We start from the raw sequence: 139371 nt of genomic DNA on the forward strand, positions 1-139371 counted from the left end.
GAGACTTCCGCCCCGGGATTCGGGGACGCCAGGTAGGGAAGCCTGTGTCATCTCTTTGAGAACAGGGGCCCCTGGGGGACGGGGGGGGCTCCTGGGGACCCCGGGCGTGTAACTTCTCGGCTGCCCGCCCCACGCTGGGTGCCTGTCTGGCGGAGAGTGTGCATTTCTCTGGCGCCCGGGGGCAGCGCCCCGGGAGCGGGAGAGTGAACTTGGGGGACTCCTGGGGCTGGAATGGGGGGCCGTGTGTGCACCCCCTGCCCCAAACATCAGAGTCTTTCTGCTGGAGCCATTTGGCCTGTGTGCTCTTGGGGGACCACACCTCCCGGGGGGAGGGGTGCCAGGGGAGGGGCCGGGTTCCAGCCCCCGTCCTAGCTGGTGTTTTGCTTGGCCCTTGAGAACGTTGGGACCTAGGACCCTGTAACTCCTGGGCCACTGTTGCCCCCCTCACCCGTACCCTGCCCCTCATTGTAGCTTCACAAACAAACCTGCCAGCCGCAGCTTCTTCAGGGGTTTACTGCTGTCACACAGCAGCCCCCCATTTTCCCTCGGTCTCAGAAGTAAACACAGGAGGAGAGAACGGCCGGGCTCTGACTGTCGTAGTTCCCCTTGCTGGGCAAGGGCCAGGCCTGTGTTGACATCGTGGTGCTGGGGTGAGTCTTACTCGGCCCTCGGTGGCCCCTGGGGGTTCCCTGCCCCCATCCCCGCCCCTGGACTGTGGTCTGGTGTGTGCCTGGCCCGGCAGGTCCTCCTCCTGCCACGTCCTCTGGGCCATCACGGGCGCGACTGCTTCTCCTCTGGGCGTGGTGCTTGGACACGCCTGGGGCTGGGACACAGTGAGGATCAGGCCGTCAGACCTTGCGGGGGAGGTGCCCGCAGCCCAGCACCCGCAGCCAGTGCTGTGAGCACGTGAGATGAGCCCAGTGTCCCCGGGGAACTGGATCTTAAATTGCATTCAGTTTTCATTACTTAACGTTTATGGGCCCCACGTGGTTGGCAGCCACCCTGTGGGAGCCGCAGCCCTGGAGCCCCAAGACGTGGTGACAGTGCGGCCTGGCTGGGCTGGGCTCCTGGATCGTCACAAGCTCCAGGTTAGAGCACGGGGCTGGGACTGGGGCTGGGGCTGCGGCCTCTCCACCTTGTGAGGTTGAGCCCGATTGAATGACAGGGGGAGGAGCCCTTTGCAGCCAAGTTTCCGGGGGTGGGAGACGGCTGCGGGCTGTCTGCTGAGCTGCCCTGACTCTGGCTCTCCTTCCCAGGTACAGAGTCCCCTTCGGTCTCCTGCAGGGCCGTCGGGGACCTGGGCAGCATGGCCCTCTCCGGCCCGGAGGTGGAAAAGCAGGTGCCGGCGGAGCCCAGGCCGGGCCGCAAGCTGCAGTCCTGGTGGAGCCTGGTGTTCTGCCTCTGTTTCTACGGCTTCATGGCCCAGATGCGACCCGGGGAGAGCTTCATCACGCCTTACCTCCTGGGCCCCGACAAGAACTTCACGCAGAAGCAGGCACGTGGGTGTGCGTGTGGGCGGGATGGGCCGGAGTGCGGGGGCTGCTCGGGCTGCGGGCGCTGGCGGCTACCAGGTCCCCGCTGTTAGAGGGATGGCGGGTCCGGCAGAGGGGTCCATGCCTGCCGTGGGCCTCTGAGGGGAGAGCGCAAGGGGGCCCCCGCCCGCCCGCTGGGCCCTTGCTTCCAGCAGAGGCCTGTTTGCCCAGAGGGATTACGGAAGGAATTTGCCTTTTGCTCAGAACAAGGACAAAGGATCTCATTGGAACCTGACTAATAAGCTTATACCCGATGGGAGTTTCTGGGGTCAAACGCGTAGTAGAAGCAGCAACAGGCAGTGCCCCTCCCTGTTTCTGTCTCCATAAAATAAAACATCAAAAGGGCTCAGAGGCCGTTGGTTGGTGAAGCTCACGGTCAGGGCTGTGGTCACCACACCTGCTCGTCCTGCCTGAGGACCGTCCGCCACCCCAGAACCTGGCCCCGGCCCGCCAGCCCTGTCTGTCCCCTCCACGGTGGCCACCGGCCTCCACACCCCCTGTCGCTGGCCCCCGTTGGCTCCCACCTGGATTTCCCACTTGATTTCTTCAGGGAGCCCCTGCCTCTCCCTGGCCCAGAGCTCGGCCCCAACCCCTCACCGACCCCAGAATTAAGTCACATGGAGTCGCCGTGCAGATGAGTCCTGTTCCCTCAAAGTAGTCCTCTTGGAAAATGGACACACCAGGGTGCCCGGGCCGCGTGCACAGGCTCAAAGCGGTGTGTGTGATTGTGTCTGACCGCACAGCCAGCACTGCAGCCAGAGGGCTCACTTCCCAGGTGAGTCCGGGTGGGGGCTCGCCTCCCTCGAGCAGCCGGCCTGGCACACCCCTCGCTCACTGATTGGCCAGTTCCCTGGACACCACTCTGTTCTGCAAGGGGCTGTCTTCCACTGCGGAGATGACGTAGGAGTGAGTGGGAAGCTCCATGAAAATAACAAGAAGGAAAACCTGTCATGAACTCCCCCCATCTGCCCTCTTAGCTCACACAGTAACTGATTAAACAGTAGGTTGCAGAAATTAAGCCACCCACCAGGCCTTGGACGTGACCAGAGGATGGCAGAGGCCTGTCTGGGAAGAGCCCAGTGGGTCTGTGGCCCTCCCACACAGATTCGGGCTGCCGCTGCCCAACTTGCATGCAGGGCCTCAAACCTCAAACAGAGGGCCTGCCCGCCCCTGCCCCAGGGGTCTCCGGGGTCTCCAGCTCGTCCCTGGGGGAAACGCTGCTGCTGGCGGCCTCCTGCTGTGACCCCCTGCAGCGTGAGGTTGCTGCCGGCTCCTCGGGCCAGCACCCGCGAGGCGCTGTTGAGTTGCTGCCCATCTGATAGATGGGAGAGCTTGCTGCTGGGTGTGCATTTCCTCGACGTCTGCTGCGGTCCCGTGTTCCTGGCTGTCCCTGGAGCGAGGCCTCGGCCGGTCTCCCGCTCCCTGCGGGCGTCTGCCTTCCCGTGCCTGGCGGGCTCCACCGCTGTGGGCAGTGGCCTCTGCTGTCTGCGCTGGCTGCCTCCCCGCGTGCCGTGTCCGCTTATGCCGCAGCTTCGCCTTTGAACTCTGCCGAATTTTCCTTTCGGTTCGTGCTGAGTGTTTCCCCGCGTGCCGCCGCCCCCGGTTCGTGGAGCACCTCCAGGAGGGTCCGAGCTTTGCTTTGCGCCTTTGGGCCTGTGATTCCTCTGCATCTGAGCTGCCTGGGTTGGGTCAGGCCCGACCCCCTCCATGATGACCCCTGCCCTTCACATCATGACCCCTGCTGTGTGAAGGGCGCTTCACACAGCAGTCCTTCCAAGCCCATGGCTGACCCTGCCGTGCTGGCGGGATCCTCTGTGACGGCCCCTGTCCTGTCCTCCCTCCCCATCAGGCAGGACTCGGCGCCCCTCTGGGTGCCGCCAGGTGTTGACTCTAGGGGCTGCTCCTCTTGGAATTCAGGTGCCCTCTGGCCTGGCCTGGCCCTGCCCTGCTCCCCTGGTCCTGCCGGTCCTCAGGGCCCCGGTGCCCCATCCTGGTCCTGGCTGCTGTGGGGCCCCAGCCAGGCCTCCGGACTTCAGAGCAGCTGCTGCCCTGAAGCCACCTGGGTCATGACCTGGGCCCAGCTCCCACGTCCTGCCCATCAGCCTGGACCGGCCCGTCCAAATCGAGGTGTTGGGAACGTGGCCCAGCGATGCTGGACCGAGGCCAGCAGGAGGCCGTCCTCGTGCCAGCTGCCCCAGGGATTTGGTGGGTGCCCGTGCTCCCAGCGCTTCACAGGTGTGACACAGGTCAGCCTCTCACCTGGCCTGTGTGCTTGCCCAGCCTGAGAAGTGTGGGCAGCGGCGGCGGGAGGGAAAGACCAGCTGGTCTCCCTCGGCTCTGACCCCGTGGCCCTTGCAGCTGTGCGAGCCGTCTGCCAAGAGGTTTCGTCAGCTAACTGAGGGATGGTTTGATGTTCCAGGAATTTTCCGTAAACAAGCTCTGACCCCTCTGGGACCAGCGCTGATTACTTATGCTGCCCCGGGGACGGACTTGCACCAATGCCGTCTTGGACTGTCCTGGGGCGTTAGTGCTCGGTGTTCGGGGGACCACAGCCTTCGGGGTCAGCCATGGCTTCTGGTGGGCATGTGGTGCAGGAGGCCACCGGGCAGGGGAGCCCTGGAGGTGGGGTGTGTGCGTGCCAGCCCGGGGTCCTGGGCACACTGGGAAGCGCTGCCCTGGGGCACATCCTGGGTGCACAGATGCGAGGGCTGCAGAAACTCGCAGGTGAGCCGGCCGCTAAGCAGTGGGCTTGGCTGGGCCCCACGTGCAGGCCTGGGCTCGGCCCCGGGTCCTCGGCAGCGTCTGTGAAGTGGGCCTCGGTGCCTGCCGGCCTTGCAGGGCTGAGGGCACCCTGGGCTGGTGCAGGGATCGCCCCGTGGTGTTAGCAGGTGGTCAGGCCTGAGTCGAGGTTAGCGCCCTGAGTCAGGTAGGACCCAAGGGAGGCCAAAGGCTCTGAGAGCCCAGCAAGGCCCGAGGCTCACCTGGTGCTCACCTGGCTGGTCTGAGCCATGGCCGGGCCCTGGGCAGCGTCAGGTGGAATCCCTGGGTGGGGCTCTCAGTCGGAGCCCCTGGGAGGTGTCAGATGGGGTCTGGTGCAACTCCTGTGAGGGGCCACCTGCTGAAAACCCACTTGGGGCCTCAGGAGAGGCTCTGAGCACAGGGTGCCTCCCGTGTCCATCCCCCAGGAAGGGGCCAAGGCCAGGGACCTGGGCCTCTCGTGAGCTGGGGCTCTTGCTGGGGGCTGGGCCCAGGTGGGTCCAGGATGGCCCTTCCTGGGCGGCCAGGGGCACAGCTGGCTGTCATCCCAAGTGGGTCTGTGGCTCTGGCCTCTGCCCTGTGTGCCCAGCAGGGAGGGTCCTACTGGGCCAGCCCTCTTTGAGTGGAGAGCTGAGTGGCCGAGGCTGCGGGCAGCTCCCTTTGTGGAGCCGGGAGTCCTGGGTCCCATGGACGCATCCCCCTAGTCCTGCCTGGCAAAGGGGGTTGAGGGCCCGGTCCTCTCCTGCATCCCCTGTGCCCTGGGACCGAGTGGGACCGGCCACTGAAGGCCTTCCTTGGCGGCCAGCATGAGTGTAGATTGGCCACAGCTCTGTTTGCTGTATCGGTAGACTTACGGTGAAATCGTATCATGTTTTTATTTCGTTAGAAACAAACAGGCCTGGATCAGCATGGCTTAGCACGTAGTTACTGATTATTTTCAGCGTACTTACCAGCTCTCTGCGTGTGTCAGCACCGAGCTGCTGTCTGAGAGGCACGCCCGTGGGAGATGGGGTCAGGGTAGAGCACGGTCGGGGGGTCGGGCTGTGCTTTGCTCCCTGGCTGCCCTGGACAGTCTTAACGGGCTGCACGTTTTTGGAGGACGGCGCTCCCCACGTAGTCGTGGTAGGGCGCCGTGCTAAAGGGGTGCGTGGGGTCCGGGTGGGGCTCCCAGGCACCCGGCCAAGCCCAGTAGACGTGATGGGCGCCGGGCACTCCCGGGGCTCAGGGTCACACGCCTGCCGTCCCGCAGGTCACCAACGAGATCACGCCCGTGCTGTCCTACTCCTACCTGGCAGTGCTGGTGCCCATCTTCCTGCTGACCGACTACCTGCGCTACAAGCCGGTGCTTGTGCTGCAGGGCCTGAGCTACGTGTCCGTGTGGCTTCTGCTGCTCTTCGGCTCTTCCGTGCTGCACATGCAGTTCATGGAGTTCTTCTTCAGCATCACCATGGCGGCCCGCATCGCCTACTCCTCCTACATCTTCTCGCTGGTGCCCCCCGCCTGCTACCAGCGCATGGCCGGCTACTCGCGGGCCTCCGTTCTGCTGGGCGTCTTCACCAGCTCCGTGCTGGGCCAGCTGCTGGTCACGATGGGCAGGGTCTCCTTCTCCACGCTCAACTACATCTCGCTGGCTTTCCTCACCTTCAGTCTGGTCCTCACGTTCTTCCTGAAGCGCCCCGAGTGCAGCCTCTTCTTCAACCGCGGAGTGCCCGCGAGTGCCGGGGCCTCGCCCTCCGAGCTGGACCGGATGAACCTGGGCCAAGGGCAGCCCACGGGTGGGAAGCTGGGCCGGCTGCCGGCCTCCTGGCGGGACTCGGTGCTCGCGCACATGCTCCGCGAGCTGCGCCGCACCGCGCGGCTGCCGCAGCTGCGCCTCTGGTCCCTCTGGTGGGTCTTCAACTCCGCCGGCTACTACCTGATCGTCTACTACGTGCACATCCTGTGGAACGTGGTCAACCCCACCACGGACACCACGAGGGTCTACAACGGCGGGGCGGACGCCGCCTCCACTCTGCTCGGTACGCCCGCCTGCCTCACCCAGACAGCGGTGACCCGTGAGGCCGAGGACGGCGCTGACGCGTCTTGTCTCCCCAGGTGCCATCACCTCCTTCGCCGCCGGCTTCGTGAAGATCCGGTGGGCGCTGTGGGCTGAGCTGATCATCGCGGTGGTGACGGTGCTGCAGGCCGGGCTGGTCTTCCTCATGTACAGGACCAGCAGCATCTGGCTGTGCTACTCGGCCTTCGTGCTCTTCCGTGGCTCCTACCAGTTCCTGGTGCCCATCGCCACGTGAGTCGGGCTGGTGCAGGGTGGCCACGTGGGACTTCTGGCAGGAGAGTCCCGAAAGACTGCAGCCGAGGGTGGGCAGCTGGAGGGTCGTGCGCTGTGTGTCTCGAGAGGCCTCCTTCCAGAAGGTTCCATGGGTAGCAGCAGGGGTATGTGCCGGGCAGCGTGGAGCAGGTGTGCTGGCACGTCACTCACATCAGGAGGCACGTGAGCCCTGGGTGCCTTTAGCCAGGGCCCTGCTTGTCCACAGCATGCCCCGTCCTGGCCACCGGGATGGCAGGGCTGGGCAAGGAGCCATGTGGGCATCCCCTTTGCTCCCCTCTTGAGCCACAGTGTCCACAGGGACCGGACCTCGGGAAATCCTTTCTTCCAGTCTCCTGGCCCTGCTGTCCCATCCTGGGTCATTCCCATCCCCTCCCACTCCCGCTGCTGGGCACGGTGGCCCACAGCCCAAGAGTGACTGGGTGACCCAGCTTGCCTTCTGCCCGGGGGAGCCCTTCCCCTGACGCCCTTGTGTTCCTCACACTCCTGGGGATGCTGCAGCACTGGCCCGGGGACGTCCCGGGAGCTGCCTGCCGACCACCCGTGCCTTCCAGAACCTTCCTCAGCCCGCATCTCGCTGGCTTCTGACACCCTTGTACACCCTTTGAACGGGACCTCTCACGAAACTGCACACGCACACCATGTGTTCACCCCAGACACGTGCTCACACCGTATGTGTTCACACCGTCACATGCCCTCAGGCCACACACAGCACACATGCTCAGGACACATGCTTACACCTCCTGCACCTGGCAGGTGGCCTGTCGTTGTCCCCAGCTGTTTGGCCCTAGCTCCCCTCTGAGCCCCATCTCCCTGGGGGCACCTCCCTCCCCACTTGGACTGTCCACTCTGGTCACGCCCAGCGAGATCTGTCCCTGCCTGGTGTTGAGCTCAGAGCGTGTCCTCGAACTCCTGACCCTCTGCAGCCGTCGCCCCGCAGTGTGGTGGCCTGATTCCCCTGAGCCGTCTCACAGGAGCGCCCGGCACCCAGCGTCCCTCTCCTGCCCTGGGCTGCGTCCTTCCTTTCCTCCCCGTCAGGGTCAGTGCTCCCAGACACCCTGACTCCCCTGGCCCTGCTCTCTGGATTTCTGCTCCTAATGCCCCCCTGCCCGTGTGGCCATGGCTGTGGCCTGGACTCCGTGCACACTGGATGCTGTGTCCTCCCCTCCTGACACTCAGCCTGGAAACGTCCCCCCTGTACCGTCACTGTCAGCATTTCGGAACAGGCGCCAGGGCCGTGGGTGTCTTTCCCTCACTTCTCCCAGGACCACTTAGTGTCTCGTGTGTTCTTGTTAATTGTAAAAGCCATAGATGTTCGTGGCAAAAAGATCTGATACGATGCAGAAAAGGTCAAATGTGAGGCAGAAAGGCGTGAAGGAGACAGCAGACCCCCTCAGACCCCAGGCCCCATGGCTGACGTGGGTGTTGGGCTTCCTGGAGCGAGCCGGGGTCACTCTGCACCCCTGCCCCTCGTAACCACGGGGCTTCATGTCAGAGGGCATTGTCGTCGGTCCTCCTGGTGATAAGGCCCCTGTCTCCGATATCTTCCCGTGACAGACAACATGGGAGCCACCCCCTCTCACCTACATTTTTCTTCCCAAATTCTGATAATGGCCTCAGGTGGGTCCTGGAAGGGAACCGGCCAGGTCAGAGGGCACGCGCTTTGGAAGGGGGTTTCAGAGATGTCGCAGACGCTGTCCAGGCAGGCACACAGCCCCTGCGGGTGGTGGAGGGCAGCCCGCGGGCCAGTTGCCTTTCCCTGGTGTCCTGCCCAGTTTATACCCGTGGCTTCTTTTTCTGCTGGGATTTCTTTTTTCCTGATTGTCTGCAGTGCGCTTACCTCTACCACATGTGACGGGAGCCTTTTGTTATGTGTTGCCGTGTTACCGTTTGCTTTAATCCGACTCTCGGAGTTCGCGCAGCACCACCTGAATCAGTTGTGTGTGTGGTGTGGCGTTCTGCCCGCGCCTGCGGGACCTGGCCCAGCGCCCGCTTCCCGGGAGTTAAGCTGCCGTCAGGGACCTTTGATCCACCGCTGTCTTCTCTTAGTTAGTGCGCCGTTTGTCACGTGACTGCTATCCTTGCACTTCGTGTACTGCCCCCTCCCCCTGAGCCCCAGCAGAAGCTCCTCGGTCATTCTCTGTAAAGGCTTCTTGGGTATTTTTGTTCATTTATTCTTCGGAACTGACACTTCTTGATCAGTTTTTTTCTGTTTTTTTTAAAGGCACTTTGGGGCTTTTAATTGGAAGTACGTTCAAATGTTAATTTCTCTGCCGAGCACCGCAGGCTCTGAGCGTTAATTCCTCTTGCCTTCTTTATTTGTTTTATGGTTCTTTCTATAATTTACTGAATCATTTAACGACAAAGGACTTTAATCCCGGAATTTTCCTCGTGCTCTGTCCGTGCAGCGCCCCGTCTGTTAATGCCCGGCTCTCGTGAGGCTGATTTTCTGGGAACCCTGTAGCGATTATGACTTACTCTGTCCTGGAGTTACCAGGAGACTTCAAGCATCTCCCGAGGTTGCCTTCTGCACCTGGTTTTGCACTCGCTTTGTGAGTCGTTGCAGGAGGACGTGCCAGATCAGGACGCAGCCCCGGAGCGGTGGGCAGCCTGGGCACTGGGTGGGTCTCGCCTATGCCCCGTGGCTGTTCCCGGTGGCCCGGGAGCGCTGCCCCGCACCTGGGCCGTCTGCGCCTGTGCGTGCACCTCGCCCCCAGCGGGGTCTGACCTCGCCGCTTCCCCGTTAAGTTTTCAGATCGCGTCTTCTCTTTCTCAAGAGCTCCGCGCCCTTGTCTTCGGAGTCAACACGTTCCTCGCCACTGTCCTCAAGACCATCATCACCCTCGTTGTCTCCGACAAGCGGGGCCTGGGCCTCCCGGTCCGCTCTCAGGTGAGCCCCCGTTTTGGGCTCACTTCCTTGAGGAGGGAAGGCTCTGGGGCATGTCCTGGCCAGGCCTCCTCGTGGCCACGCAGCCAGTGGTGTTGCCTGTCCCGGGACCCAGACCACAGACCCGCTGAGGGTGGGGCGTCTCCATCCAGACCCCCTGGACTGAGCGGGAGCAGGGAGGGAGGGGTCAGAGGGCCAGGTGGCAGGGGCCACAGTCCGACCTGTGCGGCTCCCTGCCAGGGCTGAGTTTGGGGCTGTAAGTGCTGCCCGCGTCTGGGCAGTGCGGTGGGCATGCGCGGTTGAGTGTGGCGAGACCTCTGGGGACTCCAAGGCTGGCCTGGGTGCAGGTCGCTCTGGAGGCGCTCTCACCGGCCCTGGGCGCCCCCTGCACTGGCTGAGGTTCCAGGAGGGACAGAGGCGTGGCGGAGCATTCCCTGTGCCCTCGTTCAGGTCCCTGCCTGTGATGGGTCCTGGCTCACGTGACAGCTGTCTGTCTCCTCTGCGGAGGGCAGCAGACAGTGGAGCTCGTGGGGTTGACGTTGGTGCCTGCTGGCCCCTTTCCCGTCCCCTCCCTCCATCCAGTCCTAGGCGGGTCCTCGGTCTTCCAAGAAGAACTTGAGAATTCCTCTTCGCTGTGAGACTGGGGGCCACTCGGGCATGTGACTCCCAGTGGCCTCACCCAGGGCAGGACCAGTCTTGAGTGAGCTGGAATTAGCCAGAGGATGGTCCTGTGGGAGGGATTGTCACCGGGCTGCCCCGGGGATCGTGCCCCGCCCTCTGCCTGTGGGACGCAGCCACCATCTGCTGGGAGCCCAGACCTCCCTGAGGCTTGTTGGGCTCCGTGGGGAAGTCCCAGCCCTCCGTCCGAGGTGCCTCGGTGATCCCAAAGCTGGCCGGGAAGGAAGTCCCAGGCGTGAGAGACCCTCTTGTTCAGAAACTGGCTTTCTGGATGGGTTTGGACATCCATTTTGGTGAAGGACATCAGAGCCTCTGGTCCTTCGTGTCCACATGGGCAGGCAGGTCTTGGCCCTTGGTCACCAGTGGGGCCCTCCAGGGACACTGCCCCATCCACCCCAGGCTGAACACTGGGGACTGTGGCTGAGCAGGTGGCCAGGCTGGACTCAGGTCCACAGGTGCATGTGCCGCTGCACCTACGGGGTGGGCGGGAGGGGTTGTCTGGAGAGCACAAGGCCTGTCGTCCAGAGGTGGCGGGCTGGGGCCTCCTTCACCGGGGACCCTCCAGGGGAGGCCTCTCCCCCAGAGCGGTGGCCTCGCAGGGGAGCACGTTGTCCCCTGGCCTTTCCATGGGGCCTTGCCTGGCAGCCGTCCAGCTGGCCTGGGAGGGGCCCCAGCACCTGGGGGAGCCTCTCCGTCCCTGGAGCCCTGGGTGTCCCGGCTCTGGGCAGCGGGGCTTCCGAGGGCCGAAGGCGGGGGGCGGGGGCTGGCCTTCCTCGCCTGCCCTGGCCCCAGCCCCTTCCACGTGACAGGTTCTGGCCACGCTGGGTCAAGCTGACAATATATTGATTTCTCCTGCTGGATTAATTTCCTGGTTAAAAGGTAACTCTAGAGGTTGGTTGGTAGCTAGAAATCCTGGTGGCGTCCAGAAGGAAAGTCGCCCCAGCTCGTCCTACTCACCTTCCCTGCACGTGGTGTTCCGGGTGCCCCCTCCCTCCGTCCCGGGTAGCGAGAGTGGGGCAGAACCGGTGGTGGGAACCAGCACGGAGCAGGCAGGGAGCTGGCCTGGGCTGGCTGGTGTTTTAAGTTGAACTCTACTTCTGGGTCACCACACACTCACCTGTGGGGTAACAGGTGATGCAAAGACCCACGTACCTGGTGCGGGCCCAGCCTCCCCACGGGTCACGTCCTGCAGTTCTGTGGTGCGGGCACTCTCGGGATATGGACCACGCACCGTCGAGACGGGAGTATCCCTCCCTGCCCCCTGCGGCCACGCCGGGCCCCCACCCTGCCTCCTCCCCGACCCCTGGCCACCACGGTCTGCCCCCCATTTCTATAGCGTCGTCATCGCGAGAGTGGGACCCTGCAACTGTGAGTCGGGAGTGCCTTCCCCACTCAGCCCAAGTCCTGGAGATGCGTGGCTGCTTCACTCCGGCCCTTTGCTGCGTGGGGCTCCGCGGTGGCTGGACCACAGCTCGTTTACCCTCTCACCGCCAAGAGCCCTGGCTTTATCCGGTTGGGGGCTGCCCTAAACATTTGTTTATAGCTTTTTGTATGAACCCAGGTTTCCATTTCTCCGGATAAACGCCCTGAAGTACAGTTGTGGAGTCGCGTGGTGGCTGCCAGACTGTTTTCCACGGTCGCTGCACCATTTTACCTTCTCACGGGCCTGCCTGAGGGATCCGGGTTCCCCACGTTCTCATCAGCGTTCAGTGTGGCCACCGTTTCTGTTCGGCCACTCCGAGCTGTGTGGAGGGCTGGTGGTCCCTGTGCTTCCATTTGCACTTTCCCTGGTGGCTGTGACGCTCTTCTCCCCACGTGCAGCTGCCATCTGTACGTCCTCTTTGGTGAAGTGTTTCTTCACTTTTCTGCCCATTTCCTAATTGGCTCCTTTGTTTTTTCACTTGAGTTTTGAGAATGTCTGTGTGTTCTAGGTAGTAGTCCTTCGTTGGATGTGTGCTCTGCAAAGGCTTCTCCCTGCTCGTAGCTCACCATCTCATCTTCTTAATAGGGTTGTTTGCAACTTAAGTTTTTAATTTTGATGAGATCTGATTTATTCATTTGTCCTTTTGTGGATCTTAGTTTTGGTGTCACATATAATAACTCTTTGGCCCTGGGTCCCAAAGATTTTCCCCAACATCTAAGTCTGTGACCTGTTTTGAGTTAATTTTTGTGTAAGGTGTGAAGCTTACAACATTTCATTCCTTTGTCTGTGGATGTCTGTTTGCTCTAGCACCATTTGTTGAAAAGACTGCATTGCTTTCCACCACTGCATGAGTCTGTTTCTGGGCTCTCTGTCTGTTCTGTTGAGCTATGTGCCTACCCTCCCTCCATCACCACACTGTCCTGCTTGTGTAGCTAGGTGGTAAGTTTTTGAAATTTGGTACACCGATTCCTCCAACTTTGAAATTAAAAAAAAAATTATTTTAGGTATTATAGTTTCTTTGCGTTTCCCTATAAATTTTAGAGTAATCATGTGTATATCTACAAAAATGTTCGCTGGGCTTTTGCTAGGAATTGCATTAAGCCTGTTTATCAATATTCGGAGAACTGACATCTTCTACTATGTTGACTCTTCCAACCTGTGAACATGGTATGTCTCTCCATTTACTTAGAACTTTGATTTCTTTCAGCATTTTGTAGTTTTCAACATGCAAGTACTGTAGTGCTGTGCATGTTTTGTTAGATTTATTCCTAAGAATTTCATTTTTTTTGAGCAATTGTAAATGATACTGTATTTATAATTTTGGTGTCTGCATTAATCTTCTAGGGCTGCCATAACAAAATAGCACAGACTGGGTAGTTTATGCAGCAGAAATTTTTTCTCTAACAGTCTGGAGGCTGGAAGTCTGAGATCAAGGTGTCAGCAGGTTTGGTTTCTCCTGAGGCCTCTCTCCTCAGCGTGCAGACAGCCGTCTTCTCCCTGTGTCCCCATGTGGTCTCTCCTCGGTGCGTGTGCACTCCTGGTGTCTCTCTCTTATAAGGAGTCCTACTGGATTAGGGTCCCACCCTCATGACCTCATTGAACCTTAATCATTCCTGAAAGTCCCCATCTCTAAATACAGTCACACTGGGGCTTAGGGCTTCAACAAATGAATTTTGGAGGGATACGGTTCAGTTGCTTCAACAAATGAATTTTGGAGGGATACGGTTCAGTTCATAACAGAGTCCAGGTGTTCACTGCTAGTACAGGCAGACCTCATTTTATTGTACTTCACTTTATTGTGCTTCACAGATATTGACTTTTTTACAAGTTGAAGGTTTGTGGCAACCCCGCATTGTCAGATGACAGTTAGCATTTTTTAGCAGTAAAGTATTTTTATTAAGGTATGCACACTGTTGTTTTTAGACATAATGCTATTGCGCACTTAATAGACTATAGTATAGCATAAACATAATTATTATATGCACTGGGAAACCAAAAAATTTGTGTGACTTGCTTTATTGCAATATTTACTTTATTGCGGTGGTTCGGGACTGAACAATATCTCTGAGGTCTGCCTGTATAAGAAATACACTGATATTTGTGAGTTAACCTCGTAGAGTCTTGCTGAGGTCACTTATTAGTTCTCGGAGGTCTTTTTTAGTGTTCTCATCTGTTTTTCTTGCCTTGCTGCTACTGGCTAGAACTTGTGTCATTATCTCCTTCTTTCTACTTGCTTTGGATTTATTTTGCTCATCTTTCTCTGGGTTCTTTAGATGGGAGCTTAGATAAATCGTATGAGAATTCTTCTTTTCTAATATTTCCATTTATTGCTATACCTTTCCTTCTCAGCCTGCTTTAGCTACACCCCACAGATTTTGATATGTTGTATTTTCTTTCTCATTCATTTCTATGTATTTCTATCTCCTTTCATACTTTCTGGTTGACCTACGATTATTTCAAAATGTGTTGTTTATTTTCCAAGTGTTTTGATATTTTCCTGTTATCTTTCTGTTATTGGTTTCTATTTTGATTATGTTCTATGGTGATCAGAGAACACAATCTGTATTATTTCAATTCTTACACTTTGTTGAGGTTTGTTTTGGGGGCCAGGACATGGTCTATCTTGTTATAAGCTCCATGTACGCTTGAAAAGAATGTGAATCCTGCTGTTTTGGGGTGGAGTGTTCCATAAATATCAATAAGGTCCTATAGTCGATGGTGGTATTGCTTTCTTCTCTATGCTTATGGATTTTTTTGTCTGGCCTATTGTTGAGAAGGGCTGTTGAGGTTTCCATTTATAATAGTGACTTTGTCTATTTCTCCTTTCAATTCTGTCATGTTTTTGCTTCACGTTTTTGCGGCTCTCTGTTGCGTACACATACACTGGATGTCTTGGTGGATTGAGCCTTTTATCATTATATAATGTTCTTCTCTGCCTGTGGTCATTTTCTTTTCTCTGAAGTCTACTTTACCTGATATTAATATAGCCATTCTGCTTTCCTTTGGTTAATGTTTACATGACATATTATCTTCCATCCTTTTACTTTTAATTTGACTATATTGTTATACCTGAGTTTCTTGTAGATAGTATATGGTTGTCGTCATGTTTTTTTAATCCACTCTGCCAATATCTGTCTGTAATTGGTTTATTTAGACCATTTATGTTTAGTGTAATTGTTGATGTATTAGTCCTTATGTCTGCCATTTCAGTTTTTGTTTTCTTTTTATTCTCTCCGCCTTTTGTTTCTGTTTTCTTTTTTTGTGCCTTCTCATAGATTATTTACAGATTCTTCAGAATTTCATTCTGGTTTATCTGTTGTATTTTTGAGTGTATCTCTCATGGTAACTTTTTTGATGGTTGCTTTGTGTATTAAATGGCCAGTTGTAGTGAAGTATTGAAATCTCACCTCCTTTAGGTCACTTTTCTCTCTACTGCTTAAGTACAAGTGTCTTACTTATTTCTTCTGTATACCATTAGAGCCACCTAAGATAGGATAATAAGTTTTGCTCCAGCTGTCAAACATTTAGGAAACTGAAGAGAAGGAAAGTCTATTTACCCACAATTTCGATCGCTGTGTTCTTTCTCCTTCTTGATGTTCCAAGTTTCTTATCATTTACTTTCTGTTTAGAGAACCTCCTTTAAGCATTCTTTTAAGGCAGGTCTGCCAGTGACAAATTGTTCTTTTAGTTTTTCTTTATCTGAGAATGTCTTGATTTATTTTTCATTCCTGAATTTTTCAGTATGAGAAAAATTTGTCACATCCTTGTGGCCTTCCTGGTTTCTGATGAAAAATCCACTGTCGTTCTAATTATTTTTCCCTTAAGGTGTCATTTTTTTTTTCTGGCTGCTTTCAAGATTTTTCCTTTTTCTTTGTCTTTAGCTTTCAAAAATTTGAATATGGTGTGTGTTGGTCTGATTTGGGGGTGTTGTCTTGTTTGGGGTTCTCTCAGCTTCTTGAATCCATAGGTTTATGTCCCTTGACAAACTTGGGAAGTTTTCCCAGTCATTATTTCCTCAAGTACTTTTTCAGCCCCATTCTTTTTCTTTCTTATTTTACACCCATGACACAGTGTTACATTTTGTCCCCTGGAGAATGAGGCTCTGCTTTTCTTCCCCATCTGTTTTCTCTTTGTTGTTCAGATTTGGTGATTTCTATTGTTCCATCTTCCAGTTCACTGATTCTTTTCTCTGTGCCCTCCATTCTGTTGTTGAGACCATTTGCTGAGTATTTATTTTGGTGATTATATTTTTCAATTGTAACTTTTCTCCTTTATCTCTTCTGTTTCTTTTCTGAGACTTTTTCGTTTGTCTCAAGCATGTTTGTTGTTGCTTGTTGAAGCATTTTTACGATGACTACTTTAAGATCCTTCTCAGATAACTGCAACATCTCTGTCGTCTTGGTGTGGGTGTCTGCTGACTGTATCTCATTCATTTAGAGATCTGTGTGGTTGTAAGTGTGCTGAGTGATTTTTTTTTAATGAAACCTGTACATTTTGGCTATAATATTTTGAGACTCTGGCTCTCATTTAATCCTTCTGTTTTAGCTAGCTTCTCCTGACACCAGCCTAGCGGAGGACTAGGGGCACGCACCTCGTTATAGCCACGTGGGGTGGAAGTCTAGGCTCCCCGCTCAGCCCTCCTCACGCTGAGGGGTGGGGTGGGGCTTCTCCTTACTGCTAGGCAAGGAAGGGAGTGCCAGCTCCCCACATGGCCTGCAGTGGTCAGGAGGGCCGTGGTTGCCTCATTACTGCTCCCCACGTGGCCTCCAGTGACACTGGTGGGGGAGGAGTGTTCTCACTGTGGCTGGGTGGGGTGAAAGTCCTGACTCTTCAGGGAGGGGGAGCACCCCCTGGGGGGAGTGAAAGTCCAGGCTTTCCGTGTGGTCCCTATGGGGGTGAACATTCCAGCTTCCCACTGGGCCCTGACCAGCACCACCCGGTGGGGGTGGGGGGTGTGCAGCCTGGGTCACGAGGGTGGGGTCTGGCTGGAGGAGCGGGGCTCCCACTCATCAGTGTCCTGTCCTGCTGGGCGGGTGGGGGTCCCTCTCCTGCTCCTTTGGGCGGAGCCGCTTTTGTTGAGTGTTTTTTTCTGTGTTTCCTGGTATTTCTGGTTTGTGGGCTTCTTTGCTTCCTTTAAAAATACTTGCAGCAGAAAGAAAAGAAGCCCAGGGAACACATTGCCGTGGTGCGCCTTGGATTCCAAGGCCCCAGCTAGTCTGCCCCCATCCACTTTTCAGAGTCACCTTCTGTGTGTTGTCTGTGCAGTGTCCAGGGTTCTAATCGTACTTGCGAGGAACAGGCAGGTCACACCAGCTCCATCCTCCCGAAGCCAAGTCCCCGACGTGTCATTTCCTGGTTTTGCTCCTGAAAATGAGCTTTCCCAGAAGGGCTGAGCACGCAGTGCTGAGGGGTTCTCGGGGAGGCCACTCGGGGCAGCTGAGCTCCGGGGCCGTGGGCGGCACTCACGCTCGTCTGGCCCACACGCGAAGGAGACCAGCCTGGCCCCCCTGCCGCTGCGGTCTGAGAATCGGGGGGAGTTGCCCGTGTGCTGGGCATCATCGCTCTGCAGCTTCACTGGCCCCGGGGTGCAGGGCTGCACTTCCCTGGGGCCGCGGGGGCTGCGGGGGCCGGGAGACCTGGGCGGCCTGTTCTCCTCCACCAGCCTCTGCCCGCACAGGTGTCCTCCGTGAGGACTTGGCCCCAGAGCCAAGTGCACATTTGCTGTCACACAAGGTGATCAGAGTGCTACGGGGCAGATGGCGGAGGCTCCGCTGGGTGGGTGGAGGCTGGGCCCTGCTCCGGCCACGACCCCTGGGTGCCCCGCCCGCCTCACCTGCACCCTCTCTGTTCCAGTTCCTCGTCTACTTTGTGTACTTCCTGGTGCTGTTTGTCGCCTATGTCCTTGCGGCCTTGCTGACGGGCCTGCGCCACTTCCGACAGGGCTGCCGCCAGCCCCTGCCGGCCCAGGAGCTGATGAGTCCGATGCGGGAGCCGGCCGCGCAGGACGGGCCCGCCCCAGAGGACGGCGTGCAAGCCGTGGGGGAGCAGAGGCAGCAGCCCGAGGCCAAGGCCTGACCCCGCCCGACCTGCTCTCCTGGCCGGTGGGCGGCCAGGTTCCTGACACCAGACGCAGCGGGCCTGGGCCTTGACCTCAGAGCTGACACGTTCCCAGCAGCTGCCTGTCTTCTGGGTGTCGGCAGCCAGGTTTCCGGCATCGTCCATATCGTCAGATGGTGGCGTTGGTGACTGACGGGCCCCGGTGCCCTGTCCCTGAGACCCAAGCCGCGGGGGCCTCCAGCCTCCACGAGGCGTCCTCGGCTCACCCCGAGCGGGGCACTCCTCAGCCCTGCTTCCCGCCCTGGCCGTGACCCGCGGCCTGCCGGGGATGCCCCCCGGCCATCGGGGGCTGCTCTGCTGTCCCTGCCTACACGTGGCCGGTGCAGGGGGCCCACGTGCACGCCAGACCTCCCTGCTTTCACCCCCTTGTCCCGGAGAAATGGCAAGGTGGTCCCAGACGCAAGCCCAGGGGACCCGGTGCCCACGGGGTGACCCGGGCCCTGGGGTGGGGGCCGTGTTCCTGAGCCTGTGGCTGGACTGTGGCGTCTGCAGGTGTCCAGGTACTTTCGTTGTAAACGATGCTCTGTTCCTTTTTTTTGAAAAAACCTGACAAAAATGAGGACCCTGTTCTGGCTTGTTTCTGGGGGAGAAGCGGGGCGCTGGGGGTGGCGGTTCCGTCGGGTGGAAGCCCGGGAGCACCAGCTCCTCTGCTCTGGGCTTCACCCCAGGTCCTCTCTGCCCTGCGCTCCGGAGCTGGGTGGATGCTGACCCGCTCCCGGTGGTGGGGGCCGCTCACGTGCCAGCCCCCGGGGGACTCGCCCACGTCACCCGGGCACTGCCACCGGGCCCGAGAGCCGGTCGTGCTTCCTCTGACACGTGACACCGTCCGCTTGGCCCCAGGCACGTGAAGCAGACGCACAGCCCGAGTGAGGGGACCCCTGACTCCACGCATCCATCCGGTCGAGAGGGTCCCAGCCCTGCCGCCCAGCAGGTGAGGACCCAACCCCGTCCTGAGCTGAACCCGGCCCCTCCCGTGGCCTCCGGCCCTCACCCAGGGTCTCCGGGAAAGGCCGCAGCTGCGAGTTCAGAGCAGGACGCCTGGTGGAGGAGGGGCTGAGCTGGCTGCCCCCTGGCACCCCCGAGGTCAGGTTGGGTGAGCAGGGCGTCTCGGGGCACCCTGGGGGTCAAGGAAGAGGCTGTACACGCAGCTTGACTCAACTCACGGCCGTTGGTGGGGGTCAGATAGGTCAGATGGTCCCCAGGCGTCTCCGCACAAGACACCACAGCCGACCCCAGGGCGCTGCTGGGAAGGGGCAGCACCCCCTCCATGCTCAGGGAGCTGGCGGGGCTTGGTGGGTGGAGGAGGCTCGCCTCTGGCTACTGACCCAGGAGGCAGGGCTCTGCTCTGTGCCCGCCGTGAGCACGACCCAGCGCCCTGGTCTCCTGCCTCCGCCCGCTCCCCCTGCAGCCTCCGCACAGGCGCTGGTCCCCCCGCTCAGCCTCTGCCACCCCTGGTCCCGAGCTTCTGGGGCACCACTGAGCCCCTGCTCTGTGCAGTGTGCACGGCCCCTCAGGCTCAGACCACAGCTGTGGGGGGCACGGGGGCCGGGACCGGACCACCTACCCGGCTCCGAAGAGCTTGTGAGGCTGCTGGCCACTGCCAGGGAGACCCTGAGAGAGAAGAAAGGCGTGGGGCGCCTGTGGCATCCATGGACAGCTGTGTACATCCATGTGTACCTGTATCTCACATCGGTGTACATCTATGTGCACCCACGTGTATCTCACACCCATGTATATCCACTCACATCTGTGTGCCTCTGCGTTTATTCATGTACACCCGTGCACAGATGTGTGTATCTGCACACGTGTGTATATCCATGTACACCAGCGCACGCCCATGGTGGCCCTCCACATCCGGGCATTCCACATCTGAGGATTCAACCAACTGTGGGTTGAAAATATTTTTTTCTAAATTCCAGAAAGTTTCAAAAAGCAAAACTTGAATTGGCCCTGTGCCAGCCACTATTTCCATGGAATTTACATTGTATTTACTACTGTTTTTATAGCGTTTTTCTTGTGTTAGGTATGATAAGGAACCTGAGAGAAATTAAAGCTTACAGGAGGATGTGCATAGGTTGTATGCAAGGGTCCTGAACACCCGCAGGTTTGGTATCTGAGGGGGTCCTGGAACCAACCCCCCACGGGTACTGGAGGACGACCATGCGTCTGGGAACCCATGTGTGTTCGTGTGCATCCGTGTACATCTGCACACCTGTGTCCTGTGCACACCTGTGTGTATCCGTATACATCTGCCGCGTATACCTGTGCACACCTGTGCTCCGTTAGCAGGATTGGCCAGCTGGGCCGTCCAGGACAGAGACTCCTGAGGACTCATGACAGTGAAAGCTGCTTGCAAACCACGTGTCAGTGTAAATGGTCATTTTTATTTGGCGCCTGTTTGGAAACCACAGACACAGTTCACAGGACCAGCCCCTGCGGTTTACAGTCACAGCGCCTGGACAGCAGACCCTGGGGCAGCCCCTGCGGTTTACAGTCACAGCGCCTGGACAGCAGACCCTGGGGCAGCTGGGCTCTGGGCCACCCCGCCAGCTCCCCTGGAGATGCCCGCGCGCACCCGCAAATGTCCCCTTCACTCCTCCCACAAGGAGGGCAATGACCTGGGTTTTCCCCAAGACGTGCTGCTACAGACAGTGGCGAGCAGGGCCCAAGCACGCGTGGCCCGCCTGTGAACACGGCCCAGCCCTGTCCTGGGCGGCCCAGCCCCTCCATGCGGCCTCGCCCATCCCGGGGCTCAGCTGGGCAGCCTGTGGGCTCTGTCCTGGCGGGGGGCACGTGTGGCCTTCTGCCTCCGAGGGCTTCTGCCTCTCTGTCCTGCAAAGGTGAACCCAGGGCCTTGGTGCCAAGCTCAGGAGGAGGCAGCCTGGGTCTGGGCCCAGTTGGGTCTCCAGACATGCTGCTGGGCAGAGCTGGGCAGGCACTGGAGTCAGGGAAGGAGTGCCCGGTGTGAGGTCTGGGCCCAGAGACCCGGTGCTGGTTTATGGACCCCAAAAAGCTCTCCCAGTACAGTCCGGGCCGGGCCAGGCTCTGTGCCGGTGGGACCTCAGGGGACACGGGAAGCCAGAGTGGGACAGAGAGGACCGCAGACGGGCCCACGTGGTGGGACTGGCCACACACAGCAGCACCAGGAGCCCCGGGGGTGTGCGGGGGGGGGGGGGGTTTGAGCTTGGAACCTTGCACCCAGGGGAGTTGCTGCCAGAGGCTGAGAGGAGGTGGTCCCCCCTGGCACCGCGCGTGGCCCAAGAGTGGGCCGGCCAGCTCGAGAGAGGGCAGGAGGGAGGCCCCAGCGCCTCGTCGCGGCTGCCCTGCAGACAGGCCTGGCGTTGGCGCCACAAGGCTTTCTGGGCAGGAAACAGAGCCACCAGCACCTGCCCGGGCGGTTGGGGGCCCCACTCGGCACCTGGGAGGCCTCTCCTCTTGCCTAAATGGGCCGGGTCCACCCCCTGGTCTGATTTGGGCCAGGAGGGCAGCACAGGCTCCGAGGCTCTGGGGGAAGAGGTGGGTGGGGGAGTGTCTGGGCACCAGGCTGTCGTAAACTTTTTAAAAAATACACTCTTTGGCTTCTTTTTATTTCTGGAGGATTACATGAAACGTGAACCATACAGGAAAGTGTCCCAGCCAGGTCCCCGCCCTGGGCGCCAGCAGAGGCTCCCCGCGCGGGCCGGGGCGTGTCCGCCCCCCTGCCTGCCGCCTGGCTCTTCTCCGGCCCTCTGTCTGTGCGTCCAGCTGTCCGTGGCGCCAGCAGAGGCCCTACTTGGAGGAGGAGGCCGTGAAGCTGTTCTCGATGCAGAGGACGATGAAGGCGCTGTGGCAGCTCGCTGCTCTCTGCTCCAGCAGCCGGCCCGCCAGCAGCGAGGAGGCCTGGCCCGTGGCCGCCCTGGCCTCAGTCCGCCACGTCTCGCAGTAGCTCTCCGTCAGCCGGCGCCCGCTGGGGTCCGAGCCGTGCCACAAGCTCTTCTGGGGCCTGCAAGAGGCAGCAGCCGTCAGTCTCACCGGGGGCCACCCCCGCCCCACGCTGGAGGCCACACCAGGCAGGACAGGGCGTCTCCCAAAGGCGGCGGTTTGGCGGGATGCGGGGGCCGCTGGGAGGGCAGGGACTTGGGTGGCCGGGAGTCAGGCCAACCTCGTCCTGGGCGCTCGGCCTCCCGGATCACACCCCATCCTTCTGCTGCTTTTAGGGGCACAGCCTGGCCAGCAGCGCCCGGTGACCTCGAGGGCTGACCCTGCAGGGCCTGGGTGGGCCTGGCTTCGTAAAGCCCGTGTCAGTGTGGCCTCCTCGCTGGGAACGAGGCAGGCCTGGAGCCCACAGCCCTGCCCGAGGCTCCCACGGGCCGGAGCACGGCCCTGGGCGGTGCTCCTCGGTGAGGGCAGGGACGCGGGCTCGTCTGAGCCCCCGAGTGTTGGGGAACAGGGGCCTCACACCTGCAAGCAGGGGCACGATGGGCGTGAAGCCGACCTGAGGGCAAGCTAGCGACTTCTGCCAGCGTGTCAGGTAGGCACGCGTGTCCTCCGACCCAGAGGCTCCACGTTGAGGAATTTATAGAAGTAACTCGCTGTGATGCTTATGTGACAGACGGGGGGGCTGGAGCCTGTCTCCCCAGCAGGAAGTTGGGGGCAGTTGCCCGGGGAAGCAGGCCAGGTGAGGGTGTTTCAGGTAACACCGCAAACGACGCTCTACTCTTCCTCCTGTGCTTTTGGGTTTGGGGAGTTTTAAGCCGCGAGCGTGTTCCAGGATTGGGTCAGCCTGGAGGCTCAAAGCCAGGAGCGTCGTCCCTTTGCTCAGGGCTCTTGCATCCCGAGAGGCCGCGAGCTGCTGCGCCCACACAGCGGACCTACCAGGCGGGGTGCTGTAGGACGTCCCTGCCGTCGAAAGAGAAGATGCGGGCACCGGGCTTCAGCTGGCCCTCGGAGCCCGAGAACAAGGCCTCCCAGCTGGGAGACAGCACCTCATCCTGCGGAGGGAAGCGGGGTCATCCCGTCTCTGGTTAGCTCCTGCCAGAGGGACAAGCGGCCGAGGGGTCTCGGCAACGCCCACGCCCGCCCAAGGGGCCTCCCGCCCTCTCCCAGGAACGCGGGGCACCCGCCCCCAGCCCTGCCTTTGGTCCCAGGGAACACGGGCGCTCGGCGCATCCAGAGAGCACGTGGTTCCGTTCGCGGAAGGAGCCGTGGAACACAGCCCCGTGGAGAGCACCAGTGCAGGGACGCGCAGCCCTGGGCTGACACCCGAGTGCTGAGGGCCCGAGGGACCAGCCCCCTCCGGAAGCTGGTGATGCGCCAGCGCGCCTGGCAGGCGGGGGTAGGGGTCGGGGGCCACGTGGGGCCTCCATGGGGTGCCCGGTGGTCCTCGGGGGCGAGACCTGCCCGGCGTCCACCCGACCCCCGGGCCCGGCCCAGGTTGGGGCGCGCACGCACTCGGAGGTTGACGATGGGCAGGGTGGCGCGGTCTGCGCGACGCACGATGCTGTAGAGGTCCTGCAGTCGCGAGGACAGGAAGGCGCGGAAGGTGCCCGCCAGCCCCGCGGCGCGCGCCTGCTGGAAGCACTGGAAGTCGGCGCCGCGGATGCCGCGCAGGCCTCCCGACTGCGGGCTGTTGAGCGCGACCAGGTGGAGCTGCGGGTGGAGCCGCGTGTCAGCCCTGGTGTCCCGGGTCTTCGCGGCCCCCCCCCACCCCAGCCAACCCCGGTGGGTCTCTGGGGTGCAAGCAGGGTGAACCCCGGGGCAGCGGCGGGGAGGGGGGAAGGGGAGGGGGAGGGGGAGGGGAGGGCGGATCCCAGCCCCAGCCCCAGCACCCTCCCCGGCTGCTCTGGGCTCCAGACTCTCCACCCCCTGCGCCGCCCGGGGTGGTCACTCACCACCGGCTGGAAGTCGTGGTGAGTGTGGGCGGGTGAGGCCGTGGGGGTTGCCGGCCGGTGGTGCGCGTAGGCGCCGGGGTGCGGGGCCCCGGGGTAGGGCTGGGCGTGTGTCAAGCGCGGGGCGCTGGCCAGGATGTCGTCGGCCCGCCAGGACCGCGCTGTGGGGTGCGGGGGCTCCCGGCGGGGGTACGGGTTGCCCTCGTGCAGCTGCACCACGGGGGGCTGCAAAGCGGCCACCTCGTTGTCCTGCAGGCGGAGAGGCAGACAGCGCCGTGGGGCCGGGCCTCCTGCACCCGCGGGTCCCGCTACCCGGCCCTGCACGCCCTTCATCTGTACCCGGCTGTGCTCTTGGGCCGGCGACGCCGGACTGGAGGTGGCGAGCTGGACCCGGGGGCGCCCAGCGTGTCGGGCCAGAGCCGGCCTGGTGACACCTCAGTCGGGCTGGGTGGCCCTCTGCTCAAGCCCCCGGGTCCATCACCCTCAGGAGCCAGCTCCTCCCTGTGGCCCTGGGCACCCTCGGGCCGACCGCATCTCCCTGACCTCCCCCTGTTGCATCTCCCTGACCTCCCCCTGTTGCAGCCGTGGTACCAGGAGCCCCTTAAGCCTCTGCCCGGTCCCTACCTCCAACGGTGACCTCGACCTCCAAACGCCAGCCCGTGCCCCACCCGCTTACCAATGCCGTCCCTTTCCCACAGCACCCAGCACCTTCGGACACCCGTTACCTGAATACCTGAATACCTGGTACCTGGTACCTACCACCTAGTAGTACGTCTAATGCAATCATAAGTTATAGAATGAATTCATGTATCTATCTGAAATGTTTATATAATTATATGTTATTGCCTAGTCACCTACTGCCCTTACTGCCCTTCTCCCCAACACGATGTCGCCTCCGCGGGGCGGGGGCTTTGCCTGTTTCAGGCACAGCTGTCCCCGCGCCTAGAACAGCACCTGGGACTAGGTGCTGCGTGAGAGAAGGGACTCCCCGAGCCTGGCGTCGGGGCAGACGAGCCCACACTGAACCCGGACCCCCGAGACCTAGCACGGAGCCCCGCTCTTGAGCCGTCTGAGAGGCCATGACCTCTACTCAGAGGAGCCACCGCCTGGGGATGTGACCCCTACCTAGGGAGACGGGAATATCCTAGGCCCCCTCCCGTCTGCCCCCCTCCTTCCTCCTCCCCCCACAGCCTGAAGGGTCTGTCCCCGTGCCCAGCCCTCTGGACAAGGGCAGACAGACAAGGACTCAGAGGAGCCCCTCGCCTGGGGAGGGTGACGAGCACGGTCTGCACCCCCTTCCCCGGCTGCACCCCTGCCCACTGGTTCCCCCGAGATGGTCGTGGGAAGAAGGGACGCTCCTTACCGTCCCGCGGGGAAGGGGTGTGCGGGCCTCCAGCTGGAAGAAAACAGGGGGTCACCCCGGGACCTCTGACCCAGCCAGCGCCACTCGCCCTGGCCGCCCCCCACACCAGGGAAGGCCGGCATGGCTGCGTCCCAGTGCCCCCCACCCGGTGCCCGGCCCACAATAAGCATATCTGTTAAAAACAGAGTCACTTCTCTGTGAACCTAAAACTGCCATAGAGCAGCTTCTAATAAGAGAGAAGCGGAAGGAAGCGGGTGAGGGTGGAGGACGGCTGGCAGCATGTCCACGGGCCCCGCCCGACTGGTCCCCGCCGCTCGCCAGGCGCCGGGGCCCCCAGCAGCGCAGGTCCTCTGCCTCCCGTCTTCTGTGTACCCTTCGCCCCAAAAGCAAAGTGGGAAGTCCCCCCACCGTGTGCAGGGATCGCCCTGTTCAGAACTCACCAGAACCTTCCGGAACCCGTTTCGGACCCGGACGTACAGCTCCTCTCTGTCGGCCACGTAGATGAGCCAGCCCTCCGGCACGTCGGGCACCTGGTCCAGCAGCGTCTGGTACGTGGCCCAGACCCTCACCTGCTGGAAGCCCAGCCCAGTGGGGTCCCCTGTGCACAGGGGGCCTCTGGGCTCATGGGGAGGGTTGGGGGCTGCGACAGTCTGAAGACCTACGTGGCCGCCTCCTTGCCAGACTGGCCCCATGAACGCCACGGGGAGACCTCAGCCCCCGAGTGCCTGGGCCACTGCAGCCTCTGCACAGCAGACCCGCCCTCAGGGACCTTCTCAATGCCCCTCCTTCGTCCTCCTCCCCTGCCCATCTCAGACCCCAGCCACGCCTGGGTCCCCCACTCTGCTTTGGAAACCTCGTCTCAGGGCTCTTGGCGCTGGGGTGCCCACCCACATGCCTCCAAAGGGAAGGGCAGCTAGGCAGTGAGGGTCCGGCAGGTCAGGAACAGGGTGGCGCTTACCCCTGAGGAGGTGCCCATGGATCCGGGCGGTCCTGGGGGCCCAGGTGGGCCTGGGGGGCCAGGAACACTGATAGCTACAAGAGAGAAGCCAGAGGTGGGAACAGTGGCCCTTCCTGGATGAGGCTGGAGCCCAGGGCTCACTCTCCACCCGACTTACTCTGCCTGTAAGGACCAGGAAAGGATGGGGGTCCCGGGGGCCCTGGAGGTCCAGGGGGCCCAGGAGGCCCCTGGCGTCCCTCGTAGCCGATGCCAGGGGGTCCCTGAGGTCCAGGAGGGCCAGGCTGGCCCTGGATGCTCTCTCCCTTGGGCCCCTAGCGTGGAAGACAAAACACAGGGCGCTGTCACCTATGTCCCCAGGCTGGGGACGAGCGAGCTTGAGGGTCCTGGCTGCATCGGCCACGAGCCCCTGCAGGGAGCACGGCCCCCAGGCCCCGTCCCCCCACCGCCCACGCGGGGCCTGGGAAACCCAGCCTTCCCACCCCGTGTGTCCCGCACTGGGACGGGGCCCTGGGACGTAGACGAGGACAGCCACCCACAGAGGTGCAGCCCCGAGGGCCCCCAGCCCTCCTCCACTCCTAGATGGAAGCTGGGGCCCACGGTCCCCAGACGCTTTCAGGACAGAAGGTCTCCCTGAGGGCATTTGGTGGAGAACAGCGGCAGCAGGAGAAAGGAGGATCGGATGCCCAATCCGGGACAGCAGCCACTACGCACCCACCAGGCTCCCCTCGTGGGTGGCCCGCAATCGGGCAAGGAACTGGGAGGGGCTGCTCGGGGCCCAGGCCGCAGGGGGACCTGCCCTCGGCCCCAGGCCCCAGGGACCCCGGGGACGCAAGCTCTGGTACAGGACGGGCCTGGGCCCGTGTGCGGCACCCACAGGCGGCTGGGGCCAGACTCACCGGAATCCCCGGGTAGCCTGGCGGGCCGGGGGGGCCGGGCACGCTGGAGCCGAAGAACCCGCCGCCCCCGGGCTCACCCCTTTCTCCTTTCTGCCCGGCGGCCCCTTGGTCGCCCTTCTCCCCCTGTGGATGGAAAAGCTTGTCGGGACAGCCCCGTTCCCGGTGCCGCGCGGGGAGGGGCGGGCGCCGACCCCCAGAGGCCCACGGTGAAGCCTCTGCGGCCCAGGCCTGGCCAGCCCGACAGGACGGGGCTCAGCCTCCCAGCTTCCCACTGCGCCAACCGAATTCCCGAAAAATGGAGCCAGGGGTGCGCGTCCCGGGTGGTGCTCTCTGGGGCCCCGTGTGGGGGGCAGCGTGAGGACCAGGGGTCACCCACCTTCATCTCAGCGCCCAAGTGGAGGAGGTCCAACGGGAACTGCCCTACGGGGGGGGAGAGTTTGGGGGGGTCCAGTGAGGTGCTGTCTTCCTGCCTGGTCCACCCGTCCCCCCGCCCTCGACTTTCCCTAAGTCTCCTCTGTCTCTAATTTCTGTGTTTCTGTGGAGAGATCCCCTGCGTGTTCTGTTACACTTATTCCCAATCACTTGATTTTTTTGGTGTTTTTGTTCACGGTGCCTTTTTCCCTTCAGTTTTTATCACTGACACACAGCACTGCAGACGGTCAAGGGGGGCCGCTAAACGACGACTTACCGTTCGCTGGGAAATGACCGCCATAGGGCGTTTAGTTAACAGCCACCACCTCACAGAGACACACACACAAAGGAAAAAACACGCTTTTCCCTCGTGACGAGGGCTTTTCTCTCTTCGCACCTTCAAGTACACTGGGCAGGGGTACTGGCCATAGCCGCGTGCCCCCGGATGCTGTGTCCTGGAACTGGACGTTGGTACCTTCGACCCCCTTCACCCCCCACCCTGCATCCCACCTCTGGCAACCAACCTGATCTTTTTCTAAATGGAGTCTTTTGAAGGTTTCATTTAGTCTACGACCGGCCAGTGATTGTTGTGAACTGCCCCTGTGACTGTGGTAAATTCACTCATTAATTCTGACGCTTTATCTGCGTGTCGCTTTGGTTGTTGGCATTCACAAAGGTGTCCTTGTGAGAACAGCGGGTTTATTTCTTCCTGCGCGTGTTTCTCTTCCTGCCCCCGCACCCTGGCTGGGCCCCGCGCCGGCGACGACCGGCCACACCCCGTGGCCCCGACCCACCACTGCGGATGGTGGAGAGAGGGTGCCCGCTCTTTCCAGAGCACGGGGGTACCATCTTCAACGTCTCCTGCTGTCTCTTTCCCTCATCAGTCCCTCGAGGGCAGTAGTATTAGTCTTTTCAAAGAACTAACATCTGACTTCTTAGCTTTCATGATGCTTCCTGTTATGTACATTTTTTTTTCCATTCACTGCATCTCCCATCTGTTTTCTGGGAGTTAAATCTATTTGTTTTCTAACTTCCTGGGCTGCATGCTTGAAGCGCAGGCTACTTAAGGCTGTGCCTTGTAGACAAGGAGCTGACAAGACCCTCACTCCTGGCTGGGAAAGCGACCTTGGCTTACCCTTCTCCTGTGGCCTTTCCCCTGGAAGCCTGATAAAGGTGGGGGTCAGACCCCCAGGGTGAAGTGATGCCTGCTGAGTGAACTGTGGGCCTGGGGGGCTGGGGGAGCCCCAGATCTGGGCTCCGCCACGGCTGCTCCGGGAAACCCACGCCCGCCCAGGGCCACAAGGCTCATGTTCACGGCCGGAGCTCCTGTCCTGGGTCCCTCCTCAGAGCGGGGTGACCCCACTGCCACCGCGGGCCACGGCGTGAGGGCCAAGAATCCCAACCCCGGCCCTGGCTGCACCCTTGCCCCTCAGACGCATCCTTGTCCTTCAGCTCCAGGGTTTCCAGTTCTCACCGTGGCCTCTCCTCCCCGCAGGTGCCCTGCCCAGTTGTGTCTTTGATGCTCCCTTGAGGGGAGACAGGCCTGAGGGACTTGCTGTGTGCCCGGCGTGGGCCTGTGGCCTCCCATGTTGCTGCTGGGACTGGGGGCCAGGTTGTCACCTGCTGTTCAGACCTTCCACCTCCCAACTGACCCGGTCTTTCTTTGCTTTTCACATCTTGAAGCTATGTTGTTGCCGGCGTAGAAATTTAGAATCGCTGTGCTTTCCTGCCGGGTTTACCCCATTACCATTACGGAGTTTAAATAAATTTGGCAGTACTTCCTGCTTTAAAATACACTTGTCTGACTTCTCACGAGCACACACACACGGCTCCCTTCTCACCAGACTCCCACCCCCTCCCCCTCAGCTCTCACGCCCTTCCACTTGGGGGTGCCTCTTGCAAGCAGCACAGCCCCGTCTTTAGACAGGAGAGTGGACCCGCTCACTGAACACGGGCGCCAACGGCTCTGAGTTTAGCCAGCTTCATTCACTCCGTTCCCCGCTCCCCCGCGTGCCCCGAGCCCCTCCTCCCCTTTCCTGCCGTCTTCGGGTCGGGTTTTTCCTGTGCTGTCCTCCCTTCCTGCTCGGTTATCAGGGACACGTTCCCTCCTGTTCTTGGCTGGACCCTGAGGTGACAGGTGCGTCCTTCACCTGGGTCTGATGTAACATCCTCGGGGCCAGGCTGGGGTCTCGGGGGTGCGACCCCTCTGCGGCGGGGCTGAGCGGGGACGCGGGTCTCACCGGCCCTCCTGCTCTCCCTCCGTCCCCGTGTCACCAGCACCACCTCCTTCTCCCCAGCGGCCCTCGCGGTCCCCACTGAGGCTCGTGTCCTGAGAGGCCTGGCTGCCCACGTGCTCTTCCTGTAGAAGACGGATGTCTACCGGATGCAAAATTCTAGGTGAGCGGTTACTTTCTTCGGCCTTTGGGACCCTGTATGGTCTCTGGCTCCTCTCGTCCCCGTGAGGAATCAGCTCATGGCTCGCGTTGACCCTTCGCGGGAAGGGCTCCTTGAACCTTTCCCGGTTTGGAAGCTCGGCCGCGACGCCGTCAAATGCTCTTCTGCCCCAGCCCCACCGCGTGTCCTCACCCGCGCGCGTCTGACCTCCCTCGGCGTGTCCCGCAGACTCCGGCTGGCCCCTCCCCCCCTCGGCTGTGTCCCGTCCGCCTGAAGTCGCACGGAATCCTCACGTCCAGAGGCTGCGGGTTTTCAGTCCCAGAATTAAACCCGACTCTGGCCCATGGGCTCCAGCTCTGTGCCGCCATCGCCTCTTCTCTGCGTCTGGGCATCATCGTCGCGGCTCAGGCCAAGCCTGGACTCCTGTCAGTGCTGGCTGGTCGCTTGCCCGCTTGGGAATCCCAGGCCCTCAACGAGCTCACCTTCCTCAAGGGGAGGGTTTGCTTCTGCTTCCGGCAGCTCGTAGGGGAACCCCGAGCTTACGCAGACGCTGGCAGTGCCCGGGGGGCCGTCTCGCCTGGCTTCTGCCTGGCCTGCGCCCGGCATCACACTTGTTCTCCTGCTTCACCAGCTGCAGAAGCAGGATTCAGAGGGGGTTCTCGCCGTCCCAGGGGACAACCGAGGTGCTGGGAGTTCACCCCCTGGATGATCCGGGCCGAGGAGGCCCCCGCGATGCGCTGGGGGTGCCGGGTCTCCCCTGGGAGGTGCACGCTGGGGCCCAGCCCTGCTCCTCAGCGAGTGGGGGGCTGGGACATCCTGCCTGGCCACCGCCTCAGGCCCCTGTCCTTTCAGCCCCCAGCCCTGCCCCGAGACCACGGGGCCAACCAGGCGTCCCGTCAGAGCCCCCTGAGCCCCGAGGGCCTCCTTCCTCCGGGAGCCGGGTGGGTGGGTGACCACACACAGCCCAAGGTCCCCAGAGCACTCTCACCTGGTGGCCCGGGTGGGCCCACTTCTCCTTTGTCACCCTTTGGTCCAGAAGGCCCCTGGTGCCCTGGAGGAACAGAGACCCCAGTGCCTGTTACTAACGATGTGACAGAGGCGCCTGGGACAGGCCCTCCTGCCCACGCATGGCCCGACCCTGGGGTGGGCACTGTGTGCACTGCAGGCCTGGACCAGGGAGGGGGCAGCGTGTGAACCCAGGGACAGTCAGAGCAGGAGCTCGTGACCCGCGGAAGTGCCCGGTGGTCGCGCCCCAGGGGCTGCAGCCTCTGCTCCCAGAGGCCACACCACTCCTGCAGGGAGGGGCTCAAACAAACAGCAGGCTTGGACAGCCGGTGGGTGGCCGCTCGGTGTTCACTCCCATCCACGGCCGGCCCGCCTGGAAGGCTGTGCTGGGAGGACCCAGGAGCCCAGCAAAGGGGGCCGTGATCAACCGGGACTGGGGGGCCTGGATCATCCAGCACCCCCGTGAGGGCCACCCACACCCTGCTCTGAGCTGCGGGTGGAAGGGTGACCTGCCCTCCCCGAGGCCCCAGGACCCTCACCTGGCAGTCCCGGGGGTCCAGGGCGGCCAGACTCCACAAACGCCTGCAAAGAACAGGCCAAAGATGGCCGTTGAGGGAGACGCTCCGGAAACTGAGGCCACCACCCACCCAAGGGTCTGCGAGGCCACACCCCCAAGCACCCCTGCCCCCCAAGACAGAGAAGCAGGGAGGAGGAGGGGGAGGGAGAGGACACAGGATTTGGAGTCGGGCGCCCCAGTCACGACATGACTGCCCCACGTGGTCACTTCACGTCACTGAGCCTTGTGAGGCAGGGGGCGTTCACCCCCCAGGACCCCAGGGCTCGCGCTCAGGAGCCCAGATCCGGAGAGCCCTCCCTCGACCTCACTTCCCCTGGGGGCTTGTCTTCTAACCAACGGCCCACCAGGTGCGGCCTACAAGGCAGGTGGGCCTGGGTCCCACCACCGCGCCCCTCCCAGAAGCCCCCCCGCCAGGGGCTCGGAGACCATGGCTCCGGCTGCCCTGCCTGGGCTTCAGCCCTCCCGGGTCAGCGGAGGGAAAAGGAAGCCAGTGCAGGGAAGAGCGTGAGGACGCAGTGGGAAGAGCAGGTGTCACGGTGACTTACGTTGCTGTCATAGACAGGAGTCCCGGGAGGGCCTGGGGGCCCTGGGGGCCCAGGTGGGCCGGGCGGACCCTGCGTGGGGGGGAGAGAAAGCCTGGTCAGTCCACACTGGACGTCGACACTGGCCAGGACAGCAGATGTGGGCAGGAGCGTCTCTGAGAATCACGGTGAAGTCAGAAAACATCAAATGGAGAAGGCGTCCAGTTTACTCTGTGGTCGTGGGTTCCGAGGACAGAGCTGTCCCCTTCCCGTTCCCAGAGCAGACTCCTGCTCAAATCCTCCCACGGAGACGTGCGGGCGGCCATCTGGGCTGGACACAACCTCGGACACGGCTCGTGTGGTTGCTAACTGTCAGCTGGGTGAAGGTCGGTTCTGTTCATTCACCCGCTCGCAGAAAAAGGACAAGCGGCCGATTCAGGTAGTGTCAGAAGAGCCTGGTCTGAAAGCAACGGCTCACTCGCCAAAGGGCTGGCCTGGGTGATGAAGGTGCCTGGGGACAGGGTCCCGGGACCTCACGGGCACCTGCTCTCGGGCCCCTGGGCCCCTTCGCCCCTACCCTGCGGCCGAGGAGACAGGGCTGGCAGCGGAACAGAGGCGCAAGCTCAGGCCCACGAAGAAGCCGGACGCGCTGGACGCCTGACCAGGGCGCGCGCACAGTGGCAGGCGGTCCGCCTCTACAACTCAGAACCGCGGGGGGAATTCGAGAGCCCCCTGTCCTGCTCGACGGAAGTGGCCCGGCCCACCTCCAGCTCAGAACTCTGCAAGACGCCGCCTCGTGTTCTGAGATTTCATGAAACCACCGCAAGGAGGAGGGAGCCCGAACGAAGACACGCGGTGATGGAAAACGCGGAAGAGCCGCGGCCTGAGCCACTGCCCTCAGGGCCCGGCGTCACTCGGCCAGGCCGGGCGGGAGGGGCTCCAGGAGAAAAGGCACCGCGTGCAGCCGGCGGGCCCACTGGGTGCCCAGCGGGGTCAGAGGCGAGTCCTGCATCTCGATGGTACCGTTTCAGGTGGAGGTGATGACAGGGCCTCACCCGGGGACTTCACTGAACCCTCGGCTCCCGAGGCGGCAGTAACTGCAGCGTGAAGGCGGTCGGAGCGAGAGCCCCACGGGCCAGAGGCGCCCACCCCAGAGCCCACGCGGCCTACAGGCCCTTCTGAGAAAACCACGCCGGGGCACCGTCCGGTGGCCTTGGCGCGTGTGTGTGCGTGTGTGCGCACACGTGTGTTTGTGTGCACGGGGTCTGCGTGTCCGAGGGCCACGAGGCTGCTCAGAAGCCTCCCACAGGTGAGCTCTGGGACCCGAGCGACTGCGGCCAGGCCTCCCACCCCCGCCTGCCCCACAGAACACTCACCCTCGCGCTGAATCCCACGCTGGCGTCTCCCGGCTCCCCCTTCTCCCCTTTCAGTCCGTTCATCCCGGGGCGCCCCTGGGGCAGAGCACAGTGGGTGGCCGCTGTGAGGGCTGGCCCAGCTGCTCTTGTCCCCACCCAGGGCCTCCTCGGGGTGCCCATCCCTCTGCGGCCCAAGCTGCCCGCGAGCGGGGTTGGAGAGAGCCACGCTCTGGCAGGGGCTCCCCAGGAGGAGGACAGCGGAGAGACTGCAGCCCACTCCCCTCCGGACCCATCATCCACACCCGGCACGAGACCCAGGGACTCACCGGCCGTCCAGGGAAGCCAATCTCGCCCTTGTGCCCAGGCCGCCCGTAGGGACCCTGTTGGGGGGGCCAGGTTTTAGGTGAGCCGTGACCGGCCCACTGCCCCGCGGTCTCCCTCCCGACACCTGCCCCCGCATTTAGAGGTGCAGCTGGGATAGAAGCTCGGCTGCCACGCCTGCCCAGCAGCCAGGTAGGAGACGGTGCCCTCCGCACACGCGCACGTGCACCGCGGGGAAGCCTGGGCCTACTCACCGGGGGTCCTCGGAAGCCAGGCTCACCCTGAACAGAAAACCAGAAGGTACCGTGAGGTGGCCGTAGGTCACGCCCCCCCGCCCCCGAGGGGTCCCCATGCCCATCTGGATGCCCCTGGCGGTGCCCGAGGCACTGACAACACCCAGGAAGAAAAGGAAGCAGCAACAGGGAGAAAGCTCTGGACGGGGTTTTGTGTCCCGGGGCCCAGCCTGGGGGCCCCGAGACCCAGGGGGTCGGCCCCACGGCGCCCGGGCTGGAGGGGTCTGTGGGCCCCGACCTCAGCTGTGACACACGGCGGGGCCAGCAGAGTTCTCTCTGCCCTGCGGTCCCTCGGCCCATCCGCCGACGATCCTGGGGGCCTTTGGGGACCCCCTGCAGGCCTGTCCCCAACAGCCTCCTGATCCAGACCCAGCTCTCCCCAGGGCTGGGGGGCAGGGGACCCAGGGCACAGGCCCCCGTGGAGCCCATTCCCAAGCCCAGCCATGCTTGGCCGCCTCCTGAGGAAGGAGGGCCAGGATCCCTGCCCCCAGCGGCAGTGCCCCCAGAGGGCCAGTCAGGCACCACAGGCGAGGCCCAGGCCAGGGCCCCCAAGAGCCCCCGGCTCCTCTGCAGTGTGGGCTCCGCTGCCGGGCAGAGAAGAACGAGGGGCCGGCCAGGCCGAGGCTGATCCGAGCTGCAGGCTCCGAGGGGCCGCGAGGACCCTCCCGCCAGCGTGGTGGGAGAGGAACAGACGGACGGGCGAGGGGCCCAGGCTGCGGAAGCTTCCAGAGCCCCTCAGCAGAGGCTCCCACGCACGGGCAGGAGCTGCCCCTCTCAGAGGACAAACCCCTCTGTGCCGTCTCCACGGCCCCCAGGCCCCGCTGCCCCGGCCAGGCAGGACGGAGGGTGCCAGCTGGGCCCAGACGCCCCCTCACCTTGGCTCCTTTCTGGGCGGAGGTCAGCGCTCTGCCGTCAGGGCTGAAGACCATGCCCGGCTCACCCTTCTCGCCCTGGAACGGGGGGGGCGGGTAAGGGAGGCCGGTTCCACAAGAGCAGGCCTCGCGCCCCCCCAGCCCTGCAGTGAACCGCCCTCGGCACCGACGTGACAGACCAGGACGCAGAGCCGTGAGCGGGGCCTCTGGCAGGTCCAGGGAAAAGACCAGAGGGGCGTCCACCCCAAGTTCCCGGGCACGGCGCCCCTCCCCCTGAGCGGTCACCCGGTGACCCTGGACGGGCCCCTCACCTTGGGTCCCGGGAGGCCCTGCTGGCCTCTGGAGCCCAGGTCTCCCTTCGGCCCGGCTGGTCCCTGCAAGAGACACAGAGCGCTGCCCGGAAGGCCCCTGCCTCAGGGCCGTGGCCCCCCGCCCCGCCCTAGACGCCCGCCCGACACCCTTGTCCGGATAGGGGCTCCGGCTCCGGTTCCTCGGCCTCACGGGGGCCCACCCGGCCTCCTGCCTGCGAAGCAGAGGCCCGGCGCCCGCTGGGGAGGTACTCACGGGGAGGCCTGCGAGCCCCACCCGGCCCTGTGGAGAGAGAGACAGCGACGGTCAGGACCTGCCGCGGGGAGGTGCACGGTGCCCAGCCCGTCCCGGGGCCGCACGTACCTCGGGGCCCAGCACGCTCGCCAGCGCTCTCTGTGCACGAGTCAGCAGAGCCAGGGTCCCAGAGAAGGAAGGAAAAGGACCACGTTTACCATGAACACTCAACTCCCGTGACATTACCCACACAAGACCCACAAAGAACACCAGGCAGTCAACGTGAAAGACATCGTCCCGGCTTTGGCCACAAGGTCCCTGAGACGAGAAATGACGCACCCCCGGGAGTCCGCTCCCACACCACAGAACCGGCCCGGGACCCTGGGACCAGGCGGCAGTGCCCCCCACTCCCCCTGCGCACGGGGGCCGGAGGGGGCCTGTCACAGCTAGCGCGGGTGACATGCGAGCAAACAGCACGACCAAAGGGCCACAGCTTCGACGCCAAGAAGCCCCATGGAACCAACAGACTGGGACCCCCGTGTCTCTGGAGGTCGCCCTACAGGCGGAGGGCTGGGGACCTGGGGCAGAGCATGTGTCCACCCATGCAGGGTTCTTACGTCCTGCTCCGACACGTAGACGACAGGCCCTGGGGGTCCGGGGGGTCCCGGGAGGCCTGGCTGCCCCACTCCGTCCTTCCCTGGGTCGCCCTGGAAGAGAGTTTCCCCTGGGGTTGAACTGCAGCCCAGCCCGGCTTCTGGTGGGGGCTTCTGGTGCCCACGGGGTGTGAGGAGACGCCTGAGGGCTGAGCACAGTGGCCCACAAGCCCCCACCCCAGGCAGGGCAGGCTCTGCGCCCGGATCCCGCCCAAGTCTCTGCACCACGTGGGCGGGCACGGGGCAGAGAGCAGCACCCCCGGCCCTGCCGTGCACCCCCGGCCCTGCCGTGCACCTGCCACCCGTCCACGGACACCCGCCAACCCCCGCAAACTCACTTTCTCTCCCTGGGGCCCTTTTTCTCCTTTCGGTCCCTGTGGAGACAGGAAGGAAATCGTTCATCATAAACAGCACACGAGCCCCGCTTCCTGGAGACCCCAGGCCCCTGGGACTGGCCTTGAGTGAAGATGTGGTTTCCCTACATTGACCAAATGGGGCCTGGAGGGTGGGGGGTCAGCCACGCAGGAAACCCCCCAAGGCACCCTGGACCGCCGGCTCACGTCCCACGGAGCTGGGGTCTCCGGGCCCTGTGGGGACCCTGAGATACACACTGGGCACCAGCTCTCACCCAGGCGTAGCTACTTTGGGGCTGTCAGCCGCAGCAGCCCTGGGTGGCCACTCACCTGGAGCCCGGCTGCACCCTCCCTGCCAGGAAGGCCGGGGAACCCAGGAGCTCCGTCTGCTCCGGCCTCTCCCTGCAGTGGACATAAGGAGAGCACGTGCGTCAGCCGCGGCACCCGGGGGCCACGGTGACCCGGAGCTGGCCAGGCGGGGCTTTCCGCTGGCCACCAGCTCACACCCGATTCAACCTGGTCTGTTGACCAGGTTGAGGGAGATTCAACCTGCTCGGCCTCCTGGGGAGCGCCGTGGGGCAGAGGAGGGGGCCGGGGGCAGAGGGCTCTGCTGCGGAGCCGGGAGGGAAGGAAAGCTGTCCTGTGGGCAAACCCGGGGGGGCCCGTGGGGGACAGGGGGACAGTGGGAGAAGGATGCTGGGCCTGGCGTGGACTCACCCCTGTTTCCTGAGGCCCCAGGCAATGGGGACCAGCCAGGCTCCTGGTCTCAGCCTGGGGACCCCGCCCTGCACCCCAGACCAGGGCCGCTAACGACTGTGCATTTCCTGAACCCGAGGTGCTGTTCTTACCTTGGTCCCTGGTGGCCCCGTGACTCCAGGATCCCCCTAAAGTGGACAAAGCGTTCTGTGGGGCCGCGAGCGCTGGCCCAGCCCCCAGGCAGCGCCCACCCCTCCTCAGGTCACCAGGTGGTCCCCACGCCGCACCCTGCAGCTCAGAGCTGAGGGCCCCGGGCCCTGCGCCCGCCCACGCGCTGAGCGCACGTGGCCTGCACTGTCCTGAAAGCCAGGCCACCACTTCCCGCAGAAGCAGGAGCACGCAGGTGACTTCACCTTGAACGGTTCAAGAAAGCTAAGAAGTGCGTCCTTCTAAAGAAGCCATCTTTCCAACTGTCCCAAAGGTTTGCACATCAAAGCAGAGCGCTCCAAGAGGCTGGGTGGCACAGCCGGCCCGCGGGGGAACCCTGCACTCCCGGACCACATGGGGGCCCTCGCCACGCCCCCCACCCCCGGGAAGGGTGGGAGCTGCTGTCCCCCAGGGGCGGGGAGGGGGCAGGGCCAAGCAGGGAGGCGGGGCCAGCGGCGGGAGAGAAGCACCCAGGTTCTGCCGGGCGCCAGCCACTGCACCCCAGGCTGGGGGCTCCTTCCCTGAGCCCCTCGCTCTCCCCAAGTCCGCACACGCCTGGCACGTGTGGAGCCAGAGATCTCGACTCACAGGGTTAGAAAGATGGGAAGGCACCACCCCCTGAACGGAGCTCTGGGGACCGCCTCCCCGTTAGGCTTTTCTGTGTTTTGCAAATTTCCCACGAGGAACTCGGGGCCACTGAGCAGTAGCTCCTGGCGGGGAGGGGGTGAGCGGCGGGCGCCCCGGACTAACACATCTCTCACTGACCTGGACTCCAGGCGGGCCAGGTGGTCCCTGTGGGGGGCAGAGAAGGAAGAGGGCCGGGTCAGTGCTGTTCCCGCCCCTCGGGGGACAGCCTTTCCCCGCAAGAAAATGAGCCCCTCTTATAAAACACGGAAGAAAAGGGCGTTTGTGTCACCAGGGGCCCGCACACCCCGGAACCCCACCAGAGGTGGCCTGTCCTCAGCAACACGTGGCGTCCCACAGATGGTCCACAAGCCGGCAGCGGGGAGGGCGTGAGAAGCCACCCCAACCCGAGGGTGTCCATCACCCTGAGGCCACGCAGCAGCCCACAGACCCCTCCAGGGGTCCAGCGGCAGTGGAGCTGTGTCCTGAGCGACAGGAGGGGACCCTGCCCTGCGCCCTCGCCCGGTCACCTTGTGCCGCGGCAGCCGACTGCTACTGCCCCACGCTAAGCCATGAAGGGAAAGGCGCTGAACGGAAAGGGGCAGAACCGCTCTATTTCACCAGTTACCTCCTGCCCAAGTGGAAATCCTCCTCGGTGGCGCTCAGAACAGGAGGCCCGTCCCACCACCCTCTCGCCGGGCTGAGACTCCAGGGCCCAAGCTGGACACACTGGTTCGAGGTCCCCTAAGGACCCCCAGTGGGGTCTGTGTCGGCCCCACGGGCTCCTGGGGGAGGGAGCCCTCTCTCTGCCCGTCCCAGGCGTCCTGCCCCCGGGACGGCCCCTCGTGCGTCCGTCCGGTCTAAGCTCGGTTACCTCTGGACACTAGGAGCGCCAGCTGGACCTAATCCTGACCAGTGCACATGGCGATGTTACAACAAGGTGGGATTTCATAGGAATCCATCCATTTTTCACAGGAAAAGTGTCCCCATTTTTCTTTAACTAAAGTTCTGCTCAGGTCAAAACTGTGTAACTTCCCCAAAGTTAGGGCCATAAAGAGAGCTGGACTAGTATTTCCCAGGAAGACCTGTCTTCGGGGCCCATCCTGCCCCGTGGTCATTCAGCTCGACCCCCACACTGGAGACCAGTGGCCCCGAGGTGGACAGTGTCCTGGAGGCAGGTGGCTCGCTGGCTCTGCACGGCTGCTCCTGGGCCCACTGGAGGCCAGTCCCAGGGACCCCCCAGGCAGCCCCGCCCCCAAGCTGACCAGGCCCAGCTCTGGGGCAGTACCTGCGGCCCATTGGCACCTCGGGCTGTCGACCAGAAGGGGCCCCCGGAGCCTTCCATGTCGTCCTGGAGGAGAGCACACAGGGACGCCAGGGTCTGTGTGTCTTCTCATAGGAAGAGACCTGCCCCGGGCTGGGCAGGGATCCAAACGCCCGAGCGGGTGGCTTCTGAGGGTGGGGTTGCCTGTGGCAGGGCCCCTGCTGCGCGGGTCATGGGGACGGCAGGGCCGACACGCGGGGCTGCCAGCGCCCCCCATTCAGCGCTCACATGTGGGGGCTCTGTCACCAGCCGGGAGGAGCCCAGGCAGGGGTGGCATCAGTCTGGCTGCTGCCCGGCAGTGCCGGTCAGCGTGGGTGCCCGAGGACGCCTGGGGCCGCAGAGCTGGGCTTTCTGGGGGCCAGGAGCAGCGGGTACTCACAAACCCCGCAGCGAGTCCTGGGCCTGGAGGCCCGGGGGGGCCCGGGGGCCCCGGTGGTCCTGCTGGTCCGGGGCGTCCTGCCAGGCCGTGCTCCCCAGGCGTGCCGATGCGGCCGGGGTCTCCCTTGCTTCCCTGCACAGGTGGGAGAGGTCATCACCCTCGGCCCTCGGGGTGTCCCTAAACCCCAGGCGCCACTGCACTGCCGGTGCACCTGTGTTTTCTCATGAACATTTTACATCTGAAGAGCCGGGGGGTGAACAACCAGCCAGGAGCTACGCAAACCCTAAGCACCTCTTTCTTGTGGCCTCGCCAGACTTTATCCACTTAACAAGACCCCCGGCGGGGGCCTGAGGCGCTCCTTTCGGGAGGGGGACTCGCTGGAGGGAGCAGGGCGGGGGCCCAGCACCCCACTGCCACAGGGATGAGGGAACCGTGAGAGCGTCCGTGCCTGGAGCCGGCCCAGGCATCTCCGTCAAGGCGCTCGAGAGCCCTCTCGCAGGTCTGAGTGGCCTTGGTAGCTGAGCGTCTAACTCTGGTGTCCAGGGTCTCCAACCACAAGTGGAGTCTGGCCTCACCTGTGCTGAATTTCACCCCCGGCGGCAGCCCTTTCCCTCACTGTAAATCTCACCAGCTTTCCTCGTTTATCCCTGAAGCCCGTGCCCGTGTGTCCGTGCACGTGTTGTGTGTGCGCGTGTTTACGTACCCGAGTCTCTACTCTGAACCTCGTCCCTCCCTCCAGGCCCCTCCAGTCCCACTGTCATCCTCCCCCTTCTCCCCACGGGTTTTCCCGGCGGACGAGTCTGGAGCTGCACCACCACGGCGGCCTCCCCAGTGATGGGCCCTCCCTCCTGGGAAGGCTGCCAGTTTGGCTCCTGGAGGGGCTGGGGCGGCCTCCCCAGGACCAGGCCTGTGTGACGGTGCTAGGGACCCACTCGGACCCACTGGGGCCCCAGCAGCACCTGACCGCCAGCAGCCCAACCCCCCGCTGCGGCCCCCGGGACCCCAGGTTGCCTCCGAGACATCTGCTCGCGTTTCGTCCCCGAACCAGACTCGGGGGAAACGGTCTCGCAGGACAGACGTGGTGCCTGCTGCCACGGCGGTTCCCGGCCGGACCCCACGATCAGCGCCCGGGAGCTCGACCCCTCGGCCGCCATGCCCTCACCCCCACCCCCTCGGCTGGCGGGCCCATCCCGCCCAGGAAGAGCGGCGGCACTGGGGCTTTGTCTGTACCTTGGGTCCTGGGGCGCCCGCCTCGCCCTGCGGGAGAAGAGAACAGTTACTACACAATGGGACCAGGGTGCAGGCAGTGAGAGAGAGCAGACAGCGTCTCACTTGCTTTATCCCGGCCCATGAGGTCAAGTTTTCCCCTTGTACCAACTACCTCTAAAACGCCAGGCGTCTCCTCTTGGCCCTGGCGCACCCCTGGCTGTTCCCACCATCGCCCCTGTTTCAGATGGGGATGGAGGCTCAGCCGTGGAGGGGGCAGGGCTGACCTCGCTGACAGCAACCCTCGCCCCCTGCCCCCCCGGAACCAGGAGGAGAGTCCTTTTAGCTCAACAGCTGCAGGGCAGCAAGCTCGGAACACAAACGGTTCCCTTAAAACTGGCCTCCTCTGCTGAGCCCAGAACAGCCAGGTTCTCGCTGAAAGATCACAGGGAAATATCATCTCCAGGTGACTGTGTGGGCACCCCCGTGGCCCATCCCCGAGAAACCGCATGGAAACCACGGGCGCCGGCCACAGGTGTGTGCCGCCTTGAAAGTTTCTCCACTATCAAAGCAACCAAAATGGAAACTAGAAATAAATTGTCCAAAGCAAGTAAAGCGTCGATACTCTCCAAAACCATTAGGCCAACTGTCATCACGGAGAAACAGCATCATGTAGTGAAGTCCTGGATTTTTACAGGAGCCCCAGCGGCCGGTTCTGAGCCAGCGTGGGAAGCCCAGGGTTCCCCGGCTGTCAGACCGAGAAGACGGCGGCTCCCTGTTGAGTTAAAGCCGCCACCGCCCTGCCCTGTGGCATTTCTCCTCTGTTGACCCGGGGCCACACCACCCAAATACCCGCTAGGTCAGGTCCGCCCTAGATGCCGGGGGAGTGACTTACAAGGCTGCCTTTCTGGCCGGTCTGTCCTGGTTGCCCATCTTTTCCTGGAGGACCTGGTGGTCCCTGGGGAGGGAAGAGCAGAGCGTGAGGCCAGATGGAGAATGATTCGGGTTCGCAGAAGACCATCTGTGCATCCGGCACCCGAAACACTCCCGGGACACGGCCCAGAGTCCCACGGCTCACGGGAGACCCGCCCACGTGCACGGTCAAGGGCGTCGGACAGTTCTGTTCGGGTTATTATTTCTTCCTTCCCCCTTTTTAGTTTAACTTGAGTCGCCAATCAAATTAGAGAGGATGAGAAGGGCCGCCAGCCCCATGGGGCGGGGGTGGCCTCGTGTGCAGAGGTTGGGGCTGGTGGCCGGCCGTGGACTCTCAGTAAAGGGTCATCGCGCCTTCAGCAGGAAACCGCGTGGCCCACGGACTCTGTGTCCCGAGCACGATTCTGGATGAAAACCAGGTGCACACCCGTGGTTCCTGGGACCCAACAGCGACACCTCCAGGCACCTGCCAGGCCACGGTGCGGTGTCCCCAGTGCCAGGAGGGGGGCCCACAGGGCCCAACGTGGGCCCCTCTCGGCCTCCCATCCCAGGCATCAGGGCCAACCCCGTCCCACGAGTCACCCCCGAGACGGCCTCTGCAAGGGCAGGGAGGTGAGCAGCTGTCACGTGGGCACCAGCGGCTCAGCAGCCGGAACCACGGGGCTGCCCACACAGGTCCCTCCCACCCGGGGGCCCAAAGACGGTGCCCGCCCGAAAGGTTTTGGGGGGGAGGACGGAGGTGGTGAGGGAGGCTTTCACCCAGACGGAGGAAGGCCCCACGTTCACTGTCCCCCCGACCCGGACGCGGACACGGGCAGATGAGGGGAGGCGGGCCTTACTGGGGTCCCAGGAAGCCCGGGGGGCCCATCCCGCCCAGGCACTCCGGGAAGGCCTGCGGGTCCGGGGACGTCCGAGCTGTTCATCCCGAAGCGGCCTGGCTCTCCGGGCAGGCCTGGGACGCCAGGGGGCCCAGGTGGGCCGGGGAAGCCTCGAGGGCCCTGGACACGGAAAACACAGAACGTCACTGCATGCAGCACCGGCCGAAGGATGCCCACTGCCCCCCACCCCGCCAGGCCTCGCCGCCGCCCAGCGGGCTCCGCTGGTGCTTGGGGACGTCAGGGCAGCGGCCACCCCGGCCAAGGGTCACTCACGCGGAGGCTCTCCAGGTCACCACCAAACCCGGACCCCTCCATGTCGATGAAGGTCTGAGGGGAGAGGCTGAGTCACCAGAAGCCCAGACGGCCCACCTGCGGTCAGCCGGCGAGACCGCACCCCCGCGCCGAGCTCCCCCTCGAGCACCGGCCCTTGGCGCTAACTGTGCAGGACTGTCACAGTGACCTCGAGCCCCCCGACCCCCAAATGAAAACACCCGAGGCAGGGCAGGGACCAAGTGCCCGGGGCCTGCACACGCCCCCGGGAGGCCGGTTCCGGACCCGAGCAGTGTGGCATCGGAAGCCGAGCACGATCAGAGGCCCCTTTGCTGGGACCTGGGTGGAAGAGGGAGGACTCACCAGCCTGTCAGGTCTGAAGGAGGGTCCGGGTGGCCCCGGAGGCCCTTGGGGTCCTGGGGGTCCCCTCGGCCCGACCCCAGGATCCCCCTGGGAACAGAAGACCCCTGTCACACCGGGGTTCACAGCCCCACCTCGGATCGCGCCCGCCCCATGCCCAGCCGGTTACCTCTCACCTTCTCGCCCTTGGGGCCCATGTCTCCCGGGGTTCCTGGGAAGCCCTGCGGCCCGGTGTCCCCCTGCAAGACAGAAGCCAGAAGGCTCGGTCAGGAGTAGGCCCTGTGCCCATCACCGGCCAAGCCACCACCGACATGCAGCTCTGTGCCTACGGAGATGGGGCTGTCCTGGGGGCCGCAGGGGGGCACCACCAACCTCGGAGATGCGAGGCTGCCACCAGGGAGCAGCGGCCTGCAGAGGTGACCTTGGTGTCCCGGGGACACCAGGCCGGAGGGTGGCACCCTGCCCGTCGCGTATGTGCATGCTCACGTGTGCTGCGGGGGCGCTGAGGACAGGAGTGCCTCCGTGGGTGCTGCCTGGGTGAATGGGTGGAGGCCGCGCGGCCGGACCAGCCCTCTATGTGTTTGAGCGTCCGCACGCAGGGCGCGTCGACTCGAGGCCCCAGAGCACCCCGACCCAGGAGCTGGCTAATCCAGGCGCCGGACCCTGGATGCCACACGTGCACACACGCACCCCGCGCTGCAGAGGCTCCCCGCAACGACTGAGCCAAGCTCGGTCCTCAAGCGCAGAGGCCGATGAAGGACAGGCTGAGTCCGCAAGAAACGTCCCCGCCGTCCTTCCTGACGTCCCCCCGGGCGTCTGCCGTGTCTCCGCTCAGTCCTGAGAGCCTCCCTCCCTGCCTTCCCGTCACCATTTGTGGGTCTGTCGTTTCCCAAATCTTTATTTGAACCCTCTTGTGTCATTTTATTCTGTTATTATCAACGAATAGCATTTGTTGATTTTTAAAAATCCAAACTGTCTTGAGGTAGAAGCTGTCGTATCCACCGTGACGGCTGACGAGCCTGTGTTTCTCCTGCGAGCGTTTCTCTTCTTCTCTACGTGCTGTGTCCCCGCTGCACCGCCCACCCCCAACTTCAGGCTGTTCCTCTCTCACCTCTAAGAATCTGGAAGCTTTACTTTCACTTCTTTCCTGGTAGCCTAAACGTCTCAATACACACGCATAACTGTATTTTTCTATCAACCGTTAGACTTATATTTTCTTAACAAAAGTTGCATTTTGAAAATGGCTTCATTTTGAAATCTCTTCAGTTTGTTGAGCTTAAAAACAGTCACTGGGTGGGAAAGAGGGGGAGCCTGGGGACTCATGCAAACGTCACAGATCACACAGGTTCTGAAAATAAGGCAACTTACAGGTTTCCCATCTTCGCCAGGATCACCCTGGAAAGTGGGAGAGAAACCATCAGTGACAGAAAATTACACCTGACTCCACCCCACGCTGAACATGGAAACGGACCCCTGTCCCCCCAGCCCCTCTGCTCCCACGAGAGGGTGGCTCTCGGCACGGGGCTGGAGAACCTTCCGTCCAGGGCACTGTGGCCACGTCCCTGCCCGCGGCCCTGGGCTGGCTCTGCCTGCCCCCTGGCCACCCGGCCACCCTCCCGCTGCACCCAGGGAAGGAAGCGGCCGTCCGGAGCCCCAGGACCCTGCTTCCCTCTCCCCTCTGGCCAAGCCCCCACCCCCGGCTGGACGAAACGGAGACAGTACTCACGGGCTCGCCATCCCTTCCAGGGGCGCCATCCTTACCCGGGGGCCCCGGGGGTCCCTGCGGCCCGGGAACGGGCTGTGCGTCGGGGCTCTGCACAGCCGGGCCTGCGGGACCCTGGGGACCGACCGGGCCGGGGGGACCCTGAGCGCCTGGTTCTCCTTTCTGCCCCTTCAGGCCTTGCTGGGGACGAAGAGGAGAGGGTACAGGCTGGGACGGGGGCACACACGCTCGCCTGCATCCTGGGCCGGGCCCGGGATCACACAGCAGGGGGGCACAGACAAGACAGGCGCAGGGGACAGGCAAGGGAACATGCTTGTGGACGCACACGGGGCCGGCATGTGGTGCCAGGACGCCCGGCGTCCCCTACACCCGCCCTTGTGCTCTGGCTGGGGAGCGTCCCCAGCCGTGGACACCCAGTGCTGCTGGCGCCCGTGGGTACAAGGGGGCACAGAGGACGGCCAGGAGCCCCAGAACTCTGTCAGGGTCCCCGGTGAGCAGAGCAGGGGCTCCGCCTGCTCTGGGGTCCCCGTGGTGACCTCACCTCTTTCAGGCCGCCCCCAGGGCTCCACTCGCCCCCGTCCCACGTGGCGACTGTGCTCAAGCTGGGGAGGGTCTGAGCTGTAGGAGGCAGAGGTGGCCGTCAGACCGTCCCCAGGCTGCCTCCTGCCTGGCGCTCAGTCCTGGCCGGGCCCTGAGCCCGGGCTCCAGCTCCGCCCCTGCGCTCGCGTTTCCCCTCCCGTCTGAGGGTCTGCAGAATCCTCGCGACCCTTCCCCCCTGAGTGCCAGGCGGCGGCACCTGGGAGCGAGAGCCCCCGAGACTCTGGCTCACGTGTGGGAAGTGCAGCGCTGTTCTGTGTGGTGACCTAACCCAAGTCTCCCCTCGCGCCCAACCGCGTCCCTGTGGCTTCCCTGCGGGGGATGGTGACGGTGGCGGTTCTAGGACCTGTGGAGGGTCGGTCCACCCACCAAATCCGGCCAAAGCCAGCCTCAGCCCAAGCTACGGGCGGTTCCCACAGAGCTGGGAAAGCAACAAAACGGCGCAGAGAAGAGTGCCTGCGGCATGGACGCTGGCCCCAGCACATCATCCTGCGCGTCCCCCCGCCCCCACCCCCGTCTGCGGGTTTTCCCTCCACTGGGTGCAAGATGGCGCCTCCCCTTTGTGATGGACAGGAATTTGGGGGTGGAGTTTGAGGCTGTTCCCCCGAAGCTTTCATCCAATAGCGTCAGCACCACCGAGTCAATTACAAAACGGGATTGAAGCCGCTTTCCAACGTCCCGCTTCCTGAGGGGTCTGTGCCCTTGGGAGGTCCTGATCTCACTCTGACAGTGCCGGGCGCTGAGCTTGGGGGCTGGACAGGACCTAAGTTTCCAGGGTCGCGCAGCTCTGGGGGACGTCCGTGCCCATTTCCAGAAGAATTCGGGGCCACAACCCCCCACGCCCACCTGCAGCCGCCCCTGGGCTCGCCCTGCTCAGTGCGCGAGCCGGCGGTGCCTGCTGGGGGCACTGTGGCCTCGGCCAGCCCCACCCCACCCCCGCAGACCTGCCAAGTCACAGGTCAGCCACCGGAGGGCACCCCATCCTGCCCCGGGACACCTCCCAGGCCTCTTCCTGATGTAAGGCAAAATTAAAATTCCTGCCTCAGAAACATTGAAAACCGCAAAAATGTCGCTCAGAGAAAGCAAAGGCCTAAATAAGCCAGAGGAGACAGAGCCTGAGTCCGGGGTCGGAAGACTCAACATTAGCTGGACGCCCAGGCCGGTCCCCACGCTGACCTGCAGCGTCCAAACCCTGGCAGCCCTTCTCAGAGAAACTGACATACGGATCGAAAATTCACACGAGACTGCGAAGCACACAGAACGCCAAAGCAGCTTCGTCGATGCAGCGCGAGGCTGGAGGCCGCACACCACCCGAGCCCAGGCTGATGGCAAAGCCAAGCGATCGGGACCGTGTGCGACGCTGTGAAGACGGTGGGACGGGCCGCAACGGAGCACAGTCCAGACAGACCGGCACACACACAGCTGCTCTCGGCAAAGGCCCCGGGCAACGCAGAGGCGGAGCGCGCTCCTTCCAATACACGCGCTAGAGCCACGTGCGAGAACCACGTCCTGTGGCTCACAGGCCCGAGTGAAAGCCTAAGACTGGGCTGGCTTCTCAGACGTGACACCAGCACCGAGACCCGTGAAGAACTCTAACTCTGCTAACTCTAATTTCATCCAAGTTAAAACCCTGTGCTCTTCTAGGTCACTATTGACAAAACGCAAAGGTAAGCCGCAGACTGAGAGGATATCTGACAGAGGAGTCGTGTACAGAAGATAAAAGCTCTCAGAAGTCGATAACAGGAAAACAAACGGCCCGTTAAAACTCGGGCGTGAGACTGGAACAGATTTTTATGAAAGAAGATCTGGGAATAGCAACTGAAGGGAGACGTGGGCCCTGTGGCACGCAGCAACCTTCGTGGGCACCGGCATGCGGCCACGGGCAGCTGGGCACGAAGACACGGTCCACTTCCCAGGGTGGCCCGGGCGTCCGAGCCTGTGCACCCTCTGGGCCGTGCGTGGGGGGAGTCCCTGAGCCCCCAAATGCTGCCCTACTTTGCAGAGGGCCTGAGCAGAGGCACCTCTGCACCTCTTCCCCGAAAACCAGCTCTCACATCCTCCTGGTGACCCCGCTGTCCCCAGGCGGGGAAGTAGCAGCACCCTTGGGATGGTCCCACAAATCCCTCAGGAGCAGCAGCAAGTGAGAAACAAAACACAGGAGAGACCACGTGCACGGAGCAGCTGAGGACCCGCAGCTGGGGCAGCGAGGGGGCGGGGCAGGCATGGGCCCCCCCAGCAGGGCGTGCGTGTGACGGACGGGAGCCCCTCCTCTGCCACACGGACACAGACATGCGCTGGGCGCACACACTGAAGGCACACGCACACCCCACTAACAAACACTCACACCACCCCAGCAGAGCTTTACCTCCTAACGAAGACACCGTGGCCTCCTCCTCAATTTCCTCAGTTCTGAAATCTTCCTGGCTGCCCACTCCAGCCAAGGGTGGAGAAGTGACTGGAGGGGCCTCGGGCAGCCCGGGTCCCAGGGGTGCGCCCTGGGGTGAGAGTGGGAAGCAGCTGTTATTCAGCGACGCGTGTGGCCCGTGAGCGCTGGCGAAGCTGTCAGGTTCACATGCGTTCAGTCGTAAAATGAGATGTTTATGGGCTGCAGGGAAGTTATTCTTAAGCCACCAGAGACTCCGTCACAGACAGGAAGAAGCTCTGGCCCCTCCGGAGCCATCTTCTCCTGGACAGCTCAGGGGATGGGGGTCTCCTCGCCCTGCAAGTCGGCAAGTCCCCAAACCCCCACACCTGGAGGGATGGCTGAGCGCCGGCCCTCCCCCGCCCCTGCAGGGCCCAGAACGGCCCCTCAGAGACTCAGGGAGCCCCAGTTCCTGCCTGTGGTCCGGACAGTGACAGGCACGTAGCCATCACCATGTTGGACACCCTCAGAGGGAGGGAGCCTCTGCGTTCACTGCACAAGGGGAGGGGCGGCCCTGCTCTGTGAGCCCGCTTCCCTGTCCCCAGAGGCACCCGGAGCTGCGAGGACGTGGGCACAGGCGCAGTGAAAACGCTTCCCGTGACCAGCCGTCCACACCTGGCACGAGCTCCCTGGCAACAGTGCTCGGGAGATGGTGCTGGTCTAGGTGCCCGGGACGGCATGCCTGTGAGGCCTGTCCAAGGGCTCCCCCACTGCCCGGTGGGCAAGCGGCACCTGGCGCTGGACACCAGGCCTCCCCCCTACAGCCACAACCCTCCGATATGGGGAGGGTCCCCAGGGACCCGGAGCTGGTCAGCCGCTGACACCTCAGACCCTGTGGGCGGGGGAGGGCGGAGGCACGGAGGACCACGGAGAGCGCGCAGGGGGTGCTGAGAGGCCGAGGGTGCCCTGGACCAGGCTGGGCCCCGCACAGAGGCTTCCGCACGGCCCCTCCTCCCTCCCATACTGCGGCCTCGGCCAGATTTTCTGAAGCAGGAGCTGGCAGGGATGGCTTCCTAGTTAGCGCACTGCAGGCCGGATGACTCTTTCCATCTCTGGCTGCCCCCGCCTCCAGTCTGTTAAGAGAGTCCCCATGGGGCTTCCCTGGTGGCGCAGTGGTTAAGAGTCCGCCTGCTGATGCAGGGGACGCGGGTTCGTGCCCCGGTCTGGGAAGATCCCACGTGCCGCGGAGCGGCTGGGCCCGTGAGCCATGGCCGCTGAGCCTGCGCGTCCGGAGCCTGTGCTCCGCAATGGGAGAGGCCACAACAGTGAGAGGCCCGCGTACCGCAAAAAAAAAACAAAAAAAAGAGAGAGGCCCCGTGGCTGCAGCGCTTCACGCCTTGGCACCGGCACAGTGGGGACGCCGCCGTTGCCGCAGTTTGTGCCCAGGGCCCCTGGGTGGAGATGGCTGAGGAGTGGACGGGCCACATGACCCCCGGCAGGGCCGGCGTGGGCACCACCCTCTGACACCCTCCAGGGGGCGGCCGGGCGCCAGAGCTAGCGCGGCTCCCCGAGAGCTGCCCTGGCCAGTGCAGGGAGCCCCGGCGTCCCTGGCGTGCGGGGGGCCGCCAACCGTCCACCCCAGGGCAGCTCAGCACTCCGTCCCATCACGGCCCCTCAACGCCCAAGCCCTAAGAGGAGGCGATCTGTCCAAACAGGAGAAGGCGATGTCCCTGTCACGCCCGAGACACCCCCAGCCCTGTGTGTGGCTTTGGGCCGTGTAGGCTACAGAGCGGGGTTGCCCCTTAGTCCCTTATGGCCCCACAAGCTGACGGGAGACGCAAACAGATGCCAACGTCATTCAGACAACCGCACGAGGTCTGGACCAGACCCCCGATTCGAGAGAACGTTCCCCCTGAGGAGACTCAGCCGGAAGGCGTGCCGGCGGCGCAGCCAGAGCTCTAGGCCCCCGTCTCCAGCGGGAATTTGTCTTGGCCGCCCAGGGAGCCCTTAGAATTCGCACACACGTGTGCACACGTGTCCCCGACACCCCACCCTGAGGGCCCCGGCACTCACCAACTCCTCCCCGATACGCTCCCAGGTCTCCGCAAGCCCGCTGCCCAAGTCTCCTGACGCCTGCAGGGTTGATAGGAAACAAGCCAGTGACTGAAGCCCCCAGCCCCCCGGGAGCTCGGGGCAGGGGGAGAGGGCAGGCTGGGTGTGGGGGTCAGGGTGGTCCTCAACAGGGCACGTGTCCATCAGACCACTTAGAACAAAAGGCCTGCGGGAAGCGAGCTCAACGACTGGCCGGACACACAGACCCGCACGAAACGCATTCCTTCCTCTCCACGGGTCATCCTGTCCCGGGGACGCTGTCCTGGGAAACGGCCGAGAGGGGAGGCCCCGCCCAGGGACCCTCAGGGGCTGGGACTCAGCGTGAAGGTCATGCCCCATCTCGCCTGCCCTGCTCCCTGCACACAGCTGAGACCTGGGTTTGCCCTGGGGACACAGGTCTCCTGCCCGTCTGTTCTTCACACACCAGAAGTGGTGTGCTTTCTGCCTTAGGTGCCACGGGACAGTGTGCACACGCACGCACACACACACCGCACAATACTGCATGCACACACACGCTACTGCACGCGCACACACACTACTGCACACGCACACACTACTACACACGCGTGCACACACTACTACACACGCGCACACACACTACTGCACACGCACACACTACTGCACGTGCATGCACACACACTACTGCACGCACACACACTACTACATGTACACACTACTGCACACACACGCGCACACACTACTGCACACACGCGCACACACGCACACTACTACACGCACACACACTACTGCATGTGCACATGCATACACTACTGCACACGCATGCACACACTACTGCACGTGCACGCACACACACTACTGCACACGCGCGCACACTACTGCACGCGCACACACGCACACACTACCGCACACACTACTGCATGTGCACACACACTACTGCACGCGCACACACTACTGCACGTGCACACACTACTGCGCACACACACTACTGCACATGCGCGCGCACACACTACTGCACACGTGTGCTCACACACTACTGCACACACACTACTGCACGCGCACACACACAGACCCTACTGCACACACACACGCACACTACTGCACACGCGCACACACTCACACACTACTGCACACACACTACTGCACGTGCACACACACCACACACACTACTGCACGCGCGCGTGCGCACACCCACTACTGCACACGCACGCACACCCACTACTGCACACGCACACACTACTACACACACACTACTGCACACGCACACACTACTACACACACACTACTGCACACGCACGCACACACATTTTTTGCTCTGGTGACTACTAGTGACTCTATCGCCAACTGGCTATTCTAGGGGTGATTTTTAACCTTTAGGTTCTGTAAGTGTTTCTGTGTGGGAAGTTCTAGGCAAGGGAGGTTCTTTCTCAGGTTACAGGTAGATAGAAACGTAATCCCAAGTAACATCGACCCAAAGTGGCATCTTTCAAAAGAGACCTTTCTGGCCCCGTTACTTCGTGTTTCCAGGCGAGGCCACCCCACTCCCGGCCTTGAGTCCCTCCTCCCACAAGGTGGGGGCGGGGAGGGAGCCCCTGCCTGAGCCCGGGCAGCGGCCACTCACCCTATCGTCATCGTCCTTCTCATCCTCATCCAGGCAGTGCAGGGGGCTCACCTGGGGGTCCTCACGCAGCCTCAGGTCCGAGATCAGGCCCTGCACAGAGGGGAAGGTCACCAGGGGTCCCAAGGCAGGAGGCCCAGGGCGCAGGGAGACCCCGACTCAAGCTGCAGCCAGCTCGGAGCCCGGCACGTCTGAGGCCAACCCCAGGGGTAGCACCACAGCGGGGGACGCCACAGCGGGTGGCATCACTCCCTCCCTCCTTCCCTCTTCAGCATGAACGCTCATCACCCGCTCGCGGGCTCCGTGCTCCCTCCGTGGCCCCAGCCCCACACTAGGTGCCAGGACACAGCACAGACACATCTCTCGGGTCCCAGTGCAGAGAACAGGCCAGCAGTGTGCAGTGTCCTTGGAGGTGGTGTCCCCTCGGGGCACGAGGCAGGCGGCACTGGCCGGGGGGAGGTCGGGGCAGCAGGCACGGAGAAGATGCGGGACCCCCGCTCCTACAGAAAGCCCAACGCTGGGGCAGGGCCACCACCAGCTGGAATGGCACGATGGCCGAGGACCTCAGCCTGGCTGCGCCGGGGCCTTTGCCATGAGGTCTCCTGTTCCCCAGAGGGTGACACAACCACAGGTTCTGAATCGCCGCTGAGATCGCGGAGACACGTGCGTGAGGCCGCTGGACCCCGGGCCTTTGGCGCCCTTTCTAGAAGCTTCCCTGCCTGGGCGTTACGAGTATCTACACACGCTTGCCTGGTATTTCTTTTGTTTTCATTTTAATCCACGGCATTTATCAGTGCATCTTCTCCTGAATAGAGACATTTCGTCGAGTCTAAGATGCACGTTTTCACAGCTCTTAATACAGACCAGTTTAGGCCAGGAGCCGGCAAACCTTCTCAGTCAAGGGCCAGACGGTGCACATTCCCAGGTCTTTGCTGCCGCTGCTCTGCGGCTGTGTCGGGAAGCTGACCACAGATGGTTGGTGGACGCTGGACGCAGCTGCTCCCACCAGACCGTACAGGACACTCAAACATTCACACCTCACAAAGTACTCGTCGTCTTTTGGTTTTTGCAGCCACTTAAACATGCAGAAGCCTTTCTAGTCGTGGGCTGTATTAAAATAGGCCGCGGGCGGGATGTCCTCGGGCCGTGTGCCGACCGGTCAGGTTACTGTTTACCCCCTAAGTGCCCTTCACACTCCCTTTATCACTGATCCCCCGTCTCACGGCCATCCTGCTCCACGCGTGACCACGAGCCGACAAACACCCCCGCGCGTCCCCATGAGCCCTTGCCTGAGGGCTCCACGCCTCTCTCTGGGCCCAGCTCAGGCCACCTCCTCCAGGAAGCCCCACGGACTCCCTCCCAAGGATCAGCACCTCCGGACCCCAGTTCTGCCCGGCTCCATACTCCCCCTTGCACCTCCACTCCCACTGATAGAGGCCTACAGGGTGAGACACCCCACCTCCCTGCGCACGTATACATGAGTGTATAAGTGTGTCGTGCAGGTACGCGCATCATTGTGTGTGAGCGTGCCCCTGCATCCGCATGCTTGTATGTGCACACGTGGGTGTGTATGTGCACAGGTGTGTGTGCACGTTCAGGCGAATGAGGTCAGCTGGCCCAGGTGGGGGGCTGAGGGAGAACCCCACAGCCTCCAGTTACATGAGGTCCTTATGTCCCCAACACAACTCCCAGCCAGGCCTGCGAGGGGGGGAGGGGGCCAAAGACACCAGCGGAGAGGAGGTGCAGGCGGGGGGTTCAGCTCCGCAGCGCACGTGGACCGCCCCCCTTTCTCAAGTGAGCACGGGGGCTGGCCTCAGGGGCGGTGGGCCCTGCTCGGGGCTCCCAAAACTGCTGCGGCCTCACCAGCCGACGGGGGCACCAAGTCGCCGACAATGGCGTCCTGTCGCTGGTTGATCTCCGAAGGTGGCGAGAACAGTGTCCATTGGTGGGAACACGGGCCATGTTCACTGTTTTCCCCACCTGACCGCAGCTCATTTCAGAAGCTCTAAGGCAGAAGCGCCCGTGGCTTCATGGCCAAGGCCCATCCTGCCTGGCGAGCCCCTCCTGCAGCTCCGACCCTCACACCATGGCAGGAGGCTGCACGCTTCTCACACTCAGGATGACCAGCGGTTCCAGAAGGTTCTGCAGGATGGCCTGGCGTGGACCAGCACCTGCCTGGTGATGTCTGGGCCTCCAGGGGAAGCTGACAGACCACAGGGCTGGGGGGCAGGGGTCGCGGTCAGCACTGCCGTCCAGGAGCCTGTCCGCTGGCTGGCGGGAGGGAGGTGGCAGCGTCTTCCCGGAAGTGACCAGGCATGTGGAGTGCAGCCTCCCTCAGTCTGAGGTTAGCCCATTGTTTCAGCTGAACCAGCGCAGACACCTATGTCCGAAGCTGAGTCCAGCTGCTTCTGCCCTTCACATCCAGCTCCATCCTTGCCTGCCCTGGGTCCCCCGTCACCGGCCCCCTGAGAGCAGAAAGCCACGGTCTTCTCTGGAGCCTTGAACCAGCCTGCAGAGTCCCTGCAAGGCCCACAGTCAGGGTGGAGCTGGCCCCTTCTCGCGGCAGCCACTGGGGAGCTGAGGCTGTGTCCAGGGCTGGACATCACTGGCGGGACACAGGATGGCCTGACTGACCACGGGACTGTGTGGGCATCGGGGTCCCTGGGCCCCGTGTGGTACGTGGATCCTACGGGCAGAACCTGGTTGCGGGTAGAGGAGAGGCTGTGAGGGGCTGGCAGCCTGCAGACCACCCAGGGCTGGAGCTCCGGTCTGAAGAGGGACGGTCCACCCGGCCGTGATGAGGGGATTCGGCCGTGGGCAGTGGCTGGTCTGTTCCCCCCTGGAATCCTGAGATGCTCCAGCCACCGGGGAGGGCAGTGAGCTGCCGGGAGGGGCGTGTGGAGGTCTGTGTGCGGGAGGGCACACGTGTGTGCATGCACGGGGGTTGGTCACTGGGCTCGGGTCAGTGGCAGGAGCATGTTGGGGACGGAAATTCTCGGCCCACCCACAGCCCTGCTGGAGGAGGGACAGGGCGTCTCCAGGCGACAGAGAATCATGCCAGGGGCGGCACGAGGGGCCAGACGTTCAATTTCTAGAAAAGCCACACTCTGAACAGCACCGGGGCACTTCGTGTGTGACAGCAATGCAGGAAGGTCACGAGACTCCCGGCAGGCAGAGGGCATCTGGGCATGACCGTCCCCACACGGACACTGTCCCGTGAGGCGAGGGTCCCACACCAGCCGGCATCAGGCCAGCCACTCAGCAACAGGCTGCCGGACGCCCGGAGGAATGGGGAGGACACGCCCGAGGCCATGCTCAGCTGGGAAGACGCCAGCAGCACAAAGGCCACAAGACCCGCTGCACACGCTGGACGGACTTGCAAGCAGAGGTTGTGAAATCCAGACCGTCTGAAATCTGTCCAGTTGCTGCCTCACTAGGGCCACTGGGCTTAGAGTTGTGTGCAGACGACCAGAGCCCCACGCCGTGAAAGCACATCCCTAGTCACTGGTGCTGGGCCCATCTCCCTGGGACCCCAACTCCGGGCACCCCAGCGTCCTCCAGGGGGCCGCCCACAGCCCTGAGGGGTGCCAGGTGTCTGCTCCATCTGGAAGGGCCGTGCCCGGCCCAGGGCAGTGGGGCTGAGCAAGCCTGGACAGGGGTGGGTGGGCCCCAGCCCCCCGGGCCTGCCTCGCCCGTCCTCACGCCCGGCCCCTCCCTCCTCTGCTGGCTGACCCCCAGGTTGCCTGGTCCCTTGTCACCTACCCCGGCTGTCTCTGTGACTGGCCCACACCACCACTGTCCCATGTCCCGTATGTCCTGAACTGGGGGCTTCTGACCAGCTTCCCGTACCAAGCCCCAACTCCTCAACTATTCGCGTCAATTCTATTACAAGGAACCCTCTCCCCATTTCTCCATTTCATGAAGTCAGGGAATTGCGTGACTGCTGCAGGACTGTGACCAGTTACAGTACAGGTCCAGGTCAGTTCAGATGACTGACAGAGGAGTATTGGGAGAAGCTGGTGACAGTGACCTCTGGTGCCCCGAGCTGTCCCTCAGTCAGGGGCAGCAGGTCTGGTGTGGCTGGACTTGGGGGCCACAGCGAGAGGACTAAGGGGTGTCAGAGGATGCCAGCACTTTCCCTGCCCGCTGTGCTCCATCCTTGGGGCCAAGCCTACCCAACCCTAGCGTGGCTGGTGGCCACCCTCTTAGCTTCAGTGGGCCAGTCACTTATTCCTTATATAACGTGGCCAACAAAGCCGCCTGCTGAGGAAAATTCACAGCCTCCAGCGCCCTCATCACAGAACAAAAGCAGTGAATGTTCAACACGAGGTGCACAGCTGGGCCGTGTCTCTTGTTCCCAAGCACAGTCTTGCCCTGGCCCAGTACCAGTTTCAGACGAGGGTCCCAGGAGGTCTGAGAAAACAGACGACTAAACCTCAACAGAAACCGGGGTAAAGAGGAAGGTGGCTTCATAAAGAGAAAAGCCAACGGGAATGAGAAAACAGGAGCACTTTCAGCAGGGAAATTAAGTCGAGAAAATCCAACCACATGGTGTTCGAAATAGTTAAAAAAAAAGAATGAGGTCAATAACCACCGAAAAAGAATTGGAAGTAACATTTTAAGCAGGATGTTGCAACAACTGGGTGGAATTGGGGATTTCCCAAGCAATATTTATTACGAAATAAGCTCAAGAATAAGAATGAACGGGAAAGACCAAGGACGTTCCTAATTTTTGTGACGGGAGAAAACAACAAAGGGTCTGCAAGGACCTCAGGAGGGGCCCGGGCTGAGTGCTGGGTGGTCGGCGAGGGGCCGAGGACCCTGCTCCGGAGACCATCGGGGGGGCCCTGGCTCATTCCGCACCCGAAGCGCTGTGCTCATCTGGGCCAAGTCTTCGCAGTCACACGTGTGGGTGATGTTTCCCCAGGAGTCTGAATTCAGAAAGGCTGACAAACCCTGTCCTAAACCCGTCTTGTCTACTCCTCCCCCCAGACAACACGCTTCACCTCTCACTCGGCTGGAGTCTGATCAAACTCCCAGAGAGAGATTCCTGGAACTGGAGTCCGGGGGGACAGAGGAACCACACCACACTGGACCCAGCTGGAAGTGGCATGTTACGGCAGGGGGAGGGGCAGCACCCTAACCCTGGTAAGCAGGGCTCCAGACAGAGCCGGACAGTCCCCTCTGCTTCTGTCTCTCTAATCTTCAAAGATTTTTCTGGGTGTCTATTCCAGGCCAGATTTAACCACATAAACACTTTAAATATCCCAATGGTTAAAAAGAATGACTAGGTGAAAAGGCAAATGAAAAACTGGGAAATAAAATCTGCAGTGTATAAAACAAATGATCAGTGTCTTACATACATAAAGAGTTCATATGAACCAATAAGAAACAATTGAAGCCATTAAAACAAAAACGCAAAGGACATAAACGGGCTAGTCACGAGAAGAAACACAAGTATCCAGTAAACACGGGAAACATTAAAGTTTGTTTTCACTCACAACTAGGAAATGCAAATTAAAACACCCAGACACTGTTTGCCTACGTATCTAACTGGCAAGTGTGTTTTGCACAGACGACCCCAGCCCGGTGAGCCCCTCTGGCTGTCCTCGATGCAGGAAGGTGGTGACCTCTGTTAGCACCGTGAGACAGGCAACCCATCCCCACCAGCACACGAGCAACTTTTCTTTTAAAGTGTTACAGAAACATGGAACTTATGGGAGAGATTTCCGTCTGGAAAAGCGTGGGAAATCTCACGACTCGCCAGTGCACACCACCCCTCCCTAGATAGAACGGCTCTCTCCAACTTCTCTCCAGTTAAACAAGTTTGAAGATCAACATGAAAACACGAAGAGGCCCAGTTTGGTATCAAAGTCCTGCTGGCTCCCAGACCCCATGGGTGAGAGTTCCTGCCAAAGGTGAAAGGTCAGCTTTCAGAACCGAGTCACCAGGACTTAGAACAACTTTAACCAAGCAGCCTTTGTCTGGGCAATAATTAACTTTCTGTCCCCTGGGGACACATCCCCCATCAGCACACACAGGGACCCCTGTCTGGACCACCGGGCGGGGCGGGCCAGCTGCAGAGTGGCTGCAATGTTAGAATTCAGGGACTCGTGGGCCAGCGCTTGCTGGGGGCGCCCACGCACTGCTTCCAGGGGGCGGGCTCCAGCTAAAGGTTCCAAGAACTGCGAGGGCCGAGGGCCCAGGAGAAAGACCCCGCTAGGATCTGGGATCTGCCTCCCCCCAGAAGTGAAGGCCAGGGCCAGGCCTGGGGGAAGGGGTTTCCCTGGGGACATGGTAGAGACCACCACATGCCGGTCACCGCTGGGGAAGTTCTGCCCACGCTGCTCTGAAGCGGAGGCCTGCCCTGGGCTCACCGGCCATGGGGCCACTGCACAGTCTGGCAAAAATAATAACCAGCACAATGAATGTTGGTGTGTGGCATGAACCCCCTGGCCCACACTCAGCGCTCCACTGCCGTCTTGAAATTCTTAATTTTCACTGTGTGTGGTCTGCTGCTGGGCCTGGACAAAGCCCCCGCTCACTGATGGGGGGAGCACCACACCCACGTGCAGACACACATATGCACACATGGGGTGGGGCCCCTGACGGTGGCAGACGTGGGTATCCAGTGAAGAAGGCAGTCCCAGAGCAGCAGGGGAATAAAGCCCAGGGGGAGCTGGGTGGACCAAGGGCCTGCTCCCCCGGGGTTTTCCTGTCCCCGGAGCCCCTGCCACAGCAGGTGGGAGCAACCATCGTCCCCATCCCCAGCCCGCCCCCTGCCCCGGTGCGGGCGGCCATCGCGGTTACCTGGAACTTGTCAGGGTCTGCTCGGCCGGCCTGGGCCACGAAGAGGCGGGCGTCGGGCTCCAGCTGCAGGCCGCGTGGGGAGCGCGCCAGGGGCTGGCGCTGGACCTCCTTGCAGTCCACGAAGAGCGCGGCATGCGCGCCGTCCACGGCGATGGCCAGGCGCGTCCAGCGACCGTCCAGCGTGGGCAGCGTGAAGCTGGCGGCCGTGTGTGTGCGGGCGGCACCGGGCTCGGTGTAGAGCAGCTGCACCTGCTGCCACGCCCCGCGCGCCGCCGCCAGCTTCACGCCCACCAGGACCACCGCCTGCGCCGCGTCCGTGACCGCGAAGAGCACGCCCGCGCGCGCCGAGGCCGGCCGCACATGCACCAGCAGGGAGAAGTGCTGGAAAAACGTGCTGGGCAGGAGGCTCCGGGCCGCCCAGCCGTCACCACCCACGTCCGCGCCGAACTCGTAGGCGGGCCCCACGTCGGGGTCGTGCACCAGGGCCACCTGCCGCGGCAGGGGCTCCCCGAGCAGCGGCTGGAGCCCCACCTCCGTGACCTGGCTCTCTGTGGAGAGAAAGACAGCAGTGAGGCCGCGCACCCCCAGGGAAACCGAGGCCCAGCTGGCCTCCCGCCCGCCAGCGGGGCACGACAGCCACCTGCCCGTCCAGGCGCCACGCCCGCCCCCACAGGCTCGCTGCTTCCAAGTGGGGCGCAGAGACCCTCCCAAATTAGCGTGGTGGGAGGGGCAGGGTCACTGCCCCCTGGGGACCCTGTCCCCCGTTAGCACAAGGAGCCCCTGCCAAGTGCCGAGGGCTCGAGCCCGCCCCCGTTCCCACACTGGAACCACAGGAGGAACGCACCAGACGCTGGTCAAGGTACCCTCACCCACCCCGGACACTGGTGTAACTTCAAGACATCAAAACGTTACAAAAAAGAGAGAGATGCACACAGGGGGTGCCCTGAGCTGCGTCTACACTAGGAACGTCCCGGAAACGAGTTACACTCCTAGGAAGGGAGGCCGTAAAAGGGGCCGCGTTCCTTGGGGGCCCTTCTTAGCTGTGGTCTCCAAGTCTGCTCACACTTGGTACCGCAAACTCCGCCCCCGCCTCCCAGGTTGCTGGGGGTCTTCCCAGCTGGTGGCTGCTTCGCGGGCTCCTCACTGCCCAGTGTCCACACCAGGCGCCACACACGACCGCCCGACCGGGACGGGGCTGCCTGATGGACCACCCTGGCCTCCTCCCTCACCGACCGCCACACTCTCGGCCCCACACCGCTCCACCCATCCTCTCAGTTACCCTGCGGGCTTTCATCCCTCCGCCTCCTCGTGTGGTCAGCGACCCCCCACCAAAAGGAGCCCACTCAGCAGCACAGGCCCAGGCTGGGAAACGGCCACGGCACCTGGACCCGCCCGAGCCGTGGGTACAGCAGGGACACTGCTGCTTCCTGGGCGTGTAGGGGCCACTAGTGGCCTGGACTGATGATTGCTGGGACCGGGGGTGTCCAGGGCTGGGGGCGGCAGGGCCCACCTCTCTGTACAGGGGACGTGGTCACTGGCCACCCCAGGAGGGGGAAACACCATTGCGAGGAGAGGCCAGTTCACCAGTGGCTTCCCTGAACGCCCACACGGCCGGGCAGAGTGGGGACTTGGGGGCCGTGGTCTGGCCAAGGGCCCCCCCCCAAGGCCTTTTCTCTTAAGACCCCCCGTAGGGCTTCCCTGGTGGCGCAGTGGTTGAGAGTCCGCCTGCCGATGCAGGGGACGCGGGTTCGTGCTCCGGTGCGGGAAGATCCCACATGCCGCGGAGCGGCTGGGCCCGTGAGCCATGGCCGCTGAGCCTGCGCGTCCGGAGCCTGTGCTCCGCAACGGGAGAGGCCCGCGTACCTCAAAAAAAAAAAAAAAAAAAAAGAAGACCCCCGTAATCAGCGCAGTCTGCCTCCAAAATGAGGTCCACAGGGAGATGCTCTCCTGGGGAGCGGCTGCTGGCGTGTGGGTGTCCCGACCGAGGCGCGGATGAGCCCGCCAGTGTGCACGCGACTATGTGTGCGGTGACAGCGTGGCTGCGTCCGTGCGTCAGTGTGTGGTGGGCGCCTGGACTCTGGCCCCCGAGCGCAGGGTCAGGCCGACCCAGGACTTCCTGGGACAAAGCAGAGGGAAGAAAAGCTGGACCCCAACTTCCTAAGACAAGCCGTGCCTTTCACAGAGCACCCTGAGAACAAAATGTGAAAAGAGAAGAGAAGAGGCGCCCACACGAAGACCAGGGCTTTGGGCACCCGCCGGGCTGGCCCTCCCAGACAGCGGCGCCTCTGTGTGGCCCCGACGGCCCACAATGTGGGCTCCCCCTCAGCCTCACCCTGCCCCTTGCAGGTAAGACCCCTATGCAGACGAGAAGTGGGGAACAGCCAGGGCAGTGCAGACAGCAGCACCCACGGAATGAGGCCTGGCCTCGCGCCTGCCCAGGGTAAACGCCCCCCTCACAGGGGCAGCGGGTCTTCCCAATACCCTGGGCTCCGGGAGGCCAGCAGTCACTTCCTGCTCGGAGACAGACACTGCCGTCCACGCAGACGGCGGCTGCTGTATTGGTCCCTTTGTATCAGAAGTGCCCAGGGCCCAAGTGTCCACTCGGGGAGATGCTCTAAGATTAGGAAACAGGACCCTCACCAGCCTGAGTGCCAGTGGCCCCAGTGTCCCAACTCAGCTGCCCCAAAGTTAAACATGGATGTGCCCCAGCAGCGCCCTTCCTCCCAGGCAGCTAGAACTTTTCCAGATTAATTGAGAACACAAGATGCAGCAGCCGTGGACGTCCTGGGCTGGAAGACAATAGCGTGTATAGAGACAGCCCAGGGACCCCAGAGATGCATGAGCAGTTCCTTTCCAAAGTTCTCCCATTTCCTCTCCATGAAATTCTCCATGGTTCCCATCAGGAGTAGGCCTCCGAATGCCACAGCCCTAAGATCACTGCTCCGTTCTCCAGTTACAGGCGTCCTGGGCGGGGGATGTGGCCACACCTCCCTGCAGATCTGGCAGCTGCTGTGCTGGAGGTGCTGGCCTGAGGCGCTGGCCCAGCTGTCTCAGGAAGGGAACCAGTATCTCTCCAGAAAGCGAGTGCCCAAGCCAAGCTCTGGGAGCTCAGAGGTACGCCTTCCTGGGAACACAGTGGTTGGCACCTACATAAGCCAGGGCCCTCTGGTCTGCCGCACTCGCTTCAGATCAAGGAATCGGGGACTTGCTAGTTGAAGACAGTTTCCCTTTCAGCAAACAGGCCAGCCAGGACCAAGTGGGATTTAGCCCAGGTACTTAAGGTTGGCTCAACATTTGAAGATCACTTAATGGAATCCATCACATCAACAGAATTAAGAAAAATCACACGGTCCTATCGCTAGATGCAGGAAGAGCATCTTATAAAATCCAACGCACGTTACGATAAAAACTCTTAGTAAACTAGGAATAAAGGTGAACTTCCTCAAGTTGGTAGACTATCCACTAAAACCCTACAGTGAACATCATACCTAATGGTGTACTTAACAGTGAGAAACTTGAAGCTTCCCCACTAAAACCAGGTACAAGGCAAGGATGCGCCCTCTCACCGCTCCTTTTCACCATAATAGCTAACGCCATAAGACCAGAAAAGGAAAGAGAAGCACACAGATTGGAAAGGAAGAAATAAAACTATCAATCTGCAGATGACATGAAAATCAAAATGTAGAAAACCCAAAACAATTACCCAAAAAATACTCCTGGAACCACTGATAATGGCAAGTTTGTAGGATATAAGATTAATGTACAACAGTCAACCATTTTCTATATACCAGCAATGAACAAGTGGAATTTGACATTAAAAACACAGTACCATTTACACTAGCACCCCCAAGATGAAATATTTATATTTATACCAGGTATAAGTATGACATATATGTGTACAAGGTCTACATGAGAAAAGCTACAAAACTCCGACAAAAGAAATCAAAGAAGAACTAAATGAATTCAGAGATATCCCATGTTCATGGATAGGAAGACTCAATGCTGTCAAGATATCAGTTCTTCCCAATTTGCTATAGATTCAGTGCAATCCTAATGAAAATCCCAGCAAGTTATTTTGGGGCTATAAACAAGTCAGTTCTGAAGTTTATACAGGGAGGGAAAAGACCAACACACTACTGAAGGAGAAGAACAAATTTGGAGGACTGACAGTGTCTGCCTTTAAGACTTATTATAAGCTACGGGAATCAAGACACTGTGGTATTGGTGCAAGAGAGACAAACAGATCAACGGAACCGAACAGAAAGCCCAGAAATAGACCCACATAAATACAGTCAACTCATCTTTAATAAAAAAATCAAAGGCAATACAATGGGGGAAAGATAGTCTTTTCAACAAATGGTGCTAGAACAACTGGACATCACATGCAAAAAAAAAAACAAAACAAAAAACTCACGATGGATCACAGACCTATATGTAAAATGCCAAACTCCTAGAAGATAGCATGGGAGAAACTCTTGATGACCTTGGGTTTGGCAATGACTTTTTAGATACAACACCAAAGGCACAATTCATGAAAGAACTGACAAGCTGGACTTCTGTGCTCCAAAAGACACAGTTACGACAACGAGAAGACAAGCCACAGACTGGGAGAAAAAATTGCAAAACACGCATCAGATAAAGGACTGTTATTCAAAATATATAAAGAACACTTGAAACTCAACAATGAGAAAATGAACAGCCTGATTAAGAAATGGACGAAAGGTCTGAACAGACGCCTCAGCAAAGCACACAGATGGCAGTTAAGGATCTGCAAAGATGCTCCACATCAGCTGTGATCAGGAAAACGCGAGTTAAAACAACGAGGGAATTCCGTGGCGGTCCAGCGGTCAGGACTCAGCGCTTTCACTGCCGAGGGCGCAGGTTCAGTCCCTGGTTGGGGAACTAAGATCCCACAAGCCGCGTGGCTTGGCCAAAAAATATATATATATAAATAAAATAACAATGAGATATCACTATACACCTATCAGGATGGCCAAAATCTGGAATATAGACAACACCGAATGCTGACGAGGCTGTGGAGCAACAGGAACCCTCGTCACTGCTGGGGGGAACGCAGATGGCGTGGCTGCTTTGGAAGACAGTCTGGCGGTTTCTTACAAAACTAAACAGACTCGTACCATAGGATCCAGCAATCGCTTTCCTTGGTATCCACCTAAAGGAGCTGAAAACTTACGTCCACACGGAAACCTGCCTGTGGGTATTTACAGCAGCTTTATCCACAGCTGACAAAACCTGGAAGCAACCACGCTGTCCTTCAGTAGGTGAACACACAGACTGTGGCGCATCCAGACAGTGGAGTAGTGTTCAGAGCTAAAGACAAATGAGCTATCAAGTCAGGAAAAGCCATGCAGGAAACTTGAATGCATGTTCCTAAGTGAGAGAAGCCAATCTGAAAAGGCCACAGGCTGTACGATTCCAGCCATACGGCATTCCGGAAAAGGCACAACTGTGGAGACAGTGAAAAGAGCACTGGCCGCCAGGGGCGGGAAGAGGGGAGGGATGCACAGGTGGGGCGCAGAAGATTCGCAGGGCAGTGAAAATACCCTTTGTGATACTATAATGGTGGATACACGCCATTTACATTTGTCAAACGCACGACGGAACATATAACACTGAGTGAACCCTGAACTTTGGACTCCGGGCGATTGCGATATGCCAGGGCAGGTTCACCAATAACAACAAATGTACCACTGGGTGGGGGTGTTGACAGTGGGGAACTCTCTGGACCTTCCTCTCAAGTTTGCTAGGAGCCTAAAACTGCTCTAAAAACAAGTCTGTTAAAAAAATTAGGCAAATGATAACCAAACGTAAGTAAATATTGCAGCCCTATTATATTATCAGATAAAACAGAATTCAAGATGAAAGGCATTAAGTGGGACAAAGGGGATGGTAATTTTGACAGTCCACCGAGATGTGATGAGCCCGGTACCACCCCGTGCACCCAGGATGCGTGGCAGAAAGGGAGGAAGTCCTCATTCACGATGCAGACCCTGGGCCTCTCTCCTGCCCTACCCTCCCGTTAAGATGGGACATAACCACCTCAGTAAGACAACCTGACCACGTGTCTAAAGAAAGTCCATCCTGCCCCTTCCTCACACATGGCAGTGGTCACCAAGTCCAGACAGCTGTGGGGTTGGGGAACCTCATCTCAGCATCACAGAGAAAACCCACAGAGAACAAAGATCTCAGAAACATGCAGGACTGGGAAGCATCCTAAACAAATGGAGAGGTGACCCAAGTCCCGGTGGATGTGCCGACATGTTTACAACGTTCAGATCTGCGCACGCGTCCACCATGACCAATCATAGCCTCGGGGAATGTTTCTGATGATCTAGGAGAGAAAGTGCCCAAGGGCATCCGAGGCGTCTTTGAAGAATGCTATGCATTCCAAGTGAGGCGTGTTACCCAGCACCCAAAGCTGGGATGCACAGGGGCTCTCGGGCCGCCAGGCATTAACACAGACTTGAACAATCGAGGAACAAAGAAATCGGGAGGCTGAGCGGGGCCACTGGCCCTCCAGCGACACAGGGAGGCTTCCCAGACCCCGTGCAGGAAGAGGAGACTTTCAGGTGCACAGAACGTGATCCCACGTCCACAAAGCAGGACTCACGAGTATGTGTGGGTGCACACACATGCACGCACACGCTATGGCAGCAGGATAATGGGCCCCAGAGGTGTCTGTCCCGCAACGCCTGGAACCTGTGAGCTGTCGCTGCACTCGGCAAAGGGGACTTTGCAGGTGTGGTTACGGTGACGGCCCTTGGGACGAGACCATCCCATCTAACCACGAGCTGAGCAGAGAACCTCTCCCAGCCAGGGCAGAGAGCCAGAGAGACGCAGCCCGAGAAGGGCTGGTGGTACCACTGGCTTTGAAGGTGGAGGGGCGCCGTGAGACAAGGAACGCGGGCTGCCTCCAGAAGCTGGAGAAGACAAGCCGAACCTTCCCTGGAGCCCCAGAAGGAGCGCAGCGCGGCAGGCACCTTGCTTCTGGCCCAGAGACACTGACTTCAGACTCCTGACCCCAAGAGTGACACACTAGTGTTGACTTGAGCCCCTGGGTTTGTGGTCTTTGTCTCGGTGGCCACAGGACACTCACACACCACATGTGTGCAAATCCACAGAGACGCCCCGCACAGGGAGCTGTGTCTGGCCCTCCCTTGTGAGGCCCGGAAGTGATGAACGTGTTCACGACTAGCTCTGGGATGAAGACCTAACACAGGGGAGAAGCAGCGGAGGACGCGATGAGAGCAGGGTGGCCCTCAGGGACGAGAGAGGCAGGTGCAGGCGGTCCTGGGCCAGCACGTGCATGGTGGCAGGAGGACGGCCCGCTCTGAGCAATGGCCACTCTGCACTCTCCCTCCTCGGGACTGAGGCCGCTCACCTGCAGAACCTGCCCCTTCCAGTGGGGCCTCCCCCGACACCCCAGGCGCCCTCTCCCCAACCCCAGCTCCGTCCTCGCTCCCAGGGGTCAACCCCCCCACCTGCTGGCCCACCCAGCAGGGACCCGGGAGGACCTGGGAAAGACATTGCCCCACCCGCCCCTGTGTGGAGGCCCCAATCTCTGGGGCCTAAGGGACAAGAGACCCTCCCGAACAGTGCGCTCTCCCCACGGCGCCACAGGGAGGGGAGGGGAGGGGAGGGGCCGGGACACGCACGGCCTGACCGCAGACACCGACGGAGCTGGCGGGGCTTGGCGGCGGCGGCTGCCCTCCCCTCCCCTCCTGGCCACACGGTGCTGGGGGCCCCGCACCCTCCCGACCACCTCCCCGAGCCCCACACCGCTGGCCGCGCATCCCCCCAGCCGCGAGCCGGCGCCAGGGAGGAAGCAGGTCCAGGGGAGGCGCTGCGATGGGCTGGACAGGGCCGCGGCCTCAGGCTGCTGTGCACCCGTCCACGCCCCACCGGCCACCGTGAGGCGAGGGTGCCTGTCTGTCCTGGGGTCCGCCACCACCCTGCAGGACACACTGGAGAGCAGGGACGCAAGTGGTGGTACTGTGGGGGGGTGGGGCCCTGCGGGCAGCTCTGCTGGGGCCTGGGAAGGAGGCGGCACCCGCGGCTCGGGCCTCGCCCACCCCGCCCCACGGCCGGCACAAGCAGCCCCAGGACCTCACTCGGCCAGAGCCAGTTTCACCCCAGGGCCGCCCTCCCCGGCCAGGCCTCCGCCCCCGCCTGCCCCTCCCCCACTGCACACAGGGCTGGCCCAAGGGACTGGCAGCGGGCAGAGGAGGGCAAGGGCACTCCAGCCCTGGCCCCGTGGGACACCCCCGGCCAGGCCACAGCCAGCAGGGTCCCTGGTGTGGTGGACGTCCGAGCGGCTGACGGAAGAATCCCGCAGGCTTCTGCTCTGAACACGGCCACAGGCCGCGGCCCTGCCAATGTGTGCCCACGCCCAGTGAGAAGTCCCCGAGGCCGCTCCACAGACCAGGCCAGCTGCAGTCAGGGGAATTCCACACCCCGCGCAGCCCTGCCCGGGCCCTGCCAGCACGAGGCCCATCCTGCACCGGCCCCCGGCCCGGGCCCACTGTGGCTGAACCCCCAAGCCAAAGGGACCTGGGCCCAGCAGCGGGACGTGTGCCCAGGGCTCTGAGCGGACAGGCCTGGCCTTCCCCGCTCCCTGCCCCTGCCCGTGGAGGTGGGCCTTTGCGTGGCACCAGGGGCCCTCCTGGCAGGACACCTCCCTGCGGTGCTGCCCCTGCCCCACGCGCGTCGTTGGGGACAGGGCAAGTCTGGCTGGGGGACGCGGCACAGAGTCTGGAGGGGCCCGGGCTGGCCCGGTGTCGGCTGTACCGGGGGCACTGACAGCGTGGAGGGTAAGGGAGCACGCAGCTCGCTGCAGCCCCCTCCCTCGGCGTGAGGTCGATGCCCGCCGTGCCAACAGCCGGGCCAGGCCCCTGCCCCCGCCCTCGGCCCCGCCCTCAGGGACAGCCACAGGTCCCATGGGCTCCTCATGCGCCAGGCCCTCCCAGAGGGGACCCCGCCCGGGCTGCTCCTCGGACACCCTCCTGGCCACCCTGCTCACACGCGGGGCTCAGCCACCTCCCGCCTCAAGCAGCGTCCCCATCCGTCTGTCTGCAGAGGCCACGGTCCCACCTCCCTCTCCTCCCAGCCCTTGCTTTCTTCTTCCTTGGGGTGGGCACCACCGTCATGGGCGCTTGTTCCCGTCCTGCCGCGGCCTGGGCACCGGCAGCCACCTCCTCACTGCATCCCAGGCCTGGCCAGGGAATCGCCCACGCACATCCCTCAGGGGCCCAGCAGACTGACACCCCCTCTCGCGGTCCAGTGCAGGTGGCCCACCCCCACTGGCCCAGCTCCAAAGCCCAATGACTTCAGAGACCAATGAGTGGGTCGAGGCTGCTCCCCACAGCACCACGGTCGGGGGAGGGCGGTTAGCAGTACACACACAGCAGGGCACGGATGGGCCCGCAAGTGCGAACGGGGAGCAGGCTCCGCTCAGGGGCCCAGCCACACCAAGGACGCAGAGGCAGCTGGTGGGCCCTAGGAGGCTGCGGCGGCCCGTCCCTCTCCCCTACCAGCCATGTGGTGATGGGGCGAGTCCATGTGGGGGGACGTGGCCCCCAGGAGGGAGTGGCCCTTTTGCTGCCCCGGGATGGAGAGGCTCTGGAGCTCACGGACCGGCTGGGGGACCCCCGTGAGCCCCTCAGACTCACTGGTCGCTAGATGGTCAAGACCTGTCGACCTTAAGAGCTGCAAGCCCCCCGTCCCTTCCGCCCCCTCGACCGTGCAGGCTGGGCACAGTGGCTGGGAGCCGTGGGCAGAATTCGGTGGGAAGTCCCGTCGCCGTCCTGTGCCTTGGTTCCCCCTCCGCGACAGGTGTGTGGCAGGCGACCTCAGAGCGTGGGGGACCTGCCGTCACGCACAGAACCTCTGGTCTTGAGCACGCCTCTCAGCCTGCCCCCCAAAGGAAGCAGTGCACGCCATCCAGCCTCCCGAGGGCGCTCGCCCGGCCGGACCGACGGGAAGGCGGGTGGCGGGCCGGCCGTTACCTGCAGGCGGCCCAATGAACACGCAGCGCCCGTCCTCGCGGGCCGGGAGCGAGGCGCAGGGGAACGGCAGCCCGCGCCCGTCCAGGTGGCTCCAGCACGCGTCCTCCAGGGCCTCGCAGAACTGGCGGCAGGGCGGCGGGCCGGGCAGGGCGCCGGGGCCACAGCGGGGGGCCAGCAGCAGGCAGAAGAACCAGGCCAGGAAGCGGTGACAGTGGGTCTGCAGGAGTGCCCCCCAGGCCCGGGCCGCGGCCTGCACCTCCTCGCCGCTCGCGTGGTGGAGGTGGTTGGGCAGCCAGAAGCGCCCGATGCCCAGGTGGCCGCAGAGCGCCAGGGAGGGCAGCAGGGGCAGGCAGCGGCCGGCAGCGCCCAGCAGTGCAGAGCTGTCAGCGAGACCAGGCCCCGCAGGGTTAGCCACGTGGGGAACCCAAGCACCCCTGTCCCCACTTAGAGCCAAGAGTGCGGCGTGAGACAGCTTGGCGGAGGGCTCAGAGGAGAGAGCCCAGGGGGCAGCGTGCACTCCCGGGGAGCCCGTCACCAGGGCAAGCGGAGGAGGCGTGCGCGTGCGGTCATCAGGGCGTCGGTGCTGCTGGCCGGGACAGGCTGCCGCGGGCAAGAGTCCCTTGCTGTCCAGCTCCTGGGGCCACCCCGGGGGCGGCTGGCTTCCCTGGGGAGGGGCCCCGGCCCGCGCGGAGGACAGAGAAGCTCTACCTGGGGATGGCGGTGGTACCGCAGGCTCCCCGAGCAGGGCCCGGGGCCTGTCCGGGGAGGGCGGCGGCAGGGAGGGCGGCGGCTGGGTGGGCGCTGGCAGGGTGCCGGCCTTGGTCCTCTGGGTGTCCGGAGAGCTCGGGACCCCGGTGCTCAGCCAGGGAGTGGTCCAGTCGTCCTGGGGGCCCCTGGAGGGTCCAGGGGTGGTGAGGGGGTCCGTGGGGCTCTCGGGGCCTGGCGTCCCCGCCCTGGCGGAGCTCGTGGTGGGGGTGGTGTCGTCCCACAGCTGGACGAAGCTCCGGATGCCCAGAGCCACGTTCAGGATCTTGGCTCCGACGCCGGCAATGTTCTCCTCCTTTGTGTCTGGGCCCGCAGTGGAGGCCGCCGAGGGGACAGTGGGGGCCTGGCCCTGGCCCACCTCCGGCCTCTCCAGAGGCGGCTCGGGGCTGGCAAGGGCTTTCCACTGCTGCGTGGGGTCATCCTGGGGGGCCACATGCGTGGTGGTGTCCTCTGTGGGCTGCACAGGTGAGCTGCCCGGGGGCTTAGAGGCCAGTGTGACCGTGGACCCGGCAGTGTTAGCGGACCACAGCCAGGACATCAGGTCAGCCCGAGTGGGTGCGAGGCAGCATGCAAGCAGCAGCAGCAGGCCACAGTGGCCGCGGCGGCCGCTGGGGTCCGGAGCCATCAGGCTGTGTGCACCGCAGAGCAGCGGGCGGCCTCTGCTGTCCAGAGGCGGGACCAGCCCGCCCCCGCCTCCCGCCCCCGGGCCCGCAGCCAGCTCCCCGTTCAGGCATCCAGGCGGCTCCCCCTCCTACCTCCCCGCTCTCAAGGGCTCTCAAGGAGGGAAACAGACAGATGTGCGCCTCTACCCAAAGTGACAGGCCCCCTGGAAAACACCTCACACCTCCTTGAAGCAGCTGTAGACGTTCCCTCCACCAGAGGCCAAGGGGCACTGACAGAGCAGTCAGACGACTTCCCAGCTCCCTCCCCGGGCCCTCCCAGAATGCCGCCAAGTCCCTGCTCCGGAGCGTGGGCACGGTGGGCTCCGGGCCGGCACCCCGCGGTCCCCCCCGGGGGGGGGCGCTCCTGGGCGCACTGGAGCTTTGGGAAGGACCCTCCTCCTCGCCCTGCAGCCTGCAGAGCCCAGACCCAAGAGAAAGCGCCGGGCACAGGTCCTCGGGGCGTCCGTCCTGCGCGTGGCTGGGAGCCTCAGGATGCCGGGGTACAGCCCCTGCCCCCGTGCCCACGATGCTCTGCACTGGAGTTTCTCTGACTGAGAACAGCCTGGAAGCCTGGCCTCAAGCCACGGCTCTGGGGCAAAGCTGGAGCTTAGAAACCACTGGCTTCGCTGTGAGTCCATCCTTCTGCCGCAGCTGCTGCCCTGAGATGGCAGCGTCCAGTCCCCGGGGCCTCTGCTCAGGTCACCTGTTCCGCAGCCTGCCCAGCTCTGTCCCCCCGCAGACGCCGGCCGCCCTCCCTCCACCTCGCCAGAGAGCACGGCCTCTTTTCAGCTTTCGCTCTTAAAACCTGCTCAAACACACCGGCCCTCTGTCTGACGGGCTGGTACCGCGCTCCCCGGCTGACCCTGCCAGTGTCCGACTTCTCATCAGCGCTTAGCTGAGGCCTGGGGGAGTTGCTGATGAACTCCTGAGAATTGCTCCAAAGGGACAGAGCACAGCAGTTGGGAAGCGACAAAAGGCAGAGGAAGATTAGGGACTCGGTGAGACCAACGGTAGACAGACAGACAGAGGTGCCCCCTGCCACTCCCACACCTCAGAGCTCAGCCCGTGTGCAGGGTGGGTGACTGGGGGATAAGCCCTTCACGCAGCCCCCGGGCGCCAGCCTCCTCCAGACATCACTGGGCGCCCCTTCCGGGGGTGTCCCACTCTGCGGACCTCTCCGGAAGCCAGGTTAGCCAGGCCGGCCTGCAGCTGGACTCTTCCCACCGAGCCCCGACTCCTTCCCTTCATAAAACTTCAGACGACACCATCCCTCTGTCCAAAACACTATGGGATGCTGCCCTGTGGCCTGAAGTCCTGCCAGCGCCTCTCCGGGGTTTGGGGAGAAGACCTGGGCACGGGGAGCAGCCTTGCCTGGGACTCACAGCCTGTGCGGGTGTCTGACCTGGAGGCTAGCTGCTCCTCCCCACCTGGCGCCTGCCTGAGCAGGTGGGGACCCAGCTCAGCCTTCACTGTGGCAGGCACACCGTGTGGCGAGGAAACCTCGGCCCGGAGACCAGAGGCTCTGGGCCAGAGCCCAGGAGAGGGGGATCCCGAGTGGAATGCAGGCGGTCTCTACACGCGCCCACACGCGCCCGCACACGCCCGCACACGCCCGACACTCGCTTATGCAAACACACGTGTTCCCTCCCGCAGGCTCACATCGTCACATGCACCCTCACACATCCACACACACACGCACGGGTCTCAGCACACGTTCCACGCTAGACCCCACGCGTGCCCTGCGTGCCGGCCACGCCTTCTGTCTGAGTCCCCTCGGAACCCCGTCCTCTGCAGCCTGTGGCCGGGACCCCGGCCCAGGATGCCCAGGGTGCCAGCGGCGAGCTGGGCCGCTTGGGACCAGAGCCCGCGCTTCAGGACAGCTGAAGAGCGGGTCCCCTCTCAAGAGGCGGGGGCACCCCGGAAGCCAAATCTGGGTCCCACCCTCCGTCCCAGAGTTCTTAGAAACGCCTCGAGAACCGTCTCCTGCTAGTTATGCCGCTAATGCGATTTTATGCCTAAAAGTCTCTGGAAAATCTCAGGAGATATTCCAAAGGCCCTTCCCCTTCTCCAAGCACGTTCTGGAGAGGGACTCTGGGCCCTTTTGAGGCAGAGCCCCTGAGCCCAACACGGTGGGGCTGCCCTTGTCCCCCCGATGGCCCCGTGCCCTCAGTTACTCCCTGGGGGCCACTCGCCAGCCCCCAGCCCTGCATTCACTCGCTCAATTCACGCTTCCCGGGAGAGCCAGGAACGCGGAACCGCGGGGCAAAGGGGGATGGTAGCTGTGACCCCACTGCACTGAGCGACACACCACCATCCAGTGGGCAGCCCCCACCCTCCCCGCTCCAGACCTCACCCTTCCTGCCCACCTTCTGGAGACCGCGGTCACGCCCCGGCACTCCTAGAACGTCACACGTCCACCTTCTCTGGGAAACGTCAGCACAGCTCTGCCCCAGGACTCGGCTCCCATCAGGAAGCAACCTGCCGAGGTGCTGGTCCGTGAGGCTCCCTGCACACACGTGCCCACGCGTGCACAGGCTCGCATGCACGTGTGCACACACGTGCACATGCACACACACGTGCGTAGCCCCACATGTGCACACGCTCACATGCACACTCACACGGATACTGCAGCATTCAGAACGCCTGAGGTGTAGACCGGGCTCCCCCAGCAGACTGTGGCTGCAACAGGCCCCCCGCCCGGGCCCAGCCCCTCAGGGACACACGGGGCTCCGGTCCATCCATGCACAGGGTCCTGTCAGCACTGGTCCCTATGGAGTCTGTGCTCATTGTGGAGGTTGGATAATCTCCCTGTCACTCGTGGGGATGGAGAAGGAGGGGAAAATGGGTTTCGAGGGAAACCATCTGAAATGACTGAAACACAAATCCCTCTGGGTCAGGTGCCACGTTTCTGAAAGCACTTTGTTCTCCAAGGCCGGGCCCAGAGAGCCCTCAGCCCTCCTCAGAATCGTCACAAGCGCTGTGCTGAGGAACGACCCCAGGCCCCCGGGGTAAGGTGGCCGCCCCATCGTGTACAGAGTGGTCCCTCGGCCCCTGGTCGCTCCCCCACCCATTCATCCTCATGCCCTAGAGTGAGAGGGGTCAGATGAGACGCTGAGGGGTGCACAGGGGGGCGCGTCCAGCCCTATATCCCCTCACCCAGCCCCCAGCGTGACCTGGCCTTTCCTCCCTCTGCCCACCCTCAGGGTATCACAGAGGCATTTCCGTGCAATCTGAGATGTTTCCTGGTGCCTCGGCGCTGCCCAATCAGAACTCGGAGCACAGCCTCCTCTGGCCCTCCCAGCCCTCCACCGGAGCAGCCCGGGGGCCCTGTTTCCCGGGTCCCAGCCTCCTTCCTGGCGGGGACTTGGCTAGCTTCCCTGCGGCTCCTCAGGCCAGATTAGAGAGCAGAGGCCCAGGTCTCAAGGGCACTCGCCCCATCGCCTCGGGGCTGAGGTGGACCACCCACCCACCCACCCACCCTGTGTGCCCTGCCCAGGGTTCCCAGCCGCTCCCGACAAGGAGCACGGAGGCCGTGTCCTCAGTTACTTCACGGGGAGCGCAGGAAACAAGCCAGCCCCTAATCACACACCCCCAGCCAGCATGTGCAGACGGGTGGGCCCCCGTGCAGCCCAGAGCATCCTGGGACCCCTTTGTCGCCCTCAAGGGTCTGTGGTCTCCCTTCAGGTTTCACTTATGAGAACAGCCGGCAAAGGGCCGTCCAGCTGACCACAGGGTGCCCAGCAACATCTGAAGCCTTCCTGGGCTCCTATGACCTTTGGTGACTCTCTAGTCATCCCCTGGTAACCTGGGCACTGGTGTCGGTGGGGACAGTGGCGCCTGAGATGCCAGCCCCTTGGAAGCCATCGCGGGGGCTCCTTGCATGCAGTGACTCCATGCTGGGCAGGCCCCTGGTGGGACCCTGGCCGAGAAGCCACCTCCCGTGGGGCCTACGGCTAAAGGTCCCTCTGCCCTGAGGACTGGCTCTCCCCCGCAGGAGCTGAGCTCTGTCCCGGGCCCTCCAGCCAAGCTTGGCCACGAGGGTTCCAGGAGTCTGAACATCTACCTGGCCCTGGAGGACCCTGAGGGCACCTCCCCACCAAGGAATGGCCTCGATGTCCACAGACCCACGCGTGGGCTCGCCACTGCCCGCCACCAGCCAGCTGGGCTCGAAACTCGGAAGCAGGCAGCAGCTCGGCACCCAGGTGGGATGGCCTCTGGGGAAGCCTGAGATACATCCGAGAAGATGCATGCATTGACCTAAGCTCCCAGAGCGGCCCCCTGGAGGACCCTCTGACCACACACAGGTGCCCAGAAGGGAGAAAGCCCAAAGCTGCCCAGAGGGCCATCCTCTGAGGACCCACGGCAAGTCCTGCCCATGCAAGGAGCCCTGGGCCCCCAGCACCCAGTTCAGGAACAACCGGGATCCAGGAATTCCTGGTGAGCTGGGAATTCACCAGGTCCAGGACCAAAAGCCAATGACAGCACAACTGCTGCTGTGGTCTCCATCTGGCAAACTCTTACACATCCCTCAAGACCCCATCCCCTACGCTTGCTGTCCTGCAGCTCCCAGACAGGGCTCGCTGTTCTTGCCTTGGATCCTTCCTTGGTGACGACGCCCCGCTCCTCGATGGTGTGGTAGCTTCTGTTCTTTGTTAACCTGGTGTCCACCTGTTCTCACATTTCATGCTGTGTCCTGACTTAAGGCAAGTTCTCCTGCGTGGGTGGGTTCCTCCTCCCACCCAGCCTTCCCCATGCCTGCAGAACTGTCTCTGGTGGCTGAAAACTCCCCTGGAGGACATCGGATTTCTGTCTGAAGCCTCCTGGATACTATCCAACACAACAAGGGTAATTTAAATTATAGAAGAGAATTCTGTACTCAGAGGAGACATGCGGGTGGCACCGGCAATAACAAGGAGCTTTCTCTTTCTTGGGAATGAACTGGCCAGAACTCCTGTAGATGCCTTGTAGGTGCCAGGTGACCCCTAGCAAAGCTTTGGGTGGATTCCCGATGCCCCTTCTCCCCTCACGCCCTCACTCCTCCCACGCCGACTTCCTGAAAGGCCCCCCTCTCTCCTCCACCCACGACACACACAGCGGCTTGTGGCCCAAACCAGCGAACACCTGCACCCTTGTTAATTCACCCCAGGGCTCGCCAGGTACACGGGTGCATGTGCGTCTATAGGTGTGTGTCTCTCTGATGGGCGTGTGATTACGTCTGTGTGTGCGTGCACGTGCATGTCTGTGTACACACACGTGTGCACACGTCTTGGGTCTGTGCCCACACACGTCCACTCACTCCCGTGCACGCTATTGTCTCTGGGTTCCTGGACGCCGGGGAGGCTGCAGGAAAGGCCCGCCAGGCTGGGGTTTGCCGGCCACCCCCTGGGGTCTGCACTACCCGGTGACGGGGGTTAGGACTTGCTAACTTGTTAGCCAGTGTTTGCACGTTCTTGTTGGAATGACGTCCCAAAGCCGCAAATGTCTAAGTCACTCCCTCAAACGCCTGCCTCGGCCTCCCCACGGGGACCCAGGCGCCGGCCTCATCAGACAGTCTCTCTGGCTCAGGATCACTCCCCCTACAAGCACCGGGGGGAGGGGGGGGCCAGCCACCCCTTCTGAGAGGACCCAGCACCCACAACTTCCAGAAGGTTCTGCCTTCCTGCTGCTGGGAGACCGGCCAGCCTCCGGCCCCGCCCTGCGCTGTGCCAGGGTTTGTTCTGTGTGGCCCTTCTGGTTTGGATTCCTGAAAACTGTGGTCTTTTATTTTCATTTTTTCAAAAGCACGAAACACCCACATGTGCGCAGAGCCAATGCGAGGAACAAAGCGTGTCCAGGCCTGAGGCTTCGGGCTGTGAGGTCAGAGCACGGCCTTGTCTGCCCGGGTCTCAGGGACGCTGCCGCTGGGGCCTCAGCCGTCCTGGGCCCACGGCGGGGTCTCTCCTGGGCCCCTCCGGGTGGTCTGCCTGCGGCTGCCCACACGTGGCCCAAAGGCTGGCCCTGATTCCTCTCTTCAGCCCATCCCTCAGCCCATCCCCACCCCAGGCCAGCAGTGCCCTGCAGGGACCCCTGCTCAGGTGGCCCAGGGTCACCTCTCCTGCTCCTCCCTCGAGGACCAGGTACTAGAGACCATTCAAGATGCGTGGGCCTGCGAGGAGCTGGCCGGCCTCCAAGGAGCAGGGCTGGGAAACCAGTCCCAGCATCCAGTGCTGGGGACAGCCCCCAGGGCGGCAGCACGTCCAGTAAAGACCCGTACATTGTGGGGACTTCCCTGGTGGCGCAGTGGTTAAGAATCCGCCTGCCAATGCAGGGGACACGGGTTCGAGCCCTAGTCCGGGAAGACCCCACGTACCACAGAGCAACTAAGCCCGTGCACCACAACTACTGAGCCTGCGCTCTAGAGCCCGTGCTCCACAACTACTGAAGCCCGTGCACCTAGAGCCCGTGCTCCGCAACAAGAGAAGCCACCGCAGTGAGAAGCCCACGCACCACAAGGAACAGTTGCCCCCACTCACCACAACTAGAGAAAGCCCGCGCGCAGCAACGAAGACCCAACGCAGCCAAAAATAAATCAATAAATATTTAAAAATTAGAAAGAAAAAGACCCATACGTTGTGGACACGTTTACAGCCCTTCCAGAATGGAACACACCTTCTCATCTTTCTGTTTATAATTGCCCAAAGTGTCCAAACGTTCTGCCCCAACCCTGTGTTTCATGGTGACTTTTTTGAGCCACAGTGATAAAGGCCACAGCTCCTAAGATGCCCATTGAAGGCCCTGCTGCTGGGCCTGCTGACGACAAGCTCTATGCGGACCGCTGGCCAGGTTCCCGCGCTGGCCGGGCCTCTCCTTGTGGCCGCTGCCCGCCCTCAGGTTGCTGTGAAGATTAAGTGGCACGAGGTGGCCGGGCAGCCGGGGCTACAGGTCGAGGCCCACGGGTGCCTCCCCTCCCCTCGGGTGTCGGTCACCCGAGGACCCGCCTGGCCACACCGCCAGTGAGAGCCGAGCACACAGACAGGAGGACCGTGGACAGCGGGGACGTTGCAACACCGTCTAATCTTTAACCACCAGGCTGTCCAGCCCCCCTCCTCCACCCTCAGGTGTCCTTTAACCCACTTCATCCCAGTGTGGGAAAGTGGAGACCCGGGTTCAGGTCGCCAGGTGCATGCCCTCAGCGGAGCCCCCAGCTCCCGCGAGGGCCGAGGCCCCGCTGCCTGGGCAGAGCGGGCACGGGAGGTGCTGCCTGGTGGGAAGGAGGCTGTCCCAGCCCAAACCCAGATTCCTCTATGGTAACAGTGGAGCCCACAGGAGCCCTCTGGTTCCCAGATCAACACCAAGCATCGCCCCGTACTCAGCTGGGCGCACTGTTCCCACAACCCCACCACTGGTCTGGGGTGACAGAACACAGGGGACCCTCCGACCCCCACAGAGCCGGCCCCTTGGGAGGCGAGCGTGGCAGGTGGAGACCCCCGGCTGGAGGGGTCAGCAGTGGAGGCGAAAGGTGGCTGGGAGCAGAGATTCTAAGACATTGACACATCTCGGGGAAAAGGCACCTCCCCGGGGCCACCCAGTGACCGCCAGACACGCACGCCCTCCCACGTCCCAAGGGAAGGCCACGCGGGGCACACGCGGTTGCCTGTCCAGGGTGCGCAGCCGCAGCCTTAATCCAAACACAAGGAAACAGCTGGACAAGTCAGACAGCGCGCTTCGCGGGACAGCGCCCGGACTCTCCAAAAACGGCCACGTTAGGAAGCATAAGGAGGAAGGGGCGGCTCTAAGCTAACAGGCTGAGGGGTCACGGCCACCAAGTGCCGCGCGGTTTCTAGATGCTCCGGGGCCGCCGGGCAGAGACGGGGTCAGCTTCATAAAGGCCGTTACTGGGACCTGGAGGACCCCTGAATGTGGCCTGTGTGATAGAGGACAGCTGGACAGGAGGCGCACACGGACAGCAGGCCACGGGTCAGGATGCCGCGCCCACGTCCCCAAGGAGTGTGTGCACCTGCACGGGGATGTGAGTGTGGATGCACACGTGGACACGGTGTGCAGGTGTGCACGGCCCTGGGTACAGACAGGGACAGACCAGGAGACCAAGGGGAACCGCGATGAAGGAAGTACGTGAGCAAACCCCACACTGTCCTTCGACATTTCTACAGGTTTGAAACGTTCCCATGAGAGAAGTTCATGGGGAGAGTAAAGCTCTCCTCCTGTGTCCGCCTGGAACACTCTCTCCACCAGCTTTGTCTCTGGAAAGGCAGGTGACGCAGCAGAGGGTGGTAAGAACTGCTTTCCAGGCACGTCCCGTCCCTGGGGCCACACGTGGGTGTTACCCCTGCCAAGCCTTCAAAAGGCCCTGGCAGGTCGCCACGCGGCTGGGAGTGGCTCCTCCTTCCCTGAGCGCCCAGCGGTGCGGCAAAGTCGCCGACTTCTCTCACTTGGCGTCATTTAGGTTCACTTTCACAAAACAAAGATCTAAACGTGTTTCTCTCAGTCAGGCTTTAGACTCTACGGGAATCATCCAAGCTACACCCCAAGGCAAAGCAGATGCGTTCACAGGCTCTAAAAACTCCTTTAAGAACCAAGGATAAGCACGCACATGTGGTCGCCTTATCTTTGATAAAGGAGGCAGGAATGTACAGTGGAGAATGGACAGTCTCTTCAATAAGTGGTGCTGGGAAAACTGGACAGGTACGTGCCAAAGTATGAGATTACATCACTCCCTAACGCCATATGCAAAAATAAGCTCAAAATGGATTAAAGACCTAAATGTAAGGCCAGACACTATCAAACTCTTAGAGGAAAACATAGGCAGAACACTCTATGACATAAATCACAGCAAGGTCCTTTTTGACCCACCTCCTAGAGAAATGGAAATAAAAACAAAAATAAACAAATGGGACCTAATGAAACTGCAAAGCTTTTGCACAGCAAAGGAACCATAAACAAGACGAAAAGACAACCCTCAGAATGGGAGAAAATATTTGCAAATGAAGAAACTGACAAAGGATTTATCTCCAAAATTTACAAGCAGCTCATGCAGCTCAATAACAAAAAAACAAACAACCCAATCCAAAAATGGGCAGAAGACCTAAATAGACATTTCTCCAAAGAAGGTATACAGAGTGTCAACAAACACATGAAAGGATGCTCAACACCATTAATCATTAGAGAAATGCAAATCAAAACTACAATGAGATATCACCTCACACCGGTCAGAATGGTCATCATCAAAAAATCTAGAAACAATAAATGCTGGAGAGGGTGTGGAGAGAAGGGAACACTCTTGCACTGTTGGTGGGAATGTGAATTGGTACAGCCACTATGGAGAACAGTATGGAGGTTCCTTAAAAAACTACAAATACAACTACCATATGACCCAGCAATCCCAGTACTGGGCATATACCCTGAGAAAACCATAATTCAAAAAGAGTCATGTACCAAAATGTTCATTGCAGCTCTACTTACAATAGCCAGGAGATGGAAACAACCTAAGTGTCCATTATCGGATGTATGCATAAAGATGATGTGGCACATGTATACGATGGAATATTACTCAGCCATAAAATGGGACAAAATTGAGATATTTGTAGTGAGGTGGATGGACCTAGAGTCTGTCATACACAGTGAAGTAAGTCAGAAAGAGAAAAGCAAATATCGTATGCTAACACATATATGTGCAATCTAAGAAAAAAAAAAGGTCATGAAGAACCTAGGGGCAGGACAGGAATAAAGACACAGACCTACTAGAGAATGGACTTGAGGATATGGGGAGGGGGAAGGATAAGCTGTGACAAAGTGAGAGAGAGGCATGGACATATATACACTGCCAAACGTAAGGTAGATAGCTAGTGGGAAGCAGCCGCGTAGCACAGGGAGATCAGCTCCGTGCTTTGTGACCACCTAGAGGGGTGGGATAGGGAGGGTGGGAGGGAGGGAGACGCAAGAGGGAAGAGATGTGGGAACATATGTATATGTATAACTGATTCACTTTGTTATAAAGCAGAAACTAACACAACATTGTAAAGCAATTATACTCCAATAAAGATGTAAAAAAAAAAAAGAACCAAGGGGTTACTCTACTTTGTTCTTCTTTTTTCAAGAGTCTTATTCTGGGTGCCTTGAAATTCCATATGGATATTAGGATCGGTTTGCCAATTCCTACAAAGACATCAGCTGGGATCGGGTAGGAGCTGTACTGGCCGGAGGTTGTTTGCAGGAGTGATGCCGTCTTAACGATGTGAAGTCTTCCAATTCGTGAACACGGGATGTTTTTCCTTAATTTCTCTCTAAGTTGTTTTTTTAAGTTTTCAGAGTATACATTTTGCACTTCTTTGTTAAATTTATTCCAAATATTTTACTCTTTTTGATGCTTTTGTAAATGGAATTTTTTCTCAATTTCATTTTTGGATTGTTCGTTGCAAGTTATCGAGAAATACAATTGGTTTTTTTATATTGATCTCGTATCCTACAACCTTGCTGAATTTATTTTTTAGTTGTAACAGATTTTTAGCAGATTCCTTAGGACTTCACACATATAAGATCACGTCATCTGTGAACAGAGTACAACACTGAATAGAAGTGGTGAGAGCGGGTGTTCTTGTCTTGTCCCCAATCTTGGGGGGAGCGTCCAGCCTCTCACCAGTAAGTTCGATGTTAGGTATGAGTTTTTCGAGATGCCTTTTATTGGCTTGAGGAAGTTCCCTTTTTTTCCTAGTTTTTTTTAATGTTCTTATCACGAAAGGGTGTTGGATTTTCTCTATGCCTTTTCTGTGTCTACTGAGATGATCATGTGATTTTTATTTTTCATTCTGTTGATTTGATGTATTACATCAATTTTCAGACATTAAACCAAACTTGCATTCCTGGGATAAAGCCCACTGGGTGATGATGTATAATTCTTTTTCTATGTGGCTGAATTTGGTTTGCTAGGATTTTAAGGATTTTTTGTGTTGTAAGAAACGTTGGACTGTAGTTTTTTGTGTTTGTGATATCTGTATGGTTTTGGTATCCAGGTAATACTGACCTCATAAAACGAGCTGGGAAATGTTCCCCCATCTCTTATCGTTTGAAAGAGTTTGTGAAGAACTGGTTTTAATTCTTCTTTAAATGTTTGGTAAAATTCAGCAGTGAAGCTGGTCTTTTCTTTATGGAAGTTTTGGGATTACTAATTCGATCTCTTCATTTGTTACAGATATATTCAAATAGTCTATTTCTTATTGAATTTCAGTAGTTTGTGTCTTTCTAGGAACTTGTTCATTTCACCTAAGTTATATAATTTGTTGAAATACAATTGTTCACAGTATTGGGTTCGAACATTGTGTAGGGTTAGAACAGAACTGGAGGAATCACGTTTCCCTACTTCAAACCTTTTATAACACTAAGTAACCAAGCAGCAGGTACTGGAACAAAGACAGGCAGACAGATGCGTGAAACAGAATTGCGAGCTGAAATAAACTCACGCATCTATGGTCAACTGACTTTCGACAAGGTTGCCCAAACTTCAGTGGGGAAAGAATAGTATTTTCAACAAATGATGCTGGGACAACTGGACAGCCACAGGCAGAAGAAGGCAGTTAAACCCTTACCTCACACCATATACAAAAATTAGCTTCAAATGGATCAAAGACCTAAATGTAAGAACTAAAACTATAAAACTCTTAGTAGAAAACATAGAATAAATCTTCATGACCGAGGATTTGGCAAAGGACTCTTAGATATGACACCAGAAGTCCGAGCCACAAGAGAAAAAACATAGATCAATTGGACTTCATCAAAACTGAAAACTTTTGGGCTTCAAAGGACACAGGAAAGTGAAAAGACAACCCACAGAATGGAAGAAAATATCTGCAAATCACACACCCAATAAGAGATGTGTATCCAGAATATGAAAAGAACTCCTGCAACCCAACAATAAGAAGACAATCCAATTTTTTTAAACTGGCAAAGAATCTGAAGAGACATTTCTCCACTGAAGACATACAAATGGGGACCTCCCTGGCGGTCCAGTGGTTACGACTTCGCTTCCAATGCAGGGGGTGCAGGTTCGATCCCTGGTTGGGAAGCTAAGATCCCACATGCCTCGAGGCCAAAAAACCAAAACAGAATCAATACTGTAACAAATTCAATAAAGACTTTAAAAGTAGTCCACATCTCAAAAACAAGACATGCAAATGGCCAACAGGCACATGAAAAGATGCTTAATAACACCAGTCATCTGGGAAACGCAAATGGAAACCACAATGAGATACACTTCACACCCACTAAGATGGCTAGAATGAAAAACGTAATCACAAGTGCCGGCAAGATGTGGGGAAATCACAGCCCTCATCCTCTCCTGGCCGGAGTGTAAGATGCGGCAGACACTTTGGAAAATAGTGTGGCAGTTCCTTGAACGATTAAGCACCCCCCCAGAAATTCCACGCTAGATACATACCGAGAGAAATGAAAGCATACGTCCACACAAAATCTTTACACTAATGTTTACAGCAGCACTACTCACTTCAGCCAAAAGGTGGAACGATACAAGTGTTCCCCGGCTGGCGAACAGATACACAAGGGGGTCCATCCACACTTTGGAGTGTGACTCAGCCACCAAAAGGACTGAGGTCCCGACACACGCCACCACATGGATGAAGCTTGAACACATGACGTTCAAGTGAAAGAAGGCACACACAAAAGGTCACATACAGGTGATGCCATTTACATGACATAGAACAGGGCAATCTATAGAAAGTAGATGAGTGACTGGTCAGGGCTGGAAGCGGTAACAGCTAAAAGGTTTCTTTCTTTTACTGAAGTCTAGTTGATGTGTAATATCACATAAGTTACAGGCGTACAATACAGTGATCCAGTTTTAAAGGCTGTCCTCCATTCAGTCACAAGCTCTTGGCTACACCCCTGTGCTGTACAATGTACCCTCATGGCTTCTCTTAACCTCATAGTTTGTGCCTCTTAAGCCTCTGTCCCCATCTTGTCCCTCCTCCCTTCCCTCTCCCCACTGGTGACCACGACTTTGTTCTCTATATCTGTGGGTCTGCTTCTTTTTTTTGTTATATTCACTAGTCTGTCACATTTTTTAAATCCCACATATAAGGGAAATCACACAGTATTTGTCTTTCTCTGTCTGACTTACTTCACTCAGCGTAACCCCCTCCAAGTCCATCCATGTTGCTGCACGTGGCAAAGTTAAAGGCTTCTTTCTGAAGTGATAGAGACGTTCTAAGATTGACTGTGGTGATGGTTATGCACATCTCTGAACATGCTAAAAACTGCTGAATCGTACACTTTAAGTTCGTGAATTTATGGCATGTGAATTACGGCTACATAAAGCTGTCTAAAAAAGAACGAAGGGAGACCGTGTCACCTTTCTCAAACCACACAACCTAAATGCTACTTAATTTGCATTTATTTGATTGTTCCTGAGGTTGAGGGTTTGAATATATCAGTGAAAATATCTCTTTCCTTTATAAATTCCTATGAACCTTTACTCATTTTCTAAGGGAGTATTTGCCATTTTTTTAGAAGTCAGGGATGGGGTCACTGGTCATCTTTGCCGCTAATGTTGTTTTTCAAGCTTACCACAAAGCCTCTTTCACAAAACCCAGGTTCTTCCTTTTAATGAGCTTAAGGCTCCCCTCCCACTTTCTGTGCCCGCGGGGCCTCTCTGGGCCCGGATGCCCGGCTCATCCACAGAGCTGCCTGTGCTCAGCTCCGCGGGCTCGTGGCTGACACCCACAGGGTGCTCGTCCTGCACACGGCACGTCGGACCACACTCCTGCCCTGGGAGGCATCAACCTCACTACCCTCCTCCGTCACGTGAGGAGCCCAGGGAAGGAAAGGAGGTGGGCCGGCCCCCGGCGGGGAGCAAAGACCCTCCGGCGCGGGGCCCAAAGTGTAGCCACTCCGCTAATTCTTCACCTCCTGGGACATCGTCCCTTCCTTCATTCAACAAACACGCACTGAGCTCCTACTGTGTGCCCAGCCCTGCTCTGGGCGCTGAAGATGGGTCCGCATCGGGGCAGGAAGAGTCCACCACAAAGAGGACGTGAAGGAACAGAACCAGCTGGGAGAGCAAGGGACACACGGGGTGAGCGCCCAGACCAGGACGCGGGGCAGCGGGAAGGCGCCTCTCGGAAGATGATAAACACAGCGGCGTCCCTGAAACCCCCGGGGAAGCGGGCTCCCCGCACGCAGACACCAAAGTCCTGTGCCGTGAAGTGGCCTTCCCCATGGAAAGGCCAGACACCTGCTTGGCTACCCAGGAGGGGACAGACAGCCCCTGATGGCCAGCGGGGAGGACGGTCCCCTTTCCAGGAGTCTTGAGGTCAACCAAAGCCGATGTCACCGTGAGACCTGGGTCCTGTAGCAGCTGCAGAGTCCTCCAGTGTCAGCAGCTTCAGTGTCATGTCCGTGACACATGTGACGGGACACAAGGGGGCCAGCGTTTCAAATGAAGGCTCTTGACCCAGGAAATTAATATGTGACTAGTGTTTCCACCAAGCGTCCCAGGGACTCGCCGCCGCAGAGCGTCACGTCACTGCTCCATTCTGCAGTGACACGTCCCCACCACCCCCTCATACAGGCACAGGGCAGCCCCCACCCCCCGTGACCTTCTAGAAGCCATGAGAACACGCTGGGGGGGCAGGAGGCCCCGGCCAGGGGCTCCCAGCATCTCGAGGGCCCCCCAACACCTGGGAGCTGGGCTCCTGCAGGCGCGGGCCAGGGGGGAGCAGAGAGGACGCAAGGGACCCGAGGGGACCTTTAAAGCAGCGAGCGGCCCGATTAGTCTTTAAGGGCCTGGCATCTGCTCGTTAACTGGATTTTTCACGGAAGGCTGCAAGGCAGGCTCCCGCGGCCAGCTTCCCACGGGGAGGGGCGGGGAGGCGCTGGCCTGCTTGGCCCCCACCTGTGACCACCCTGGTCAGGGTCACGCTCCCCACAGGCGCCACGCTCTGGGACTCACGGCCCGGCCAGCTGCCCTACTGATTTCACGTCCACAAGCACCGCCTCGACGGCGGGACCCTCACTCCTCTCACAGAGCCGTGCCCTCAGGGAAGAGGGCCCAGGCGTGCTCGTCCACCGGAGGGTCGGCCCAGACGCTGCTGCCCGATGCAGGAGGACCCCAAACCACAGAGGAGGTGCAGGGGGCCGGGGAGGAGGGCCGAGGACCCGGCCAGGCCGGAGGGTGACAGGCAAGGACGGGGCGTCCCCGCGGTGACTGCGAGGACATAAACGGGGCTCAGCACGGCCGCGGGCTACCTGTTCCTTGCTCTTGGCATACGTTTTTGAAAATCATGATCGCAGAGCTCACGGACAATGAAGAAGGAGAAAGCGGAAGGTGCGGGGACTGGGAAAGCTGACGGCTTGCTTCCCGTGGGCGCCGTGCGGTCGAGTGTGTGGGCAGTGTCCAGTGGCGTCCAGACTCAGGGTAGTGGCCCAAGGTGGCCGGGCGGGGTGCCTGGGCAGGACCGGCCCACGCGAGGGCCCTGCATGGATTTATTTTAAGCACAGGGGTGGGCGCGCCTCTGTGGACGGCTCCTGTGTTCTGGTGCTACACGTGAGCTGGGCCCTCCCCTGCCTGGACCGTCCTCCGGATCAGCCCTGGCTTAGCCACCTCCCACCCGGACCCTCCATCCCACACCCCCGGCCCTGGGCCCACGTCCCCCCTCACCTCCAGCAAGGCCCCGACCTGGAGCAGCTTCTGGCCGGGGCGTGGGTGCCAGCCCCGCAGGGCTCTGCAGAGTGCTGGGGGCAGCGGGGCGAGGGTGGTGGCCAGGCCAGGCTCCGTGGAGCACCCTGGGCTCTGGGAGGGCGTTTCTTGTCCTTCCTGCACTGCTTGGCCTCTGGTGGCATGCCCCACAGGCTGGCTGAGTGAGCACACACGCCATCACAGCCCAGGAGCCGGCGGGGCTCACAGGATGGCAGGAGAAAGTGCCACAGACACCCCAGCGCCTGTGGTGTTCCCAAAAGACATGCCCACCTCCTACACCCCCATGGTACCCATGAACATGATCTTATGAGGAAGAAGGGTCTTTGCAGGTGTAATTAAGGATCTCAAGACAATATCATCCCAACCGGGCCCCAAATCCACAACAAGGGTCCTTACAAGAGACACAGAACAAGGAGAAGCACGTGGAGATGCAGGCAGACAGGAGGGATGCCAGGGTCAGGGTCAGGGTCAGGGTCAGGGTCAGAGTTAGGATTAGGGTTAGGGTTAGCTGGAAGAGGCAGGAAGGACCCTCCCCTGGAGCCTCCGGAGGGACCACAGCCCTGCGACACCCTCACCTCAGTCTTCTGGCCTCAGCTCTGGGGGAGAATAGTTTTCTGTTGGTTTAGCCACTACAGTGTGTGGTCATTTGTGATGACCATCCCAGGAGACCCCCAGGGTGGGAACAGTGGGGGCGGGCAAGGGACGGGGTCAGGAAGCCCACCCAGAGCACCACGGCTTCCCCTGCGGTCGGGCTGCTGCCCTGTGACCTGCCTGCCCACAGCGCTGCTCCCACATCTGTGGTGGAAACGGTCCCTGTTCGGGCGCCTGTGCACTGGGCTATGATCACCCACGGGACGCCAAGGCCCTCGGGGGCAGAGCGAAGGCTGGGGGTCACCATTGCCCGCGCTGTCCCCTTCCCAGGCGAACCCTCGGCTGGGCAGGAGACGAGGACGTGGTCTGGTTACAGCCACCTATGCAGGCTGCCCAGGCCCCTGACAAAGTTCGAGGCATCACAGTGGCGTCTCCCAGAGGCGGCCGCTGGTCACCGTCCATCTGTGTCGCAAGAACGTGACCTCACCTACAGAGGCCTCAGCTGTCCCCTGGAGTCAGGACAATAGGGTCGCCTTGCTCTGGCCTCAGGTGGGGAAGCAGAGAGAGCGCGTGCCCGGCTGCCCGTTGGGCTCCAGGCCTCGCCAGGGAGGGCTCCATGCAGCTAAGACCCCAGCGGGAGAGTCGGCCCTGGTCGGAGCGCGGGGACCCCATGCCGCCCCTTGCACAGGCCACCCACTCAGGGGTCCACTCCACGGGCTGAGAAGCCAAAGGGAGGGACATCGCAGCCCCTGACCCCCGTGGCTTCGGATCCTTTGCTCACTCGCACCCCGCCCGCCGCGCCCCACCATCGCATGACACTTGCTTGGAGGGTGTAGTCAAGTCCACCCGGGATCCAGAAGATGTCACTGGTCAGCTGGTGCCCGAGCGGTTCCGGAACAGACAGCTGGTTGGGGCCATGATCTCCTTCTCTGCCGCCTGAGATGTCCCAAGAACCAGGGGCAGGAGACCCGGCAGCCCACCCACGGGCCCTGCTTCCTGCCCTTTCAGGGCGGCCGGCGACATGGATGGGTGGAAGGATCAGGTTGGGCTCCACTCTCACAGGCAGGCATCCAGACACCGTGGTCCACCAGGCTCCCACTTTCCCTTCTGGCTGAACTCAGAGCGGGAGCCTGTAAATCCCTTCTCGGGCTCATTCGTACTGAGCACCCTTCAAACACCAGGCTCTGTGCAGAAAATCTGCCTCCCAAGCCCCTAGCTATGCTCCCCACGTGCGTCCGGAACTGTCCCGCGCTCTGCTGTCAACAGGCTTTGTGCGTGGAAGACGCCCCAGGTCCCGCGAGCGCAGGGCTGTCATGAGGGGGACCGGCCACTGGGGGGAGCCACAGACCCAGGGACGGGAGACCCAGTGGCGATGGAACCAAAAAGTTCACTTTGTGGGGTCCTTTCAAAGAATAAAAGTTATCGTACCTGCTGTGATGCACAAAGGCCCAGGAAGCAGCCGCTCCCGCCCACAGCTGGGGACACCCACTCCTCTGTCCCCACCCTCGGACCCCCGGTGTCTGAACCTTGGGACCCTCCCGGCCGGCCTGCGGGGACCCAGCTCCAGCCGGCTCACCGGGCCACCGGGAGGCACAGGCGCTGGGTCCCAGTGGGTCTCATCTGGTCTGGCTGCTCTAATGCTGCTGAACTGATGTCCTGACAGGAAGTGCTTCCCCAAAATGGGGTCATGGGGTCAAAGATGCAAGTTCCCAGAATGTAGGTAACAGAGAGGGTCGAGCCCTTCCGATGAAGACACGGGATCCACGTGCCCCGGCACTGCCAGCCCTGCAGTGCGGATGGCGTGTTTCGTGTTTCTTCCACGCAGGGTGCAGGCAGGAGATGAACGTACTCGGCACACGGGCCAGAGGGGGGGGCAGACAGAATCAGAATCACCAAGACACACACACGCTGTTCCCGGGGTCTGTGAACCCTGCGGGGCATTCAGGTGCAGGCGGATTAAGGCTGCTAGTCAGCTGACCTTAAAGAGATGATCCTGGATTACTGGACAGGCCCATTGTACTCACAAGGGTCCTTAAGTAGGGAAGAGGGAGGCGGAAGAGCCACAACCAAAGAGATGGCATCACGAGAAAGACTGAACTGGTGTCACTGGCTTTGAAGGCGGAAGGGCCCAGACAGCCAAGGACGTGGGCACCTCTAGAAGCCAGAAAAGGCAGGAAACGGATTCTCCCCTGGAGCCTCGGGAAGGATCAGCCCTGCCCACAGCTTGATTTTAACCTAAGGAGACCCACGTCAGCCTTCTGGTCTCCAGAGCTCTGAGGGAATAAATCTGCGGAGTTTTAAGGCACTGACTTTGTGGTCATTGGTCAGAGCGGCCGCTGGACCCTCATCCGCTCTGCATCTCCTGCCTGCTCTGAGGTGGGCCCTTCACCTGCGACCAGCAGCACCTGCATCCCCACGTTCGGGGGTCCCTCCTCTATCCAGCCTGTTCTTCCACGTTTGGGGTGCGGGTTGCCGGCCCCCTTTGTTACGGGGCACAGGCTTCCTTCTGACTCAGCTTTGCAAACACTTTTTCTGGCTTGTTCTCACTTTCATTTTCATGTGATCAACACTCCGTCCCTCGCTCTCGTGGGCTCTTTTCTAACTCCCCCCTCCCAGCACTGTGATGCCACCGGCCTTGTCCTGAATGACAGCCTGATGTCTGCAGTTTCCTTCTTAACATGGGGACCTTCAGACAATTGCTTCTCAGCCCGACGGCCAGGACCCGCTTCCCCCGACCTGTCGCGGCCAATACTTTATAAAATACAGTAAAAATGTCACAGTGATGCAAGATGACACAAGCGTTTCCACACGGGGACTGTCGCTTTCTGTGCTCAGTGCCCTCACCCCAAACTGCCCGGGAGCCCTGCGTCACCACGTACGAAGGCATCTGAGTCGGTTTTTTCCAGCTGCAGGGACAGACCTGCCCACGCAGGTCAGCAAGCAAACCGCCACTTCCAGAGAACCACCACTGAGGAGCACTGCGCGGGGCCAGCAGAAGGCTGAGCACAGAGGGGCCGCGGTCAGGCTCAAGCCCCGCGGCCCTCCCCTCGTCTCCAGGGGAAGAGCTGCCCCCAAGCCAGACCCGCCAGCCCTACAGGAGAGCAGAGCCCTAGGCTGGGGCTGGCGGGGCCGTGAGAAGCTGGAGGAGGGAAAGGAGGGGTTTTACCGAAAGGGCAGAACGGACGGCCGGTGCACCCACTCCCACGGCTGCCGCACCCATGAGCCGGCTTCGGGAGTCGCCACCCGGGGCTTGTGCGTGTGCATCTGCGTGTGTGTGTGTGTGTGCGTGTGTGTGTGTGTGAGACACACACATCCCACCTCCAGAACTCGGGCAGCTAGGCTGGCCCAAACCTGGGAGGGGACAGTCCTTCTCGGCCTGGAGCTGCTGGGGATGGACGCTCGGGGACACACCATCAGCTCTAACGGCGGCTTCCTGGCTGCAGCCTGGGCGTGAGCTGCGTCCAACAAAGGCGACCTTGTCCCCTCATTAACAGCCTCTCTTGTTCCAGAGGAGAGTTGAAAATGGGTATTCCATTAAGCTTTAAAATCACAAGAAATGTGGTCTGCAGGAAGTTATAAAAGTGAAAGTTGATTCATCTGAAGACGGTTTGTTTCACTGGGGCACTAGGCACAGCCCCCTTCACAGCCCACCCTGCATCACGTGGGCCGTTCCCCCTCCACGCGGCTGGACGGGGTCCAGGACGGCGTGCGGCTGCTTCCGTGCCGCATTCCACTGGAGGAGGAAGGGGCCCCCCCTTCCTGAGAGGTTGCTTCTCAAACCAGGTCCCCACCAGGTGGCCCAAGGAAATCAACGAAAGGTTAAAATCAGTGTCACCAACAAGATGACAGAGTACATGGGGTCACTGCAGGCCAGCCTGGAGATGAATTCCCTGGGAAAACGTTCCTTCTCAGAGGACGTTGTCCAGAAGAGCCCAGAATCATCCTGGCTTTACGGGGCACCCCCAGGAGGAGAGCCGGGGCCCCAGTACGTCCCACGCTGGCCCTCGACCGGGCCACCCGTCCCGCTCCTCCACGAGAAGCGCTGCCAGGAGGGGCTCCTGTGGGTGACGGAAGGGAGGGTGCTCGCAGAAGTCCCGATTCACACCCACACGCCACGCGAGGGGACCACGTGTCATCGTGACCCCCACGCAGCCCCAGCCCTGGGCCACACCTGACCCCTGGGCCCCGTGGGGGCCTCCTTAGGGGTGTCGGCCCCTCCCATCTGCCCCCGCAAGGGGGCCACGCTCCCCACCCTGCCCCCAGCAGACCCCGCCCCCTGCAGACCCTGCAGATGTCCCTTCCTGAGCTGGCCTGTCTGTCCCCCGGCCATGGATCTGGGTAGGGCTTCAGGGCTCAGCCTGTACCTGCCGGACACTCAGGCCATGCGGGGCTCCCTCTGCAGGATGGGGAGCACCCTGGCCCCCAGCGCTCACCAAGGGCAGGGCTGCCATTTCTGGATGGTTATGTGGCCACAGCTGAGAGCCAGACGCTGGGCCCCCACACCCACCCTGACAGCCTGCCCTCGGACCAAACCACTCCCTCTGGGGGCCAGGGTGGGGGGCCCACAGCACCGAGGAGGTGTGTCCCCTCCTGTCCCCCTCCTGCCCCACCCTGCTCCCTGGGACCCTCACCTGCGCCTGCACCCCCCGCAGGGGGCTCACCCCACCCACACCTTCTCGCGGCCCCCAGCTGGGTGTGCACGAGCTCCTCTCCCACCTCGTGCCATCAGGGAAGGGGGCAGGGCTGCAGACACAGAGAGCAGGGCAGCGGGCGCGCCAGAGACAGGGCCCACTGAGCACGTTCCTAGAAAGCCATGGGGGTCGGACACTGCCTCCCTGATTTACCCCCTAACCCACGCCCTGACAGGGTTCCCACGCCTGGGTTCTTCTTAAAGTGCAGCCTGTCTGTGTAACGCGGACCGCAGAGCTCCCATCTGCCTAGAACAGGCTGTTCAAAGGCCCTGGGGTCGTTCCACACCCAGAGCCATCCCAGCACCACCCAACGAAGATGAGAGCGTCCGCAGGAAGCCGAGCTCCAGAGGCTGCGGCCCTCCAGGGCCCCTGGCCGGGATGAGGGGTAGTAGCCTCCGGACCCTGCAGGACGCCCCCTATCTCCGCCCCTGCAGACACACCCCAAACCACCTGCGTTGACAGCCCCTTGGTAGGACGGAGGCTGAGGAAGAAGATGCGAATTGCAAATCCACCTGCTGCGCCCTCTGGGGCCCCGTCGCGGTGCGGGCTGAGCAGGACAGACAGATCCTCCCACTTGGACGTGCCACCCTCAACCTGGGGTCAGATGGTCTCTGAGCTGAGAGCAGCGGTTTCAGGAGCCCCCGCACCTGTGCCCACATAGGGGCACCTGCATCCTGCTCCCCGAGGCCGGGATCAAAGGGCAGAAAGGCAGCTGCACCCCACCCCCGGGGGGCCACGCCGCCTGGGTGCCCGTGCACACGACCGTGGGGCTGGGGCTCCCGGAGAGGCCGGAGCCCGTCCCCTAGCCGCCCACTTCTCAGCGCCCGCACGACAGCGTCAGCCCCTTCGCGGCCGGAGGTGCAGGGCAGGCACGCGGCCGGTCGCCGTGTCAAGAAACATCCAGAGAATGGGGCCTGCTGGGGCCCCTCAGAGGCTCCCCCAGACCTGCTCCCCGACGAGCAGACCGAGCTCCCCTATTCCCAGGACCTGTGAGGAGACCACGGAGGCCTTGGGGAAGGGGGGCCTCCTCACAGGTCCTGGGCAGAGGTCTGTGAACTGCATCCAGCCGCGAAGACCGCCTAGGCCGGGGCGCATCTGGGCCGTCCGAGCCCCTCCCCGCCCGGGAGCGCCACGGAGTCTCCCTCTCCCTCGGGAACCGGATGGTCCCACTGGCACACCTGGCAAGTCGTGACAACCTAGTCCCTTAAAGTCTGTCCAGAATGTACCTGCTAAAAATGAAGCATTTTTTAAATTTTAAAAGATTGAACCAAAACGTCCCATCTCATGAGCCAGACTTCCTACCGACTTCGGAACAAATTCAGCATGCTTCTGTCTCCGCGTTCTTCCACAAGACTCAGAAGGTCAAAGGAAATCAAACATTAAAAGAGCCTGTGACCCTTTCAGAACGAGGCCGCTGTGGCTATTTTCTTTGGCTACGCCGTTAAGTCAAGTTTCAAAGGGATTAGCATCTGGGCGAGCTGCTGTTTGCTCCAGAAACCTTCTGGCATTTTCTCACGCAGTCATCACAGGAAGGGGGCCGGGGTGCCCTGTAGGGGGCGTTTCTCGGGGGCCCTCAACAGCACATTCGACATCACTCTGGAAGTCGGGCGGGCCAGTCTGATTTGTGCAGTTTCCGTCCACGGAGAGGTGAGCGAGTCTCGGGCAGGAGGGGACGAGACGGCGCCCTCCCCAGGGACACCTCCAGCGGGTCCCATGTCACGTCTTCACAGCGTGGAGCCACCAGGGGTGTGAGGGAGGGGTCCTGCCCTGGGCGACCTGCTCCAGGCCCTGCGAGGGGTATGAGGCACGGAAGCCTGGAGGCGGGCGCAGCACAACCTCCGGGGCTGCCTCGGGGGCCGCTCCTCCTGCCCCCGGGGTTCCTCCCCGGGGTCCCAGGGTCAGGTTGGCCTGCCCATCCCTGGCGCTGCAGGCCCTGCAGGATGCCCTCCCACCCCAAGGCCGAGTCCCTCAGCACAGGGGCCTAGAAGCAGCACCGGGGCCCTTGGTAGGCATCTGCTCCATTTAAACCTGACAGCAACTTGACTAGACCAAGTCTTCAAAGACAAGAACGGTGGGGTCCCCGAGGCCTTCCATCAACGCCTCCTGCCAGGGACCCACAGGGCCAGCCGAGCACCACCTGGGCGGCCCTCCCTTCTCACCTTCCTCCAAGGTCCGCCTCTGTCCACCCCGGGCCCTGTCCAGCCCCGCCGGCTGCCTGGCCCTTACCGGCCTCTGTATTAGTCCTGGGCCTCCGTCCAAAACTGTCTCAAGTAACAGACACTGAAAGCTCAGAGAGCGGCCAGGGGGCTCCCTGAGACCTCAGGGAAAATTCTATTGGGTTCAGAAGCGTACCCCGCACAACCACTGGGGCCTTGAGAAAACTGTCATCCTCTGGGGGCGGCAGGAACCCCCATCAGATCCACCCCCTGCCCCACCCTGGGCCATCATGGCCTGGCTTCCCCCCGGCCCTGCGGCCGCTGAGTGGGGGGTTCATCAGATCCACCCCCTGCCCCACCCTGGGCCATCACGGCCTGGCTTCCCCCCGGCCCTGCAGCCGCTGAGTGGGGGGTTCATCAGATCCACCCCCTGGCCCCCCCTGGGCCATCACGGCCTGGCTTCCCCCCGGCCCTGCGGCCGCTGAGTGGGGGGTTCATCAGATCCACCCCCTGGCCCCCCCTGGGCCATCACGGCCTGGCTTCCCCCGGCCCTGCGGCCGCTGAGTGGGGGGTTCATCAGATCCACCCCCTGCCCCCCCCCGGGCCATCACGGCCTGGCTTCCCCCCGGCCCTGCGGCCGCTGAGTGGGGGGTTCATCAGATCCACCCCCTGCCCCTCCCCGGGCCATCATGGCCTGGCTTCCCCTGGCCCTGCGGCCGCTGAGTGGGGGGTTCCGGGCGGGGAGCAATGCGAGGTGGGGCTGCACACGGTCCCTGCACACAGCAGCGCTCACTGGAGGTGTCTGGAGATGCCCGCCGCCCTCGGCCCCTGCGAGAGCTCTGCTCTGTCTCAGGTCGCCTCCCAGGCTGCCTGACAGCCCAGATAAGCTGCTGGGCGTGGAATGTGACCTCCCCGGGGACATCAGGCCCCAGCCTGGCAAAGAAACCACCTGGAAGACAAATGACAAGAGTCCCCGCGGGTCACAGACGGGAGCGGCAGCCGTGGCCGCCCCACTCGTTTGTGTCGGTCCCTTCCGATCCCCTGCCGCGGTGCCCACTCTGCCCGGCAGGCCCGCCGTGCAGGGTGACTGTGATTGTGCTCAGAGCCTGGTGACCCCAGCTTCCCGGCTGGCCAGTCCCCGCTGCCTGACGGCCTGCGCCATGAAAGGGCCAGGCCTGGGGCCTCTGCCAGAAGGGTCTGCGGCCCTAAAAGTTCTCTCCGTGTGGCCTCTGCCTAGACACGAAAACAAATTCACCCGCCGCACCACGAGGCCCGAGGCCCGGACCAGCGGCCTGCACATTCCTAGGCTTCCATCTGCCTTGGAACCGGACCCAGGGTCACCGGGAGCGACCCCCGAGCCTGCCCTGCACAGTCCCAGCCCCCTTCTGCAGCTCCCACAGGCCAGGTGGGGCAGGAGCCTGGGGCACCCCAACTGGAACCCCCTCCCAGGCACCCAGGCAGGTGGCTGAGGCCCCCAGGGCGGTGGGGAGGCCCCCCATTCCTGCCACTTTAATTGCTTCAAGCCGCCTGCCCTAAGAGGGGGCAAAGGGGCTGGGGCTGAGGAGGGACCTTCCACTGCTTGGACTGCAGCTGGGAGCCCCCGCAGAGGGTCCCTGAACATGCAGGGATGCAGCGGAGACCGCCGGGGCCCACATCCCACTTCACGGTCACGGTGCTCCCCGGCCCCCAGCATCAGGGTAGAAGCAGCAAGCGGGGGGCAGCAGGAGCCCTTGTGGGGGACGGGGGGTGGCCATCAGGGGGGATCAGAGGCAGCCTCCCGGGGCACCAGGTCCAGGTGCAGATGGGCCCCGGGGAGGTGGAGAGGGGGCACCGGCGGCCGAGGTCCCATAGCGGCGGTCACGGTCACGCAGCTCACAAGGGATGCTGAGACAGTGCCTTCAAGACGCTGGGGACGGGCAACCAGATACCCAGCAGAGTGTCCGGCTGCACAGAAGGACCCCCAACACAGACAGCGACCTGGGCCCAGGAGGCACCGTGCTGCCCGCCCCACCTGCCCGCTTCCTCCTCTCAGGGGCTTCATCACGGCTGTGGGGCCTGGTTGCCTGCTCGTAGCCTGTTCATCAGCTCAGAGCTTAAAGCTGGAAGACCACGCCTCCAGCCCCACCAGGCACCACGGGCGGGGGGACCCGGAACTGAGGCCCCTGGATGCGGCTCCAGCCACGCTGCGCACACAGGTGGACGAATGAGTGGACGGAGGATCGTGAAGGAAGACACCCCTGGGCCAGCCACGCGTGCCGGCGGGAAGCCTCCGCCTAACCTGCTCTGCCACTCCCCACAGCGACCGCCCACCCTTCCCCCTGCCCGCGCCTCACGAGCCCCGCGGTGGTGAGCAGAAAACACCCCTCCATCCTTGAGGGTCCCCAGGAGGCCACCACCGGGGTCCTGTGCACACACGGTCCCACGGGACTTCCAAGGGAAGGACCCTCAGACACAACCTGGGTGCTTTTAGGGAAAGCCACAGTCGCGAGTCCAGAGTCCCAAGTCCAGAGACAGTTCAGATACACAAGAAAATGTTTTAAAAGTGGAAGGACCTACATCGGAGTATCGTTTACTCATTAAAACAGAACAAACAAACAAAAATCCCCACAAAGCACTGACTCTACTACGTGGATGAGCCTGGAACACACGCTGCTGAGTGCGGGAAGCCAGACTCTGTAGGACAAACACCGGAGGATTCCATCCGCATGAAATGTCAAGAGCGGCGAATCCAGAGACAGGAAGCAGATGAGGGGGAGCCAGGCGCTGGGCCTGTGGGCACAGGGTTTCCACGACAAGAATGTTCTCCAACTGCAGGGCCAATGGCTGGATAACACGGTGAATGTACTAAACGTCTCCAAATTGTTCACTTTAAATGGTTAGTTTTATGCTATGTGAATAAATAAATAAAAGTTAAAACAATAAATAAAAGTGAAGGAGTCTAGTTGGTCCCCAGCCTAAAGAAGAGAGAGCATATGACACCCGTGTCGTGAAGTCTCGCCCTGGCCACGCCCAGCCGGTCACCGCCTGCACCCGGTGGGTGAGGGTGGCCCACCTCCCCCAGTCTCCTCAGCCCCTGTCCGGGAAGGCCACCGCATCACGCAGCACATCCACGGCCCCCAGCCTCGCTCACCCACATGCTCCTGAAGCCCTGAGGGGCACTGCGTGGTGAGATGCACCCTCAGGGGTCCTGGGGGGACCGGAGCCCTTCTGAATGGAGGGCTGCGTGAGGGAGGTGGTGTGGGCACATCTGCCCACCTCGGCTCCGACCCAGGAGCCCTGGGATCCTCTGGCAACCAGGACGACGGCAGGAAGTAGCCTTTGCCACAGAGGGGCCAGACCCCTGGGGGCCCCCGGGGCCTTGAGTCACTGCGCCTCATTGCTCAGCCGTGAGCTCATCGCCCAGGTGCCAGCCTGCACCCTGAGGCCGTGCCCTCTCTGCTTCCCCGTCAGCCCTGAGGTGCCTGGCCCCGAGCCCCAAGCTGAGCGCAGACAAGCCAGGGCCCACGTGTCTGGAGGCGGAAATCAGAACCCAGATTCTAGCGGGACTCGGGCCGCTCAGACCCCACCGTCCAGCAGAGGGGCCAGTGCAACGTGGCTAGCACGTGGGCAGCTCCACCCGGACATGCCCGGCTCGGCCGGCGGGGCCCCGACACGCAGGCAGGCAGGTGAGATCACGCTGGGTGGGGGCAGGGCAAGTGGGGCCCTACCCAGAGGGTGCACCGCCCTCACCAAGCAGCGTCCCAGTGGCGCGGGCGCAGTGGGCTCTGGGCTCTGACTGCGGCAGAGGCCAGGGGAGCCAGGTGCCTCGGGCTGCCGTGACCGAGGGGCACCTGCCTCCTGGGGTCCAGCCCAGAAGGCGCGGGCAGGAGGGGGCTCTGGGGCCCGAGTCTCTGGGAACGTGTGCACACATGGGAAGGAGAGGGATGGGGACGGCGGGCAGGGGGACATTCTGAAGTGAAAGCTCCAGTGAGATGGAAGCAGACGGGAGGAAACATCCAGACGACAGGCTCAGCCATTCCCCACTCGGGGCACCACATGGTCACACAGCACCCAGGAGGTTCAGCAGACCCGGCCCTACCAATGCTCCACGCAGAGGAGCCTCGATTAACACACACACGTGTGCACACATGCACGTGCACACACATACACCCATGCACCTGCGCTCACACACATGCACACACACACCCACGCACCTGTACACACCCAGGCACCTGCGCACACACACACACACACCCATGCACCTGCACACACCCATGCACCTGCGCTCACACACACACCCATGCACCTGCACACACCCATGCACCTGTGCTCACACACATGCACACGCACACACACGCACCTGCACACACCCAGGCACCTGCGCACACACACGCGCACACACACCCAGGCACCTGCGCACACACACGCACACACACACCCATGCACCTGCGCTCACACACATGCACACCCATGCACCTGCACACACCCATGCACCTGTGCTCACACACATGCACACGCACACACACGCACCTGCACACACCCAGGCACCTGTGCACACACACGCGCACACACACCCAGGCACCTGCGCACACACACGCACACACACACCCATGCACCTGCGCTCACACACATGCACACCCATGCACCTGCACACACCCATGCACCTGTGCTCACACACATGCACACGCACACACACGCGCACACACACCCATGCACCTGCGCTCACACACACATACGTGCACACCCATGCACCTGCACTCACACACATGCACACCCATGCACCTGCACACACCCATGCACGTGCGCTCACACACATGCACACCCATGCACCTGCACACACCCATGCACCTGCGCTCACACACACACCCATGCACCTGCACACACCCATGCACCTGCGCTCACACACACACCCATGCACCTGCACACACTCACGGTCTTTAAGAAGAGGTCTCATGAAGCAAGGGGCGCTCTCCTCCCCAGGGACCGTCTGGCAGCAGGACGGGAGGCACCCGCTTGCTCGGGAACGCCTGTGTTCAGTGACCGTCACACCCTCCCACCTCTGCTCAGCCCCGAGCTCCCCGCACGGCCCTCGGCAGCTCCTTCCACCACCAGGGACTGTGGGTGAGACCCTGCAACTCCCAGGGTCTGGGGTCCTCCCCCGCCAGCCAGCAGCCCTGGGACCACTGGCCACGGTGAAGAGGCGGGCAGAGTCGGCCTGAGCAGCGCGTGTCTGCCAGGGGACAGGACAAGCCAGGGAAGAAGACAGTGGAACCCACAAATCCGCAGCCCAGCCTTAAATCCAGGGGTGCCGGAGTTATCACCCAAGGGACGTCACCTGTGCGGCCAGCAGACAGGCAGGGGCTCCCATGCGGCTCACCAGGAGCCCGGAGCCCTGGCTCCTGCAGAAACGGCCCCGGTTTCAGACACACCTCCACTCGGGACTGTTCGTGGAGGCTTGTGGGCCCCTGAAATCCAGCAGGGAACACACCGGGCCCCGTGCACAGTCGGTGCACAGAAAAGGCGGGAAGGGCGCGCCCTCCAGGCCGAGCCCCGCCCCAACCCTCACCGTCTCAGACGCTGACCCCCATGGCTGGGGACCCCAAGGGCCATCTGGCTGTGGAAGCCTCTGCCCGCACACCCCTACCCTAAAGGCTGCAGGCAGCCCTGGGCCCAAGCCGCAGGGCCCTCGCCGGCCGCCTCGAGGCCAGCCCCCCAGCTGGGACGGAGGGCACAAGGCCACACCCTCAGGGGCACGCACCTCGGTCCACAGGGGCAGCCAACACCCCTGCTGCTCCCAGGGCACCTGCAGGCTCCTCGGGGTCTGGGGGGAACGAAAGCCACCAGCTGCCCCCGCTGCCCTTCCGGACACAGTCACTGGGCCTGACCTGGGCAGGGCCCTAAGAGCCGCTTCTCACTGGTTTGCCTCAGCAGGAATGGGCGCCCAATCCCACTGCCACCCACCTGCATCCCTCAGCCTGGCCAGAGTGGCCGGACAGGCTCGGGCGGGAGGACCTGGAACTCTGCCCCCCGTGTCTGGGGGTCACAGACCCCCTCCCCTGAAAACATGGCCCGTGGCCCAGCCCCCCGCTGCCCCTTCCCTCGTGCCCAGTCACCTCGACCCTCACCCCAACAGCAGCTCGCGTCGGCCACGCGCCCGCTCCTGCAGCTGCTCCGTGTCTTGAGGTATGAAACGATCCCCGAGACGGGCGCTCAGCGGGCCCGGCCTCTGGAGGGGGCTGGGGGCTTCGGGGAGACGCAAAGGCAAGCGGCTTAAGAAACCTGCTGCCATCTACACCGGGCAGGGCGCCTGCAGAAAGGCGGGAGAACCAAGGGGACTGGCGCGCAGCCCCTCCCGAATTCTCGCCCAGGTTAAAGAGGCGAACAGAGTCACAGACGATGCGCCACGGCGTTCTGCGTCAGGAGCAGGTGCTTCACGCGCGGGAGTCGCAGGGGGCTCTGATGTTTGTGTTTCTGCGTCGATGAACAGGAATCCTGGGCCTGGGGCTGGATCCTCAGGCGTGCGCTCTCTCTCTCTCCCCCTGCCTCTCTCTCTCTCTCCCCCTCTCTGTCTCTGTCTCTCTAATTTATCAGGGTTTAAAGTCAGACAGAACTAGGTTCATAGCAGCGCACAGCCACGTCCTTCAGGCCCTGGGAGGAACCCTCCGGGATGACTTGGGGAGCAGGTGTTCCCCAGAGGCCCCCAGTCACCCCATGCCAAGTCCTCAGGCAGGGGCGTTTCCCTCCTGGCACCCCACGTCTGGAGCCCCGTCTGGAGCCCCAGCTCTGCACGCTCCCCGGACCAGGGCCACAGCTGGGGAAGGCAGGGATGAAGGACACACCCGGGGGGCCTTCGCCCCTGCAGGAGGCCCCTGGGGGCAGCCGAGCTCCCACATGGGCCAACCGGTCCTGCCCGGGCCCCCTCAGTGCCGTCAGGCATTAGAGCACAGGAGGGATCCTGACAGCAGAAAAATGAGGTTTAGAGAATGAGAAGCCACAGGCGGGGACGGGATCCCGCGGGGTGATGATCAATAGGCCGACGGCCACACAGTTTAAATTCCTTCCCAAAGCGACAGTAAAACTGAAGGCAGCCAGCTGCGGCCTCTGACGCTGGGAAGTTTCGGGTTTGCTGCTGTCAGTGTTTTAATCAGCACGGGTTCTACCGGGGCCCACCCGACGGCCCAGCCCAGGCCACCACTGGGGACGCCTGTGAACTGGGCAGTGTCCCAGGCCTGGGCTGGCGCCAGCCACCTCCTGGAGATCCTGCTGTGACGCCAGGGTTTTCAGTGGGCTTTAGAGGGACAGCCAGTAACCTGAGACCCTCCGGGGGCTGGCCGGGGGCAAGCTGAACCAGGTAGGTCACCAGGTGGGGAGGGGGACAGACAGCCTCGGGCCTCGTCACACCTGTGGGAGACTGGGGGGTGCCGTGAGCGGCGGGCCCCACAGAGGGAGCTGCGGGTGGAGGACCGTGCCCTGCCCTTCCAAAGTGCAGGACGGAAACCACAGGCATCCAGCCGCAGTCCCCCTTGCCCCCTGAACTGGGGGGCTCGATCCACACCTTGGACCGGGTCTCGGGGGCCCCTCCTCTGCCACAGCTCCCCCCTGAGCCCTCTCAGCCAGAGCAGCACGAGACACGGGGGACATTCTAAGTGAGAATGGGAGCAGAGCGTCCCTTCCGTCCCGTGACACTCTGCGGGGGACTCCAGGCCAGCGCAGGGCCGGCCCCGGGCCGTCACCATGCTGTGGCGTCCCCCGAACGCTCGCCCGGGGCCCCGCCGCTGACGCACGGCGGCGCTGGGTACCAGGCGTGATGACCGCAGCCTGCCCACCTCCCCACCCACTCCAGGGCCTCCCGGCGAGAGGGATCTCGTGTCCACTCCCCGAGTCTGACAGGCCCGCCACGGGCAGCACCGAGCGTGCTCGCCCAGCAACGGCCAGGACCCCGCTGTACAGAGGCGCTCAGTGGGTGTGGGCGCGGCCAGGACCCCGCTGTACGGCGGCGCTCAGTGGGTGTGGGCGTGCTCCTCAGCACTGTGTGAATGGCCAGGACCCCGCTGTACGGAGGCGCTCAGCGGGTGTGGGCGTGCTCTTCAGCACCGTGTGAATCGACGTCCCCGTCCCCTAAGGTGCTGGCTGTGCTACCGCGGGTGTCACGTCGGGCGCTCAGGCAAGGAGGCGGCCCACCAGGGTCCTCGGGCGGAAGACTCTCTCCCGACCCCATGGCGCCAGTGCCGGGCCCTCAGGGCTGCCCCACCAGGGTGGCAGGGGCAGCCCAGCTCCCCCAGGCCCAGTGCAGTGTGTCTGGTGGTTCCGGCCAGAAGGCCGCTGAACGGCTGGCTGGACGTGGGCTCCCCAGGCACTCAGACCCCGGCGGGGACGGGGGCTCCTCCGTCCACCCTCTCAAGCCTCACGCGCGTTCTCCACCTTAGACTCCAAGTCAGACGCGCAGCAGGAACGTCTGGGCTGGGGACGCTGGGCGCACCCGGCCGCTGCCCGCAGGGACGGCACTGCAAGGCCTGGTCCTCAGACGGCTCCTAGGAGCTGGCTCAACCTGGGGACCCCGGGGCCGGAGGGAAGCTGCCACCGCAGCTGCCGACCGTACGTCTGGGGTGAGGGAAGTCATTCTTCCACAAGCGTGGAGGGGCTCAGGGGGGCCTGAGCGCTCGTGCTGAGGAGCTCGGCGCTGACCGGGTCCCACAGCAGGGCCGGGACAGGGTGCACACGGCAGTGAGGGCTGCCCCGGGCTGCCCCTGCGCGACCAGGACTCAGAGAGGGCGACTGACGGTCACCCAGCGAGGCAGGCTGCCCAGGCCGGTCTGCGGCCTTGGCCTCCCGTGCTCCATCCCGCCTGGGGACACCCAGGACAGACGGAAACTCTCGAAGGTGCCCAGCCCCAGCGAGACCTCGTCAGACCCCGAGGCTCAGTGACCCCACCTCCCAGCTCGGTTTGTCCTGAGGACAAGGAAGAGGTAGCAGTCATGGCTGGCCACACGTCAGGGCCCCTAAAATCTCTTGAACCTCCTAGAAACTGCCCTCCAGGATGGAGGGGTCTCCCCCGCAGACCCCCATCTCCCTGTGGGGACGGCGGCCCTTCAGCCAGGGAGAGCCCGTGAGCCTCACCACCCCGACACAGCCATCTGAGCTCCTCCCGGCGCTGCGTGGCCTCCTGCAGCAGGACCCACTCGTCTGCTCCACGTCTGCTGACACCAGCATCCAGCGCGATGGCCAGCCGGTGAGGGGAGCCAGGCCAGACCGCAGGCTTCACCGTCTCTCTCCCATTCCTGCAGCTCCACGGCTACCAGCGTCGCACACCTTCAAAGCCCGCACAGGAGCGGGCAAACCCCCCGGTGACCCGTGGGTGCAGGAACGCCTCTGCATCCCCAGTAACTGTGCACCTAAGGCAGGCCCTCGCCCTGCGAAACTGCACCACCGAGACTTCAGGCAGGGCCAGCCATGCGCTCCGGCCAAACTCACGAGCCGTCATTCTCACGAAGCCTCAAAAGTCCATCCATGCATCTGGGAAGCATTTACAGCCCCAGCTGTGTGCCAGGCATGACGTTAGGTGCTGGGGCGGGGGGGGGGGGGGTGGCAGACAGACACTGATGCCCAGGGCACTGGGCAGTGGAGGTGCAGGTGTTGGGTCCAGGGGGTAGATGAGGTCCACCAGGCAGGGAAGGGGTAGAAGGAGAAGCAGGTGGAAATTCAAAGGAGGGTGTCAAACAGGAGGGTGTCCCCTGGGGGTGGCCGTCCCAGTGCCCCTTGGACCACGACCCACTATCTCCTTCTCAGCCCACAGAGAGGCTGGCATGGAGCGGGGAGTGGGGGGCCCGGACGGGCCTGTAGCCACTTCCCTCCAGGTGGACGCAGGGTTGGGGAGAGGGGGTTGGGCCGGACCAGTGGCCAGCTAAGGACCCCCTGCCCGGGCTCCACAGGACGAGGGGCAGGTTGGCGGCTGGACAGCTTGGGAGGAAGCTGCGTGCGGGGAGTGGGGATGGCGGCCGCGAGCCTGCAAGGAGGTGACATGGGGTGCGGGTGCCACTCGGTTAAACCTCAGGGTGAGCCTGTGCGTGTGTGCTGTCCGGGTGGAAGGAAAGGAGGTGTGGGCCGAGTCGAGCGTGGGGTGGGCTCGGGCCCCCCCCACCGTGGGTGTGAGGGTCACCGCCGCCCAGAAGCCCCACGGGCCGGTGACCCAGGGCCCTTGGAGCCGAGGACATTTGCGTGGAGCTCTCGCTCCTCCAGTACAAGCAGGTGCCTGGCGTCCAGTGCCCAGAAGATCTTGACAGCCCTCCCAGCCCCAGTGCCCGCCGGTCGCTGCCCAGTACCTGGGGCTTCGTGTAGGAAGGCACCCCCCGCACGTGGCCAAACTTAAAACGCCATGAGCCTTGGTCGGCCAGGAGCAAAGACGCCACCTGTCACCCCCACCATGCGCCCACCCCTTCCAACCCCGCGGGAGGCGCCTGCAGGAATCGCCAGGCGGAAGGGGCTGTGACTAATCAAAGGAAATCGTAATAAGCCGCATGCAGAGACTCTAGCTTCTCATCGTGAGCAGTTCTGGAATCTGCTAACTGCACACTGGCCTCGCCATCAGGAGCGGAGGGACCTGGTGCCCACAGACGGGAGCTGCCCTCAAACCTCCACCCACGGCCTTGTGGTCGGGAAGGAGGGTGTGCTCGGGACCCTGTACCCCGCCCCCTTCCCCCCCTCCGGGCTGTGTCGGGGCCGTGGGACAGAGCGGGAGGAGGGAGCGTCCCCTGACGACCGAGGCCCCAGAAGGACAATGAGATGCAGGAAGGCCCTGCCGGCCGTGTGGAACTCTGCTCCAGGGCTCTTCCTCCCGCAGCACAACCTTGCTGCTCTGTACACAATGGACCTCAACCTCCCATTCACCGGGCTCACCTCCTTCTTCCTCCCGCCCGACTACTGCTGACCCCGCGATGGGACCATTCCTACTGCTCGGCCCACCCACTGTCACCCCTGGGGTCAGAGGCACAGGTGGTCCTTGAATGTGGGCCACGGGTCTCCTCGCAAGGGGCACGGAGCGCACAGGATTGTAAATTTCAGTAAGGATGAAACAGGACTGCAAACACTTCCGGGGACAAAGTCCAGTCTCGCCCAGAGGCCCTCCGTCTGCCCGTCTGTCCTCAAGGAGCCTAGAGTGTGCAGAGCGGTACCCACGCAGGCACACACAGAGCAGGCACCAGTGCAGACGCCGCTGGGCAACCCGTCGGGAGCCGCAGAGAGGGGCCAGCCTTCCAGCTTGGTGAGTGGGGGGCACGCTGAGAAGCACAGGCGGACCACCGGCAGCCCTGCCCCTCCTGGTAAAAGGCAGGAGTGTGCAGCAGGACCACGGAACTGGCCACGCACGGCTCCCCATGGAGGCCCCTGGGTCCGGGGCCGCAGCTCCTCCTCGCTGGGAGTCCCACGCTGCTAACTCTTGGTAGCCTTAGGGCAGCTGGGTCCAAGTGCCTTCCCTGCCCACACCCACCGCTGGCCCCAGAAGGCTCCGGAGCGTGGAGGACCGGGACCCCGCTCTCTCGGGGCTACAGGAATGCCATCCCGCCAGCCGTAATCCTGTTGCTGGGATACGAGCGAGGAGCAGACGCAACCCAGCACGACCTTCTCCAGATAGAATTGGACCCAAATCACAGCGTCATGAGCTGATAGCACGAATAAAGGAGGAAGCTGTTCGCGGTGCCTCGCGCGGACATTCCTGTGGTGAGAGGGCCATTGCACCTGCTCAGGCCGCGAGCGCCAGCCCAGGGCGGAGCCAGCTACAGGCTGTGCACAAAGGGGCTTTCATCTGAGGGGCCTCGCGTCCTCGATTAGCGATGAGAGAGCTCAGAGGTGGAGGGGATGTGAATTGTGAGAGGGAAACTCCTGTGCCTGGTGCAAAATGAAGTCAGGGCAACCTGCACCAGTGCGCCCACCTGGGGCCCAAGCAGGTGTGAGCTGCCACCCCCAGCGCCGGAAGCCGGAGCCCCGCCTCCCATCATGAGCGTCCCCCCGCCTCACAGGCAGCCCCCGGCCCGGGAACGGCACAGGCCACGAAGCGGCACCTCGACCTGGCCTCGGGTGTGACGCAGGCCGGGGTGGAGGTGGTGTGGCTTCACCCGGGCCGACGCAACCACAGCTTACAGGGGGACAGCTTTAGCTGAGAGCAGGTTACACCGCGGCCTGTGCGGTGTCTTCCCGCCCATGTCCTGGGTGAGCTGGGGCTCACGAAACGGCAGGGTCAGCATGTTGACCACTAAGAAGGAGCAAAGGGACGGCGGGGCGCAGGACGCACAGCCCAGACCCCTTGGGGGCAGCCGGGCCGGGACCCAGAGCCGTGAACCACAGGGGAGAACAAGGACACCCAAGAATGAGGCCACAGGGACCCCAGGCCCCAGCACACGGAAGGGCATGTGGGGGGCATCTGGGGGGCTGGTTAGCAGGCACAGGGAAAGAGAACACGGTGCCCCGAAGCTCGGGCAGTCACAGCGAGTGGCCGTCACCGCTGATAGGACGAAGTCCGCTCGGGACACCGCGGCACAAGGAAGGGGTCTCCGCGGATCCCACCCCCATCTCCGTGACCCGGGTCTCCAGAAGCTCAGGCCCAGGGCTGCCCTTTAAGAAGTGGTTCCCCAAACATGCATGTCCTGAGCCAGGAAAACAGGAGAGACTCCTTATCACTCCAAAAGGCCCTTTAGTAAAACCACATTAAGGTACGAGGGTTGTTTCTGTAGAAGAGAAGGGCAAAGGTCAAAGCAGATGCTTCCAAACACCTGAAGCTCAGAGTGAGACGGCGCCCCTGGAAGGGGCGATCCTGGATCGTTCCCAAGGGATGCTCGCGTGTAACTGGGGAAACGAGGATGGGGGGGCGGGGCTGATTTCCAATCCAGTGGGCAGGTGAGGGCTGCGGCTTTAGAATTCAACTCCCCACTGTCTACTAGCTAGTTAGGATTCAAAACCCAGTACAACCTGCACTGAGACCTGGTGAGCAGGGTCTTCAGCTGGGACTGAACAGACCCGGGTGACCAGCCATGATGGACGACGCTGCCACCAAAGGCCCTGGATTTCTGAATCCAAGCAGAGACATGCGCCCTGCCCTCCTCTGTCCCATGACCCTGGGGAGGAGCTGCACAGCATCCCCGCAGAGTCCCCTGAGGAAGTGACCTTTGGGCTGGGCCAGCCCTGGCCACTCCTGAGATGGCCTACAGAGGACCTGAGGTGGGGGGCCAGAGTCGGGGGATGGGAACAGAGCAAACTGCACCCAAGGGTCCTGGGCACGGCCCCCAACCCCTCCTGGCTGCCTACCACCCTGGGCTCCGTCTCTGGCCATCCAGAAGGTACAAAGCCAGGCCTGCGGGAGCCAGGCTGAGCTCAGCCACACGCCCTGCGCGGACGTCCCTGCTCTCTCTGAGTGTGTGAGATCTGAGAAAGGTCCTTGTGCCGGAGGAGAGGTGACAACACCCAGTACGTGAAGGCAAATGAAGATGCAGTTTGCATGTCAGGAGCCACCTCACAGATGGGCCAGTCTGGCCGTTCTTATAAGTGAAGCAAGTCTGGCCACCCGTTCCCACCGGCCATCGAGTCTCTTGGCACAGATAACTGAAGGTCCATCTCAGATAACTGAAGGTCCATCTCAGATAACTGAAGGTCCGCCCAGCACCGGATAACTGAAGGTCCACCTCAGATAACTGAAGGCCCACCCGGCATCCGGATAACTGAAGGTCCACCTCAGATAACTGAAGGTCCACCCACCACCCGGATAACTGAAGGTCCACCTCAGATAACTGAAGGTCCACCTGGCATCTGGATAACTGAAGGCCCACCCAGTATCCGGATAACTGAAGGTCCAGCCAGTACCCAAGACGGCTGGAGGCTGACAGGCACTGGTGCTGAGTACCGTCCACCTGCTCGGCAACTGGTCCGCTTTACTTTATAAACCCTTTCTGCGACACGCCAGGACACTGGGCAGAACTGGCGCTCGCTGGGAATGTGATCCTGTGCCATTTGCCTCATTCTCCAAAAACAGAACAGAGCGGGCTGCTGTCCAACCTTGTGGGCGATAACACCCGCCCCTGCCCTGCAAGGGCCCTGCCGGAGACAGTCCCAGGACAGACCCACACACACACAGTCCCCTTGCCCACAGGCCCGTCCAGGCACTCTCGAGCGGCCCGACGTCTGCCCCGGCCCCGCTCACCTGCCCTCTGTCCACCCGCCTCCCTCCCCCGTTCAAGGCGCCACCCGGGGACACACAGAGGTCATTCTGGGGCCTGAGAATGGGGTCCCGCTGAGCTCTAAGAGGTTCCTAGGATGGGGGCCCCTCTAACCTCTCCACAGAGAGTCCCCAGCCCAGGGTGCTGGGTGCGCAGGACGGGGAGTCGACCCTCGGGACTTGGGGGTCAGGAAGGGCACTCAGGGGCCCTGTACAGGGCGTGGGTGTCCCAAGGCCTTCGAACGTACCAGAGGTTTCACACTGTGGAGAAGCAGCACTTTTCCAACGAGAGGATTTGCGTCACCACGACTCCACCCCTGCCACTGACCTAGCCACACACTGGCCAGTGTCCTGCAGCTGCTGGAGCAAATGACCCCAAAGTCAGGGGCTGGAAACCACACGAGCTGCGCTCCACAGTTCTGGAGGCCAGAGGCCTAAATCCCAGGTGTCGGCACGACTGTGCTCCTTTCCGGGGGCCCCAGGGAGGACCCAGTCCCCCGGTTCCAGCATCTAGAAGCCGCCTGTGTTCCTAGGCTCGTAGCCCCTTCCTGTATTCCGATCTCTCCCTCAACCTCTGCTTCCATCGCCACGTCTCTTTGTTCTGACCTGACCCTCTGGCCTCCCTCATCCCTTCTTAGGACATAGGATTACATGTCGGCCCACCCGGATAATCCAGGGTTATCTCCACAGCTCAAGAGCCTCATCCCACCCAAAGCCCTCTTTACCGCGTAAAGCAGCGTTCACGGGCCTGTGGATCAGGACGGCGAGGCCTTGGGGGCTGACCTTCAGCAGACCATATGCCACGGGAAGGAAACGTTTCAACGCTGGGAGGTGGGGCTGTCTAGGGTCTCAAATGGGGGGCAGTCAGGCGCTTGGGGGGCCAGCTCGCCGCCCAGGAGCGGGCGGTGGGGTGGGGATGTGTTCCCATCTGGGAAGCAGACCAGCTTGCGGCTGGCTCTCCAGGGCACCCTGAGGCTTCGCACCCAGAGGGGCCGTCCACACAGGCCGGGAGTGGAGTCGGCAGGGAGGGCAGCCCGGGTCCATTTAAGATGTCCCATTGCCCCCACATTGACAGTAAAGGCTGCGTTGGAACGGGTGCTTTTCCTTTCTGGCTTCTGAGCCTCCACGACATTCTTGACTATTGCCACAATATACGGTCATGAAAGAAGGAACAGCAGAGCATCGCAGGTTCTGAGTCAGCGCCAGCCGGGCCCGAGTCCCCTGGGGATGAAGACCCACGTTAGCCAGAAAACAGCAAGGTCCTGGCTGCCCCAAGGACACCGGTGACCTGGAACAAGATGGGTCCCCCGGTGCCACGGGGGGACAAGGCCAAGATGGGAGGACCCAAGACAAGCAGAGGTCGCTGCCAACACTACCCGCCGGGGCGGAAGCATGGCAAGCCCGCAGCCCTGGGTCAGCCTTGGGGAAGTGAGAAGAAGCGAGCCAGAAAGTGACAGCCGGAAGCTTGAAGTGGGGCAGGAGGGCCGGGCCCTGCAGGGGCATCTGGGCTCAGAAAGGGCCGTCCTCTCCTCCAGGGGCCAAGAGGACAGGAGCAGAGGTGGCTCAGGGCCAGGTGTGGACACGCCCAGGGCGGCAGAAGGAAAGCTGTCTAGTTGAATTGATCATTTATGGTAGAAAAACCCTCTCCCGGCTCCACCCATGGGCTGGCTGCGCCCTCTCCTGGGGGGCCTGCCTTTCAAAGCCCTCGGGCGTGTGTGGAGGGGAAGGAGGGTCTGGGCTGGGCCTGTGGGCAGTGCCTGGCGGCCGGGGTAGAGCCGCTGGAGACAGAGCAGGTCTAGCCCAGGTGGGGAGACCCCGAAGGTGAGCGTGCACGGGATCAAGGGTGGCTTCCCTTCGTTCTGGTTGGAAGGCTGGGGTTCCAGAGGACAGAAAGGATGCCGCCCCGTCTGTTGTCCTCTGGGCAAGTGCTGCCCGGGCGGCAGACGCCCCATCAGGCTGAGCTCAGATTCCCAGCACAGACGGGGCCTCAATGCGGGAAGCCCGGGAACCGGCCTGGCTGCACAGAGCAAGAGGCTCCGTGGAAGCTCAGCGGGAGCGTCTTTCGAACTACAGCAGCCTCGTGACAAGATCCAGCAGGCAGAGGCAGGTCTGCGATCCCGCGATCGCCCCCACGGGACACGCGGGTGGGCGAGACCACGCGGGCGCCCAGGCCCAGAACACTGGCAGGACTCCGGAGCGGCGGGCGTGAGTGGGCCGCTTTGTCTAAAACACACGATGGTCTTAGCAGGCGCAGCCCACGGCCAAGTAAGAAGCACAAAAACTGTTCCGGTCACGAGGACCCACTTCCTGCTCTTGGCGCTCACCAGGCCCTCCTTCCAGGCCCCGCCCTGACGGGTGGCTTAGGCCATCCCCGACGGTGTCCCCAGAGCCCAAGGAGGAGTTGTCAGGACACATCCCAGGAAGCTCCCTGCAGGAATGCCCTATTCAGTCCCACAGAGCCCCACTGCCCTCCCCACTTTACAGACCAGAGGCACAGAGACGGTGAGGGATCTGCCAAAGGTCACACAGCGCTCAGAAGCAAAGCTGGAGCTAAAACCTGGAGCCTGGGCTCTCAACCCACATGGCAGATGGCGTCCCATCCACAAACACAAAGTGGCCAGCCAGGCTGCCGGCCAGCGGCAATAGACCACGATTCAGTGACTCCATACTTGTTTTCTGCAAGCACTAGCTCTAACTCCACGCCCACCAAACAGAGTAAAGAAACTAAGAGCCACATGCAGCACGTGGCCCCCCAGCACTCTGCCTGCTGGCGCGCGCAGTTTTCCTCTCTGAATTCTCACAACCCCCGCATCACCCCTGCAACGCAGATAAGCCCAGGCCACTGTCCCTGAGCCGTGATCGTCACGCGTGTCCTACCTCTACAGGAAAAGGCCATAAAAATAAGGGAAAAAAACAACACCCTGCTTTCAGAAATTTCACGTTCCCAATTAAAGCCTGCCCACACACTAGAAAATATGCCAAATGTGCCCCCCAGGAGGTGACACCACAGGCAGGCATGACAAGGAGGACGACAGCACACAGACAGAGGATGGACGTCAGAGCAGAAGGAGATGCGAAGGCCAAGGAACACTCCAGAACCTGCACCCTCGCTGGACGGAAACTCACAGAATAGAGCACAGAAGCGGTATTTCTCCATCTATCAGATCAGCAGGATTTGCAAAGTGACAGTGCCCAGCCCTGGCGGTTTGGACTGAAAAGCTGCACGGAACTAATATCCATCCGCAGGGATGTCCACCCACCTCCCGAAGGTCCCAAACACAGCCCCCTCTGCACTCGGCCCCAGCACTGCCATGGGGCCTCCCCAGATAAGCAGCCCAGACCCCAGAGTGGATGCGCTCGGCCTGCTGGGGAGACAACGGTCACCCAGGGACACTGCCGTTCACCCTCCTGTTTGGGGCAGGCAGGGCGTAAACAGAGGGGCTCAAAGATGACTCAGGAAAGAGGAAGTTAATGGGCCAAGGGGCCAGGTGGCTGGGTTCACCACCCACCGCCTCCCAGCCCCCGACCAGCCGGGGCGAGAGGAAGGCCTTCCCAAGCTCTCCTCTAACGCGAACCCCGACCCCCGGCCCCAGATGCGGAAGCCCCAGCTTGGAGGAGACCCTGGCTCTGTGGGCCAACGGGCTGGTCCAGGGGAGCTCAGGGGCAGGCAGGGCCACCTCAGGGGCTCAGGCCCACCCTGCATTAGGCGCTCGGTCGGCCTGCGGAACATCACCCCCTCCTCCCATGGCCCTGCCCTCCCGACTGCAAGGGGAGGGGGAGAATCTTCCCGCGTCACACTGTCAAAGCAGCCTCATCCACACAGATCACGGTTTCCCTTCCAAGATGACGTCCCCTGGTTGCCTAAATAGAAACGGGGAAGAAAGGTGTCCCTTCGCCCCACAGGCCGTGGGGGCTCTGGACTCGGGCCCCAGCAGAGATGCATTCGGCCTCCAGCTCCCAGCAGCTGGGTCGGTGCTCTTCCCCGGGCCCTCCCCGTTCCCAGGACGAGAGAAGCTTACTTTTTCGCACGGTGGGCACCAAGATGCGGTTCAACCGCTGCTGGGACGTGCCCTGCAGGCACCGCTTTCACATCGGCTCAAGTCTCCCCAAAGCAGAAGGGCGCCTCTCGTGCTAAGAACAGCCTGTGCCAGCAGGTTCTGTGCAAACAGGAGACCCAGCTGCCGGAGCCTGGTACCGTCTCCAAGATTTCTGAGCTTGGATGCAAAACAAGGAGGCCTGACCGTGCCTAATTCTGTATCTACTCAAGGAACAGTGCAAAAAGTAGAAACGAAGACTTCGGACCAAAATTACATGAATGACTGAATGAATAAAAACACAAATCAGTAACACGCAGTATCTGCAGATGTTCCGTCCGGGCTCCACGGAAACCACCACCACCAATCCGTCAAAAGCACGTACGTGGTCTCTGCAGTTCCCGTTCAGGCCCTGCCACTGTAACCCACCACCAAGCTCTGGTCACACAGGCTCCATCCCCTCGCCCTGCAGCCTCCTCCCTGAGCCTCTGGCTCTGGTCTCATGTCCTTTGTGGGGAAACACCCTGTCAAGGTCAACCGTGACCCGTGGCCAGTGCCTGGGCCAGCTGGACCCACCACTGAGCCTCTTGGTCTTCCAGAAACCAAGGGTGGCCAAGAGCCCCACCCATCACCCCAGCTCAGCGCTGGGTGCCCCTGCCCTGTGCCACCGGCCTCGTCACGGTGTGTCAGCCCGGGAATGTCCCCGTCTGCCAGCATGGAATTCCAGAAAGGTGTACCGGCCTGTGAACAAGTCCTGCTTCCTGGGCACTCGCTGAAGACAGCCAGGAGGCCGTGCCGGGACTTGTCTCCTCTGCCAGAGAAGCTGGGGCGGGGGTAGGACACGCCCCTGCAGGTTGGCAGGCGGAGCACAGACACTGCCCTGCGGCCCCCAAATTTCATCTGACTCAGCGCATCCGTGATCTAAAGCTCCTTCTGACAGCTGTTCTGCACGGCCCAGACCCGCCAATCGAAAACATGACCCCAGGGGCCAGCCCAAGTCACCCAGCCACACCCTGCCGGCACCGGGCAGTGCTGGGGAGCAGGACAGAGAAAGCTCCCTGTCTCCACCAAGCATCGCCGAGGGATGCAGTGGACGGTACAAGGTCCCGGACACGTGTTGAGATTCCACGAGCAGCATCGAACACCGGGCACGTCACACACGGGTGCTGTGCGGGGCTTCACAACGCAACCACCTGCTGCTAGGGGCACCCGGGGCGGGGAGGGGCTGTCCCCGCCCCGGGGTAGAGCAGGAAACCAAGGCAGCGCCCACCGCCCCAGTGCTCCTCCCAGGACTGGCAGGGGGGCAGGGAGGGGCTCAGAGGCCCAGGCCTTCCTGGGAAGGAGCTGGGGCTGGCAGAGAGCTCATCCCAGACCCTAAGCCATCAGGGGTGGGAGGCGTGGGGTGCAGAGAAGCCACGTGACCTGGCGAGGGAGCAGAGCTGTGGGGACCCAGGGCGCACTGCAGGCACCTCCCACGACGCTCTCGCTGTCCTGGGCCCCTGCCGTCAAAATGTATCAAATGCAATCATCTTATGAGCGTGCCAAACATCTATTTTCATTTTCCCAATAATTTATCCCTCCCTCCCGCCAACAGCATGAGGTTTCGGGTAGTTTCACACGTCACATCCTGCAACGTCCACCTTCTACCCAGACGTCCATCAGTTGGTGCCTGGCCAGCTGTGCTCTGGGGAGAGGGGCCGCCGTTTCGGGGTTCTCTGTCAGAGGACAGCTAACCCAGAGCCTCCAAGCCTCCGAGCAGAGATTCGAGTGTACCATCTGTGGTCCGACCCTCGCCGGCACGGGGCGGGGGGGCACGCCTCGCCCAGGACTGCACACGGGCCTGTGCCGTGGGGCACAGACCAGCCACCGCAGACAGCCGGGCCTGGGGGCTGACCAGCCACGGCTGCAGCAAGACCGCCTGCCCCTCACCCCCCCCCCCCACTGACCGGCCCTTCCCCGCAGTGCTCAGGCCACGAGGGAAGGAAGCCCGCTGGCCGTCGTGTCAGAAGACGGGTCTTGTCCCATTCTGTCACCCACGGAGCGCCAGGACGTTTTCAACAACCCAGCTGAAGACAGACCAGGCACTCTGGTGGGGAGAGAGCGAGCGTGTGCATGGATGTGCACGTGTGTACATCTGTGTGTGCACGTGTGTGTGTGTGTGCACACGTGTGTGTGTGTGCATTCACTAAGCGCACGCGCAGCTGCATTTTCAGGGTGAAGCAGGGCGGGCGGGGCCGGCTCTCTAGGACCCTCGAGCTCTGGACAGCTCAGGAGTCAGTTTCCCTCCTTCTAGGTTTCTTTGCAAGGACCCTCCCCTCCTCCTTCTTCTAAAGGAAAACAAGAGCGCCTTGAAAAACAAGTTCTGCTGAAATTCAAGACTACCTCAGAGGTCTTATTCCTGAACCCTGAAGACTCCCCATCTGTGCTGCCCCTCCAAACGAGCCTGCCTTGGACAAAAGTGCCTTCCCTCCACTTAGATCCCTTACCCAGGTGCCTGTGAACCCCAGGATGACAGACACCCCCGGACTCGGGGACCCACAGGGTCTTGGCCGTGTCCTGTCAAGCCTAAACCCTGCAGGCCCACCCAGGGAGCTGGGGGGAGGGAGGGCCACGGCCATCGGCGGAGACCTGGACCCACTGATAGGCCCTAGTGGTGAGAAAGGGTGGGACACGCGGCTCTGGGGGTTGGGGTGTGCGGGGAGCTGACAGAGCCTGAGCGCGAAGTGCCCTGTGGGAGGGGCCGGAGACAAGGCGACTCAAAGCCCAGGGCTCTGGCGTGGCCACGGCATCCTGCAAATGTCCACAGGGCGAGGTCCTCCTTCCTCGGCCCTGAAGGATGACCCACGGGCAGACGCCACCTTGGCACGTGTGACTCCGGTACTTCCTCCGGGAGAGGGGACCGCAGGTAGCGCTGAGCCCCCAGGCTCGTGAGCCCGCCCAGCCAAGGTCCCACCAGGTCTCTGGCTCTGGGGGAAAACACACGATGCCATTCAAGAGCATCAGAATGACAGCGACCAAAAGCTTAAACAGAACAGCAAAAGTCGTTATTTATTTATTTTTTTGGTCAAGTACAGCACAGAGACAGACTTGGGAAAATGCATCATTTGGGGTCAGAAAAAATGTTCAAATCGGCAAATGGGGCTTAAGTTTTTGACTCCCAAGGGTAATTCTGAAGCGTTTCTAGAACAAATTGAGCCCCTGCTAAGTCAGGCGTTCACATACCTTTGCTCTTCTCCAACATCTAGAGGGGCAATTATGATCCCATTCCAAGGGGACTTGGTCCCAGCAGGGAAAGGAGCCTGTGTTCTCCCAGCACAGGGGAGGGGTGGGCGGCACACAAGCCCCGCTGAGGCTGTTTCCTGCTTTTATGCTCCAGGGAACAAGAGCACGTTCTGTTAGGCACCTCGCAAGGGGCTCCCTTCCTCCGGCGACCTGAGACCACGGCAAACCCACTGCAGCCACACGGCGGGACACAAGATAAAGCACACCATTTCTCGGGCTTCCCTGGTGGGGCAGTGGTTAAGAATCCGCCTGCCAATGCAGGGGACACGGGTTCGAGCCCTGATCCGGGAAGATCCCACATGCCGCGGAGCGACTAAGCCCGTGCGCCACAACTACTGAGCCTGCGCTCTAGAGTCCGCGAGCCACAGTACTGAGCCCGCATGCAACAACTACTGAAGCCCGCGCGCCTACAGCCCCTGCTCCGCAACAAGAGAAGCCACCGCAATGAGAAGCCCGTGCACTGCAAGGAAGAGTAGCCCCCGCTCACTGCAACTAGAGAAAGCCCGCGAGCAGCAACAAAGATCCAATGCAGTCAAAAATAAATACATAAAATAAATAAATTGAAAAAAAAAAAAACACCATTTATTGAACCGTCACTCTGCCACCCACCGCCCCCAGAGCCTGCATTAACTTGAACACCTAGAGATCTCATCTCACCCAAGCTCCCGAACACAGCATTTTATTTCTTCTTCTCTGAGGCTCAAAGTCAACACCCTTGACTTCCTCTCCCTGATTACAAAGTTTCACAAGCTGGACTGTGGATGCCTCAGTGTCCTTCCCTTTCCCGACTAGACATAATCATAAAAGAGCCTTCAGGCTTACACATTCCTGCACATGTCTGAGGGGATGGCCCCTGAAGCCACGATGTGGTCCCGGGCAGTCATAAGAACCCCAGGAACCCCGGGGACCACAGAACCCTATAAGGACACACACTCCCTAAATGCCCCCCACCCCCGCCCCCAGAGTTAACCCGAATCCTGAGGCGTTATCTGCTACACTACAGACAGGTGCTTTCCGCACATCTATTTACAAAGTGGTTACTTTTTTAAAAGGTCTGTGCTGCCCTTTAACCTGATGACCAAGCCGACTGGAAACAATGAAACAAATTACTATGGCTCTCCCCAGGACACTTCCCTCCAGCGACGCCCCCGCCCCGCCCCCCCCTCCCAGCTGTGGCAGCAGGTGACCGCTGTGCTGACCACAGCGAGCACTGTGGCAGCGGGGAGCCGGCTGCCCGGGACGGATGTCAGGGCAGGCTGTCTATTTCCACCTGTGATAAAGCACCTACGCTTTGGGGGCGGGGGCGGGGGCTCCCCTCGGGCCTGGCACCTCCACCGGCTCCTCCCGGGCCTTTGCTGGGCCGGTTGGGAAGAGGACCTGGGCCGCCACGTGGTTGGGAATGGGGTCCCAGGAGCTGGGGGCAGAGGAAGTTTCAGCGCGGTCAGAACGGCCTTCCCGACCACAGTTTGCGGTCCACGCGGGCGCAGCGGCGGCCGGGCGCCGCCAAACAACGGACCCCTGCGCATTGTTCTCCCGGCGGCTGCTCGGCGCTCGGCCGCATCAAAGGGACCGCGCGCAACCCGACACCGCGGCGGACGCGGGGGCAGAGGCCTGGCGGCCGGGGCGGCGCACAAAGGCTGGCCCTGGGGAAACCTGGGCAGTTTTGCCTCAACAGGTTAGAAACAACACGGCTGCGCCCCGCACCGCACTGTCCTCCCCGAGACCTGCTGGACTCCGCGCGCGGTTACGCTGGGGCCCAGAGGCGCTGGGAGGCACCAAGCCGGTGACGGCGACACAGGCCCGCGGTCAGGCTTCGGATGCCCGGGCGTCTCCGAGCCACCGCGCGTGTAACGGCCGTCACCACGACCTCGGCTCCGGGACCTCACTGGCCCTCGGCCCGCAGCGCTGTCCGTCGAGCGCACCAACTTCCCCGCAGAGTCGCCGAAGTTTGGTCACGACACGAGGTTCTCAGGACGCAGCTGGCCCGCACCATCCCCAGCCCGGCCCGCTCCCCGAGTCCCGGGAGCGCCCAGGTGGCGCGAAACCCCGCAGTCGAGGAATGAATGGCCGTCACGGGACGCTCGGGCACACGGCCCCGGCCCGACTCCGTCCACCCACCGACCGCCGCCCGCGGGCCACCTGCGCGCGTGGGTAGAGCCGGGGCCGCCTCCCGGGACCGAAGCCGAGACGGACTGGGGTGAGGACGTCGCCGCCTGGGACCTGCCAGAGACCCGCACAAAGTGCGGCCGGAGGCGGGCGGGCCAGGTGCGAGCACTCTCGCGTCCCCGCTGGTCTTACCTGGCTCTGCGGACGCCGCGCTGACCCCAAGCAGCAGGACCACGGGGGCGAGCAAGTCCAGGAGGCGCCGCCGCCGCGGTCGCAGCCAGGGCCACCTGTGGGCACAGGCCACACGTTAGGGTAGCGCGCGCGCCCCCGTGCCCCCGCCCGTCCTCGGCACCGCGCGGCCCGCACCTCGGCGCCATGCTAGGCGGGCCGGACCGTCTGTGCCGCGGGATGCTGCGCCTCCGCCGCGGTGCCCCGGCTCGGCCGGCCGCGCTCTGACCGCCGCCGGGACCAGGCGGAGGGCGGGCGGGCGGGGCGGAGCTGGTCAGGGGGCAGGACGGGCCAGGGCAGTGGGCGGGAAGGGGGCCGGGCAGGGGGCAGGGCCTGGCGCGGAGTAAACCCTGCGCGGAGCCGGGTGCGGACCCGGAACCCGACCATGGGCCGCTCCCCGGGTCCTAGCACCCCTGCGTTGCAGCCGCAATGTTTCTCCCCCGACCCCCAGTACCCAGGCAGCGTGGCCGGCCCAAGCCCCCGCCTCAGGAAAAGCTGCCCCAGCCGCTGCCCAAGGCGTCACCTGAGGTCTCGGGCTGCAAACCGGGGCAAGGTCCAGGGACACGCAGTGTGTCCAGCCCGGTGTCTCTTTGGGAAGGTGACCGTAACCAAGGGGATTCGTCCTCAGGCCCCGAGTCCGATGGGGCAGCAGGAAGGCGGGCGATTTAAACAAAGAAGTTCCTCGCCGGGGGCGACGGATGGAGGAAAGGGGAGCCGGGCTTCCCCTGCCCAGCCTCGTGGGCGCCGTGGCCGCGTCGTGGCGGCCCATCAGGCCTCGCTGCTTCCACGGGCTTGGGGCCCAGGAGAGTCGCGTTCCCCACGGCCCACTCCCTACGTTGCGCGCACTCCTGAAACCCCCCAGGGGATGGGCCCTGCGCCCCTGCCTCCAGACCTGGCCCAGGAGGCCCCTCCCCCTGCTGGAGGTCCAGCGGCCTCCCCCCCCCCAACACCCCGCAGCTCTGGGAGTTCTGTTCTGTCCGGCCCTTTCCATTTCCGCAGGCCACTGCTCCCCACCCCCCAGCTGACCGCCTGACCTCAGGTCCCAGCTCCTTCCTCCAGGCAGCTGTGAAAGGGGTCCGCTCCTCCTCAGACCACCCACGGCCTCTCCAGGCAGCCAGAGCCCCTCACATCGACTCTTAAAGGAAACTCGCGTTTCCCTGGATCTGGTCCCCTCACGGTTTGCAGGAAAAGGAGCCCCAGTGCCATCGCCCTTGCTCGGTGTCTCTGCTAAACCCTCTAGATGCACCTCCCTCCCTCCCCACTGCCACCTCCCGATCCGGGTTCATCTCCTGCCTGACCCCTGAGCAGTGTCTGCAGCCTAGACTCTGGGCCTCTCCACACCCCTCTCCTACCACCCCCCTCCCAAGGCATCCTGCTGGGTACTCCCTGCGGCACTGGCACCACCGACCTCACCCTCTCCTGGCCTAGAGACCAAGGCCCTGGCCTGGTCCAAGCCACGCGCCCTCCAGGCACCTCTCGTATCTACCCATCCTCCACCACCACCTCCCTGGGCCTCGGCCAGCGGGCTTCTCCTGGACCCTCCTGACGGGCGGCTCGCAGCCTCTCCCTCTGCCCCTGCTGGCTCTCCAGCCTAAGCAGAGGGCCTGCTGGGATTCCAATCCCATCGCGTCACCCTCCCTCCCCTGTCTGCTTTAGTCTTCAAAGGCAGATGGAGGCTGCCCTGCACCCCAGGCCCTGCCTGCCCCATCTTGCAGTGCCCGTCCACCTGCTCACTTCTCCTTCCTCACCTGACTTCGAGCTTCCAGGTCCGGTGAAAAGTGTGCTCATGGCCCATGGCGAGGAGAGAAAGCAACTTAGAGGATTGTGACCTCATTTTTAAAAAGTGAAGGAGAACAGCATTGAATAGAAATGCAAAACTTTTTAGTATATGTGGATGGAGGGGTGGGGTGGGGTCCACGTGCTCTGTGTGTCTGCCGACGGGTCTGTGTGAAGGGGATGCATGAGTCTGTGATGGAGCTGTTCCTGTGACTGTGTGTGTGTGTGTGTGTGTGTGTCTGTTACCGAACCAAACTTGGGTCTGCTCGCCCAGTTGCAGCAAAGCCAACTTACCGACACTGGGTTGTGGTGAAGGACAGTACGGCATTTATTACTGCAGGCACCAGGCAAGGAGACCCGTCGGCTCATGTTCAAAAGACCCAAACTCCCTGATGGCTTTCAGGGAAGGCAGCGTTAGGGGTGAGGGCTGCGCTCATGGACTTTCTTCTGATTGGCTGGTAGGGAGGTCATCAGGAGTCAGTATCATCAACCTTCTGGTTCCAACCGGTCTGGGGTCTGCATGCTGTGGTCAGCATGTGGTCCCCATCCTCCTCCTGGGTGAGCGTCTTAGTTTCCGCAGAGCAGCTCAGAGTTGCTGCGTGTGTCCCTTGAGGAGGCGCTAGGACTCGCTTGATCGCTGACTATGGTTGAAGCCATCATTGCTGCCCTGGGTTGACTGCTTCTCCTTTGCTTCTGGTTCCCTTACTTCTCTAATTAGTAACTGGTTGAGTCTGCTCTCTGGACCTCAGGGAAGGCCTAGGAGACTAAAGCTTTTTTACAAACAAGAAATGGGGGACACGGAGGGGCTTTTGTACCCAGGGGGGCCCTGCAGGGTCCTGCTCGGTTTCAGTGTGTCATGCCCCTGTGTGTGTGGTGTGCTCCTGTGTGTGGTAGGCATGTCCTGGGTCCTGACAGTGTTCCTTCCTGTGCCTTGTGGCCCGTCTGTCCATCTGTCCATGGGCTGCGGCCCTGCTCCACGGTCAGGAAGCTGAAGGGGGGCGCTTTTCAACCTCTTCCCTCTCCCCTGCCCTCCCAAACCAGCCCAATGGGCCTGACTGTGGGCTTGGGAAGGAGAGGCTGGACCAGGCGGGCAGTGCTGTGTCCCTGCCCACACTGGGGCCTGGGACTTACCCTCTCTCTCCTCTCTCAGGTTGGGAGCCCCACAGCAGGAGTGAGCCCACCTTTCTGGGCTTTGGGGGGAGGGAGGGCCAGCTTCAAGGGGCATTCTATGTCATGAAAAGTGCTACAACGAAAAAAAATAGAAAAGTAAGACTTTTTACCGTGAAACACTATGACTGCTGAACTTGTATCTGTGAAAGTACGTATCTTATACTCATTTTTTTCACTGAATGTCTTATTGCAGACTCACTGCTATGTGTCTCCACAGTTCCCATGGCTTTCTCATCTTTCTCTTATTAGAGTTTTATTTTTTCTTTTATATCCACAAGTAATTTGTGATCACTGTGGAAAAATACAAACCGTATACACACACAAAGAAAAGAAGACCCCGAATACCACTAAGCATCGCTGGGCTGTGTGTCTTCCCGCCCCCCTCCACAAAGACCCCACCCTCCAGGGGGCACACACCCAAACCAACTCGCCCCAGAGAAGGACCCCAGCCGTGCCCAGTGCTGGGCAAGGTCCTCGGGGCACAATCTGGGCAGCAGGGGTGGCCCAGGCCTGTGGGTGCCCCACAGGGGGCTTGGGGGGGCGTGGCGACATCCAGGAGCAAAGGCCTGGGGGCAGAGTGGGGCCGGGGGAGGGCCAGCCCAAGCGCAGTAGAGTTCCGGGACACGTGGTGCGTCTGGTGAGGTGGCTGGAGCTTAGAGAGCAGTGCTGACCCGCCTGAAGGCAGGTGCAGGCCTCTCTCTCCCCTGTGCCTCGTGCTGTTTCCCATCCCTCTCACTGCAGTGGGTCTCGCGGCTCCTTCTGCAGGGAGAAATGACAAATGACACAGAAGTAAACGACAGGTGACACAGAAGTGCTGTGCTCGTTCCAGCTCATCCTGGTGACACGCAGGGTTGGGGACTCCCAGACACCCGTCCAGCAGGGACCCGCAAGCCCAGGATGCTTGACTGACGTCGCCCACCCACAGAAGGCTGTGGGTTGGTTTGTGATTTAGATCGACACAGGGTTTTCCAGAACCACAGTGGACCTGCTGAAGTCTGGGGCCTGTGCAGCGGGCATCCGCCTGCTCCGTGGGCGCGTCCTGGCTGGGGACTGTGGGTTTGTGCAGGGAGAGAGGGGCTGTACGGGGAAGGGGCCGCAGGGCCAGGGGTACAGAGCAAGGCCAGGGACGAGGAAAGGGCAGGACCTCTGACCTCTGCCCAGGCTGTCCCTTCCCCTCGTGTCCAACGAGACACCGTGGGCCTTGCTGTGCTCCAAAAGTAACTTTTCATCAGGAGAAGAAGAGAAGCTGCGCGGCCGGCGGAGCCCGCTGTGAAAAGCACAAAGTGTATCCAAAAGGCGTATCTAGTCGCACGTCAGTTCTCAGGCCCTAATGGCCGGTCCACGGGATCTGAGACGCAGTTGTGGCCTGACAGTGGATGGACCGGCTGACCCTGGCCCTGGGCTCTGACCTCTGTTGGACTCTGCCCCCCCCACTTCCTCCATTGCCCAGTTTCTTCTCTCCGCCTCACTGGTCACTGTGTGAGCGAGGGTGTGTATTTATTGGTTTCCATGCTTGCTGCCCTCAAGGCAGCCCCCTACCTTGTGCCCAGACATCACACCTTTTGTGTTTGCACCTGCAGCTCCTGGGGGGACGCCTGCCTCTGGTGGATGCTGGATAATTACCTGCCAAGTGAAAGATGGGAATTGCCACTGCCTTTGCAGCCTGTGATCTCAGCCCTTCCCCTCGGCTTCACCCGGACTTCAGTCTCTGACGAGCGGAACCCTGGGCACCGGGCAGGGCAGCTGACGAAGCCGGTTTTCATGGGGGGATTTGTCAGAGCAGAATTTGGAAACAGCCAGTGAATGATGAGACGTACATGAAATAGACTACGACATCCCCATGAGACATCGAATTAAATGAGAAATGTTTATGTGGAAAAGCCACGTCCCACACACGGATGCCACGTGGTGCTGGGATGGGAAACACGCATGTGAGGAGGTGACGAGCCAGCTGTGAGAAGTGACTGTCAAAGGTTCATAACACACATTTCTATTAATTTTGGACCGTGCCACTTCCTCATTGCAGGCTGCACGGAAATGCCTCAGCTCCCGTTGAGTCACGGGGGAAGGGGAGGGGTCCCCGAATTCTCAAGGGCACCATCTAATGGCCCAGGATGGTCTATTTCTTGAGAACTGCCTCGTCCCCACTGCGGCTCATCAATGCAGAGGAAACGCACGTTGCCAACTCCCTCAGATGGAAGGAAGGTGTCTGGGCCACTCTCCCGCCCCCCATTTCCTGCCCACATGGCAGCCTTCCAGCACAAACAGAACCCCCGGCCCCTTCCCTTCCCTTCCCTGGGGCGCGACCACGACAAAGCCACCCCGTTCAGACGAGTTAATCAGAGGGTCGCTTTCCCCCTGCACGTGAGCTAGGGTGACGGCTCAGTACAAACCAACCCCCAACTGAACACCACACACGCACACCCTGGGTCTGCTCACATTCAAGATCAGCATTAGCACATCTCCAGCCCTGACTCTGCAGGGACTCCCTCTGTCCTCCCTGCCCCGTCCCACCCTCAGTGTCTGCGGATCTCAGCCTGACCGCCTGGTTCTCAGCCGTCCCAGCCACCAGCACGTCGGGCTGGCTGACTTTCCTGCAGAGCGCTTATCACTAACATTCTTGTTCCTTTATTTGTTCACTTGTCCGTTTATTTGCTTGTGGTTTTCCCACTTCCCTCCAGTAGAATTCAGCCTCGCCCCTGCCCCCCACAAGGGGTGGTGTCTTTGCTTTTTGCGCCACAGACCAGAAGGAAGGAAGGAAGGGAGGGAGGGAGGAAGGAGCACAGGTATATTTCAGCTGAGAAGGGCAATTCCAAGTTCTCCTTCTCACGAGTGACACGAGAGCCCCAGGATGGAACCTCCAGGGTGGGACCGGTTTGTACCTAACACAGCCTCCGGCTTCCTTCCCCGGCGCCACCTGCTGGGGCACCCCTCCTCCACCTGCCCTCACCCCCAGTCAGAGTGAGAGCCCATCGAATTGACTCGATTAGAGCTCACTAAAACCCCCAAATGTTACAAATAAAGCTAAGGTCCCCCTGACCCGCCTCCGCACCTCAGCCTCCTGCCAAGTTAGTCCTTGTCACTATCCTTCTGCTGGCTTTTAAACATACATTTTACACATATGTGCTACTTTAGAAATGTAGAAAGTTGTTTTGTAAACATTTAAAAACATACATGGGATAATGCTCGTGGTTCTAAACCCTGCTTTAGGGACTTCCCTGGTGGCGCAATGGTTAAGAATCCGCCTGCCAATGCAGGGGACACGGATTCAAGCTCTGGTCCGGGAAGGTCCCACGTGCCACGGAGCAGCTAAGCCCGTGAGCCACAACTACTGAGCCTGTGCTCTAGAGCCCAAGAGCCACAACTACTGAGCCCGCATGCCACAACTACTGAAGCCCGTGCACCCAGAGCCCGTGCCCCGCAGCAAGAGAAGCCACCGCAATGAGAAGCCCGCGCACCGCAACGAAGAGCAGCCCCTGCTGGCCGCAACTAGAGAAAGCCCGCGCGCAGCAACGAAGACCCAACGCGGCCAAAAATAAATTAATTAATTAAAAAATAAATAAACCTTGCTTCATTAACACAATAGCTCTTGACACATCAGTAGATACAAATTTATTTGTTTATTTATTTTTTAAATATCTATTTATTTATTTATTTTGCTCCGCCGGGTCTTAGTTGCAACATGCGGGATCTAGTGACCTGAACGGGACCGAACCCGGGCCCCCTGCACTGGGAGTGCAGAGTCTTAACCACTGGACCACCAGGGAAGTCCCCATATACAAGTTCATTTAAATGACTGCACACATATCCCATGGAAATAGCATACTGAGTGGTCCCACCTTAACGAGATTTAAGTTGTTTTCAATCATTTGCTTAAAATAATGTACTTCCTTGAAAAGAGATAGAAACAGCGAGACAGAATGAAACGAGTAACGCCGAAAACGGAAAGCACAGTAAACAGATGGAGAATGGTTTCGACAGGCTGATTGGTAACCTCCACTTAGCCAAGGAAAGAATCCGTGAATCTGAAAGTAGCTCTATAGAAGTTATCCAAACTGAAAAAGAAAGAGAAAACAGAATGAAAAAGAACAGAGCAATGCATCCAAGGGCTGTGGGACAATGTCAGTCTAATGTCCATAAAATTGGAATCAAATTTTATGGAGAAAGGAGACAGTGGGAGGAATAGAGGAAATATCTGGACGATAGTGGCTGAATGTTTTCCAAGGGTAATGACAGACCCCAAACCACAGATCAAAGAAGCCCAGAGCAGATGCGTCAGGACAAACGCCCCCCCAAAGTCAAACAACAAAAAACAAAAAAAACCATATGCGTAACATATTCAAGCTGCTGAGAAAAAAAAGCCATGGAGAAAAACCTCTACGGAAACCAGAGAAAAAGATAGATACATTGCATTCAGAGAAATAAAGATAAGAGTTATAGCAGAATTCTCTTCAGAAACCATGCAAGCTAGATGACAGTGAAGGGATATCTTTATAACCCTGAAAGGAAAAAAAGTGTTAGGTCAGAATTCTGTACCAGTGAAAATCTTTTAAAAATTAAGGATTAAAAAAAAAAAGAAGACCATCTCAGATAAACAAGAACTATGGGAATTTACTGCTGACATTCCTGCTCTACAAGACAAGATAAATGACGTCCCTCAATCAGAAAGAATATGGTATCAGTCTGCCAACTGGATCTTCACCAAAAAATGAAGAGTACCAAAAATGCAAGAAACGAAGATAAGATAAACTTTTTTCCCCTTATTTTTAATGCTATAAATTATAGCTGCCATCCAGAGGAAAAACAGTAGCGTTGTATTGCACTGATAGCGTACGTGAAAGTAAAATGTATGATAGTAACGTCAGGAAGGGTGGGAGGGAGGAATTAGGAAAATATTGTATTTGAAATGTATGTGAAACGTCTAATGCTATTTGAAGGTAAACTCTGATTAATTTAAGATTTATATTGTAAACCCTAGGACAACCGCTAAAGTTTTTTTTAAAGAGGTAAAAGTAGTAAGTCAAGAGGACATAAAACAGAATGATAAAAAAAATGTTCAATTAACCAAAAGAAGGCAGAAAAAGAGTAAAAGAGAAACAAAAAAGCAATTAAACAAGTAGAAGACAGCTAGCAAAATTACAATTTTAATCCAATCATCAGTGATCACATTAAAAGTGAACGGTCTAAACATACCAGGTAAAAGGTAGAGATGGTCAGATGGGATTAAAAAGAAAAGTATGCCGGGTCTACAAGAAATCCATGTTAAATACAAAGACATGTAAGTTTCAGGTATAAGGATGAAAAAACTACGCCAATCACTAGCCAAAATAAAGTCAGAGTAGCTACCTTGACATCAACAGACTTTAGAAGAAGGAATATTATCACAGATAAAGCAGGACATTAAGTAATGGTGAAGGAGTCAGTTCTCTAAGAGGACATCACAGTCACAGACGAGTGTGTACCTAAACAACAGGGTTCAAATATATGAAGCAAAACCGGATAGAATGGGAGGGAGGAATAAAGTCCCAACTGTCGTTATGTCAACACTCTACTCTCACTGATTGTTAGAACAAGTAGACAGAAAAATCACTAATGGCACAGAAGACATGAACAATGCTGTCAACTCTCTAGGCTTCATTGATATTTATTGAACCCTCCACCCAACAATACTTTTTGCGGAGAAGCATATAGGCAAGGGGAGGGAGGACCGACAGAGAGAGACGGCTACGGAGCCGGGGGAGCACGGGAGACACTCCACATCGTCCGTTGTTGGGGAGATTCACGCTGAGGCCCAGGGAGATGCCCACACCCCTATTGGAAGGGCCGGGATTTAAAGACAACTGGGCCATGTGTCACCAAGGGTGTGGAGGCACCGGAACTCTTGCCACTAATCTTGGGTATAAAGTGGAACAAACACTTTGGAAACCAGTTTGGCCGATTCCTACAAAGTTAAACATACACCTACCAACGATCCAACCACGCACTCCTTGGTTTCTGTCCACACAGAGGCCCTACCCCAAAGTGCACAATAGCCCCAACGTGGAAACAAGCAAGTGTCCATGAGGAGATGAGACGATAAACAGGCTGTGGAACTTCTCTGCAAAGGAGCGCCGTTCAGCAATAGAATGGAATTAGTTACTGATCTGCACTAAAAGCAGTAAACGTCAAAATCTCGTGCCAAGTGAAAGAAGCCAGACAGAACGTACATACGATGGCTCCGTCCTTGTGAGGTCCTGGGAGCACCAGAGGGGCACCAGGGGCTGGGCTGGGCGGGAACAGGGAGCACAGATGACAGATGGCCAGGACACCCTGCGGATCACACACTGATGTATTTGTTCACCACATGGATGGGCTGACGGGTTCCCAGGTGTACACAGAGGCCACCCACAACAAATGCACACTGTATCGCCAGCTTATCGTATGTCAGTTACATGTCAATAAAGCTATTACAAACTCTTCACTAGAGACAGTTGCACCCTGGCTGGGAGCACACGGTAAATAGCCGTTAGCTGAGATTATAACCAAACGCCACCCTGTCATTGGTGGTGGTGGTCAAAATTAGTAAACTTTATTTAAGCTTCAAAAAGTAAGGTAACAGGGAAAAGGCAACCTCAGCTTTGCTCCTACTGAGGCTTGGGTGGAAGGATCCTGAGCGGGAATCACCCTAAGGACTTCAAGTCGCCCCCCGCACCCCCCCCCCCGCAGGCCAGGAGGGGACACCAGGGTGGGGTAGGAGGGAGCCGCCCACACACACGTGGGACCACAACAGAAAGCCCATCGGAAACGGACTCAGGACTTCACGGGGAACTTGGTCGCAAAGGGCTTTGTGACACACGGCTGGGCCTGGCACAGAGCTTCCAGAACCCGTGGAACTCCCTGAGTGGGGGGGAGAGAGGGGTCTTCCGCTCTTCATAGCAAGCCCTTTCATCCACACCTGAGCTTATGCTAATGAGGTGACCCTGGGAGGATGGGGCTGTCGCCAGAGGAACCAGCCGCAGGATCAGAGGTCGGCCCTTTCAGCCCGGGGAAGGGAGAGGGGCTGGAGACTGTATTCGTCAGCAATGGCTAATACTTTAATCCGTCGTGCCTGCGCACTGCAACTTCCATAAAAGCCCTACACGGAAGAGTTCCGAGCTCAGAGAGCTTCTGGTTGGTGAACACACCCACTGCCCAGGCTGTGACGCGCCCCACGCCTCGGGGACAGAGCTCGTGTGCTCGGGACCCTGGACCTCGCCCTGTGACCCCTTCATCTGCTGTTCACTTACACCCATTAGAATAAACCAATTATAGTAAACAAAGTGCTTTCCTGGGTCCTGTGAGCCGTTCTAGCAAGTTACTGAATCCGAAGCGGGGTTCGTGGGAACCTCTGCTTTGTCACCAAGCCGGACAGAGGTGTGGGCATCCAGGGACCCCATCCTGGCAACTGGTGTCGGGGGCAACAGTCTCGCGGGACTGAGCCCTCAACCCGTGGGGTCTGGGGGGGCAGTCTCGCGGGACTGAGCCCTTAACCCGTGGGGTGTTGGGGGGACAGTCTCACGGGACTGAGCCCTTAACCTGTGGGGTCTGCACTAACTCTGGGTGGTAGTGTCAGCATTGCCTGGTGGGGGAGTCTACATGTTTGGTGTCAGAACTGCTGTGCATAGAGGAATGGTTTTCCTTCAGTGCCTTGCCGGGGGGTGGGAGGGCCGCGGAGGTCACCCTTGCCCCGGCCAGCGGCCATCGTGTCTGCCCACCCTCGAGCCCCCCTCACTGTCATTGGCTGATGGCTGGGCTGGTAGGCGAGAAGACTGGGAGTGGGGTGAGGAGTATTATGAGGTGGTGGGTGACCGGGGGGGCTGGTAGGAGACCGTGTGGGGAGGTGGGGTGCTCCCCTGAGCTGGGGCCGCAGGAAGGACAGGGTGGGCTGTACTTTGGCAAAGGGGGGCTTAGCTTGGGGAGCCCGGGGCGTGGGCCGGACACTGCGGGTATCGCGGGCTGGAAGGGGAGGAGCTTGGAGAGGCTGGGGGTGACTGGGAGGTTGGGCTGTCAGTAGGGCCGGCCAGCGTGTGGTTAGGGCGAGTCTAGCAGCTGAGCGACCCGGGGCTGCACTGGGATGGAGACTAGGGAGCAGGAAGGCAGGTGGGGAGCGCGAGGGACCCCAGGGTGTATAGACCCCAGGGCAGCAGGGGTGCGCACATGTTGCTGAGGGGCTGGGCATGTGGTACCACCTGGTAAGGGGATGTACGGGCTCGGGGGCAGCAGGCCCAGGGAACCTGTGGGAGGCCCGGCCTGAAAGTGACCGGGCTGAAGCCACTGGTTCTGAAGCGGCACCAGGAGGGAAGCCAGCAGCTCCTGGGTACTTCCTTCCTGACACTGAGCACGAGGTGCCACAGCTGGCCTCCAGCAGGTTCCAGGCGTCGTGGCAGGAGAAGCCGAGGAGCATGCCGGGGGGTCCAGCAGCCCCCTGCCGGCCCGTGGCTGGGGTCCTCACGCCACACTGGCCCATCTCCACCACGGGCAGGAGCTCGGTGCAGCCAGTGCAAGGGAGCCGCTGGCCCAGCATGATGCACTCAGATGCCCTCCAGGGACTCGCTCTCCCCGACTGGTGTCCCCCAGACTCCAGTTGCCAGGATGGGGTCCCTGGGCGCCCACACCTCTGTAAGCACAGCCACTGTCACCGCAAAGGGACATGTCCCGAGGGGTCCAGTGTCCTGGAGTTGACTCCATGTCGGGTGACGACCATCGAGTGGCCAGCATAGGTCTTGGCGGCACACAAGAGAGCCGAGTGCCAGTCACTGATGTGGGCACCGTCAGAGGGGCCAGGTGGGGGGCAGCTCCCGCCCCATGGCTCTCCCTGTGGCCCCCGGGAGGAGCTGGGATGCTGGCCGCTGCCTCACCCCCACCCCGGAATTTCTGGCCTTCCAGAGCCATCATGACCCACACTGGGACACTGCTGACAGGGCCGTGGCCTGGGGGTGGCCCTGGCAGGGCTGGTTCCCTCTGAGGCTGTGAGGGAGCGTCCTTCCAGTCCTCCCTTCCGGGATCCTTGGAGTCCGTTGGCTTTAGAGCCATCGCTCCCATCCCCACCTCTGTCTTTACGAGGTGTCTCCTCCCTGTGTGTCTCTCAATGTCTCTTTCTCTCTTCGTACACGGACACCTGTCATATTGGATTAGTGCCCCCACCACTCCAGTGCGACCTCATCTTAACCAATTGTACCAGCAAAGACCCTATTTCACAGTAAGGCCACGTACTGAGATTCTGGAAGGATATGAATTTTGTGGGGACACTATTCAACTCAATACACCAAGCGCTGGCGAGGCAAATAGGACTACTGTTTTCTAGAAGGTCACGTCGAGAAGATGACAAACGAAATGTTTGATTTGCATCCATATGTGACAAAATAAAAAGCTCGTAGCGGATGAGTGGGCTTGGAACAAGGGGATTTTTCTTGCAGTTACAGGAATTCCTTTTTTAAAATCCTGCTCCTCGCAGGTAGCAGATGCTGTGATGCCCCTGTTTCCCCTGGAGGCTCAGCACAGGCCGCTAAAATTCAATGTCAGCACCTGTGTCTCTTGGCCTGAGGCTTCTTCTGGAAGTGCTGAGCAATTAGAACACTCTCATGCCCACCCTGCAAGCTGTTTAATAAATACAGCAGATCCCTTTCCCCTGGAAATTCGTTAAAGAAGATATTCATAAATGGAGAGAAATACCCTGTTCGTGAATAGGAAGACCAAATCTTCATAAAGATGTCCAGTGTCTCTAAAGGTGTTCAGGCTCGATGCAATTCAAATAAAGGACCAGAGTTTTAGAACTTCACAAATTGAATCAAGATTTGTATGAAAGAACCAATGTCCATGAATTGTTAAGTTATCTAGAAGAACCAGGTGGGGAATTTGCCCTGCTGGGTATCAAGATGTATTAAAAGATACAGTAATTAAGGCAGTGTAGTATCAGCAGAGGGATAGACAAAGAGATTAACCAAAGAGCGTAGAAAGCCCCAAAGCCCACCCTCACAGATATGGAAACAAATGCAGTTAACGCACTTACAGCTCAGCGGGAAAGGATCGCCCTTACAAAGGGTGCAGGAATGTTAGTACGTACGTAGTTAAGAAGGAAACTGAATCCTGCTCTCAGAATGTGATTCAAAAATAGTAATAAATTCCAAATACATTAAAGGAATGCAAATGGAAAAGTATCTGAAACTGAATATATAGAAGAATATTTAATGATCACAAGGGGAGGAAGGATTTCTTAAAACACAAAACATTCATCCATAAATAACAAGATTGACACATACGACTACATTAAAGAACTGTTCATAAAAAGACACAAGTATGAAAGTGAAAAGACAAGCTGAAAACTGAGATAAGACATTTGCCACAAAAGGTTAGTATCCTGAATACATAAAGAACATCTACACATTTTAAAAGGAGAAAATCAAATGACATAAAAGAAACACAAAAACAAATGTCACAGAAAAGATGTAGGAATGGCTCATAAAGAAATGAAAAGTTGCTCTTCCCCATTAGTAAACAATGCAAATTAAACCTACTAAGAGATTCCACTGGGTACTCACCCCACGTTGGTAAGGATGGGGAGCGATTGGAACTCTCCTACGCTGCCGATGGGCCTGTGGGATGGTGCTGCTTTGGAAGACTATTTGACATTTCCCAGTAGAATTAAAGATACACTTGCCACACCATGATGCAATGCCATTCTTAGACACGTAGCCTGGACCAGTGTTTTTCAAACTGTACACCCATTAGTGAGTGATGAAATCAATTTCATAAGATGATGAAAGCAGTGATGATGATGATGGTGGTGGTGGTGATGGTGGTCATGGTTATGGTTGTGATGGTGATGATGGTGCTGGTGGTCATGGTGATGGTGCTGGTGGTCATGGTGATGATGGTGATGGTGGTGGTGATGATGGTGATGGTGGTGATGATGATGATGGTGGTGATGATGGTGATGGTGGTGGTGATGGTGGTGGTGGTCATGGTGATGGTTGTGATGGTGATGGTGGTGATGATGGTGATGTGGTGGTGGTCATGGTGATGGTTGTGATGGTGATGGTGGTGATGATGGTGATGGTGGTGGTGGTCATGGTGATAGTTGTGATGGTGATGGTGGTGCTGGTGGTGATGATGGTGATGGTGGTGGTGATGATGGTGATGGTGATGATGATGATGATGGTGGTGATGATGGTGATGGTGGTGGTGATGGTGGTGGTGGTCATGGTGATGGTTGTGATGGTGATGGTGGTGATGATGGTGATGTGGTGGTGGTCATGGTGATGGTTGTGATGGTGATGGTGGTGATGATGGTGATGGTGGTGGTGGTCATGGTGATGGTTTTGATGGTGATGGTGGTGATGGTGGTGCTGGTGGTGATGATGGTGATGATGCTGGTGATGATGGTAAGAACAACAACAACAATAATAGAAAATAGGGTAGTAAATGTCAGCAAACATTGCACAGTCTAGGGTAACTATTCTTTCATAACCATTGGTTTCAGTCATGTGGGTGTGCCCTGTGTCACCATGAAAATATTGTGGTCAGAAAGTTTGGAATACACTGTCTAGAGAAACACTTTCATCTGGTATGTGTGTATCGGGTGACACGCACAAGAAGGATTATAGGAGGAAACACTGGAACCGACCCAAAGTCCCCCAGCAGGGAGTACTCTACAGACGCGCATGTGAACTCAGACAAGCGGCTGCTCCTGCTGAGCCACACCCCCACCCTCCCCTCTGCTCTGTACCTGAAAGCCACACTTCCCGGCTCCCTTAGCAAGGGCTGTAGTCGAGCTTCAGCCCACGGAGGTGCTCGCTGAGACGGGAGGGTGGGAGGAGGGGGAAGCCAGGGCTTCTTCCATCTTGCTGGCCTCAGGGGGCCTGTAGGTGGGCAGCCCCTCCACGGTCAGGACCCCTGCCCCGCTGGCTCCCGCTCTGGTGACAGCGTCTCCCCTTGTTCATCTCTGGCAGCCCGAAGTTGCCCGCTTGAAGTTTCGGCCCTCTCCCCTTCGTGTCCAGCTCCCCTTATTAAATTCTGTCAATAACCGAGTGGGGAAAGTGAGCAGAGGACATGCAGTACGATTCTTTATGAAGCTCGGAAAGTGAAACCAGTGCGCATGGTGTTCATTATAAAGAGTGATGGGGAGAGGCTCTGGGGGACGGGACTGGCCCTCTTCTCAAGGTGGCAGGGCAGCAGACACCTTTGGGCCCCCCAAGTCCCGGGGCCTTGCCAGCTCAGGGCACCCCGTCGGGAATTCAAGAGCAGCAGCTGTTCTTCACCTGCCGGAGGGCTTTCTCAGACCCACACAGTAAGTCAGGATGCGGGCTCCCTCGCCATCGTGGGGGGCGTCCCTGAGCCTCGGGGTCCACAGGTGTCTCCAGGGCCCAGGCTGGCTTCCCTCCCATCCTCCTGCCCCACCGCCCACCTGTCTGTGTCTCCTGGGGTCACCTCCTTGGCTGGAATCCTCATCTCAGAGTGGCTGCTGGAGCCACTGGAAGAGACGGTGTATTTGGGTGCAATTTTTAAGTTGTTATTCTTTAAACTCCATGTATGTATTATAAACATCCTTCTGGGTGTATGATGTCTTTTACAACAAGAAAAGTAACTTAGAATGTGTAAGACCAGAACTACAAATGGGGATGAATTTTTGTGATGCAATGTGGACTCTCCAGGAAAGTTCTTGGTTGAAGGGGCATCCCAACCAGTTCCCGTCCTGTGCCACCGGACCCGTGACGGGACACATGAGCCCCCCTGAATCACGCAGGGAGACCTGGGGGTGCTGGCCCAGCACGGAGCCCAGGAGGGGGTGGACCCAGACGCCCCTCCCTGCCCCCCGCCCTGCCCAGCCCCCTCTGTCTCCTCCTCCTCCATTGTCCCCCTTCCTCTGAGCTCACACCCACTTCCCCATCTGCTTCCCCTTTTCCTGTTTTCTGTCGGGCCCTTCTCTCTGCCTCAGCCTCCCTCTGGGCTTTCTGTGGATGAAGGAGGAGGAAAGGGCGGGTGCAGGGCCTGGCGGGCAGAGGGGACGCCGACGGCCAGCTGTGCCCTCTTTCCAAGGCCTGAAGGACGCCAGGCTCGGCCCTTCCCTCTGACCAGCTTGGCTTTGGACTCCGCCTGTGCGGGAAGGAGGCTCTGGAGGGTCCCATTCCGCTCGCTCGCTGTGGGGCCCTTGTCTGCACCCTGACAAGCCTGTACAAAGACCCTGTAGAGATGCCCTCGGCCGGTCTTGATTTTATTTATGGTGAAAGGAAAAGGAAACCAGGCCGGGAAGCCAGCCAGCCCTGAGTCACAGGCTGCGAGCTACAGAAATACCGTGACAGGGAGCCGCCTGGGCCCCTGGGCAGGTGTGAGCTCCTTCCTGGCTGTGTGAGCCCCACCCCTTGTGCTGGTGGCAGAGGTGCTGCGTCCCTTGAGGAGGCCTGGAGAGGAAAGCCCAGTGATGGTGAAGGTTTCCAGGGTGCCCAGTGGGGACAGGCCAGGGAGAACGCCCTCTGACCACCCAGGCGGCACTGGTGGTGGTGGGATAGGTGCCTGGGATCCCCAAACACACGGTGGACTCCTTCCCTCAGGGACAGCTGGGCCTCAACCCTCCCACTCACCCATCATCTCCAGGGGAACCAACCTCAGTTCACCTGCAAACGAGCATGCCCAACCCCGAGCTCAGGGGATATCTGCGGCTAGCACTGCCCAGGGCCCCGTGGGGACAGGGGACATGGCTGTGGTGCTTGCCTGGGTTCTGAGGGCTGCGAGGGACCACGCCTGGTAATCAAATGGGCATGCGTGTACACGTGTGCATGTGTGTGCGTGTGTGGGTACGTGAGTGTTTTCTGGTTTTCTTATAGTAACTCCGAGTTCTACCACCCTTTTTAAGGCATGAAGTCTTTCTTCTCATGCCCAGAAACCCAAGAGCCGTGTAACCTGGTTTCTTTTCCATCCCTCCTCCCCCCCTCCCTCCCTCCCTCCCTCCCTTCCTTCCTTCCTTCTTGCTTTATGTGGAGAGCACGTTTTGTCAACATAGATTAAGAGTCATACAAATGTTCAGATTCTCTAATGCCGTGTTGTTCCTGGGCTGAATCGCGAGGAAGTGATTCAGGTGACTCCCAAGACACATTCAGAGAGAGGTTCAGCGGGACGTTACGTACCCCAACAAAATGCAACGGGAACGACCAACGATTGGAAATGACTTGGGTGAGTTAGGGCGCGTCGACAACGGAACGTGATGCAAGGTTGAAAATTACTGCAATAAAGTCTATAAAATATGTGGATCACATCTTACTATTAAATAAAAAAGAACAAAAAAGTGAGTCCACAGTATGTCTAGTACTATAGCGACATTTGGACACAGAAAAACTAGCGGAGGGCAGAGACAACCACACGCGCACTGCGGGTGTGAGGCAGGGGGGATACCCCCAAGCTCCCCTCCGTGCTCCCCTCCCCCACCTTCTCTCACGAGGCGGAGTGGAGGTACACCTGAGAACTATAAATATTTATGGTCCAGAGTAAATCAATGGAAAATGACACCCCGTCTCCAGAAACTTACAGTCGGTCAGGAGAGACTCATATGCAGTTTCAAAAAGGACAAGTGTCGTGACAAAGTCGTAATCATGTAGGGTGACTATGGAAGTCACTGTCTAAACCGAGACAGCTGGGAGAGTGAAGGGGTCACTATTGAAAGCTACACCAGAAAAATGAGCACGACCTGTCCCTGGAAATCCACACCGACGGGCAGCATCTCACCTGATGGAGGCCCGGGAAGGGTCGACCCAAGAGGTCACGCTTGACCTGGGCTTGGAGAGCACACAGGTGGACGCCAGGTGGACGGGGTGAGGGAGGGGGAGAGGACCTTCCCGATGAAGAAGGGGGCTTCTGTGAAGCACAGAAGCAGGGACACCAGGACGGGATATTCAGCTCCATGGAGCTCAGGCCAGAGCTGATGTTAAATTCCCTGATCGGTCCAGAGAACAGCCCCCCCAGAGGGGAACATCCGTGAAGAGGCATGATGTCCTGGTGTGCGCGTGTGCCAAGCACGCCTTTTATTTTCTGTCTGTTGCTTTGAAATCGGGGCTCTGCTGCCCCTGGAAGGCCTGCCCCTCCCAGGTCAGCTAATCCTAGAGACAGAAAACATTTCTTTCAAATGCAAAGGCACCAATCAGAGCCCACACCCCAACCCCCCCACCCCGCAGGGCCCTCTCACTCTGGGCCGCTGTCCACCTGCCCTAATCACCCAGGGCAGGTGCCAGATACCTGGGGACAGCCCCTGCGCCCAGCACCTGCTGGAATGACTCAGACCAGCCAATCCCAAGCCTGCTGACCCTGCTCACCCATCCTTCCTGTGGAAACCACCAGCTAACACTTGCCCACCTTTTCCTCTCACTCCCTCTGCCTCTGGACCGACCCTGGTGCTTCCGCGTGTGGCCCTGACTGTGTGTGTGTGTGACGTGTCTCCTGATTCTTGGGGTCTGTGGGTATAAACTTCTTCCTTCATGACATCATTTCTGTGTCTGCATGTCTGCACGTGGGATCAGAAAAGGTTCCGATGTCCTTGAAACAGCACATGCACTGGGTACCGGCCAAGGGCCCGGCTGGCCTGGGGTGAGGCAGTAAGTAGAGCCAGGCCGCAGACCAAGCAGAGCCTGGTTCTTCGGGATTTCATGGCTCTGCTGAGAAGCTGGGGTTTTATCCTGACAGGGACCCGCTGAAGTGCTTCCAACATTGGCCTGATTGGCGTCGGCTGTTTTCACCTCTTCAGCCCCGACTTCCCTTCCCTTCCCTTCAGCCGAGCCCTCCATCACTAGACGAGACATGCCCCCCAGGGCTCAGGACCTCTACTGGGGACGCTATCACTCTTCTCTCCCCTCTCCACCCCATGGACTGATCCCTGCCCCAAGTCCCTCCTCCTGCCTGCCTGGGACCCTCTCCCAGGTCTCCAGAAACCTCCTCATAGGCAAGGGTGGGCCACACTGAGATAAGAACATTTCATTAGGTGCAGTCTGTGGGTGGGAGGTCCAGTGGAGCCCATCAGTTCACCGTGGGTGGTCCCACAGGTTGGCCACGGGGTGGTCCCTACCAGGGGCTGCGTCCTGGTTGTCAGAATCACCCGAGTGTTGCTTCTACAAATACAGATTCTAAGGCTCTGCCCAAGACCCTGTAACATGAGAATCTGCAGAGAGAGGCTTGGCTGGGTGTCCCATGGGGCCCTGAGGGGTTCTGATGAAGGGCCAGCCTAGGGAACTGCTGCTGGGCAGGGTTCCAGCAGAAGAGTGCCCTGCGTGCCTGGCCTCCATGCCGAGGGCGCAGGGTGGCAGGGAGGCGTGAATGCCACAGCCCGGGGGGAGTGTGCCTCCAGATGGGCCACTGGGCTCAGGGTGTGGCGGGGCTTCAGAGCCTCCTGCAGCCTCTGCTCTTCGGGCAGACAGGGAACTTGTGAACCAGACCTTAGGCAGCTGCCCCAAGCACTTCTGGTTTCTGGACTTGAGAACCGCTGCCACCCCCAGTGCGCCCCGGGGAAGGAAGTGAACCAGGACCTCAAACGCGGGGGGGGGGGGGGTTGGAAGGCACTTAAGCACCACCTACACCTGCCTTACGTTTGCACCAGACTCCTTCCTGCTTTCTGAGGAGTGGGTTGCTCCAAACTCACTTGTGCTCCCTTCACAAAGAAAACAACTGACGTCAGCAGGCCCCCCTGTTTTATGCTGCTTTATTGCTAGAAAGTTCCTTCTTGTATGAATTTTCAATCTGCCACCCTGTAACTTCTACCTCATCTAACATTCAGTGTGACACCACCAAGGATTGAAAAGGAGGAGGTAAAGCTGCTGTTTTCAGGAGCTATGGTTGTTTACATTAAAACCTGAGTCTACAAACAAATTATTATACATAGGAGAGCTTAGTGAAGTCACTATATAGAAGATTAATGTACAAAAGTCAGCTGGATTTCTGTACATGAGTAGCAAACAATTCCCCAGAAAAGGAATAAATAGAAAACATACTTACAACAGAATCACAGAATACCAAGTGTTTAAGGATAAATCTAACAAAGTTTAAGACTTCTGCAATAGAAATTATAAAATTTCATCAAGATAAAAATTTCAAAGACATACATGGAATGGCATACCATATTCATGGATAGCGGCACATATTATAAAGATGACAATTCTCCCCAGATTGATGCATAAATTCAATGCATTTCCAATCAAAATTCCAACAGGGTATTTCATGGGACATGCTGGGATCAGGCTAAAATGTATACAGAAGGATAAAGGACCAGGAATATACAGGGCATTTCTGAAAGGGGAATGGGGATTTCCCTACCACATGTCAGGATCACCATGAAATTACAGTAACTGAGGTGATTCAAGATTATTGTGCGGGTAGACAACTGGCCACCGGGATTGGATAGAGACCCCAGAAGCAGACATACATGTGAGTAGAAGAGAGAGCAAGGTGGGGAGGGGGAAGGAGATACCCTCTGTCAATGGAGCGAGAAAAAAGTGGCTACTCACATCAAAAAAGATATAACTACCTCCGCATGGGTTAAGGAGATAAATGTTAAAGACAAAACAGTAACTTCTAAGTGGAAAACATGCATGACTGTCTTTTAGACATTGAGGTTGGAAAAGATTTCACAAGCATGGTGCACAGGTTGGCTACTGTACCAGTCAGTGTCCTGGCAAGAAACAGGGCACACTCAGAACAAAGCATTTGTGGAGAATTTTAGGAAGAGATCATTGACAAGGATGTGGGCAGCGTGTAAGGAACCCAATATAGGATGCAGGGCACACTGGGCGGTAACACCAGGGAAAGGGAGGGACTTTTCAGGAAGCCAGAGGGAGTTGTGGGGAGCGGGTCCTGAAGGTGGAGGGACTCACTGACCCTCAGTGAGCGGTGGGGGCACCTGTGGAGTCCGTCCCTGGCCTCACCCAGCTCCCCAGTCTTGACTCCTGCTGGCGTCCCCCAGGGAGGAGCCCACCAGAAGCCAAAGTGCAGCTGCCAGGGTGCAGGCCACCGTCACGCCTCACCTCGGGTGTGAGGGGCTGCAAAGGACAGCAGGAGCCAGAAGTGACCTGCACACCTGGGAGGGAGCGGTTGGCTGGCCGCACTGGGTTACGGGAAGAGCCGCTAGTAAAGACACCCTGGAGAAAGCTGACAGAGGCTGTAACGGGAGAAGAGGTTGACAACACACATCTGAATGTGGGCGGGGTCGCGGGTGCACAGAGGCTGCCCAGGAGCCAGGATCACAGTCACCCCGATAACAAAGGGCAAACCCTGCTACCTCGGAACCTTGTTCTGAGGCGTAAGACAAGTTAACGCACACCCACCAGCCGCTGCCACGCGAGCACCAGTGAGGGGAGAGTCTGGGCTCAAGGACCCCCACGAACCAGCTCTGCACTGCAGCCTGGAGGGGGGCGGGCAGGGGTGGCTTCCCCATTGTTCTCACTTCCTGGGGGGTTCCCAGGCTAGGGGCCCCCTCCGTTCCCCACTGCTCTAGGCAGGATTACAAGACCACGGCCTCTTCCTGTCCTGGAACAATCCTGCCTGTCAGCCTCTACCCTGGGAAGGATCCAGAATGCCTCAGAGCTGGAAAAAGCCGTGACCTCAGCAGAGAAGATCGCTGGGGGCAGGACGGATGCGCCCAGGGCCTGGATTCCTGCCTCCAACTCCAGCTTGGGATTCCCAACATAAGGGTCCCCGAGAGAAGCTCCTTTTAAGGACAGTGGTGCCGTGGGGCCAGCTGGGCCATTCTTGGAGCGGGGGGTGCTCTGATGGGGACAGGGCCGGCCCAGCTGGTCCAGGAGCGGGAAGCTGGGAGTCTGCACATGGCCCCAACTCCCCCTTCCCCAGGGACCAGGGACAGAGTCCGGAAGACACGGTGAGGCCAGAAGTGGGCAGAAGCGGTCGCCAGCCCTGGCGCTGCTCATAGCCGGGACCCCGTCAGCATCCTCAGGAGAGTCACGTCAGCTCAGGGGCCTGAGGTTTCCAGGAAACATTCTGGGTCCCCAGAGCCATGATTCGATGTGTGGACTCTTCTTTCTCGCCCAGAAAGAGGCGGAAAGCACTCATCTCTGATTTCCCTTTGAGCTCAGTGGGATTTGGCGAGCACAGCAGACCTTTACTCCAGAAGCTTCCGGCACAGACGGGGAGTCCGCGTGTGCCCGGAGGTGCCCACCGGGGGCTGTCTGTGCCACGGTGAGCCCTGGCCCACACGCACTCACCCACACGTCCGCACACACTTGTCGCCCTCACGCACACGGCAGCCCTGTCCCCCGAGGGCCCTGCCGGAGCTGCCTCCGTAGGACCTGCACCCTGTGCCCAGAAGCCTGGCCCCGGTCAGCCCTGTGGCTTCACACACCTTGGGGTTAAAGGTGAAACAGAACAGAAAAGAGTCACATCTATGGAAGACTGAAAGCTGTGAGGTTTCAGAAGTCCTCGGTGGGGTCGACTCAGAGTTGGTAGGGTTGTGTTCTAGAAAGTGGCCTCAAACGTGAATCAGCTGTCGCTGAACCTTAGCTCTGGGGGAAACAGTCACATTTTTATCAACCAGCCAACAGATGACCTACTTCCTGTCTGTCGCTATGGAAAGCCTCCCCGTTAACGTACTGTTCGTGCGGCAACATGAACTCCGGCTGCGGGAAGCCTGTTCTAACATGGGTTTTCCCCTTGAGGTGCACCCTTGCGCCCAGAGTCCAGGCAGCGCTTCAGCCCTGCCCCAGCTCGGGAGGGGGGCGGATTGTTTAAAATGAAACCACTGGCGAATGCAGAAGGCGGCCACCACCTAGATCTGGAAGAGGACACCCACAGTCGGAGCTGAACCGGGAAGGCAGAGCTGGCCGCTCCACCTCGGCTGGGAACGGGCG

The 139371-nt window shown here is 60.4% G+C and overlaps 2 protein-coding genes across 6 annotated transcripts in view; one reads left to right on the forward strand and one right to left on the reverse strand.

Annotated features, from left to right (window-relative positions):
• The window catches only part of SLC19A1 (solute carrier family 19 member 1), an 18539-nt gene extending 262 nt beyond the window's left edge, over positions 1–18277 (forward strand). Inside the window, exons 1-7 of one of the 2 annotated variants that reach the window (XM_082839301.1) lie at positions 1–32; positions 998–1088; positions 1257–1495; positions 5539–6307; positions 6384–6576; positions 9364–9505; positions 17457–18277. The exon at positions 1–32 is cut by the window's left edge and continues 262 nt beyond it. In XM_082839301.1, coding sequence (XP_082695427.1) covers positions 1307–1495; positions 5539–6307; positions 6384–6576; positions 9364–9505; positions 17457–17678 — 1515 coding nt within the window. In that variant the 5' untranslated portion in view covers positions 1–32; positions 998–1088; positions 1257–1306 and the 3' untranslated portion in view covers positions 17679–18277. The remainder of the gene's footprint in view (positions 33–997; positions 1089–1256; positions 1496–5538; positions 6308–6383; positions 6577–9363; positions 9506–17456) is intronic. The other variant, XM_082839302.1, reaches the window with a different exon arrangement.
• A 2998-nt stretch (positions 18278–21275) lies between these two features.
• Positions 21276–116797, reverse strand: COL18A1 (collagen type XVIII alpha 1 chain). 4 transcript variants are annotated; one of them, XM_082839535.1, is made up of 42 exons: positions 116717–116797; positions 116543–116637; positions 58160–58707; positions 51353–51442; positions 49735–49794; positions 47665–47794; positions 45244–45320; positions 44706–44882; positions 44348–44374; positions 43156–43218; positions 42983–43069; positions 42623–42676; positions 42311–42469; positions 41434–41496; positions 40563–40589; positions 39333–39464; positions 38918–38980; positions 37771–37797; positions 36951–36986; positions 36433–36504; positions 36088–36123; positions 35714–35803; positions 35226–35255; positions 35118–35144; positions 34865–34927; positions 34557–34631; positions 33643–33669; positions 33394–33447; positions 33089–33163; positions 31737–31805; positions 31154–31196; positions 30598–30660; positions 27181–27224; positions 26805–26927; positions 26066–26219; positions 25909–25982; positions 25391–25522; positions 24951–24983; positions 23591–23836; positions 23151–23348; positions 22575–22690; positions 21276–21702 (listed from the first exon to the last, which is right to left on the reverse strand). In XM_082839535.1, the coding sequence occupies exons 1-42, from the start codon at positions 116725–116727 to the stop codon at positions 21489–21491; spliced, it is 3984 nt and encodes a 1327-aa protein (XP_082695661.1). In that variant the 5' UTR covers positions 116728–116797; the 3' UTR covers positions 21276–21488. The 4 variants fall into 4 exon arrangements, with proteins under 4 accessions (XP_082695661.1, XP_082695660.1, XP_082695659.1 ...); XM_082839534.1 differs by lacking the exons at positions 116543–116637; positions 116717–116797 and adding an exon at positions 68893–69594 and having other exon boundaries at positions 25391–25519; XM_082839533.1 differs by lacking the exons at positions 116543–116637; positions 116717–116797 and adding an exon at positions 68893–69594.
• Between the last annotated feature and the right edge of the window lie 22574 nt (positions 116798–139371).

This window comes from Leucopleurus acutus (assembly GCF_964270905.1).
Source record: "Leucopleurus acutus genome assembly, chromosome: 5".
NCBI classification, from domain to species: Eukaryota; Metazoa; Chordata; class Mammalia; order Artiodactyla; family Delphinidae; genus Leucopleurus; species Leucopleurus acutus.

Coding starts and splice junctions, on each gene's coding strand:
- COL18A1 (XM_082839532.1), bottom strand. CDS start 69,574: ATGGCTCCGGACCCCAGCGGCCGCCGCGGCCACTGTGGCCTGCTGCTG. Junction 47,795..49,734: donor AGCGTATCGGGGAGGAGTTG/GTGAGTGCCGGG, acceptor CTCTCACCCCAG/GGCGCACCCCTGGGACCCGG. Junction 44,375..44,705: donor CTGGAAGGGATGGCGAGCCC/GTGAGTACTGTC, acceptor CCCACTTTCCAG/GGTGATCCTGGCGAAGATGG.